Here is a 137,768-nt window from a genome sequence, read left to right as displayed (position 1 = left end):
ACAGGCGGGGGGTCTGTCAGGGAGGACAGGCATGGGTCTGTCGGGGGGACAGGCGGGGGGTCTGTCAGGGGGGACAGGCGGGGGGGCTGTCAGGGGGGACAGGCGGGGGGTCTGTCAGGGAGGACAGGCATGGGTCTGTCAGGGGGGACAGGCAGGCGGGGGGGCTGTCAGGGGGGACAGGCGGGGGGTCTGTCGGGGAGGACAGGCGGGGGGTCTGTCAGGGGGAACAGGCGGGGGGTCTGTCGGGGGGGACAGGCGGGGGGTCTGTCAGGGGGAACAGGCGGGGGGTCTGTCAGGGGGGGACAGGCGGGGGGTTTTTCAGGGGGGACAGGCATGTTCCCTGTCCTGTTTCCACTCTGATGGGGGCCGAGCACGTGCCCCGAGGGAGACTCGCTGTCCTGGATACTCTGTGGTGGGCACTCGGCACTCTCCTGGCCCCGAACCTCTGCCGTGGGCCTTGACTTGTCTCCTTGGGCCTCCAGGCTCCAGCCTGGCTGTGTGGGTCCTAAGGCTCAGGGTGATGCTCACAGCTCGCAGCCAGCAGTGCCACTCTCCCTGGCTCTTCCATGTGAGAAATTGCCCCCCACGCTTAGCCTTGGCGGCCTGTGTGAGCAGGGCCTGCGGGTGGGGCTGGGGTGTTTGCAGGCTGCCTGCTGGCTGTGGGCTCAGAGGACTGGGGCAGTGTAGCCACGAGCCCGCCTGGGGCAGGGACTGGTCGTGCAAGGCCACATCTCCCTGTCTGCTCTCTGGTAAAAACTTATTTGAAAGAGAGCTAGAGGCAGAAGTCTCGTACCCACCAATTGACTGTTCTCCAGGGAGGGGGTTGGCTTCTTGCCAGCAGGCCGAGACCACCGACGTGGTGAGGCTGCAGAACCCTGGGGCAGTCTGATGGAGCATGTCTGCATCCAGCAGACAGAGTAGACCACATGGAGCAGCTTATGTAGTAGACCAGGCAGAAGGGCAGTCCCCAGCAGTCCTCCCACCCAGCACTGGCACTGTCATTGGCTGGAAGGCATGTCTAACCCTCTGGAGCCTTCAGTTATGTCAGGTCATGTTGTGCACACAGGGCTGGACGCAGGCCTCAGCTCATGGGCAGATAAGCCGTGAGTCCAGCCTAGCAGGTTGCAGGCTGGCATCCAGGTGCCATCCTCCACACACTTGCAAAATGGATGCCAGAGCCAGTGCTAGGCCAGGCCAGAGCCAGGGGCCACAGCCAGTGGTCGTCCACGTGGTGCAGGCCTGTGAGCCCTTGTCTGCCTGCTTGCGGCACATGTGTAAGCAGGAGGGTAGGATGGGAGTGGAGCTGGACACTGGCCTGAGCGCTGGGGTGTGGCCTGCGACGTGTGGGCTGCAGCAAGGACGCTGACTAGCACACTGGCTGGCTGCTTCCAGCGAGCAGGACAGAGGAAGACGTGTGGGTGGTGGGTCCGCTGGGGCAGCCTGAAGGCTGTGTGTGGTGGCTCAGTCTGGAACTGTCTGTGGGATTGTATTTGGAAAACGAGCTGAAAGTGCGCGGTCTGCTCTGAAACTTGACTGCAATGAGAATGGCTGGCTGCCTCTGTTTTTCAGGGTGTGGTCACGGCTGCCACGAGCCTGATAACGACCCTGGCGCAGAAGAACCCAGAGGAGTTCAAGGCCTCTGTGTCCCTGGCCGTCTCCAGGCTGAGCAGGGTGAGTGGCGCCGGGGCCCAGGTGGGCAGGTGGGCAGGTCAGGGGTTGGTGGGGCAGGTCCAGGCAGGGCAGGGTGGCATGGCAGGGCATGGCAGGTGGGCCTGGACTGTGGTGTGGGCATGGCAGGTGAGTAGGGTCAGGAATGATAGGTGGACAGGGGTGTGGTGTGGGTGTGGCAGGTGGGCAGGGGCCGGGCAGGTGGGCATTAACTGTGGTGAGGGCGTAGGCTGTGGTGTGTGTAGCAGGTGGGCTGTGGTATGGCAGGTGGGGGTTGGGCATTCAGATGGGGAGGGCGTGGACATGGCAGGGCATGGGTTGTGGTGTGGGCATGACAGTGTGACAGGTCAAGGTTGGGCAGGCCAGGTGAGCGGGGTATGGGTGGGGCAAGATTGGTGTGGGCTAAGCAGGTGCGTGTGGGGCAGGGGTGGAGAGGGCGTGTGGATGCGGACTGCTGTGCTCTGTTGGGGTGTGACTTTAGAGTGTATGGGACTTGGTCTGGCTGTGAATTTGGCGGTGAAGATAGGCTGGTGGCCCAGGTTAGTCTCTCACTCTAGCTTCTTCCTAGTGTGGGACCCAGGGCAGAGGGGAGGCCCCAGTGTGGGACTGCACCCCTCCTGGGAGTGGGGTGGGGTTCTGATGGTGTGTGGGACCCAGGGCAGAGGGGAGGCCTCAGCATGGGACTGCACCCCTCCTGGGAGTGGGGTGGGGTTCTGATGGTGTGTGGGACCCAGGGCAGAGGGGAGGCCCCAGTGTGGGACTGCACCCCTCCTGGGAGTGGGGTGGGGTTCTGATGGTGTGTGGGACCCAGGGCAGAGGGGAGGCCCCAGTGTGGGACTGCACCCCGCCTGGGAGTGGGGTGGGGTTGTTTTTTTCTGCCTGTGCCCTGTTTCTTTCGTGGCACTGGGAGTGTTTGGGTCGTGGACAGAGATAGGAGCCCCCCCATCCCTTTCTCTGCCTCTGGGCTTCTCACTGTCCATATCTCAAATTACTAAATAGAATAGTTTGTAAAGATTTATTCATTTGTATTGCAAAGTCAGATATACAGAGAGGAAGAGAGACAGAAAGATCTTCCGTCTGCTGATTCACTCCTCAAGTGGCCACGATGGCCGGAGCGATGTCGATCTAAAGCCAGGAGCCAGGAGCTTCTGTGGCTCTGTCAGGTGGTGCAGGGGTGCAAGCTCTTGTCCATTGTCTCTGATGCTTTGCCAGGCCGTGAGCTGGGAGCTGGATGGGAAGTAGAGCAGCTGAGATACAGCAGAGATGTGAGCTGCTTGCTTGAACGGGCTGCCAGTACCACAGGTGGAGGCTGTGCCGTGGCACCCCGCTGGCCTGCATGCACGGTGTGTTTATAAAACGAGATTGTTAGCACTTGGTTTTTCTCCCACCTTGAGAGCGCCCTGTTGACGTGCGCCAGAGTACAGCCACGAGGTGCGAGAGCTCTTGGGAGGCCCTGCTTCCAGCCCGGGCCACGCAGGCAGCACCCTCATGCAGTTGTGGGGTCAGGCCTTGCCTCCCTCTGTGGCTCTCCATCATCTGGTGCTGGCTGCCTTGAATTCTGGATTAGTGGGTCGTGTGATACACGTGTATGTCAGTCTTGGTCTTGTGTACCTGTTGTTGCCTTGTTGTGTGGTGTGGACCCGGCCCTGCCGCTATGCCCTGGACTCCTGGCTGATGCGGCTGTGACAGGCAGGCGTGGACCATCTGTATGTGTTGGTGTGCAGGGTTGATGGGCCTGTCACCCATGGTGGCACTGCTGGGCTGGGGAGGAGGCAGTGCCTGCAGGGCCGTCCTGTCACTCCTGTGGGCTCCGGACAGCCCTGTGCCTACAGGTGGGCTGAGTAGCTGTGGGTGACCAGATGTCTGAGTCAGGAGCTGGTGTCTTCTGCCCCTTTTGCAGCAGGCTGTCTGTTGTCTGTGTTGTAAGAGGAATTCCTTGTTCGGCTGTAGCTGTGTTGGCTAATTACCAACATTATGTTGTTATTGGCCTTCGGACATCAGCTGCTTGTTTGCAGATCTGCTGACCGCACAGCGTGGCTCCTGGCCACCTGCTGGGAGTACTGGGTGACCTTTCCTGTCCTGTAGGTGACCAGCGACCGCACAATGAGTACTCTTAGCATGTAGGTGACAACACTGGAGACCCTTACCTGCCTGGCTCAGCTCTGCACGTAGGACTCTCCTGGACTAGGGAGGGCTAAGGAGATGCCTGCTGGTCCCCCTGCTGTCAGGTCCCTCCTGGTCCCCAAATGGCCAGCCCCTCACACAAACACTTGTGTCTTTCCTGCAGAGCTGGCGCTCACAGAGCCGACATCTGTCTGTCCCACCTTAATGCTGTCCAGTTCAGTTGGGTTTCTTTCAGAGTGTAAACATGGTATATCTCTATTTTAAATGGAAAAATTGGAATAAAGGGAGACAGCAAGGAGAGATCCTCTCTCCCTTGTCCACCCTGTTGGCTGTGTGTCCCGCCCTGGGCCAGGCTCAGGTGGGAAGTGGGCGTGTGCGGGCAGGGCTGGCTGGCAGGTGGAGTAGCTGGGACTCGAGCTGCCACTCACGTGGGATGCCAGCGTCATCTTCTGTGCCACACGTTTTTATTTACTTAGATTGTGTTTCAGCTATTTTTATTCTATTTTTTAAATTGAAAAACAGATTGGGGGAGTAGTGTCCCATGCAGTGGTTACTCCCTAGACGGCTGCAGCAGTCGCTTCTCGGCCTTTTGGCGAAGATCAAGTGCAGATGGCCGCCGTAGCCCGCCCCGGCCAGGATAAGCTGGAAGACAGTAACTCCTTTCGGTCCTCTTCATGGGAAACGGGCCCAGGCACCTTGTCCATCGTGTGCTGCCTTCCTGCCTGTATCAGTGGGAAGTCCAGTGCTGACCCAGCAGTCCGGGGCAATGCAGGTGGCCTAACCTGGGCCAAACTGGGCAGTGAGACACACCAGGGCATGTAGGTGGGCTGGGCCTACCCAGGGGCCAGTGAGACATCTTGGCTGTTACAGTTCTTTGGAGAAATAGCCATTCTGTTCTTGCTGAACTCGGGGGTTTGTTGTGTTGCCAAGTGTCATGAGCTGTCTGTGTGTTCAGCCTGTTTTTTAACAGGTGCTTGAGAGCGCACACACACACACACACACACACATACACACACGCGGGCTCAGCTGTGTGCCCAGGCCGTGTCTGTCTGTCCGTCTCTCTCTCTCTCTCACACACACACGGGCTCAACTGTGTGTCCAGGCCGTACCTGTCTCTCTCTCACACACACTTTGAACTGTGTGACCCTAGAGCTTGTCTCTCTCTCTGTGTCTCTCTCACACATACGCACACACACACACACACACACACACAGAGTTTAGAAATAGCTGCCTCTCTGTTGGCCTTCACCCTGTTACACACAATCATGACATTTTCCGTGAAGTCCGGTTAGTTCTCTCACGGTGCCTTGGCCCCAGCACCGTGTCTCAGAAGTCATCTCCGTGTCCGGGTCTCCTTGACTTCTCTGCTTCTAGGTCTTAGTTTAGGTCTCCATGCTGTGACAGTTTCTGGGCCCTTATCATGATCCAAGTTCTTTTGTTGCCTGCTCTGCCAGCGCCACCTGTTGGAGTGCCTGGGCTGCCTCTTGCTGTGCCCGGGAGGCAGCTGGCAATGGTCCCAGTGCTTGGGATCCTGCCTGCCCCTGGGAGACCTGGGGAGTGTGGGCTCCTGTCCTGCCTGCCCCATGCAGACCTGGGGGAGTGTGGGCTCCTGGTTCCTGTCCTGCCCCATGCAGACCTGGGGGAGTGTGGGCTCCTGGTTCCTGTCCTGCCCCATGCAGACCTGGGGGAGTGTGGGCTCCTGTCCTGCCCCATGCAGACCTGGGGGATTGTGGGCTCCTGTCCTGCCCCATGGAGACCTGGGGGATTGTGGGCTCCTGTCCTGCCTGCCCCATGGAGACCTGGGGAGTGTGGGCTCCTGTCCTGCCTGCCCCACGGAGACCTGGGGAGTGTGGGGTCCTGTCCTGCTGCAACCCCCAGAGTTTGGGCATTTGGGAGATGAACCAGCACATGGAAATATCTCTTTCTCTGTGTGATTTTACTTTTTTTTTTTTTTTTTTTTTAAGATTGTGGGGGTTTTTTCCCCTTTTAAGATTTGTTTATTTTTGTTGGAAAGGCAAATTTACAGAGAGAAGGAAATGCAGAAAGATCTTCAAGCTGCTGGTTTATTCCCCAACTGGCTGCAACAGCTGAGCCAATCTAAAACTGGGAGCCAGGAGCTTCTTCTGGATCTCCCATTCGGGTGTGGGGTCCCAAGGCCTTGGACTGTCGTCTGCTGCTTTCCCAGGATGCAATAGGGAGCTGGATGGGAAGTGGAGCACCTGGACATGAACTGGTGCCCAGTTGGGATCCTGGCACTTAGAAGGTGAACCATTGTGCTGGCCCTAAAAATGAATTTTTTAAAAAGAGGTATTTATTTATCTGAACAGAAGAGTCACAAGGCAGAGAGATGGGAAAAGAAAGATCGAGAGAGCTTCTGTCAGCAGGCTCACTTCCCAAATGACCACAAGGCTGGCATTGTGCCAGCTCAAGCTAGGAGCCAGGAGGGTCCTCTGGGCCCCCATGTGGGTGCAGGAGCCCAAGGGCTCAGGCTGTCCTCCGCTGCTCTCCCTGGCCACAAGCAAGGAGCTGGAGGGAAGTGGAGCAGCCGGAACAAGAACCAGCGCTCATATGGGATACTGACCTGCTGTGCCACACAGCACCAGCCTCATTCTCTTGTTCAAATAAATAAATTATGAAAAGACTTTAGAAGCATTTAAAAGATTTAAAGTAGAGAGCAAGAGATCAAGTGAGCAAGAATGAGAGCTGGTTCACTCCCCCAATGGCAGCACACTTGTTGGGGCTAGGCTAGAACAAAGCAGGAGCGTGTGCCAGGTCCCTCATGTGGGTGCAGGGATCCAAGGACTAGGACCTCCTTGCTGCTTTTCCAGGCCGTCAGCAGGGAGTTGAAACACAAGTGGAGAAACCAGGACTTGAACCAGAGCTCCTACGGGGTGCAAGCACTACAGGTGGCAGCTTAGCTTGCTGTGCTACAGTGCTGGTCAAAACTCTAACATAATTCACTTTTTCTGGAGTGATTGTTGTTGGGCAGCTTGTCTGGCTGCGTCACCCATCAGGGGCCTGGATTGAGTCCTGCCTCTGCTGGGAACTCAGCTGGTGGTGCAGCGGATGGTGGCCCATGCCTGGCACCCATGGGAGAATCTGACTGCTCTCCCTGGCTCCTGGTCAGCCTGGCTCAGTGCTGGCCGGTGGCTCAGGCCTCGCACCCATGGGAGAACCTGGCTGGTCTCCCTGGCGGCTGGTCTCCCTGGCTCCTGGTCAGCCTGGCTCAGTGCTGGCTGGTGGCTCAGGCCTCGCACCCATGGGAGAACCTGGCTGGTCTCCCTGGCTCCTGATCAGCCTGGCTCAGCACTGAACAATGGCTCTGGCCCAACACCATGGGAGGGCCTGGCTGGCTCCTGGTCAGCCTGGCCCAGCGCTGGTTGCTGTGGTCATTTAGGAAGTGACCAGTTAGGAAAATCTGTTTTTTTCCTCCTACCTTTTCTGTCACTCTGCCTTTTAAACAAATGAATAAACTTCAAAATAATGTTCTAAATGACACATTGTGTATTGGGGTGCATGCTGGTAATCCAGTGTGTGCGCAGTGTGACGTGCGTGGAGTGGGGTGTTGTGTGATTAGTCAGTGTTTAGTGTGTGACGTGCGTGGAGTGGGGTGTTGTGTGATTAGTCAGTGTTTAGTGTGAGACGTGCGTGGAGTGGGGTGTTGTGTGATAAGTCAGTGTTTAGTGTGAGACGTGCGTGGAGTGGGGTGTTGTGTGATAAGTCAGTGTTTAGTGTGTGACGTGCGTGGAGTGGGGTGTTGTGTGATAAGTCAGTGTTTAGTGTGTGACGTGCGTGGAGTGGGTTGTTGTGTGATAAGTCAGTGTTTAGTGTGTGACGTGCGTGGAGTGGGGTGTTGTGTGATTAGTCAGTGTTTAGTGTGTGACGTGCGTGGAGTGGGGTGTTGTGTGATAAGTCAGTGTTTAGTGTGTGACGTGCGTGGAGTGGGGTGTTGTGTGATAAGTCAGTGTTTAGTGTGAGACGTGCGTGGAGTGGGGTGTTGTGTGATAAGTCAGTGTTTAGTGTGAGACGTGCGTGGAGTGGGGTGTTGTGTGATAAGTCAGTGTTTAGTGTGTGACGTGCGTGGAGTGGGGTGTTGTGTGATAAGTCAGTGTTTAGTGTGAGGCGTGCGTGGAGTGGGGTGTTGTGTGATAAGTCAGTGTTTAGTGTGTGACGTGCATGGAGTGGGGTGTTGTGTGATTAGTCAGTGTTTAGTGTGTTGTTGTGTGATTAGTCAGTGTTTAGTGTGTGATGTGCGTGGAGTGGGGTGTTGTGTGATAAGTCAGTGTTTAGTGTGTGACGTGCGTGGAGTGGGGTGTTGTGTGATAAGTCAGTGTTTAGTGTGTGACGTGCGTGGAGTGGGGTGTTGTGTGATAAGTCAGTGTTTAGTGTGTGACGTGCGTGGAGTGGGGTGTTGTGTGATAAGTCAGTGTTTAGTGTGTGACGTGCGTGGAGTGGGGTGTTGTGTGATAAGTCAGTGTTTATGTAGTGTGTGACGTGCGTGGAGTGGGGTGTTGTGTGATAAGTCAGTGTTTAGTGTGTGACGTGCGTGGAGTGGGGTGTTGTGTGATAAGTCAGTGTTTAGTGTGAGACGTGCGTGGAGTGGGGTGTTGTGTGATAAGTCAGTGTTTAGTGTGAGACGTGCGTGGAGTGGGGTGTTGTGTGATAAGTCAGTGTTTAGTGTGTGATGTGCGTGGAGTGGGGTGTTGTGTGATAAGTCAGTGTTTAGTGTGTGACGTGCGTGGAGTGGGGTGTTGTGTGATAAGTCAGTGTTTAGTGTGTGACGTGCGTGGAGTGGGTTGTTGTGTGATAAGTCAGTGTTTAGTGTGTGACGTGCGTGGAGTGGGGTGTTGCGAGCTGGTCCTACCCACTGGTGGTATGAGGGGTCACGCTTACTGGGTGGAATTGAGGGTCCGGTCCACTGGGCGGTGTGGGGGTTATGCTGTGACCAGGTTCTGTTGATTGTGCCCTGGGGCCTGCCAGGCAGCGAACAGCAGGCAGAGAGGGAACCGGGGACCCGGGCTATGCTCTGTGGCCTTCATGTGCTCCTCGCTGAGGTAGTGCCTGGGCTCGGGGACACAGGTGTGGCCACTGGCTGGCCTCTGAGTGCCCCCTCCCTCCTGCTCGTCTCCTGGAGGGAAGCCCGTGGGCCAGGTGGAGATGCTGTGTCTGGGGGTGGTTGCTGCATGGCAGTGGTGGTGACTGGTCCTGGCCGGTTTGTGCACACGGAGTGCAGCACCCACTCCACAGAGCCGGCCACGCTGGCTGCACCTGGCCTCGGGGGAGCCTTGGGTGGCTGTCATCGTATCTGGACCATGGCCACAGGCGGCCTGTGCAGCGCCTGCCCCTCCCCGGCCTGTGCTCTCGCCTCACAGCCCTGTCTTGCAGATCGTGACCTCGGCGTCCACAGACCTGCAGGATTACACGTACTACTTTGTCCCGGCTCCCTGGCTCTCAGTCAAGTTGCTGAGGCTGCTACAGTGCTACCCACCCCCAGGTGAGGGCTGCGTGGCCAGAGCTGGGTCGGGACGCCTTGAGCTCCTCCCTGCGGGTGTGGGTGCCATGTCATGGGTGCTGGTTAGGATTTGGGTTTATCTAGTGTCAGATGTGGGCAGTTTTGGAAATAATCTTTTGAAGAAAAGAATAAAAATCATGAGATTCTTAGGGTACACAGCCTGTGTGACCTATGACCTTGCTGCACACAGGACTGGTGCTGCGCTGCCGTGTCTGTCCTGGGAGGGTCCTCGGGGTAGTGTCCAGAACCAGGATTTGGGGGTTGACAAATGTGGCCTCAGACCTCTCTGCCCCCCTGAGTCGGTCCCTCGAGGTTGTGGTGTCTCCTTGTTCGGTCAGGGGCTTCTGTGTCACCTGAGGGTGAAGCTGTGGTTGGCAGCTGGCATGCTCTGTGGTGGAGCAGGGCGCTGCCTCCCTGCTGCCTGCCTCTCTGGGCATGGCCCTGCCTGGGCAGCTCCTGGGGACGTAGCCCGTGCCCACGCGAGCCCGTGCTGGAGGGAGTGCCCCCCAGCCCGGCAGTGGCGTGGGCAGCAGACACATCCTCTCTGAGGCGCAGCCATTCCTGTTTACCCTTCTGTTGGGTAGAAGCGCGAGGTTGTTCTCTTCTTGTTATCAGGGACAGTTTCTCTGCGTGTTTTGGACAAGTAGGTGAGACCCTTGTCCCCTCCTGCAGACTGGGCGCTTGGCCCGGGTCCCTCGGGCTTCATTTCTCTTGAGTTCACAGAGCGTGTGGGATCCCCACGGCGTTCACCCTGAGCCATCTGAGGAGGTGCCACGTGGCTTTTCAGAGGATTTGTGGGCTCCTAGGCAGGGGAGGCTGGGCCGGGAGCCCCACCAGCAGCTCTCTGTCCCGCCCAGAAGACCCCGCCGTGCGTGGCCGCCTGACCGAGGGCCTGGAGAGCATCCTGAACAAAGCGCAGGAGCCGCCCAAGTCCAAGAAGGTGCAGCACTCGAACGCCAAGAATGCCGTGCTGTTTGAGGCCATTAGTCTCATTATCCACCACGACAGGTGAGGGCGGGCTGGGGCCGTGGGTACCTCTCTCCTGCCCTCCCAGGCCTGGCCCGCTGCCCTCCCAGGCCTGGCCCGCTGCCCTCCCAGGCCTGCCCCGCTGCCCCTGGCCCTGATCTGCTGTCCCTGGCCCTGCCCCACTGGCCCTGGCCCTGCCCCACTGGCCCTGGCCCTGACCCACCTGCCCTCCCAGCCCTGACCCACCTGCCCTCCCAGCCCTGACCCACCTGCCCTCCCAGCTCTGACCCACTGCCTTCCCAGGCCTGACCCACTGCCCTCCCAGACCTGACCCACTGCCTCCGGCCCTGACCCACTGCCCCCGGCCCTGACCCACCTGCCCTCCCAGCCCTGACCCACCTGCCCTCCCAGCCCTGACCCACTGCCTTCCCAGGCCTGACCCACTGCCCTCCCAGACCTGACCCACTGCCCTCCCAGACCTGACCCACTGCCCCTGGCCCTGACCCACTGCCCCCGGCCCTGACCCACCTGCCCTCCCAGGCCTGACCCGCTGCCCCCGGCCCTGACCCTGACTTGCTGCCCTTGGCCTGCTGGCTGCTGCCGGCTGCTGTCCTGTCAGCCCCACGCTGGTCTCTAGTGTTGGAGCTCCCCTCCCAGTGGCTTTGCCAGTGCAGGGCCTTGTCCCGCCGCCCTGGCCTCTGCTGTTTCTGGTGAGGAGGGTGTGGGCAGACTTGTCCTGCTGGGTGCTAGGGAGGGTGTGGGCTGATTGTGGGCCAGAGGTCCTGGGTGGGCCGCCCAAGTCCGCTCCCAAGAGAGAGGCAGCCTGGAAAGTAGAGGGAGACGCAGCCCTGGGGCCCAGCTGACAGCAGGCCAGAGTGGCCGCGGGAGGGGCCCTCTCAGGATGAGTCCCCACAGCCAGAGGGTCAAGTGCAGACACTGCCTGAAGCGTTCACAGCTCATGGGGACACTGTGCTCCGAAACGGACAAAGCTTTTACTTTTTCTATGACCTTTTTTTTTTAAAAAAAGATTTATTTATTTCAAGGAAGACTTGCTGAGAGAGAGAGGGATCTTGCATTGCTGGTTCGTGTCCCAAAGCTCCAGGGGCTGGGGCTGGCGCTGCTGAAGCCAGGAGTCAGGAGAGCTGTGCGCGTCTCCCCCGTGGGAGCAGGGGCCTTGGCACGTGAGCCATCCTCCCTGGTGCCTCAGCAGGGGCCTGGGTAGAAAGTGGAGCAGTCGGGACGCTCCTGTGTGAGCTGAAGTTGTCTTTGTAGTTAGAGAAGCTAGGTCCTGGGGAGATGGAAGGAGAGAGCTGAGGCCGGCCTACCATTTGCTGGCTGCCTTCCAGCTCTGCTCACGTGTGGCCATGACGTGGCAGAGCCAGCGCTGGCGTGGCACCTGCCTGTCTCCTCATGAGCTCTTTGGCATCTGGGAGTTCTGTTACTATGTCTGGGAGTGTTGCTGGGCCTGGAGAGTAGTCATGCTGAAGGCTCCTGGGTGCTGGGAGGTTCCTGGAGGTGCCGGGTGCCTTGTGGGAAGGGCTGAGGAGCCCCCTGCACCTCTCTTTCCCTCTCCAGTGAGCCCAACCTGCTCGTCCGAGCCTGCAACCAGCTGGGCCAGTTCCTGCAGCACCGGGAGACGAACCTGCGCTACCTGGCACTGGAGAGCATGTGCACGCTGGCCAGCTCCGAGTTCTCCCACGAGGCTGTCAAGACGCACATCGAGACCGTCATCAACGCCCTCAAGGCAGGTGCTGCCCGTCCTGCCTGAGGTCCCCCGAATCCCAGCAGGTGCTCCTGCCCACAGGGGTGGCTGTGTGGCAGATGGTGGCCCCTGACTGGTCGCAGTGCTGGGGCTGGGGCTGGAAGAAGCTGGGTTCTGGGCCCCCTCTGCAGGCCTGTGTGCGGAGGGCCCTCGGGGTGGCTGGGACAGGGAGAGCGCAGGTCCCAGGGGGCGGATACGGGGTTCTCATTAAGGTCTGTTCAGCGCCCTGTCTAACTCTGATGCTGCTGTCTTCTGGTAGCTGCTGGGCTGGCTGCCGACAGGTCTCCCCGGGGGAGCCTGCAGGTCCCCGCCCCACTGTGGAGCCCCTCGGAACCATCCTGGACGCCTCTGGAGGCCTCATCACAATGACCTGGGTGGGGCCTTGGGTGGTTCTGTGACCCTCCCCCACCCCCAGAGGCCAGAGGCAGATGATGGTGGGAACGTCAGGTTCACGTCAGACCATTTGCTCCCGTGCAGGGAGCAGGAGGGGGCAGGTCACTAGAGGACAGGGGTCTCTGGGTGCCCAGAGCTGGCGGAGGTCCAGCCTGTGGGGAACACGTGGCAAGTCAGCGGCTGTCGCTCAGGTGGGCAGTGAGTGTCCCTCAGTTGGATGGCACTGGCTTCTGAGCCATGTGTGCCCCCAGCCATGTGTGCCGTGCCCTGACTGTTCCCTCGTCCTCAGACGGAGCGGGATGTGAGTGTGCGGCAGCGCGCCGTGGACCTGCTCTATGCCATGTGTGACCGCAGCAACGCACAGCAGATTGTGGCTGAGATGCTGAGCTACCTGGAGACGGCCGACTACTCAATCCGCGAGGAGATAGTAAGTACACAGCCAGGCTGGCCACAGCCCTCACGTCCACTGACGGGGTTATTAGTACACGGCCAGGCTGGCCACAGCCCTCACGTCCACTGACGGGGTTGTTAGTACACGGCCAGGCTGGCCACAGCCCTCACGTCCACTGACGGGGTTGTTAGTACACGGCCAGGCTGGCCACAGCCCTCACTGTTAAGAGTCTGAGCTAAAACCCCTGGCTGTCAGGGTGCAGCTGGTCAACCCCCAGAGAACGACAGAGTCTCGCTGGTAATGCAAACAGCAAACAGAGTTTATTGCGTCAGCATGCTGGGGCCAGACCGCACTTGGGGCACACAGGCCAGCCAAGCGGGGCGATCAGACCCTGAAGGAGCCCAAGACAGAAGCTTATATAGGCCCTTTTGGGCTGGGAAATACATCAAAAGTAACAACCTTAGACATGTTCATTTTTATGGCCTTCAGGCACAGGCAGCCTGTTCTGTTCCCATACCCATTATCTGTACGGCTCATCCCATTCTCACACCCTTATCTTCCTCCTGTTCCTGGGACTGGAGAAGAATTGTGCCCTTGCCCCCCTGCACCTGGGTTCACAAAGTTGCAGGACAGCAAAGAACAGATTTATCACTAAAGCGGAATCCTCCCAAAGTGCAGGCGCCTCCTGGCCTGGCAAAGTAGCAGCTTTCTCTACACAAAGGAACCTCACACTGCCCAACAATAGCATTTTACCCACACTCTATCATTACATCCGCTGGGGGTTGTAAGTACACAGGCCAGGCTGGCCACAGCCCTCACGTCCACTGGGGGGACGTGCCTTCTGTTACGTGGCACATCGGCTCTGCGGTCAGTACAAGCTCCCCTCTGGCAGCGTTCCTGGGCCTGAGTGGGACTACAGGGAAGGACGCTGGACTGTGGCACGGTCCCCGCGTTGTGCTGTCCTCAGCTCTGGCGACCCTGGGCCCCAGTGCCATAGTTTGTGTGTTGCACTCGGGGAGCAGGTGCGTAGCTGATCAGTCAGGCCAAGGCTGAGCTCAGGGGTCCAACAGGCAGGTGTGGGCAGCCCTGGGCAGGCGAGCAGATGTGCAGGGATGTGACCTGCACGTGTGGGAGCGGGCTGGTGGGTGCTTGGTGGGAGTCTGGTGTGGGATTTGATCCTGAGCCTGTGCTGGGGCTGGCAGCTGAGGGGCATCCCAAGGCACTGATTCGGGTCCCAGCAGCTCTACATCCTGTGTGGCTCCCTGCTGTGGCACCAGGGAAAGCAGCAGAATAGGGACCAAGTGCTTTGGCTCCTGTAGCCACGTGGGAGACTTGGAGGAAGCTCCTGACAGGCCTGTGTCTGGCCATTGTGGTGGGGAGTGAAACAGCAGGTGATAAGTCTCTAACTTTGTGTTTCTATAAATCTTTTTTAGAAAAAAAGAGAAAGAATAGTCAGTGCTGGTTCTAGAGTCATAGCCCACTAGGTGAGTGGGCTCTCTCTATGAGAACCCTGGGACACAGCCCGCTAGGTGAGGGGGCTCTCCGTGGGGACACAGCCCACAAGGTGGGGGGGCTCTCGGGGGGACACAGCCCACAAGGTCGGGGGGCTCTCCGTGGGGACACAGCCCGCTAGGTGAGGGCGCTCTCTGGGGGGAGCACTGGGACACAGCCCGCTAGGTGAGGGCGCTCTCCGTGGGGACACAGCCCGCTAGGTGAGGGGGCTCTCCGGGGGGACACAGCCCGCTAGGTGAGGGGGCTCTCCGTGAGGACACAGCCCGCTAGGTGAGGGCGCTCTCCGGGGGGAGCACTGGGACACAGCCCGCTAGGTGAGGGCGCTCTCCGTGGGGACACAGCCCGCTAGGTGAGGGGGCTCTCCGTGGGGACACAGCCCGCTAGGTGAGGGGGCTCTCCGTGGGGACACAGCCCGCTAGGTGAGTGGGCTCTCCGTGGGGAGCACTGGGACACAGCCTGCTAGGTGAGGGCGCTCTCCGTGGGGACACAGCCTGCTAGGTGAGGGGGCTCTCCGTGGGGACACAGCCCGCTAGGTGAGGGGGCTCTCCGTGGGGACACAGCCCGCTAGGTGAGGGGGCTCTCCGTGGGGACACAGCCCGCTAGGTGAGGGCGCTCTCCGTGGGGACACAGCCCGCTAGGTGAGGGGGCTCTCCCTATGACGAAGCTTTGGTGTTTGTGGTTGGGGAGCAAAGTGCCGCTGCCTGCTTGTGGATGCAGTGGGAGAGGCAGCCATGGACAGTAGTGCTTGTGCACGCTTGGCATGGGGAAGGTTAGGGCCTTGCATGGTGTAGGTGAGGGGAGGGGAATTCTTGCGTGGCTAGCTGCGGGGAGGAGGGATTCACGTGATGAGGACGAGCGGAGGGGGTCTCGCGTGTGTTGACAGGGGCGTCTCACGTGGTGTAGGTGAGGGGAGGGGGCCTTATATGGTGTTAGTGTCGGGAGTGGTGGCCTTGTGTAGTGTTGATCAGGGCAGGGGCTTCGTGTTGTGTTGGTGCACGAGGCTGCATCTTGGCACTGGTGGCATGGGGTGCTCATTGCTGAGAGATCCCGGACTGACTGGGAGTGTGGCCCTGACAGCATGGCCCTCCCACAGGCACTCAAGCTGGCCATCCCTGAGGTGGCAGTGGGTACCTGCCCTGCCCGGCCTGCCTGCCCTCCCACAGGTGCTCAAGCTGGCCATCCCTGAGGTGGCAGTGGGTACCTGCCCTGCCCGGCCTGTCTGCCCTCCCACAGGCGCTCAAGCTGGCCATCCCTGAGGTGGCAGTGGGTACCTGCCCTGCCCGGCCTGCCTGCCCTCCCACAGGTGCTCAAGGTGGCCATTCTGGCTGAGAAGTATGCAGTGGACTACACCTGGTATGTGGACACCATCCTGAACCTGATCCGCATTGCTGGTGACTATGTGAGTGAGGAGGTGTGGTACCGCGTCATCCAGATTGTCATCAACCGCGACGACGTGCAGGGCTATGCGGCCAAGACCGTGTTTGAGGTGCGGCCCCTGGCAGCCTGGGACGGGGTCGGGTTGGGTCAGAGGGCACGGCCCCTTGGCTCCTGCTCCACACTGTGGAGCCAGGGCTCTTCCACTGCTGACCCTGCTGCTCTTCGCTAACCCCCCAGTGGACACTGTAATCCTGTAGCAGGCCGCCTGGCAGCACTGCACCTGGCCCTGGCCCGTGTGGGAGCTGTGACAGGCCTGTCATGGCCGCCTGGGTCACCACTTACTGTGGGGAGCCATCAGCCATAGCTGTGGGGAGTTTGGGTGTGCTCCCTGGCCTAGTACATGGGGGGAAAGTCAGTGATGTCAGCTCTGGGGCGTGCCCCCTGGCCCAGTACATGCTGGGAAGTAGTGACATCAGCCGTGGGGCGTGCCCCCTGTCCCAGTGCATGCTGGGAAGCCAGTGACATCAGCTCTGGGGCGTGCCCCCTGTCCCAGTGCATGCTGGGAAGTCAGTGATGTCAGCTCTGGGGCGTGCCCCCTGGCCCAGTACATGCTGGGAAGTAGTGACATCAGCCGTGGGGCGTGCCCCCTGTCCCAGTGCATGCTGGGAAGCCAGTGACATCAGCTCTGGGGCGTGCCCCCTGTCCCAGTGCATGCTGGGAAGTCAGTGACATCAGCTGCGGGGAGAGCCCCCTGTCCCAGTGCATGCTGGGAAGCCAGTGACATCAGCTCTGGGGCATGCCCCCTGTCCCAGTGCATGCTGGGAAGTCAGTGACATCAGCTGCGGGGAGTGCCCCTGTCCCAGTGCATGCTGGGAAGTAGTGGCATCAGCCGTGGGGCATGCCCCCTGTCCCAGTGCATGCTGGGAAGCCAGTGACATCAGCTCTGGGGCGTGCCCCCCGTCCCAGTGCATGCTGGGAAGTCAGTGACATCAGCTCTGGGAGTGCCCCCTGGCCCAGTGCATGGTGGGAAGTCAGTGACATCAGCTGTGGGGCGTGCCCCTGTCCCAGTGCATGCTGGGAAGCCAGTGACATCAGCTCTGGGGCGTGCCCCCGTCCCAGTGCATGCTGGGAAGCCAGTGACATCAGCTGTGGGGCGTGCCCCCTGTCCCAGTGCATGCTGGGAAGTCACTGTGATCGGGCTGCAGTCTGGCCAGTTGTTAGGGAGCCCTGTCTCTGCCCCTGTGCTGTGTGGAGCTCCTGTCCAGCTTACTTGGCATGGTTTCCAGGCCCTGCAGGCCCCTGCGTGCCATGAGAACCTAGTCAAAGTGGGTGGCTACATCTTGGGCGAGTTTGGAAACTTGATCGCTGGGGATCCGAGATCCAGGTAAGGATCCTGTGAGGCCCAGGGACTGTGTGGGTGCTGGGGTCAAGGGCTGTGGAGTGCAGGACCCAGGGACTGTGGGGGTGCTGTGCCCCAGGGCTATGGGGGTGCTGGGTCCAGGGACTGTTTGGACTGTGGGGGTGCTGTGCCCAGGGGCTGTGAGGGTACAGGACCAGGGGCTGTGGGGGTGCTGGGGTCAAGGGCTGTGTGGGTGCTGTGCCCAGGGGCTGTGAGGGTACAGGACCAGGGGCTGTGGGGGTGCTGGGGTCAAGGGCTGTGTGGGTGCTGTGCCCAGGGGCTGTGAGGGTACAGGACCAGGGGCTGTGGGGGTGCTGGGCTCAGGGACTGTGTGGACTGTGGGTGCTGTGCCCCCAAGTATCCCCAGTACCGATTACCTTGGTGGCACAGGAAACCACATCCCGGCTGGGAGGGCTCAGACTGAGGGTCATCCGGGAGCATGGCAGTGGAGTGATGCCGTGACGCTGCCTCCTGTGTGTCCTGCCTGCCCTCAGTCCTTTGATCCAGTTCAACCTGCTGCACTCCAAGTTCCACCTGTGCAGCGTCCCCACCCGGGCGCTGCTGCTCTCCACCTACATCAAGTTTGTGAACCTCTTCCCGGAGGTGAAGACCACCATCCAGGACGTGCTGCGCAGCGACAGCCAGCTGCGCAATGCCGACGTGGAGCTGCAGCAGCGGGCCGTGGAGTACCTGCGCCTCAGCACCGTGGCCAGCACCGACATCCTGGTAGGGGCACCTAGGGGATGCTGTGGAGGGAAGGCGAGGCTGGTGGGAGGCGGGGCTTCGGGGTGGGGCTTGGGGCGGGGCCCGGTGGGTGGGGCTCTGGGAAGGCGGGGCTCTGTGGGAGATGGAGCCCTGGGGAGGCGGGGTCTTGGTGGGCGGGACTCTGGGGAGGCGGGGTCTGTGGTAGGCAGAACTCTGAGGGAGGTGGGGCCCTGAGGGAGGCGGGGCTCTGTGGCAGGCGGAACTCTGAGGGAGGCGGGGTCTTGGTGGGCGGGGCTCTGGGGAGGCGGGGTCTGTGGTAGGCAGAACTCTGAGGGAGGCGGGACTCTGGCAGGCGGAACTCTGAGGGAGGCGGGACTCCGATGGAGGCGGGGTCTTGGTGGGCGGGGCTCTGCTGGTTCATTGACCTTTTTCCCACCAGGCCACTGTTCTGGAGGAGATGCCCCCATTCCCGGAGCGCGAGTCCTCCATCCTGGCCAAGCTGAAGAAGAAGAAAGGGCCTGGCCCTGTGACGGACTTGGAGGACAGCAAGCGGGACAGGAGCGTGGACGTGAACGGGGGCCCTGAGCCTGCACCAGCCAGCAGCAGTGCCGCGGTGAATTGCTTGTTGGGCGCAGGCTACCCACCCCTGGGACCGTGCCGAAAGCACGCATTGTTAATGTTACTAGTTTTGAAAAGTTTGCTTATTTGGAAAACAGAGAGCGTGAGGCAGAAAAGAACCCCCTGCTGCTGTAAGGGCCAGCTGGGCCAGCCGAAGCCAGGAGCCAGAAGCTCCCTCTGGGGTCTCCTAGGGTGCAGGGGCCTCAGGACTGGGTCATTCTCCCATGTCTTCCCAGGTGCGTTAGCACGGAGCTGGATGGGACGTGGAGAAGCTGGAACTGGGACCAATAACAGAACAGGAGAATGATGTTGCATATGGTGGCTTTGCCCGCTAAGTTGCAACTCTGCCCAAAGCAGATGTTTTTAAAAATGTGTGTCTTCTATAGACTTTAAAAATAATTTGTTTGAAAGAAAGAGCTTCTATACAGTGGTCACTCCCTAGGTGGACATAGGCACTAAAGCTGGGCAAGCCTGAATCGGAGGCCCAGCTCTCTCAGTCTCCCCTGTAGTTGGTGGGGACTGCAGTCCTCAGCCATTGTGCTGCCCCCTGTGGGGCATTCACAGGGGGCTGGGAGGCCTGGGGGGAAGGGGCTGGGAGGCCTGGGGGGAAGGGGCTGGGAGGCCTGGGGGAGGGGCTGGGAGGCCTGGGGGAAGGGGCTGGGAGGCCTGGGGGGAAGGGGCTGGGCCTTGGGTGCCCTTGTAGGTGGCTGCCTGAAAGACTCCCTCTGACCTCCTCCTCTTCCAGTCCACACCATCCCCGTCAGCTGACCTGCTGGGTCTGGGGCCCACCCCCCAGGCCCCTGTGGGACCCCCACCCTCCTCCGGCAGCGGTGGGCTCCTCGTGGACGTGTTCTCCGACTCGGCTTCTGCCGCTGCACCGCTTGCTCCTGGTTCAGAGGACAACTTTGCCAGGTGGGCAGCTGGCATGGCCATGGCCAACTGGGTGCCCCCATCTCCCTTCTGTGTGGTTGAAGCAATTGTATGGAACCGCATTCAGCTGTGCAGGGGGGCGGGGTGGGCATGGTGTCGATTCCTAAGGTGGGAGAGTCGGTCTTGGGTCTCTCCACCCAGAGCCTCATGCACACGAGGCTCACGCCATGTTTTGGGGTTCGAGGACCTCTTATGCCCTGCTGTTGCCACTTCCTTGTCTGTGCTGCTGTGGTCTCATTGCAATCGGGGTCAAGGTGTTTGGGCTGTGCAGAAAGTAGCTTGTGTGTGTCCACCCCGGCCGCACTAACCGTGGGTCCTGGCTGGCTATGCTGCTGAGATTCATGCTGGAAGTGGGTCAGGAAGGCGATGTCTGTCCTCTGTAGCGGGTGGCAGTGTCTGTCCCATGAAGCGGGCGGCAGTGCCCCGTATAGCCTGTGGCAGTGCCCTGGGTAGCCTGTGTCTGTCCCATGTAGCAGGTGGAGTGGCAGTTGTCTGATAGCAGGAACCTGCTCTGAGGACCACGGAGGGCTGAGGGCGGGCTGCAGGCTGGCGTGCTCTGAGGACCACGGAGGGCTGAGGGCGGGCTGCAGGCTGGCGTGCTCTGAGGAGCTGCCTCCTGGGGTTCGGGGGTGCTGACTGTGATTGACCTTCTGCCTCCCTCCTGCCTAGGTTTGTCTGTAAAAACAACGGGGTGCTGTTTGAGAACCAGCTGCTACAGATCGGGCTCAAGTCTGAGTTCCGGCAGAACTTAGGTGGGTGTCCGTATCACTGCGTGGCACCTCTCTGCGGGTGTCGGGTCGCTGGAGCGCGTGGGCGGGCCTGTCCGCATTGCTCCAGTCACCGTGTGGCACTCTGTGGGGCACTGGAGGGCGTGGGCAGGCGTGGGCAGCAAGTGTGTGAGACCCTCATGTGACTCAGTTGAGGGGCATTTTGAGGGAAAGGGGGAAGTGGGCCCACGGAAGGACGAACACTGGCCACAGCTTCCCACACACAGCCGAAGTAGAGCAGGAGCTGTTTTGTTTTAAGGTTTATTTTATTTTTAGTTGAAAGGAAGAGTTAGAGAGAGAGAGATGTCCCATTAGCTGGTTCACTCCTCAGATGGCTGCAATGGCCAGAGCTGAGTTGACTCAAAGCCTGGAGCCTGGAGCCTCTTCTTGGTCTCCCATGTGGGTACAGGACCCCAGGCACTTGGGCAAGTCTCTGCTGCTTTCCCAGGCATAAGCAGGGAGCTGGCTGGGAAGTGAAGCAGCCGGGACTTGAGCCAGCGGCCATATGGGATGCTGGCGCCACAGGCGGTTGCGTAACTTGTTGGGCTACTTCCCAACACATGATGTAAATGAGGGCAGTGGGATGAGCCACTCACAGGGTGTCCTGTGGCATCTTGGTGGAGGGCTGGCACAGCCTGGGAGAGGGTATGTGTGCACATGCGTGGCATGTCCCAATGCCAGGACTGTCTGACTGTGGTATCCCCAAGGAGGTGCCTAGCAGGGTCTTGTGTGGTCCTGTCTGCCAATAACTGGGACTGCAAGGGGAGCCTGAGACCCCCTGGGGAGGCAGTAACCACGGCCCAGCAAAAGGGGGCCCTGCCCACCGGCGTAGCACGTGGTGCTGTCTGAAAAGCATCACGGCAGGACAGTTCTCTGCTGCAGGTGGGCCGGGCCGGACCCGAACTGGGAGCCCCTGCCTCTGAGGCCCAGCCGAGCTGGGAGCCGCCTGCTGGCTGGCTGAGCCACAGCTGCCTCCTGCTGCTCCTGGGCCTAAGCTCACTGACTGCCCTCGGCTCTCTGCTGTTTGCTTGCAGGCCGGATGTTCATATTTTATGGCAACAAGACCTCCACACAGTTTCTGAATTTCACCCCAACACTGATCTGCTCGGATGGCCTTCAGTCCGATATCCTTGGCTCTGGAGGGAGGGTGTCCCTCCCGGTTCCATCAGCAGCTCTTGCATTTGCTGCTGCATGTCAGAGGTGGCGTCGGAGGGTCACCCAGCAGTCCCAGCTGACCTCAGCCTCGTGGGGCAGGGTGGGGTGGCCACAGGGCTGCAGGAGGCCATTGCCCTCAGCTCAGCCCTTAGCGAGGACAGAAACGCTACTAGACGGGCCTTCCCCGAGTGGACGCTGGTGAGGCAGCCACGGCCTCCTGGGGCAGCGGCTGCCCTCGCCGGGCACGCGTGCTTGGAGAGGCATAGGATTTCTCGGAGCTCTGTAGGAAGGAAGGTGCTGGACCGTGTCTGCTGGACTCTGCACTGGGTTGCGTGATGAGTGCCTGGCAACTGTCCTGTGCAGGGTTGGGGGCACCTGGTGTGGCCCACACGGGTGGGATTCCTTGACACCCACACAGCTGAACCTGCAGACCAAGCCTGTGGACCCAACTGTGGATGGGGGCGCCCAGGTGCAGCAGGTGGTCAACATCGAGTGTGTGTGTGACTTCACGGAGGCCCCAGTGCTTAACATCCAGTTCCGGTGAGGTGTCACCTTCGCCAGGGTGGGGACGTGCGTGTGGGGTGCGCGCCTCCTTGGGGCCTGGCAAGTGTGGGGTCCTTCTGAGGTCTGTCCCACGATGGCCCCTCCCACACCCTGGCCAGCAGCATGCCAGGTCTTCTGTTCTTCCTGTGGGAGAGTGTGTCGGTTGGGTGGCCCGTTCTGCTCCCTGGTGCCCTTCACTCCTGTGGCATCTACAGGTATGGCGGCACATTCCAGAACCTGTCAGTGAAGTTGCCTGTGACCCTCAATAAGTTCTTCCAGCCCACAGAGATGGGGTCACAGGACTTCTTCCAGCGCTGGAAGCAGCTGAGCAAGTGAGGGCTGGCTGCTTGGGGCCATCCTGGGGGAGGTGGGGGGTGGTCCCGAGGTAGGGAGGGGGTGGTGGGGAGTGGGTGGTCCTGGGGGTGAGGGTGGTCCCCAGGTAGGGAGGGGTGGTCCTGGGGGCAGATGCTCTCTGTGACACAGCCTTGACCCCCGTCTTGCAGCCCGCAGCAGGAGGTACAGAACATTTTCAAAGCCAAGCACCCGATGGACACGGAGATCACCAAAGCCAAGGTAGTGGTTCGTGCAGCAGACTGGGGGACGGATGCCACCCCGGGCCAAGCCACGCCCTGACACCCCACTTCTCTTGGACAGATCATAGGGTTTGGCTCTGCACTGCTCGAAGATGTTGACCCCAATCCTGCCAACTTTGTGGGCGCCGGGATCATCCACACGAAGACCACCCAGATCGGGTGCTTGCTTCGCTTAGAGCCAAATCTGCAGGCCCAGGTCAGGCCCTGCCAGAGCCGGGGAGAAATGTGGCAGCTCCCAAGCTGCCCGGGGGTGCCTGGTGGCAGGTCCCTGTGCTGCCCTTCACACAATGACCCTGTGCGGTAGCTGCTCAGTGCAGGCACCTGGTGGCCTCTCAGCAGTCCATGGCAGCTGCCACCCTGGTGCCCACATTGGCTCGGACATGCTGCCACACAGGTGCCACACCACCGGCCCTGACTCTGGTTGGGCCCACATCTTGGCTCCCACGTGCATCTTGGGCTCTGGCTGTGGGTGGCAGTGGTGAGGGCCCCGGCGAGGGTCCCACTGACCACTGGCCTGTCTGTTTCAGATGTACCGACTGACGCTGCGAACGAGTCGGGAGACCGTGTCCCAGCGGCTGTGTGAGCTGCTGTCGGAACAGTTCTGAGTCATGGCCGTGGGCATGGTCCTGCTCATCTCTGCCCTGTGTCCTTGTCACTGTGCTGCAAGTCCACCCCTCAGGTGGGGCCCCTGCCCCGTGTCCCCAGCTCTGTCCCCTGGGCATGGATAGAGTGCCATGGACTTTACAGACAGAAAGCTACGTGTGGACGGCGGGGCTGCCCCGTCGCGGGAAGCCCGGATCCTGGGACCAGTTTTGTAGGAACCACGGCAGTCCTGTGGCTCAGTCTGTACATTAAAGGGAAGTGACAAGTCTGAGTGGACATGGCAGTGTGGTGCACTGGGCTGAGTCAGTTCTGCAGGTCTAGCGGTGGCGCTGATCCAGGTGGAGCTGGTCTTTGGGGGTCCCCAGGCCTGGGGCAGGGTGCAGGACCCTCTGGGCAGGTGACCAGCTCCGGTACAGGGAAGCCATTGTGTCCATGTGGGCAGTTTGAGGGTGAGGATCCTGCACGTTCCTGTGGCTTGCTCAGGGCCACTCCCTCAGTCACTGTCGGCAAGGCACCTGCATGGTCAGGGTGGAGAAGGAGGCCCTGGCTGGTGCCTGGCAGTGAGTGGGCAGGGTGGAGGCGGAGGTCCTGGCTGGGGCCTGGCAGTGAGTGGGTGGGCAGGGTGGAGGAGGAGGCCCTGGCTGGGGCCTGGCAGTGGGTGGGCAGGGTGGAGGAGGAGGAGGCCCTGGCTGGGGCCTGGCAGTGAGTGGGCAGGGTGGTGGAGGAGGCCCTGGCTGGGGCCTGGCAGTGAGTGGGCAGGGTGGTGGAGGAGGAGGCCCTGGCTGGGGCCTGGCAGTGAGTGGGTGGACAGGGAGGAGGAGGAGGCCCTGGCTGGGGCCTGGCAGTGAGTGGGTGGGCAGGGTGGAGGGGGCCCTGGCTGGGGCCTGGCAGTGAGTGGGCAGGGTGGAGGAAGAGGCCCTGGCTGGGGCCTGGCAGTGAGTGGGTGGGCAGGGTGGAGGCGGAGGCCCTGGCTGGGGCCTGGCAGTGAGTGGGTGGGCAGGGTGGAGGAGGAGACCCTGCCTGGGGCCTGGCAGTGAGTGGGTGGGCAGGGTGGAGGAGGAGGCCCTGGCTGGGGCCTGGCAGTGAGTGGGTGGGCAGGGTGGAGGAGGAGGCCCTGCCTGGGGCCTGGCAGTGGGTGGGTAGGGTGGTGGAGGAGGAGGCCCTGGCTGGGGCCTGGTAGTGAATGGGTGGGCAGGGTGGAGGAAGAGGCCCTGGCTGGGGCCTGGCAGTGAGTGGGTGGGCAGGGAGGAGGAGGCCCTGGCTGGGGCCTGGCAGTGAGTGGGTGGGCAGGCTGAAGGAGGAGGCCCTGGCTGCGGCCTGGCAGTGAGTGGGTGGGCAGGCTGGAGGAGGAGGCCCTGGCTGCGGCCTGGCAGTGAGTGGGTGGGCAGGCTGAAGGAGGAGGCCCTGGCTGCGGCCTGGCAGTGAGTGGGTGGGCAGGCTGAAGGAGGAGGCCCTGCCTGAGGCCTGGCAGTGGAGGACGCCAGCCTGCATGTACCACATGAGTACACTTTGATGTGTGGTTGTGACCTTGAAGTGATTTGAAGGCAGCTGCCAGGCCACTGCTGAGTGGAGGCCCCCCAGGAGCTGCTGGGATGCTGGGAATGCAGCCAGTCCTGCAACTCGCACTGGCCACGGGAGGCCACGCAGGAGTGGTAGCAACCGGCCCCTCCTGGCTGGCATGGCTGAGCCTTCGGGACATGTGGTCCTGGGTCCCCCTGCCCAGCACACACTGTGTCCATGGGGCCGGGTGAGCAAGTCCTGGCCGGAGGCTTCTGATGAGGCCAGCAACGTGCTGGACAGTAGCTCGGGCCGAGGGGGACTCACCGCCTGGTGGCCTTCTGCCAGAGATGGGCTAGGCCTGCCAGGTCCAGCGATGACGCTGTCTGTGTGGGTTGCAGCGGGACATAAAAGGAGGTGACACAGGTGGTGCTCGCTGCCTGGTTTATTAGCATCTGCCCTTGAGCTGCCACCCCGTGCCCTGTTCTCGGGCCTAGGGTGGCTTCCTTTGCTGCCCTTGGTACCTGCCTGTCCTCACATTGCCAGGTGCCCACAGTTGGACACACTGTGGCTAGGTGTCCCTGCTGGAGCCACCTCTGCCTGCGTCAGTGGCCTTCAGGCTGAGAGTAGACAAACTGGCTGCTGGCAGGAAGTGTCCATGGACGGGCAGGTGAGGCGCTGGCAGGAAGTGCCCATGGACAGGTAGGGGGAGGCGCTGGCAGACAGTGCCCATAGACCCAGCTGGGGGCAGTGGTCTGTCTGCTTTGGCCTTACTCTGCTTCCTGGGGGTTTGTGGAGCAAGGAGGTGGGGATTGGGCACCCCTGAGGCCAACTGGGTTCCAGGACAGTCTGTGGGCATCGCCAGCCCCAGATCCCCCCATTAATCTGCACAGGTCCAGGGGCTGCAGGTGCAGCTGGTGAAGACCTGCAGGGGCAGCAGGAGCGGGCTCCCCGGAGCTGCAGGGTCCGAGCAGGGCAGCTCCAGCTGCTTCTCGTAGGAGGTGACGGGGCGGCAGCAGCCGCATTGGGTCTCTATCTGCAGGCTCTCCGGATTGAAGCTGTCGGAATCCAGATGAGTGCAAGGGTCAGCTGGGCCAGGCTCACACCTACCCTCTAGGAGGGGTGCCCCCCCCGCAGTGGATCACATGGCGGGGCAGGGGCCCTGGCAACGGGACACACAGCAGGGTGGGGGCCCTCACAGCAGGTCACACTGTGGGGTGGGGGCCCTCACAGTGGGACACACGGCAGGGCGGGGGCTTACCTGGCTGAGGAGGGGCAGCTGCCCTCACAGCGGGTCACGGTCACGTTGGCCTTGCACCCCTGGTAGGTGACCTCCCGCTGCTGCTCCTGGACATGGCACAGCCCTGGGGGACAGCAGGGGCAGTCAAGCACGCTGGGAGTGGCACAGGACAGATGCTGCCAACTGCCCCGCTTGGCACAGGAGCAGTGACTGATGGCCACAAATGAAGGGACTGGCATCCCCAAGGGACACTGTATCTGCTCTCTGGCCGTGGGAGCAGAGTAGGTCCCTGGTCTGGGCAGGTACAAGCACCAAACACACAGGGCAAATGACCATGGGGGGCCGGCACTGTGGCCAGGGGGTTAAGTTGCTGCCCATGTTTCCACTGGAGTCCTGGCTGCTCCCCTTCCCATCCAGCTCCCTGCTCATGGCCTGGGAAAGCAGCAGAGGACAGACCGAGTGCTCAGGACCCTGCCTGTACTGGGGAGACCGGGATGCTCTAGGTCTTGGCTTTGTGCCAGCCCAAGCCTGGCTGTGGTGACCACTGGGTAGTGGACAGGCAATGTCTGCCTCCCTCTGTAACTTAGAGCTGAACCCATCACAGGGCAAGTGGCTTGAGTTCAGGACAGGTCCTGATTGGACAGGTCATTGCCCGTGTGTCTACCACTCTCCTACCAGGCTGAGGAGCCCTAGGAACTAGCCTACCACACTTCACTCCTCCAGAATGGTGAGAGAGGACGGTCCAGTCCCATCTCCTGGATCGACACAGGCTCAGACTGTCATGTGGTAGGGCACAGGGGAGGCCCTGCTGGATGTGCCCAGGCTGCACAGGCGATGAGTCCCAGAGAACAGGTGGAGCACGGGATGGATTTGTCTGCCGCCTGCTGGGATGCTTACCTAAAACCCCCGGTCTATCAGGGCGGAGATGGGAAGAGGCCAGGGCAGGGGAGGGGCTGTAGGCCTGATATGACACCTGCAGGGAACTTACCTGGTGAGCTGGGAGCAGACGGGACCATGGAGGACACCAAGGGGTTGCTGGTGGAAGACAGGACAGAGCTGGTCAGGAGTAAGGATGTAGTCGGCCAGCTGGGAGAGGGCTTGCTGCTGGTGAAGTTGCTAGTTGGAGAACTAGGTATGACAGTCGTGCCCAAGGAGGAGGACATGGGGCCAGCAGTGGAGATGTGGCTAGTGAGAGAGGTCTGGCGGGAGGTGGTGGACAAGGAGGAGGCAGTGGAAGCCGTGCTGCTGGCTGTGGTGCGAGCAGTGGACAAGAGATGCCCAGTGCTGGAAAGGGGCAAAGAGGATAATGTGGAAGGAAGCAGGCCAGTGGTGGACAGAGGATCGGCAGAGGAAGGGAAGGACGGGGTCGCGGTGGGCAGAACACTGGAGCTGAAGGAAGTGGAGGATGCAGAGGAAGATGGAGGAGCAACAGGTGAAGTGTGCAGCGGGAAAGAGGTGCTGGGGATTGGGGACAGGGTAGCTGAACTGCCAGTGTTTGAGGGCCAGCTGGAGGGAACACTTAATGAGGAGGTAGAGGAGGGACGAGCAGAAGGGGAGGTGTGCAGGTGGGGCGGCAAGGAGAGAGTGAACGTGGGAAGTGGCCAGGGGGTCTGGGAAGGGAGGCTAGGGCTGGAGGTAGGAGGAACGCTACTCCCAGGGGCAGATGAAGAAGTGAGCGTGGTCCAAGAACTGGGCCAGGAATTATTGGGATGAGAAGTAGTCCTAGCAGTGCTGACAGAGCTGTGGGGCAGGGTGGTGGGAGAGGTGGTGGCCGTGGAGAGTGGGGCCGTGTGTGTGGGGCCCGTGGGCTCGAGCGTTGTTGTGGGAGGCGTGGAGGAGGTGGAGTGTGGGTTGGTTGGGGTGGTGTCCTCATGCGAGGTGGTCGTCACGGAGGAGGTGGAGAGTGTGGGCGAGATGGTGGGCAGTGAGGTCTCGTGGCTAGATGGTGTGGGGAGGGTGCCGGTGGTGCTGAAGGGTGTGGTGGTCGGGGGAAGGGTGGTGAGAGGAGTGGTGGTTCCAGAGGCTGTGGTCCTGGCTGGGGTGGTGAAGGAGGTGTGGGGACTGCTGGGGGCAGAGGAGGTGGTGACGGTCGTGGGGGTGGTGGTTTCTGTGAGTGGGGCTGAGGAGGACTGGTGGGGCGGTGTGGAGGATGGGAGTGGGGTGAGAGACACAGAGGTTCTGGCAGTGCTGACAGAGCTGTGGGGCAGGGTGGTGGGAGAGGTGGTGGCTGTGGAGAGTGGGGCCGTGTGTGTGGGGCCCGTGGGCTCGAGCGTTGTTGTGGGAGGCGTGGAGGAGGTGGAGTGTGGGTTGGTTGGAGTGGTGTCCTCGTGCGAGGTGGTCGTCACGGAGGAGGTGGAGAGTGTGGGCGAGATGGTGGGCAGTGAGGTCTCGTGGCTAGATGGTGTGGGGAGGGTGCCGGTGGTGCTGAAGGGTGTGGTGGTCGGGGGAAGGGTGGTGAGAGGAGTGGTGGTTCCAGAGGCTGTGGTCCCCCTGGCTGGGGTGGTGAAGGAGGTGTGGGGACTGCTGGGGGCAGAGGAGGTGGTGACGGTCGTAGGGGTGCGAGTTTGCGTGGTGGTGGTGGTGGTGGTTTCTGTGAGTGGGGCTGAGGAGGACTGGTGGGGCGGTGTGGAGGATGGGAGTGGGGTGAGAGACACAGAGGTTCTGGCAGTGCTGACAGAGCTGTGGGGCAGGGTGGTGGGAGAGGTGGTGGCCGTGGAGAGTGGGGCCGTGTGCGTGGGGCCCGTGGGCTCGAGCGTTGTTGTGGGAGGCGTGGAGGTGGTGCGCGTGGAGGAGGTGGAGTGTGGGTTGGTTGGAGTGGTGTCCTCGTGCGAGGTGGTCGTCACAGAGGAGGTGGAGAGTGTGGGCGAGATGGTGGGCAGTGAGGTCTCGTGGCTAGATGGTGTGGGGAGGGTGCCGGTGGTGCTGAAGGGTGTGGTGGTCGGGGGAAGGGTGGTGAGAGGAGTGGTGGTTCCAGAGGCTGTGGTCCTGGCTGGGGTGGTGAAGGAGGTGTGGGTACTGCTGGGGGCAGAGGAGGTGGTGACGGTCGTGGGGGTGCGAGTTTGCGTGGTGGTGGTGGTTTCTGTGAGTGGGGCTGAGGAGGACTGGTGGGGCGGTGTGGAGGATGGGAGTGGGGTGAGAGACACAGAGGTTCTGGCAGTGCTGACAGAGCTGTGGGGCAGGGTGGTGGGAGAGGTGGTGGCCGTGGAGAGTGGGGCCGTGTGCGTGGGGCCCGTGGGCTCGAGCGTTGTTGTGGGAGGCGTGGAGGAGGTGGAGTGTGGGTTGGTTGGAGTGGTGTCCTCGTGCGAGGTGGTCGTCACAGAGGAGGTGGAGAGTGTGGGCGAGATGGTGGGCAGTGAGGTCTCGTGGCTAGATGGTGTGGGGAGGGTGCCGGTGGTGCTGAAGGGTGTGGTGGTCGGGGGAAGGGTGGTGAGAGGAGTGGTGGTTCCAGAGGCTGTGGTCCCCTTGGCTGGGGTGGTGAAGGAGGTGTGGGGACTGCTGGGGGCAGAGGAGGTGGTGACGGTCGTGGGGGTGCGAGTTTGCGTGGTGGTGGTGGTGGTGGTTTCTGTGAGTGGGGCTGAGGAGGACTGGTGGGGCGGTGTGGAGGATGGGAGTGGGGTGAGAGACACAGAGGTTCTGGCAGTGCTGACAGAGCTGTGGGGCAGGGTGGTGGGAGAGGTGGTGGCGGTGGAGAGTGGGGCCGTGTGCGTGGGGCCCGTGGGCTCGAGCGTTGTTGTGGGAGGCGTGGAGGAGGTGGAGTGTGGGTTGGTTGGAGTGGTGTCCTCGTGCGAGGTGGTCGTCACGGAGGAGGTGGAGAGTGTGGGCGAGATGGTGGGCAGTGAGGTCTCGTGGCTAGATGGTGTGGGGAGGGTGCCGGTGGTGCTGAAGGGTGTGGTGGTCGGGGGAAGGGTGGTGAGAGGAGTGGTGGTTCCAGAGGCTGTGGTCCCCCTGGCTGGGGTGGTGAAGGAGGTGTGGGGACTGCTGGGGGCAGAGGAGGTGGTGACGGTCGTAGGGGTGCGAGTTTGCGTGGTGGTGGTGGTGGTGGTGGTGGTGGTGGTTTCTGTGAGTGGGGCTGAGGAGGACTGGTGGGGCGGTGTGGAGGATGGGAGTGGGGGGAGAGACACAGAGGTTCTGGCAGTGCTGACAGAGCTGTGGGGCAGGGTGGTGGGAGAGGTGGTGGCCGTGGAGAGTGGGGCCGTGTGCGTGGGGCCCGTGGGCTCGAGCGTTGTTGTGGGAGGCGTGGAGGAGGTGGAGTGTGGGTTGGTTGGAGTGGTGTCCTCGTGCGAGGTGGTCGTCACGGAGGAGGTGGAGAGTGTGGGCGAGATGGTGGGCAGTGAGGTCTCGTGGCTAGATGGTGTGGGGAGGGTGCCGGTGGTGCTGAAGGGTGTGGTGGTCGGGGGAAGGGTGGTGAGAGGAGTGGTGGTTCCAGAGGCTGTGGTCCCCCTGGCTGGGGAGGTAAAGGAGGTGTGGGGACTGCTGGTGGCAGAGGAGGTGGTGACGGTCGTGGGGGTGCGAGTTTGCGTGGTGGTGGTGGTGGTGGTGGTTTCTGTGAGTGGGGCTGAGGAGGACTGGTGGGGCGGTGTGGAGGATGGGAGTGGGGTGAGAGACACAGAGGTTCTGGCAGTGCTGACAGAGCTGTGGGGCAGGGTGGTGGGAGAGGTGGTGGCCGTGGAGAGTGGGGCCGTGTGCGTGGGGCCCGTGGGCTCGAGCGTTGTTGTGGGAGGCGTGGAGGTGGTGCGCGTGGAGGAGGTGGAGTGTTTGTTGGTTGGAGTGGTGTCCTCGTGCGAGGTGGTCGTCACAGAGGAGGTGGAGAGTGTGGGCGAGATGGTGGGCAGTGAGGTCTCGTGGCTAGATGGTGTGGGGAGGGTGCCGGTGGTGCTGAAGGGTGTGGTGGTCGGGGGAAGGGTGGTGAGAGGAGTGGTGGTTCCAGAGGCTGTGGTCCTGGCTGGGGTGGTGAAGGAGGTGTGGGTACTGCTGGGGGCAGAGGAGGTGGTGACGGTCGTGGGGGTGCGAGTTTGCGTGGTGGTGGTGGTGGTGGTGGTTTCTGTGAGTGGGGCTGAGGAGGACTGGTGGGGCGGTGTGGAGGATGGGAGTGGGGTGAGAGACACAGAGGTTCTGGCAGTGCTGACAGAGCTGTGGGGCAGGGTGGTGGGAGAGGTGGTGGCCGTGGAGAGTGGGGCCGTGTGCGTGGGGCCCGTGGGCTCGAGCGTTGTTGTGGGAGGTGTGGAGGAGGTGGAGTGTGGGTTGGTTGGAGTGGTGTCCTCGTGCGAGGTGGTCGTCACAGAGGAGGTCGAGAGTGTGGGCGAGATGGTGGGCAGTGAGGTCTCGTGGCTAGATGGTGTGGGGAGGGTGCCGGTGGTGCTGAAGGGTGTGGTGGTCGGGGGAAGGGTGGTGAGAGGAGTGGTGGTTCCAGAGGCTGTGGTCCCCCTGGCTGGGGAGGTAAAGGCGGTGTGGGTACTGCTGGGGGCAGAGGAGGTGGTGACGGTCGTGGGGGTGCGAGTTTGCGTGGTGGTTGTGGTGGTGGTGGTGGTTTCTGTGAGTGGGGCTGAGGAGGACTGGTGGGGCGGTGTGGAGGATGGGAGTGGGGGGAGAGACACAGAGGTTCTGGCAGTGCTGACAGAGCTGTGGGGCAGGGTGGTGGGAGAGGTGGTGGCCGTGGAGAGTGGGGCCGTGTGCGTGGGGCCCGTGGGCTCGAGCGTTGTTGTGGGAGGTGTGGAGGAGGTGGAGTGTGGGTTGGTTGGAGTGGTGTCCTCGTGCGAGGTGGTCGTCACGGAGGAGGTGGAGAGTGTGGGCGAGATGGTGGGCAGTGAGGTCTCGTGGCTAGATGGTGTGGGGAGGGTGCCGGTGGTGCTGAAGGGTGTGGTGGTCGGGGGAAGGGTGGTGAGAGGAGTGGTGGTTCCAGAGGCTGTGGTCCCCTTGGCTGGGGTGGTGAAGGAGGTGTGGGGACTGCTGGGGGCAGAGGAGGTGGTGACGGTCGTGGGGGTGCGAGTTTGCGTGGTGGTGGTGGTGGTGGTTTCTGTGAGTGGGGCTGAGGAGGACTGGTGGGGCGGTGTGGAGGATGGGAGTGGGGTGAGAGACACAGAGGTTCTGGCAGTGCTGACAGAGCTGTGGGGCAGGGTGGTGGGAGAGGTGGTGGCGGTGGAGAGTGGGGCCGTGTGCGTGGGGCCCGTGGGCTCGAGCGTTGTTGTGGGAGGCGTGGAGGAGGTGGAGTGTGGGTTGGTTGGAGTGGTGTCCTCGTGCGAGGTGGTCGTCACGGAGGAGGTGGAGAGTGTGGGCGAGATGGTGGGCAGTGAGGTCTCGTGGCTAGATGGTGTGGGGAGGGTGCCGGTGGTGCTGAAGGGTGTGGTGGTCGGGGGAAGGGTGGTGAGAGGAGTGGTGGTTCCAGAGGCTGTGGTCCCCCTGGCTGGGGTGGTAAAGGAGGTGTGGGGACTGCTGGGGGCAGAGGAGGTGGTGACGGTCGTGGGGGTGCGAGTTTGCGTGGTGGTGGTGGTGGTGGTGGTTTCTGTGAGTGGGGCTGAGGAGGACTGGTGGGGCGGTGTGGAGGATGGGAGTGGGGTGAGAGACACAGAGGTTCTGGCAGTGCTGACAGAGCTGTGGGGCAGGGTGGTGGGAGAGGTGGTGGCCGTGGAGAGTGGGGCCGTGTGTGTGGGGCCCGTGGGCTCGAGCGTTGTTGTGGGAGGCGTGGAGGTGGTGCGCGTGGAGGAGGTGGAGTGTGGGTTGGTTGGAGTGGTGTCCTCGTGCGAGGTGGTCGTCACAGAGGAGGTGGAGAGTGTGGGCGAGATGGTGGGCAGTGAGGTCTCGTGGCTAGATGGTGTGGGGAGGGTGCCGGTGGTGCTGAAGGGTGTGGTGGTCGGGGGAAGGGTGGTGAGAGGAGTGGTGGTTCCCGAGGCTGTGGTCCTGGCTGGGGTGGTGAAGGAGGTGTGGGGACTGCTGGGGGCAGAGGAGGTGGTGACGGTCGTGGGGGTGCGAGTTTGCGTGGTGGTGGTGGTTTCTGTGAGTGGGGCTGAGGAGGACTGGTGGGGCGGTGTGGAGGATGGGAGTGGGGTGAGAGACACAGAGGTTCTGGCAGTGCTGACAGAGCTGTGGGGCAGGGTGGTGGGAGAGGTGGTGGCCGTGGAGAGTGGGGCCGTGTGCGTGGGGCCCGTGGGCTCGAGCGTTGTTGTGGGAGGCGTGGAGGAGGTGGAGTGTGGGTTGGTTGGAGTGGTGTCCTCGTGCGAGGTGGTCGTCACAGAGGAGGTCGAGAGTGTGGGCGAGATGGTGGGCAGTGAGGTCTCGTGGCTAGATGGTGTGGGGAGGGTGCCGGTGGTGCTGAAGGGTGTGGTGGTCGGGGGAAGGGTGGTGAGAGGAGTGGTGGTTCCCGAGGCTGTGGTCCCCCTGGCTGGGGAGGTAAAGGCGGTGTGGGTACTGCTGGGGGCAGAGGAGGTGGTGACGGTCGTGGGGGTGCGAGTTTGCGTGGTGGTTGTGGTGGTGGTGGTGGTTTCTGTGAGTGGGGCTGAGGAGGACTGGTGGGGCGGTGTGGAGGATGGGAGTGGGGGGAGAGACACAGAGGTTCTGGCAGTGCTGACAGAGCTGTGGGGCAGGGTGGTGGGAGAGGTGGTGGCCGTGGAGAGTGGGGCCGTGTGCGTGGGGCCCGTGGGCTCGAGCGTTGTTGTGGGAGGCGTGGAGGAGGTGGAGTGTGGGTTGGTTGGAGTGGTGTCCTCGTGCGAGGTGGTCGTCACAGAGGAGGTGGAGAGTGTGGGCGAGATGGTGGGCAGTGAGGTCTCGTGGCTAGATGGTGTGGGGAGGGTGCCGGTGGTGCTGAAGGGTGTGGTGGTCGGGGGAAGGGTGGTGAGAGGAGTGGTGGTTCCAGAGGCTGTGGTCCCCTTGGCTGGGGTGGTGAAGGAGGTGTGGGGACTGCTGGGGGCAGAGGAGGTGGTGACGGTCGTAGGGGTGCGAGTTTGCGTGGTGGTGGTGGTGGTGGTGGTGGTGGTGGTTTCTGTGAGTGGGGCTGAGGAGGACTGGTGGGGCGGTGTGGAGGATGGGAGTGGGGGGAGAGACACAGAGGTTCTGGCAGTGCTGACAGAGCTGTGGGGCAGGGTGGTGGGAGAGGTGGTGGCTGTGGAGAGTGGGGCCGTGTGTGTGGGGCCCGTGGGCTCGAGCGTTGTTGTGGGAGGCGTGGAGGAGGTGGAGTGTGGGTTGGTTGGAGTGGTGTCCTCGTGCGAGGTGGTCGTCACGGAGGAGGTGGAGAGTGTGGGCGAGATGGTGGGCAGTGAGGTCTCGTGGCTAGATGGTGTGGGGAGGGTGCCGGTGGTGCTGAAGGGTGTGGTGGTCGGGGGAAGGGTGGTGAGAGGAGTGGTGGTTCCAGAGGCTGTGGTCCCCCTGGCTGGGGTGGTAAAGGAGGTGTGGGGACTGCTGGGGGCAGAGGAGGTGGTGACGGTCGTGGGGGTGCGAGTTTGCGTGGTGGTGGTGGTGGTGGTGGTTTCTGTGAGTGGGGCTGAGGAGGACTGGTGGGGCGGTGTGGAGGATGGGAGTGGGGGGAGAGACACAGAGGTTCTGGCAGTGCTGACAGAGCTGTGGGGCAGGGTGGTGGGAGAGGTGGTGGCCGTGGAGAGTGGGGCCGTGTGCGTGGGGCCCGTGGGCTCGAGCGTTGTTGTGGGAGGCGTGGAGGTGGTGCGCGTGGAGGAGGTGGAGTGTGGGTTGGTTGGAGTGGTGTCCTCGTGCGAGGTGGTCGTCACAGAGGAGGTGGAGAGTGTGGGCGAGATGGTGGGCAGTGAGGTCTCGTGGCTAGATGGTGTGGGGAGGGTGCCGGTGGTGCTGAAGGGTGTGGTGGTCGGGGGAAGGGTGGTGAGAGGAGTGGTGGTTCCAGAGGCTGTGGTCCTGGCTGGGGTGGTGAAGGAGGTGTGGGTACTGCTGGGGGCAGAGGAGGTGGTGACGGTCGTGGGGGTGCGAGTTTGCGTGGTGGTGGTGGTGGTGGTTTCTGTGAGTGGGGCTGAGGAGGACTGGTGGGGTGGTGTGGAGGATGGGAGTGGGGTGAGAGACACAGAGGTTCTGGCAGTGCTGACAGAGCTGTGGGGCAGGGTGGTGGGAGAGGTGGTGGCCGTGGAGAGTGGGGCCGTGTGCGTGGGGCCCGTGGGCTCGAGCGTTGTTGTGGGAGGTGTGGAGGAGGTGGAGTGTGGGTTGGTTGGAGTGGTGTCCTCGTGTGAGGTGGTCGTCACAGAGGAGGTGGAGAGTGTGGGCGAGATGGTGGGCAGTGAGCTCTCGTGGCTAGATGGTGTGGGGAGGGTGCCGGTGGTGCTGAAGGGTGTGGTGGTCGGGGGAACGGTGGTGAGAGGAGTGGTGGTTCCAGAGGCTGTGGTCCCCCTGGCTGGGGAGGTAAAGGCGGTGTGGGTACTGCTGGGGGCAGAGGAGGTGGTGACGGTCGTGGGGGTGCGAGTTTGCGTGGTGGTTGTGGTGGTGGTGGTGGTTTCTGTGAGTGGGGCTGAGGAGGACTGGTGGGGCGGTGTGGAGGATGGGAGTGGGGGGAGAGACACAGAGGTTCTGGCAGTGCTGACAGAGCTGTGGGGCAGGGTGGTGGGAGAGGTGGTGGCCGTGGAGAGTGGGGCCGTGTGCGTGGGGCCCGTGGGCTCGAGCGTTGTTGTGGGAGGCGTGGAGGAGGTGGAGTGTGGGTTGGTTGGAGTGGTGTCCTCGTGCGAGGTGGTCGTCACGGAGGAGGTGGAGAGTGTGGGCGAGATGGTGGGCAGTGAGGTCTCGTGGCTAGATGGTGTGGGGAGGGTGCCGGTGGTGCTGAAGGGTGTGGTGGTCGGGGGAAGGGTGGTGAGAGGAGTGGTGTTTCCCGAGGCTGTGGTCCTGGCTGGGGTGGTGAAGGAGGTGTGGGGACTGCTGGGGGCAGAGGAGGTGGTGACGGTTGTGGGGGTGTGAGTTTGCGTGGTGGTGGTGGTCGTTTCTGTGAGTGGGGCTGAGGAGGACTGGTGGGGCGGTGTGGAGGATGGGAGTGGGGTGAGAGACACAGAGGTTCTGGCAGTGCTGACAGAGCTGAGGGGCAGGGTGGTGGGAGAGGTGGTGGCCGTGGAGAGTGGGGCCGTGTGCGTGGGGCCCGTGGGCTCGAGCGCTGTTGTGGGAGGCGTGGAGGAGGTGGAGTGTGGGTTGGTTGGAGTGGTGTCCTCGTGCGAGGTGGTCGTCACAGAGGAGGTGGAGAGTGTGGGCGAGATGGTGGGCAGTGAGGTCTCGTGGCTAGATGGTGTGGGGAGGGTGCCGGTGGTGCTGAAGGGTGTGGTGGTCGGGGGAAGGGTGGTGAGAGGAGTGGTGGTTCCAGAGGCTGTGGTCCCCTTGGCTGGGGTGGTGAAGGAGGTGTGGGGACTGCTGGGGGCAGAGGAGGTGGTGACGGTCGTGGGGGTGCGAGTTTGCGTGGTGGTGGTGGTGGTGGTGGTTTCTGTGAGTGGGGCTGAGGAGGACTGGTGGGGCGGTGTGGAGGATGGGAGTGGGGTGAGAGACACAGAGGTTCTGGCAGTGCTGACAGAGCTGTGGGGCAGGGTGGTGGGAGAGGTGGTGGCCGTGGAGAGTGGGGCCGTGTGTGTGGGGCCCGTGGGCTCGAGCGTTGTTGTGGGAGGCGTGGAGGAGGTGGAGTGTGGGTTGGTTGGAGTGGTGTCCTCGTGCGAGGTGGTCGTCACGGAGGAGGTGGAGAGTGTGGGCGAGATGGTGGGCAGTGAGGTCTCGTGGCTAGATGGTGTGGGGAGGGTGCCGGTGGTGCTGAAGGGTGTGGTGGTCGGGGGAAGGGTGGTGAGAGGAGTGGTGGTTCCAGAGGCTGTGGTCCCCCGGGCTGGGGTGGTAAAGGAGGTGTGGGGACTGCTGGGGGCAGAGGAGGTGGTGACGGTCGTGGGGGTGCGAGTTTGCGTGGTGGTGGTGGTGGTGGTGGTTTCTGTGAGTGGGGCTGAGGAGGACTGGTGGGGCGGTGTGGAGGATGGGAGTGGGGTGAGAGACACAGAGGTTCTGGCAGTGCTGACAGAGCTGTGGGGCAGGGTGGTGGGAGAGGTGGTGGCTGTGGAGAGTGGGGACGTGTGCGTGGGGCCTGTGGGCTCGAGCGTTGTTGTGGGAGGCGTGGAGGTGGTGCGCGTGGAGGAGGTGGAGTGTTTGTTGGTTGGAGTGGTGTCCTCGTGCGAGGTGGTCGTCACAGAGGAGGTGGAGAGTGTGGGCGAGATGGTGGGCAGTGAGGTCTCGTGGCTAGATGGTGTGGGGAGGGTGCCGGTGGTGCTGAAGGGTGTGGTGGTCGGGGGAAGGGTGGTGAGAGGAGTGGTGGTTCCAGAGGCTGTGGTCCTGGCTGGGGTGGTGAAGGAGGTGTGGGTACTGCTGGGGGCAGAGGAGGTGGTGACGGTCGTGGGGGTGCGAGTTTGCGTGGTGGTGGTGGTTTCTGTGAGTGGGGCTGAGGAGGACTGGTGGGGCGGTGTGGAGGATGGGAGTGGGGTGAGAGACACAGAGGTTCTGGCAGTGCTGACAGAGCTGAGGGGCAGGGTGGTGGGAGAGGTGGTGGCCGTGGAGAGTGGGGCCGTGTGCGTGGGGCCCGTGGGCTCGAGCGTTGTTGTGGGAGGCGTGGAGGAGGTGGAGTGTGGGTTGGTTGGAGTGGTGTCCTCGTGCGAGGTGGTCGTCACAGAGGAGGTGGAGAGTGTGGGCGAGATGGTGGGCAGTGAGGTCTCGTGGCTAGATGGTGTGGGGAGGGTGCCGGTGGTGCTGAAGGGTGTGGTGGTCGGGGGAAGGGTGGTGAGAGGAGTGGTGGTTCCCGAGGCTGTGGTCCCCCTGGCTGGGGAGGTAAAGGCGGTGTGGGTACTGCTGGGGGCAGAGGAGGTGGTGACGGTCGTGGGGGTGCGAGTTTGCGTGGTGGTTGTGGTGGTGGTGGTGGTTTCTGTGAGTGGGGCTGAGGAGGACTGGTGGGGCGGTGTGGAGGATGGGAGTGGGGTGAGAGACACAGAGGTTCTGGCAGTGCTGACAGAGCTGTGGGGCAGGGTGGTGGGAGAGGTGGTGGCCGTGGAGAGTGGGGCCGTGTGCGTGGGGCCCGTGGGCTCGAGCGTTGTTGTGGGAGGCGTGGAGGAGGTGGAGTGTGGGTTGGTTGGAGTGGTGTCCTCGTGCGAGGTGGTCGTCACAGAGGAGGTGGAGAGTGTGGGCGAGATGGTGGACAGTGAGGTCTCGTGGCTAGATGGTGTGGGGAGGGTGCCGGTGGTGCTGAAGGGTGTGGTGGTCGGGGGAAGGGTGGTGAGAGGAGTGGTGGTTCCAGAGGCTGTGGTCCCCTTGGCTGGGGTGGTGAAGGAGGTGTGGGTACTGCTGGGGGCAGAGGAGGTGGTGACGGTCGTGGGGGTGCGAGTTTGCGTGGTGGTGGTGGTGGTGGTTTCTGTGAGTGGGGCTGAGGAGGACTGGTGGGGCGGTGTGGAGGATGGGAGTGGGGTGAGAGACACAGAGGTTCTGGCAGTGCTGACAGAGCTGAGGGGCAGGGTGGTGGGAGAGGTGGTGGCCGTGGAGAGTGGGGCCGTGTGCGTGGGGCCCGTGGGCTCGAGCGTTGTTGTGGGAGGCGTGGAGGAGGTGGAGTGTGGGTTGGTTGGAGTGGTGTCCTCGTGCGAGGTGGTCGTCACAGAGGAGGTGGAGAGTGTGGGCGAGATGGTGGGCAGTGAGGTCTCGTGGCTAGATGGTGTGGGGAGGGTGCCGGTGGTGCTGAAGGGTGTGGTGGTCGGGGGAAGGGTGGTGAGAGGAGTGGTGGTTCCAGAGGCTGTGGTCCCCCTGGCTGGGGTGGTGAAGGAGGTGTGGGGACTGCTGGGGGCAGAGGAGGTGGTGACGGTCGTAGGGGTGCGAGTTTGCGTGGTGGTGGTGGTGGTGGTGGTGGTTTCTGTGAGTGGGGCTGAGGAGGACTGGTGGGGCGGTGTGGAGGATGGGAGTGGGGTGAGAGACACAGAGGTTCTGGCAGTGCTGACAGAGCTGTGGGGCAGGGTGGTGGGAGAGGTGGTGGCCGTGGAGAGTGGGGCCGTGTGTGTGGGGCCCGTGGGCTCGAGCGTTGTTGTGGGAGTCGTGGAGGAGGTGGAGTGTGGGTTGGTTGGAGTGGTGTCCTCGTGCGAGGTGGTCGTCACGGAGGAGGTGGAGAGTGTGGGCGAGATGGTGGGCAGTGAGGTCTCGTGGCTAGATGGTGTGGGGAGGGTGCCGGTGGTGCTGAAGGGTGTGGTGGTCGGGGGAAGGGTGGTGAGAGGAGTGGTGGTTCCAGAGGCTGTGGTCCTGGCTGGGGTGGTAAAGGAGGTGTGGGGACTGCTGGGGGCAGAGGAGGTGGTGACGGTCGTGGGGGTGCGAGTTTGCGTGGTGGTGGTGGTGGTGGTGGTTTCTGTGAGTGGGGCTGAGGAGGACTGGTGGGGCGGTGTGGAGGATGGGAGTGGGGGGAGAGACACAGAGGTTCTGGCAGTGCTGACAGAGCTGTGGGGCAGGGTGGTGGGAGAGGTGGTGGCCGTGGAGAGTGGGGCCGTGTGCGTGGGGCCCGTGGGCTCGAGCGTTGTTGTGGGAGGCGTGGAGGTGGTGCGCGTGGAGGAGGTGGAGTGTGGGTTGGTTGGAGTGGTGTCCTCGTGCGAGGTGGTCGTCACAGAGGAGGTGGAGAGTGTGGGCGAGATGGTGGGCAGTGAGGTCTCGTGGCTAGATGGTGTGGGGAGGGTGCCGGTGGTGCTGAAGGGTGTGGTGGTCGGGGGAAGGGTGGTGAGAGGAGTGGTGGTTCCCGAGGCTATGGTCCTTGCTGGGGTGGTGAAGGAGGTGTGGGTACTGCTGGGGGCAGAGGAGGTGGTGACGGTCGTGGGGGTGCGAGTTTGCGTGGTGGTGGTGGTTTCTGTGAGTGGGGCTGAGGAGGACTGGTGGGGCGGTGTGGAGGATGGGAGTGGGGTGAGAGACACAGAGGTTCTGGCAGTGCTGACAGAGCTGTGGGGCAGGGTGGTGGGAGAGGTGGTGGCCGTGGAGAGTGGGGCCGTGTGCGTGGGGCCCGTGGGCTCGAGCGTTGTTGTGGGAGGCGTGGAGGAGGTGGAGTGTGGGTTGGTTGGAGTGGTGTCCTCGTGCGAGGTGGTCGTCACAGAGGAGGTGGAGAGTGTGGGCGAGATGGTGGGCAGTGAGGTCTCGTGGCTAGATGGTGTGGGGAGGGTGCCGGTGGTGCTGAAGGGTGTGGTGGTCGGGGGAAGGGTGGTGAGAGGAGTGGTGGTTCCCGAGGCTGTGGTCCCCCTGGCTGGGGAGGTAAATGCGGTGTGGGTACTGCTGGGGGCAGAGGAGGTGGTGACGGTCGTGGGGGTGCGAGTTTGCGTGGTGGTGGTGGTGGTTTCTGTGAGTGGGGCTGAGGAGGACTGGTGGGGCGGTGTGGAGGATGGGAGTGGGGTGAGAGACACAGAGGTTCTGGCAGTGCTGACAGAGCTGTGGGGCAGGGTGGGGGGAGAGGTGGTGGCGGTGGAGAGTGGGGCCGTGTGCGTGGGGCCCGTGGGCTCGAGCGTTGTTGTGGAAGGCGTGATGGTGGTGCCTGTGGAGGAGGTGGAGTGTGGGTTGGTTGGAGTGGTGTCCTCGTGCGAGGTGGTCGTCACAGAGGAGGTGGAGAGTGTGGGCGAGATGGTGGGCAGTGAGGTCTCGTGGCTAGATGGTGTGGGGAGGGTGCCGGTGGTGCTGAAGGGTGTGGTGGTCGGGGGAAGGGTGGTGAGAGGAGTGGTGGTTCCCGAGGCTGTGGTCCTGGCTGGGGTGGTGAAGGAGGTGTGGGGACTGCTGGGGGCAGAGGAGGTGGTGACGGTCGTGGGGGTGCGATTTTGCGTGGTGGTGGTGGTTTCTGTGAGTGGGGCTGAGGAGGACTGGTGGGGCGGTGTGGAGGATGGGAGTGGGGTGAGAGACACAGAGGTTCTGGCAGTGCTGACAGAGCTGTGGGGCAGGGTGGTGGGAGAGGTGGTGGCCGTGGAGAGTGGGGCCGTGTGCGTGGGGCCCGTGGGCTCGAGCGTTGTTGTGGGAGGCGTGGAGGAGGTGGAGTGTGGGTTGGTTGGAGTGGTGTCCTCGTGTGAGGTGGTCGTCACGGAGGAGGTGGAGAGTGTGGGCGAGATGGTGGGCAGTGAGATCTCGTGGCTAGATGGTGTGGGGAGGGTGCCGGTGGTGCTGAAGGGTGTGGTGGTCGGGGGAAGGGTGGTGAGAGGAGTGGTGGTTCCCGAGGCTGTGGTCCCCCTGGCTGGGGTGGTAAAGGCGGTGTGGGTACTGCTGGGGGCAGAGGAGGTGGTGACGGTCGTGGGGGTGCGAGTTTGCGTGGTGGTTGTGGTGGTGGTGGTGGTTTCTGTGAGTGGGGCTGAGGAGGACTGGTGGGGCGGTGTGGAGGATGGGAGTGGGTTGAGAGACACAGAGGTTCTGGCAGTGCTGACAGAGCTGTGGGGCAGGGTGGTGGGAGAGGTGGTGGCCGTGGAGAGTGGGGCCGTGTGCGTGGGGCCCGTGGGCTCGAGCGTTGTTGTGGGAGGCGTGGAGGTGGTGCGCGTGGAGGAGGTGGAGTGTGGGTTGGTTGGAGTGGTGTCCTCGTGCGAGGTGGTCGTCACAGAGGAGGTGGAGAGTGTGGGCGAGATGGTGGGCAGTGAGGTCTCGTGGCTAGATGGTGTGGGGAGGGTGCCGGTGGTGCTGAAGGGTGTGGTGGTCGGGGGAAGGGTGGTGAGAGGAGTGGTGGTTCCAGAGGCTGTGGTCCTGGCTGGGGTGGTGAAGGAGGTGTGGGGACTGCTGGGGGCAGAGGAGGTGGTGACGGTCGTGGGGGTGCGAGTTTGCGTGGTGGTGGTGGTGGTGGTGGTTTCTGTGAGTGGGGCTGAGGAGGACTGGTGGGGCGGTGTGGAGGATGGGAGTGGGGTGAGAGACACAGAGGTTCTGGCAGTGCTGACAGAGCTGTGGGGCAGGGTGGTGGGAGAGGTGGTGGCCGTGGAGAGTGGGGCCGTGTGCGTGGGGCCCGTGGGCTCGAGCGTTGTTGTGGGAGGCGTGGAGGAGGTGGAGTGTGGGTTGGTTGGAGTGGTGTCCTCGTGCGAGGTGGTCGTCACAGAGGAGGTGGAGAGTGTGGGCGAGATGGTGGGCAGTGAGGTCTCGTGGCTAGATGGTGTGGGGAGGGTGCCGGTGGTGCTGAAGGGTGTGGTGGTCGGGGGAAGGGTGGTGAGAGGAGTGGTGGTTCCCGAGGCTGTGGTCCTGGCTGGGGTGGTGAAGGAGGTGTGGGGACTGCTGGGGGCAGAGGAGGTGGTGACGGTCGTGGGGGTGCGAGTTTGCGTGGTGGTGGTGGTGGTGGTGGTGGTGGTGGTTTCTGTGAGTGGGGCTGAGGAGGACTGGTGGGGCGGTGTGGAGGATGGGAGTGGGGTGAGAGACACAGAGGTTCTGGCAGTGCTGACAGAGCTGTGGGGCAGGGTGGTGGGAGAGGTGGTGGCGGTGGAGAGTGGGGCCGTGTGCGTGGGGCCCGTGGGCTCGAGCGTTGTTGTGGGAGGCGTGGAGGTGAACCCTGTTATCGTCGGCAGTGTTTCTCTTGTTTGTGTTTCTTGTGTGTTGGTCGTGTGTTTGTCATGTGTTGTGTGTGTGTGTGTCGATGTTGTCATTGTGACCTGTGCTGTCGCATGTGTTACGTGTGTGGTGCTGCTCCCCCTGGACGTTGGCTCGGGCCTGGTCGTTGTCCTGTGGCTTCCTGTGGGTTCTGGGGTCTCATATGTTGTTGGTGCTGCGAAAACACATGCGGCGTATATCATTTCTTACTGGTGCTCCGTGAGATTCACCCTCTCGTAACCGCTGCTCTCACACTCTGCCCTGTGCTCTGCCACCCTCCCATGTCCTTTGCTCTGCCACCCTCCCCTGCCTGTGCTGTGCCTCCGTCCCCTGCGTGTGCTGTGCCTCCGTCCCCTGCCCTGTGCTCTGCCTCCCTCCCCTGCCCTGTGCTCTGCCACCCTCCCCTGCCCTGTGCTGTGCCTCCGTCCCCTGCCCTGAGCTGTGCCACCCTCCCCTGCGCTGTGCTGTGCCTCCGTCCCCTGCCCTGAGCTGTGCCACCCTCCCCTGCCCTGTGCTGTGCCACCCTCCCCTGCCCTGTGCTCTGCCACCCTCCCCTGCCCTGTGCTCTGCCACCCTCCCCTGCCCTGTGCTGTGCCTCCGTCCCCTGCCCTGTGCTCTGCCACCCTCCCCTGCCCTGTGCTGTGCGTCCCCCCTGGTATCTTGGGGATTTCTCTCCCTCCTCTGCTCCCTCCTGCATGTCTTCTCTGTCTCATTTCATGGTGTCTGTTCCCCTGCTGTGTGGTTCTCTCTGCGTGCTCCCTCTCTGTTGTTCACACTCGAGGCTGTGTACCTCTGCCTGATGGTCCCCTGCTGTACCCACAGCCTCGTCTGGCCCTGTGTTCAGTTGGTTCCTGCCTGCCTGCCTTGTGTGTATCTGCTGGTAGCTGCAGGGCCATGTGCTGGTCCCTGGTTGTTTGTGGCTGGGTCTGCTGTGCCAGCTCACTGCAGCTCACCTTGGGTTTGACTGGTTTCCGTCGTGTGCAGCGTGCGCCGGGCTGTGGTGCTGGTGCCTGGTCTCGGGGATGACGCCAGGGTCCTGCTTGTGGCCTGCGTCTCTGTGCGCCCTGGCGTGCCTGTGACGGACAGCAGCGTTGTGGCCTGTGGGCGCTGGCTACGCCTGCGTGAGGGCACCCAGCCCAGCCGCGCTGCAGCCACACCCTCTCCCTGCTGGTCTGCTTGTGGCCTGGCAGCCTGACCGACATGTCGTCCCTCTGACTCTCCAGGCTGTAGCAGGTGCGGTGAGAGAGCTGTCTGGGCTGCCTTGCCAACCCAGGCTGTGTCCCTTCACGGGTCCCTGGGCCCTGTAGCAGGCCCTGCAGCAAGGGGCCCGTGTGTCCCTTAGCGAGGGCCCTAGGCAGTGTATGCTGGTCTCCCAGAAGGATCCAAGGTCAAGTCCCTGGAACTGGCTTGCCTTGGGACCCTGCCTCTCAGCTGTCACCCACCCCGGCACCTCCTCAGGAGACACTGGCTTGGTCCAGGGGCTGGAGGCTGTCCCTGGCCCTGCTAAGGACGTGGCCAAGGCTGTGGTGTGAAGGCTGGGAATGGGGGTGCAGAGGTTGAGCATGGGTGAGTCTGAGGAGTGAGGCAGCAGTTCCTGGCCCAGAGCACCCCTTGGGAGTGCCCTGTGTGGCTGGCAGGGCCCATCCTGGCCTGAGCTCACCCCACAGCCCTCCCGCTCCCTGGCCCTGCTTGTGCCCCGTGAACCCTGTCCAGCTGGCCCTGCGCAGTATGTCACCTGTGGTGGGTGTGGCCGATGGAGTAGGCGGGGACATAGTGGGCGTGGCCGACGGCATCAGAGGGGTGGCAGCCGGTGAGGGCGTGGTGGGCATGGTCGAGGGCACAATGGGCGTGGTCGAGGGAGTGGCCGTGGCTGATGGCAGAGCTGCAAGCAGAGAGTGGTCACTCCTGGCCCTGGGTCCTCAGGAGTCAGAGTTGCTCCGCCTGGCAGGGCGCGGGCACTTGGAGTCCCGAGAGAAGGCCCAGGCTCTGCCCCCATCCAAACTCCTGCTCCCCTCCATTCCTGGCTGCTAATGCAGGAGGAGGTGGACAGCCAAGGGGCTGTGACCCACTGGGCGTTGCAGGGCTGTCCCGACTCCACAAAGCCCTCCCGCTCTGCACCCCAATACGGCGGCCTGCCTGAGCTGCAGGGAGGGCCATGGGCTGTTTTCTGTCCATCTGGAGGGGTGTCCCCGAGGGTGGGGATCCCTGGGACACTGCTGGACTTACCACCACACGGCACACATGAGCCCACATTGTGGTCGTAGTATTCATCCTGGGAGCAGTTGTAGCAGCCTAGGGCAGGGAAGCAGCAGGCTCTGGTGCCCCTTCAACCCACCCTGTCCTCCAGCCTCCCTGCTGGGCCTCACCCTGGACACCCTGAAATGGCCCTGCTGGCAACTGCCCCTCTCCTCTCAGCCCATGCCCCTTCTGCCTGCGCCCGCTCCTCTGCTGGCTGGCCTGGCCAAAGCTGAGTCCCGAGCCCCTCTCGCCTTGGCAGCCTGTGTCTCCCCTGGCCAAGGTCCAGGGTCCTTGTCTGCCTGTGGCGGCCAGGTCATCTCTGAGTCTTCCCAGGGCTGCCTGTCCTGGTGCCTCTCACCCGTCAGCCCATTCTTCAGAATCCCTCCTCCACATTCCATGGCTGAGCCCCCTCACTGCCGTGAGCCCCTCACTGCTGGCCAGGCCCCTCACTGCCATGGGCCCCTGACTGCCGTGGGCCCCTGACTGCCGTGGGCCCCTCACTGCCGTGGGCCCCTGACTGCCGTGGGCCCCCTGACTGCCGTGGGCCCCTGACTGCCGTGGGCCCCCTCACTGCCGTGAGCCCCTCACTACTGGCCGGGCCCCCTCACTGCCGTGGGCCCCTCACTGCTGGCCAGGCCCCCTCACTGCCGTGGCTTCCTGCCCCTGTTCCTCCCACCTGTGCAGAGCCTTCTGGAAGCCTGGGAGCTCAGACACGGCCCACCTTGCCAGGGTCTGACCTGCAGCAGCCCCTTACTAGCCCCCATGTGTGGGTTCTCAAGGTCTGTGCAGCTTCCTCTTGCCCTCCCAGCTTCTCCACTGGCCTCGGCTCATTTCTGAGACGGGTTTAGTTGGCCAGCTTTTTACAGAGGACAGCCCTGTACACGTCCTGGCCATGTTCCTGAGCCACAGCCAGGGGACACGGGACTGTCTCCCGGGGAGGGCGTGACTCCGTGGGAGACCCGTGTTGGGGTGACTGTCAGTGTCGGGGGGATGGTGTGAGCAGGCTGTCCATGGGTGAGGGTGCCCCGCCCATCCCCCCGGATCTGGAACCTTCAGTGTTGGCGTCAGGGAAGGCCTGCAGTTGGCCGGGGCACAGGCAGGGCTGGTAGTGCCAGGTACAGTTGGCCTCCTGTGTGTACTTGTACTCGTCGTTGCCCCCCCGCGTGTGCGTGTTGTAGAAGTCGCAGTAGATGGCTGGGGAGAAAGGGACGGCTTAGTGGGGTGGGCCCTGACCCAGGCAAGCCCAGGGAGACCCTGGGCTGGGCGGCTGGGAGGGGCACCCCGCGGGGGCCTGCGGGTGACTCACGGCAGAAGTCTGGGGCCCGCCAGTCCACACACACGCCCTTGTCCAGACAGGCCTTGGCGTAGGCGGCCACTGCGTCACACAGGCACTCACAGTCTCCTCCCGTGTCGCAACCACATGTGTCCCGCACACAGGCCTCATAGTAGGGCATGCGGTACACCTGGGGAGCAGGATGGTGCCAGCTCAGCCTCGTCCAGGGGTGCTCCCTACGTGGGAACCTCAGTCCGGGCCTGCTGACGGGCTGCCGTGGAGGGGGCGTGGGGGTCCTGTCTGGGCTGGCACTCCCAGGGACCCTGGGCCAAGGTCAGGATGCTGCCCACCACGGCCACCTCTCCCACCGTGTGCTCCGAGCTTCGGTGGGTATGCCAAGCTGGCCCCTGCCACAAGGCCTTTGCCCTGGCTGTTCTGCAGGGACAGAGTGGAATTGGGAACCGCTATCTCCCAGCTGTCCTTCAGTCCTTAGCCCTGAGAATTGGGGCCCGTTCTCAGGGCTCCAGGACCACCCGGCAGGGCTTCGGTACCACCCCGGCAGGGCTCCAGGACCACCCCGGCAGGGCTCCGGGACCACCCGGCAGGGCTTCGGTACCACCCCGGCAGGGCTCTGGGACCACCCCGGCAGGGTCCCGGGACCACCCAACAGGGCTTCGGTACCACCCCGGCAGGGCTTCGGTACCATCCCGGCAGGGCCCCTGGACCACCCAGCAGGGCCCCTAGCAGGGCACCTCATCTCTGCTAGAGCAAGCCGGCCCCCTAGGTGAGGCTGCCCGCAGCACTTCTTGCAGCCCCAGCTCAGGCTGGGCCGTGGGCACTGCTGCTGGCGTGCCAGGCGTACCTTGCTGTGGCAGGCGGCAAAGGTCTGGCTGTTGATGATGGCACACTTGCGCTCGGCCCAGGAGAGGCGGAAGGCGTTGAGGCTGCAGGGATCAACAGCAGCGAGCACGTCCCCGCACAGCGGGCTCTCCTTCCACGAGTTCACAAACTCCACCTCACTGGATGCCACGTACTGGCTGCGCGTCTCCAAGTCATCCTTCATGTTCCCGTTGTAGTTGCCGCACAAACCACAGAGAGCGTCCTGCAGGGGAGGGGTGTGGGGACAGCAGTGGGCGGGGCTGTGGGCGGGGCTCTAGGCAGGGGTGCCGGGATAGCAGTGGGCGTGGCTCTAGGCAGGGGTGCGGGGATAGCAGTGGGCGGGGCTGTGGGGACAGCAATGGGCGGGGCTGTGGGCAGGGGTGTGGGGATAGCAGTGGGCGTGGCTGTGGGCAGGGGTGCAGGGACAGCTGTAGGCAGGGGTGCGGGAACAGCTGTGGTCAGGGGCGTGGGAACGGCAGTGGGCAGGGCTGTGGGCGGGGCTCTAGGCAGGGGTGCGGGGATAGCAGTGGGTGGGGCTGTGGGCAGGGGTGCAGGGACAGCTGTGGGCAGGGGTGTGGGCAGGGGTGTGGGAACAGCAGTGGGCAGGGCTGTGGGTAGGGCTGTGGGCAGGGGTGTGGGGACAGCTGTGGGCAGAGCTGTGGGCAGGGGTGCAGGGACAGCTGTAGGCAGGGGTGCGGGGACAGCTGTGGTCAGGGGTGTGGGAACAGCTGTGGGCAGGTGTGTGGGCGGGGCTCTAGGCAGGGGTGCGGGGATAGCAGTGGGCGTGGCTGTGGGCAGGGGTGCAGGGGACAGCAGTGGGCAGGGCGGGGCTGTGGGCAGGGGTGCAGGGACAGCTGTAGGCAGGGGTACGGGGACAGCTGTGGGCAGGGGTGTGGGCAGGGGTGTGGGAACAGCAGTGGGCAGGGCTGTGGGTAGGGCTGTGGGCAGGGGTGTGGGGACAGCTGTGGGCAGAGCTGGGAGAGCAGGCATGCAGGGACAGTGGTGGGTGGGGCTGTGGCCAGGGGCGCAGGGACAGCAGTGGGTGGGGCTGTGGGCAGGGGTGCAGGGCACAGCATGGGCGGCTCCTGGCCCCAGGGCAGGGGTGCGGGGCACAGGGGTGCAGGGTGGCCCTGCTGTGCGTGTACCTGGGTGATGCGTTCTATCTTGATGAAGATGGCCATGTGCTTGTTCCACAGCAGTGTCAGGTTGAACTTGCTGGGCACGGCGAGCTCCAGGGTGAGGCTCAGGGAGCTGGGCTTGACCTGAAAGCTCACGCTGGGGTCCTCCCCGCTCACTGTGTAGTTCCTGTCCGCTAGCGTGATGGACACATTCTGCAGGGGTGGGGCTATCACCAGGCTGCCCACTCACTGCCCTCCCACTCACTGTCCTCCCACTCACTGCCCCAGGCAGCTGGCCATGCTGGGCCTAACTACAACTGGCAGCTCCTGGGGGCAGGGCTGGCCACCTCTGTCCGCTCACCATGCAGGCACCTGCTGCGGGGTGGGCCAGCTCTGTGACATGGAAGCCTCTTCACAGCACCTCCCCCCATCCCGCATGCAGCTGGGGAAGGACAGGGGAGAGCCGTTCTGAGGCAGGGCTCACCCCCAGGAAGATCTTGATGGCGCGGGAGCAGGTGACGCCTGACTTGCCGCACACAACGTTTTCTGTCAGAATCTTGAAGGTGGGCTGGGTGTTGGCGCCGCAGCCATCCTAGGGGGAGAGGGCGCTGAGCAGGAGCCACTGCAGTGACCTTCCATGTGCCCGGGCCCTTGGCTGCCACCGCAGTGACCCCCCCATGTGCCCAGGCCGCTGCCCCTGTCGGCAGCGACCCCCCGTGTGCCCGGGCCGGCTGCCCCTGTCGGCAGCGACCCCCCGTGTGCCCGGGCCGGCTGCCCCTGTTGGCAGTGACCCCCCGTGTGCCCGGGCCGGCTGCCCCCGTCGCCAGCAGCTACCGTGACCAAGATGTACTCGCAGGTGCCATCAAACAGGAAGCGCTGCCCGTCAAAGGTGACCACGTGGCCCTCCCCATAGAGCACACAGGTGGATGAGCAGTGGGCACTGTCCTGGCACAGCCACTTCCCCTTGGAGCAGTTGCTGTGGGAGAGCAGGGGCGGGTCAGGGGCCACAGGCGCCCCTCCTGCTGCATGTGGCCCCCCACTGCATCGGGCTAGGGGCACTCACCAGGTCCTGCAGTCAGTCTGCAGCTCGGCGCCCGCGGGGTAGGAGACCCCTGCAAACTCACAGGGGCACTGCTCGGGGGGCACACACTGCCCGCTGGCATCTTCGTAGAGGCCCTCAGCACACACACACCCTGACTCGCACTTGGTGGGCACCTGGGGGTGCAGAGCTGGTCTGCTGCTGCCCCCTCCAACCACCGATGCACCCCCATTTCTCCCGAGCCGCTCCCCCCGCCGTGTACCTGGCTTTGAGCAGTCAGGCTTTTCCAGCAAGGCTACCTTTGCCTTGGGGAAGGTCCTGGGGTTATACCCTAAGCTGGGGGTGCAGCCCTGCCTTCCACGGGACAGAGCAGGATCTGGTGGCACGGGGAGGGTGGAGGTCAAATAGGGCCTTCCCTCATGCCACTTACACAGGCAGTGCCCGTGGCCAGCATCTGGCAGGTGGGGGCGCATGCTGCCCCATACTTGTTCCCCGAGTCCTGGCTGCAGGTCTCGAATGTCTTGGGGGCCGGACAGGAGGCTGTGGTGGAGGCAGGGCATGAGATCAGGGTGGCTCCTCCAGGTGTGGGGTCAGGCTGGCTCAGGCCTGAGGTGGCTCTGTGGCCCCTGGCGGCTACATACCCAGGAGCATCTCTGGCTGTTGCCCGGGGCAGCTCAGCTTTCCATTGATGCAGTAGCTGCAAGAGAAGGGTGCATGACTGTGTGGGCCTGGCAGCTCCTGCCACCCTTGCCGCCCTGCCAGCTTCAGGCCCTGACTTCTCACCAGATGGCCCCGTTAACCATGGTGGACTGCTCGGCCAGGATGAACTTGTGATTGTCCAGTGGGCACGGGCACTGGGCCTTGCGCACACACTCGGCCTTGTGGTTCAGGTAGGTGCCCTCGGGGCAGTTGCAGCCATCCACGGGCACTGTGCTGGCATGGCACTCGGCCGTTGGGTCTGACAGAGACAGGCAGGTGCGGTTGCAGGCCTGGCTGTCGTCGCTGTAAGTGCGATTGCCCGTGCAGGGGACAGCTGCGGGGAGAGGGCAGTGGGGGAGGGGCTGAGGCTCCGGCTGCGCAGAGACCTCCCCCAGCCATGCCGCAACCCCTCCCTGCTGTTCTGCACCCTGGAAGGGCTGGGTGCTCACTGCAGTTGTCCACGCTGCTTCTCCAGCCCCAGAGCAGGACGCCTTGTGCTGCACAGGCATGGGCGTAGTCTCCCAGGGCGCTGCAGATGTGGGGGAAGGTCTCCTCGTAGTTGCAGGCCTGGTACACGCACCTCTGGGGGCAGAGACTGCTGTGAGCTGGCGAGGGCACCGCCCTTCCCGGAGAGCCCCCCAGCCCGGGAGCCCCTCGCCTGCAGCCTGCCCAGGCTGAGGGGCACTGCCTCTCCGAGAGCCCCTCAGCCGTGCCCCATGCAGCCATACCTTGTAGAAGGGCGTGGGGTTCACTGTGGCATGGCACCTTTGGAACACGCCTCCTTCCTGCAGTAGCGCCGAGCAATGGGTCTCTGCACATACCTCTGTGGACACAGGTTGAGCTCTGGGTCCCGGGCCCCTGCCCACCCCTGGGCCAGAGGGTCCCGGGCCTCTGTCCACCCCTGGGCTGGAGGGCAGCCAGGCAGTGTGGTGCAGGTGGACACTCACTGTTGAGCTGGCTCATGGAACAGGGGTCGGTCTCACGCTCCAGGGCCGTTGGGCAGTTCCCAGCTCGCCAGGAGTCCACAAAGAGGGAGGCAGTGCCCTCAGGGACGCCCAGGCTGGTGGTAAAGTCGTCTGTGGTGTCGCCGTTGAAGTTGCCGCAAAGCCCTGGGCAGCCAGGTCAGGAGTGGGCTCACCCTGTGCACTCACCAGCACCCTGCCCTGCCCCGCCCAGTCCCCCCACAGCCCCACCACACAGCAGCCCTGCACTCTCCAAGCCTCTGGGCCGTGAGCTCCTGGAACTGGGGTGAGAGCTCACCTCTGGTCTGCCCTCTGAATTGGGGCCCGAGTGTGACATACACCTGGAAGACCGGCCGGAGCTGGACAACGACCTCCAGCCCGAAGGTGGTAGCCATCTGCAGATGTGTGGATGTCTGCCTGAACACGGTGATGTTGCCTGGAAGCAGACAGCTGTCAGCTGGCGGTCTAGGCCCTGGCCACCCCCCCCCCGTCCCCCCCCCCCGCCCCAGGCCAGCAGTGAGGCCCCTGGGGACCCACGGGTCTTGTAGGGCAGCCATTTGACGTCTCCGTTGTCCGTGATGACCTCATCCTGCGAGATCACGACCTTGTCCTGCAGGGAGGGGGTGGCCTCAGTCAACAGGTGGGGTGGGGACTGCGGGCAGAAGCTAGGGGCGACCCTACCTGCTTTGACAGGTACATGATGGAGACCAGCGACGTCTCTGAGTGCGAGTAGCCCGATTTGTCATACACGGCCATGAGGGTGCCCTCCTCTGGGAGCTGTGGGCTCTGGGGAGGGAGGGGGTGGCTTAGACGAGGAGGGGCTGGGCAGGACCCCCACCAGCCTCAGAGCTGGCCACACCTGCAGGACGATATAGGTGCAGGTGCCGTGGAAGCGGTAGGGCCTGGCGTCGAATGTGGTGACGAAGGAGCCTCCCTCCAGCGAGCACTGGCCGGGGCATGGCCGTTCTGTGCAGGACCAGCGGCCCAAGGTGCACTGGCTGTGGGGCGGGAATGCGTGTGGGGTGGTGAGGCCGTCGCCACAGCTGGGCAGCCCCTGCCCACGTGGCTGGTCCCTAAGGAAGCAGGGTACTCACCAACTCCTGCAGGGGGTCTCTGTGCTCTCCCCAGGGGCATAGACCACACCGTTGAGCCTGCAAGGGCACTGGGCAATGGGCACGCAGCTGTGGTTCTTGGACAGGTCATCGAGGACGGTGCCTAGGGGAGAGTGGCGTCCTGGGGCCTGCTCCTCCTGCCCCCGCTCCGCCTCCCCTTTCCTTCACTTCCTCCTCCCCCGTTTGGCAGGTGCACAGGCCCAGGCCGAGCATCTATCCAACACTGTGGTAGCTGGGAAGTGCCGGACCCTCAGGGCCAAGTCAGAGCCCCCGCAGTGCTCCCCTCCCACTGGGGGTACTATGTGTGCACATCGGGATCTGCTGTGGGCTGTCCCACCCTCACCGTCCGGACAGAAGCAGCCCACAGTGCAGGGGCTGGAGCAGCCATGCTGTGGGTTGGAGCAGGTCCGGATGCAGGCCACGCCACACTCCTGGTACTCCTGGTTTGCAGGGCACGGGCCCAGGGCTGCAGGGACAGGGTCCAGGGTGAGGGGCCCTGCAGCTCCTGCCCCTCCTGCCCCAAGGAAGTTGGGAGGTGTCCAGGTGCCCCACCACCTCCCTGCCCCGCCGACTCACGGCACAGGCCGGGTGCCCGCCAGCGCTGGACAGGCTGGCCCATTGCGCTGCACTGGCGGGCATATTCTGACAGCGTCGCGCAGCTGCAGTTGGGTTGCCCGGGCTGAGCGCATGCGGCCATGTCGGCCTGGCAGCTCAGCACCAGGGGCTCTTTGGGGACCGTGCAATCCGGGGCCACCAGGGTCAGCAGCTCGGTGCAGTTCTGGGCCTGAGCAGAGGGGACCATGTGGGGTCACAGGGGTGCTGGAGACCAGGGGGGTGCATGTGGGGGGTGAGCCCCTGTGTGGTCCCACCCCCTCACATACGTGCTGGGCCAGCAGAACTGGGGCGCTAGGGATGGCTTCGTAGGCACAGATCTCGTTGGGGTCATCTAGTTTCTGCAGAGCAGCGTATTTGTAGGGTTCCAGGAGCTTGCCTGGGGAGCGGGCACAGGCGGGCAAGGAGTGAGAACCACAGAGGCCGCCAGGCCCCGCCCCCAGCCCGCCCTGCCCTGTCCCACCCACCGTCATCGTTCAGAAACTCGTTGGTGGCCTTCCCGTCGAAGTTCCCACACAGCCCGCACATGTGGCCCACGTACTTCTTCTCCACCACCACCTGCCAGGAGAGGGGGACTGCTGCTCACTGCAGGGATAGGCCTCCGTGTGCCCCACGACCCTGCCCCCTCTGGGCCTTGGCACTCCCATTGTCCACCTCTGCCCACTCTCCCTGCAGGACTCCAGGCCTGGCAAGAGGGCAGGGGGAAGGAGCTGCTGAACTGTGACTGGGTCTCAGGCGTGGCCTGCTCCCCAACCCTGCTCCTGTGCCTGCTCGACCCCTGGGGTCTCCTCACCGTGAGATAGGCGTCCGGTCCCCACATGACCACCAGCTCCAGCTCCAGCTGCTTCACCACCAGCCGCACACTCTGCCCGTAGGGTGTGATCTGCAGCCCGTTGCTGCTGTAGGGCAGGCTGACCGCCCTGTGGGGCGAGAGCCGTTGGTGCTGTCCCCTGGCCCAGCTGCCTGCCCACCTGCCCGCCTGCGTGGCCTACCCGACATCCTTGACCGAGATGGTGGCCTTGTTCACGGTGACCACGGAGGCCCCCAGCTCCACGATGATGCGAGAGATGGCGCCGTCCGGTTCCCGCCGCAGCTGGATGCTGAAGGTAGGCGAAGCATCCTTGCAGGTGGCCGCAAAGACATAGTTGCACGTCCCCGAGAAGTCGTACACGTGGTGGTCGAAGGTGGAGAAGTGGCCGGTCCCCCATGTGGAGCACCAGCCCTGGTCCCCAGCTGCAGGGAGAGAGGAAGTGAGATTTCGGGGAGTAGGGAGAGAGAAATAAGAGAGGGAGATAGAGATGGGGGAGAGAGATGGATAGAGATAGGACGGGGCAGGGAGAGTGTGAGCAGGAGGCCCCGAGTGGGAGGGAGGCAGCCCCATCCCCCCACACCCGCTGCCTTACGGGTCTGCAGGCCCCCCTCGCTTTGGCCCGTGGCGTCTGGGTCCGTGGTATGTCTGGTCGTGGGCTCTGGAAGGCAGGAATGGCAACTCAGCTCCCCTTCCTGGCAGGCTGGGAGGCCATGTCCCACCGGCCGGGGAGAGGGGACCCTGGCCCGTGGCTGGGTCGTGACTGCTGAGACCGACCCCAGCCCCTTGTCGTCTCAGGGCTGTGTCGGGAGCGTGGCCTGGACTCTGCGGGGACCCATGCTCCCACTGGCCCCACCCCACCCTGGTCCAGTGTTGGAGCCACTTTGCAGTGGGAAGGGAGGGGACTGCTGGGCTGTGACTGGGCCACAAGGCTCTCTCCTTGTTCGTTCACTCACAAATCCAGCCTGTCGCACAGCACTCTGTTCTGGGCCCAAGTGTGGCGCATGCAAGCACACACACACACACACACACACACACTCCCCAGCATGGGGCCATGGCAGGCAGGCGGGGTGGGGCCAGCTGTGAGGACCTAGGTGCTGGACCAGGGGGCCTCTGGTCAGGTGTGCCCGCAACAAAGTTCTGGCCCTGGCGCCTGTCACTCCCTGCCCAGCCGTGCCTGGCCCCCTGGGGCTGGGCAGACAAAGGCAGCTGCAGGTGCAGGGCCCCCAGGGGCCACAGAAAGGACAACCAAGCGCCCCACCCCCACATGGGGGAGAGGGGAGTGGGCAGAGCTCCCCACTGGGCTGCCCCCCTGCTCCTCCATCTGGCCAGGTCCCTGCTTCCTCAGGCATCAGCCTGCGCCCTGAGAGCCAGCTCGGGCTCTGGGTCAGGGTGACCGCTGGTGGGTGGGCCCGCCTGGGTGGGCCCGCCCATGCTCCCCTCCACATCCGGAGGGAGGTTTGTGTACCTCCCGAAGCCACTGGTGCTTTCCGTGGCTCCCATGGGCCCAAGGGTGACGGCCCGAGGACTGCACCCCACACCCCCTCCGGTGGACCCCTGACTCTGCTGTGGCCCCGCCCCACTGACCAGGACTTGGCTCCCAGGAACCCTGTCCTGCCTCGCTGGTCACCACGGAGTGGCCCTTTCAGCAGGTCCTAGGGAGCCCAGTTAAGGATCTGGGCTGTGACTGAGGTGGACATGGGCCTGTCTCCCCTCTCCCCCCATTCCCAGGAATGCCCATAGCTGGGTCCTTAGGCCTCATCTTCCTGGAGGAGCATGGTCGGGGGCAGGCTCCCTCCCTGCCTGCCTCCACTTCCCCATGCTGGACACACAGGCTCTCACTGCCCGTCTCGCTTTGGCTTGCGCTGGGCTGGCACCTTCCCCCATCCTCACCTGTCAGTGACTCCCCTTGGAGGTCCAGACCCTTAGGGTGTGCTCAGAGGCCACCCCAGCTCTGCCAGTTCCGGGACCGCTGCCCACTGGCCTCTGCTGCCAGGGTGAGTGGGTGGGTGTGTCCACCCAAGGGGGCACAGACTCTCATTCCTCCACAGCAGAGTCCCCCAGCTGACCCTGAGCCTGGGTCGTGGTCCACTCCCACCCTCCCAGAGCTGGACCCCAGGCGGGGAGACGGTCAGGCTGGGCGGACATCATGGGAGAGCAGGGGGGCTAGCTCGGGGGTGCCCTGAGGCTGCAGAACCCCATGGTTCTCCTGGCCCAGATGGGGATCAGAGCCCCCCACCCCAGCTGGTAAGGCCCTCTGCAGCTATAAGGGTGGGCTATAAGGGTGGGCTGGTCCCAGAGCCCTGGGGTGTCTCCCAGGCCCACCCTCCCCCACACCCATTCATTGGCGTCTGTCCCTCTGCCAGTCTGTGAGTCAGTGATGCAAGGAGGTCCAGGGGGGCCTGGGGGCTTTCCCACACACAGGCCCCAAGGCCTGGGGGTGTCGCTGCCAGGGGCGAGGCCTGGGGGGCCCACTCACCGGCACCCAGCAGGGCAGCCCTGAAGGCCAGCAGCAGCAGCCACAGCAGCCGAGGCCCACGCATGGCTTGTCTCACGGTCCCCCGTGTGGCTGCGGCTGGCTGGCCCAAGTGCCTTATATAGGGGTGGTAGCCCTGCCCTACGCCACACCCGCCTGCACCCCACGCGCCAGCCCCAGCCCGGTGCTGGCCAAACAGGATCTTGGGCTCTGCTTTATCGGAACCCGGCCTCTGGAAAATTCTGCCCTGGTCACAGCCGCATTATCACCCACTCACCTCAGGGGCCGAAATGCCTCCCGGACCCAGACCAGCCTGGGGAGCCCGGGCTGCACCTTCAACCCCTCTCCCCCTGCCAAGGAGCTGGCACTGCCACCCACCATGCATCAGGAGGCACATGGGGGGCACGTGGCCCAGTGGCCCAGTGGCCCAGGGTGGGGTGTTCAGGGTGGCTCTGCCCCACCATGGCTTTGAATGGCCTTCAAGGTGACCCAGCCCGAAGGCCCAGGAATAGCCCTCGGTGCTTCTGTTTCACCCACAGACCTAGGGTTCAGCCAGGACATGCCGGCTCGGGATCCCCAGATGGGCTAGGTCACCGGCCTGGACCCAGGTCCCCTCCAGCTGGGTGACCAGAGGCAGGAAGGGAGCTGTGAGTGCCTAAGGCAGGGACACTGGAACTAGGGTCAGGGGGCTACCTAGGTGTCCCCCATTGCCTGGGGGAGACACCAGGGCCCTGGAGGGCATGGCCTGCTCAACCTGGCCGTGGAACTGCCCTTGGAGAGCTCAGCGGGCCCCAGGAGGGCCCAGGCCTTGTGGACAGCCTGGCTCTAGCCACTGCTACAGGGCCTGAGGTCCCAGATGCCAGAGCCTTCTTAGCGGCTGTGAAGGAGGGGGCCCCAGCTGCCAGGTGTGGTGCGATGCCCGGTGTGTGTGTGCTCCCGCAGTCTCTGCCTTTCGTATAAAAAAATGAACATTTTAATGTCAAACACTCGCGTGTTCCAAGCCCCCAGGAAGATTGTAGGTTTCCACATCCGTGTGATGTGCTGTGTGCACACGCATGTGGATACGGTGCACATGTCTGTCACATGGACACAGCTGCCACAACAAGTTCACAGAATTATGTGTGTGGGGGTGGACACTGCACCCAGAGAGCGAACCCTTTGTCCCCAGCCCGGGAGGGGGTGGGCAACCGACTGCCCCCTGCTGTGTCCCGCCCCAACTTCCTGTTAGTGAACCCGGGAGGCGGAGGGAACAGCTGGGTCCTGGCACGCAGGTGGGAGGTGGGCCACGGCCCAAGCTCCGGGCTCCCGGCTTCTGCCCGTCCCACCTTCACTGGGGTGTCTGGGCGAGGACCAGCAGAGGGCTGGGTGTCTCCTGCTGCCAGAAACGTTGATAAAAATGGACCTCCAGTAGTTACCTTTCCTTCCAACTTTCCAGGAACTGCTTGAAGCCCTCTCCCGTGTAGGTGTATTTGTCTGTGGTTGCCTGTCATGCACGTGCCCCATGCACACACATGTGCATGCGTACACATGCTTAGACATATGACTATGCATGCACTTGAAATTCCCGTGGGACATGGCGTTGCAAGGAGCTGGTGCGTGTGGTGGGTCAGGCCCATGCTGCCCCAGGTCCAGCACCTCTGGTGGGAGCTGCAACTCTGGGCCATCAGGGGCGCTGGCACCCCTGTTCGTGGCCCCTTCTGCTGGGGCCGGCGCCCCAGAGGCCTTGGGCCCCACCTTCGGCCGCAGACGCCGCTGGGGGGACCATGCCAGTGAATGGCTTTTTTGTCCCCTGGTCCGGGAGCCCTGGCGGGCGCTGGACAAACAACACAGAGCCCCGGGAGATAAGCGTGTGTGCGGCCATTGTTCGGGCAGTGCCTCTGATAAGAGCGCGTCCCGCTGCCCGGCCTCAGCCCTGGGAAGCGGAACCTGCCAGCCGGCCACACGAGGGGAATTGTCCCCCCACACCCCCGGCCAGCACAGACCCAGGTCCCCTGCCCTGTGTGGCGGCCTCCTTGGGGCTGGGCCTGGCTGGGAGACAGTGCCCCAAGGCCAGCAGCTGGTGAGAGGAGGTTCTGGGTCGAGGGCGGGGTCAGTGCCCAGTGTGCCCCCTGGCAGGTGCCTGTTGGCAGCCCAGGCACAGGCTGGGGCCTGGTTCCCACCCCGGATGGCAGCCCCAGGCCCGGCCTGTGAACCTCAAGCAACATTGCTGGGTGGGGCTGTGCTGGCCCTGCCAGCCCACTGGGTCAGGTGTGACGTCTCTGTGGTGGGCAGGTGGGGCTGCCCCCCAGGGCTTGGCAGCCTACATTCCTCAGATCAAAGGGGCAGGAGCTGCCTCCAGGCAGGTCGGCCAGGACGTGGGCTCCAAAAGCAGCAACGTGCCTTTTTGGCCGAGCTCCGGGTGCCCAGGGCCCCAGCCGGGGAGGGTTGTGCTGATTGCAGGTGCACAGACCCCTAGGTGCAGGGGTGTTTGTGGGTGTCCCGGAGGTCTGGGGGGCTGGGCAGGGCAGGGCTGTGCCTTGCCTGGGGCGCCCTTCACTGGGGCCGATGGTGAGCACCAGAGACTCCGGGCGTAGTGGGGCCTGGCAGTGGTGTTTCTCTGAGGTCCCAGCTGTCACCGGCTGGCGGCCAGCCCTAGATGCTGTGGCTTGGTCCCAGCAGGGAGCACCCACATCACCCCAAGCCTCCCTCTTGGGTGTGCGGGCAGCTGTTCCCTCCTTGTGCCAGCAGAGCCAGCAGCCGTGTGCGGCAAGCAAAAGGCCTGGGAATGGTGGGCGGCTCCTTGGGTCCTCCTGTCTGGCTGGTGCTGCGGGGTACTCTAACCCTTCACCTACGTGCCCAGGCTGGCTCCCCTGCTCCTGGCCTCTCTCTTGGGCCAGGCCCCCTTGCCTTAGCCCCCCACTCCTGTGCAGAACATCAGGGCTGTGGCCACAAGAGAAGCCAGGAGGGGCCGGTGGGACGGGGCCTAGCTCAGGGCAGGTGAGGGGACAGCCAGCAGGACCCCCAGGGAGCCTGGACGGGGATAGGACCGAGTTAGGCCCTCACTCACAGCCCAGCAGTGCCCGCTTCTCCCCACCTGGGTGAGTTCCTGGCTGGGTGTGGGGAGGTGTCGCCAGCCTGCTCCCACCTGTCCTTGCACCCCACAGAGGGTTGTTGGCCCAGGCTGCACCTGGGGGGAGCTTGTGCCCCGGGGCGACCCCCTTGCTGCCAGCTACTCCTTCAGGAGCCTGGATCCTTCCCCCGCCCCTGCTTCAAGCATCCTGGGGAGTTGTTGGCCATCACAAGCCTCTGGGCCTGACAGGGAACCCCTCAACAGGGCCAGCTGGGAGTGGCCAGCCCCGGAGCCCTGGCTGCCACTTGCAAGCGGATGTGGAGTGAGAAGCAAACAGATAAGGCTGCTTGGCCGTGGGGCTTCACCCCCTGGACTGCCTGGCGAGTGCAGAGAGATGCTCAATGGGGCCTTGGGGCAGGCCATGGGCAGCTGGACACGGAGGTGGCTGGGGCGGGCAGAGGGTGACCCTGGCAGCTGGTGGAGGTGGCCACAGGACAGGCCTGGCTCTCAGTGCCTCGGAGTGCAGTGGGGAGCCTCGGGAACAGATGGGTCTGGAATGTTCCCAGGTGCTGCCAGGCCTTCGGGGGGCCAGGGTGGAAGAGGCCAGGCTGCCTTGGCTGCTGGGACTAGCTCAGGGGTTCCCAGGCGCAGAGCCAACTGGGCAAAAATGGGGCTGCCATGGAGCCCTGAAGTCGCCTCTGTGGGGCCAAGCTGGCTGGGGGCTGGGCAGGAAGGGGGCCGTGCTGGTTGGGGGCCGGGTGGGGTTAGGGGTCCTGCTGACTGGGGCTGGGCAGGGAGGGGGCCGTGCTGACTGGGGCTGGGCAGGGAGGGGCCGTGCTGGCTGGGGGCTGGGCAGGGAGGGGGCCGTGCTGACTGGGGGCTGGGCAGGGAGGGGCCGTGCTGGCTGGGGGCTGGGCGGGGAGGGGGCTGTGCTGGCTGGGGGCCGGGTGGGGTTAGGGGTCCTGCTGACTGGGGGCTGGGCAGGGAGGGGGCCGTGCTGGCTGGGGGCTGGGCAGGGAGGGGCCGTGCTGGCTGGGGGCTGGGTGGGGAGGGGGCTGTGCTGGCTGGGGGCTGGGCAGGGAGGGGCCGTGCTGACTGGGGCTGGGCAGGGAGGGGGCCCTGCTGACTGGGGCTGGGCAGGGAGGGGCCGTGCTGGCTGGGGGCCGGGTGGGGTTAGGGGTCGTGCTGCCTTGGAGCTGGGCAGGGACTCACTTCTGGCCTGGCTGACATGCGTGCAGTGGTCTCTCTCTGCTCACTAGCGGGCACGCGCCTATACCTGCTCCCAGGGACCGCACCTGTGGTGGGCTGCTGCGGGAACGGCCTGGAGTGCAGCTGTCCCTCGCCCAGCCCCCAACAGCCTCAGGGATCTTTAGGTATGGTAGCTGTGGGTAGAGTCGCTGGAGCCACAGGGTGGCTCATCCCCTGGCCGGGCACCTTTCTCTTTAAGAAAGAGTAGTTTATTTGAAAATTGGACTAGCAGAGAGAGGAAGAGACAGAAAAATCTTCCAACCACTGGCTCTCTCCCCAGATGGTTGCAACAGCCAGGCTGGGCTGGTCTGAAGCCAGGAGCTCCGTCTGGGTCCTCACATGGGTCAGGGGCCCATGTGCTTGGATCATCCTCTGCCACCTTTAGCTGCCTGGGATGTGGGGTGTGGCCGTGGTGGTGGCTGGCCTAGCCCCACGGCTCCCTCGCCTCCCCTGCTTGCTGTGTGCCTCCTGCTGGCCATGCAGGCCACTGCCTCCAGGCCGGGGGCTGCGTGCGTCCTGCATTCATGTGAGCCTTGAACTCCAGCCCTACGCCCCTGTAAGAGGGCTGACCCTCGAGGGCCCAGGGCGCCTCAGGCTAGGAGAGGGCGCCCGGGAAGGCAGGGCCGAAGGCAGGGCACTGTGTGTCTGCTGTGCCCCCAGGAGGTAGGAGCTGTGGTGCAGAGCAGGCAGGGGTGAGGGTGAGCAGCAGGGCCAGGTCTGGGTGCTCTGTGCTCCGTGTGGGGACCCCCAGGTGCCTGGGAACATGGGGGAAGAGTTGGTTTTAGCAGTGAGCAGCTGAGCTTCAGGGGGGCCAGGAGGGCCAGGCTGGAGGCAGATGGGGTGCGGCCCACGCGAGCAGGCTGACCGGCCCTGCCCACTCCCCTCGCCACCGGGCAGTCTGGTCTACCCCGCCCACTGGGTGCCTCCGCCCACTCGAGCTGCTGGGGTGCCAGCAGCACACGCTCGCCCATCCCAGGCAGCAACGGGGAGTCCTGTGGGGATACAGCCCATAGCGAGCCCTGCTGTGTGGTTCCTGAGAGTATCTGCCGGCTTGGGGCAAAGAGGGGCCCAAGGGGTCCTGGAGGTGGAGCTGCAGCGTCCCAACCCCGTCCTCGTGGCTTCTCGAGGGGCTGCAGGTCCCCAGGCCCCTAAGACCCAGTCGCTGCCCACAACCCGGGCTCCCGGTGCCAGTTCCTGGTGGGGAGACGGCCAGAAAGATGAGATGGGTGGGGCGACCCTGGCCATCCTCCTCTTCGGCCTGCCCTTCCACTGCCCTGGGGCCCCTGACAAGCCCACCCCGTGTCCTCCAGTCCCCTCAGTTCTGCCTGGCAGGTTCCCGCTTTAACAGCCCCCCACTCCTTGGCTGACTCGGTGGAGGTCGTGCTGGGGTGGGGGTGGGGGTCCTGGCTCCGGATGCCCGAGCTGGGGGATGCCTGGCCCCCTGCTGCCCACATTCCAGGCAGTCCCTCATGGCCTCGGCGTCCCTACAGGTCACTAAGTGCACCTGCAGCCCAAGGCCAAGGCCGAGGGACAGGCTGCGGGACCTGCTGCTCCCCCTGTGCAGGGGCAGAGGGCGCCAGAGGGCGCTGCGTTCCCGGAGCTGTGTGTGAGGGGAGTGTCCACTCGGGGACGCCCAGCCAGCTTCCCCAGGGCCTGGACACAGCAACCTCCCTGGTGACCACCCCATGGCCACTAGAGGGAGGGGCGGCGGAGCGTGGGGCGCCCCACCTGCGGTCTATTCCTCTCACTCTGCCTTGTCCTGCCGCCTTCCCCCTGCCCAGTGGCCTGTGGCTCCCGACCCTGATGCCCGCGGGCTTCGACCTGGAGTCCCACCACCGAGCCCCCAGACCCTGACACTCAGTCTTGATCCCTGGCCCCCACCCGGCTTCATGCCTGAGGCCCTGTCCCCCCACCCAGAGGACTTGACAGCCCCGGGACACACACAGACACAGGTCCAGTTGCCCTGGCTGCAGCCGTCCTGTCTGGCAGTGCCCGGCTGTCTAGGGGCAGGGTGAGGACCACCATGGTCCCCGCTCTGGGATCTGTTGCCCCAGGGTTGGGGGTCCCCTCTGTCTCAGTCTGTATCAGTGAGCGTGCACCCCGTTCCTGCCTGGGTGTCCCGGCTCCCGACAGATGCCCGGGAAGAAGGGTGTGGGCGCTGGAGCTGCGCCCGCAACAGGACTTGGCCATAAAGCGGGCAGGGCGCGGCTGCGGTGCGGACAGCTGACCTCCGGCGGCCCTGCCCCCTGCCTGGCCCGCAGCTGTCGGCCCTTCCCGGAGCGGATACCTTGTTTGTTCCTTGGAGGAAGGAGCTCTGGGCACTGACCCTCATGGACCCACGGGGGTCAGGTCCGCCTCCCGTCCCGGAAGTGCTTCCTGCCGCTCCCAGCAGCGGGTGTGGGTGATGGGGGCAGGGAAGGTGAAGCCCAGGTCCCTGGGTGGGCGGGGTCAGGGCCCGTGGGGGTCACACGGAGGGGGTACTGCTCCTGGCCCAGGATCCCCAGCCATGGGCTGCCAGCCCAGAGAGACCACCTCACTGCTGACTTCAGAGCCGACGTGGGACACCACGAGGTCCCTCGCTGGCCCGAGCCCCAGGAGCCCACTGGGCGCTGCCCCTCAGCCCCCATGCAGCCCCCACAGCTGGTAGGGTTGGGCCCCAAGGGACATATGGGATGCAGGGCTGTGCCCCCGTGTCACCCATGGAGGCCTGCTGTGTACCCACCATCATCGCCATCGTCATGTAGCATGCTGTCATGCCCAGTGTGTCCAGGACTGCCCAGAGTCTGGGGGCAGAGGTCAGCGGGGTCAGCTGCCCAGGCTCCCAGGCCCTCCTGGGGGCTCACCGGTGGGTGGCACTGACCTCTGAGGGCCACACTGGGCAGAGCGCCCAGGCCTGGGCAGGGCACGCAGGCGCTCCTTGGCTGCTGTTTACTCATTGTTTAGGGCAACTTCCTCCTTTTTTTAAAAGTTTTTTTTATTGTGCTAAAACACACACGTAAAAGCACCCTGTGAGCCATGTGTGAGGGCAGCCCCCCAGCTCCCCAACCAAGGCAGCATCACCCATTTCCAGTGCCCGTGTCCACTCTCCTCCAGGGTCAGCACCTGGAGCAGCGGCCAGAGCCCTGAGCCGTGGGGCCTGCAGTGCTCACAGCCACTCCTCGCGGCCACACGGCCACAGCCCTGCGTGGGCTTGCTTCTGGTTTCCCTGAGTGCAATGAAGCTGGGGGTCCCGGAGCCCTGAGGGCTGACAGCCCACTTTCCCCGACAGCTGCGCCCCACCATGAGGTGCTGGGGGAGTCAGCAGCGGGTGAGGCTGCTGGGCCTCCTGTCCTGTCCCTCACTCTGGCTGGCCAGGGCTGAAGAGGGCACCTGGTTAGGGCGCCTGGAGTCTGCTGTGCGTGTGCCCAGGGTCCAGGATGCCTGGGGTCACGGAGACCCTTGCTGCGTCCAGCAGCTGGCGGACCCCAGTCCGGATGTGGGCAGCCCTGCAGTGGCCTGGCTCTCGCAGCTTCCTCTAGGAGTGACGCCCGAAACAGCCCTACCGCTGGCCGTGACGCGCGGAGCCCTGACTCACAGCCAGGCCGCCTCCCAAGGGACACCTGTCCAGCGAAGCTGTGGAGAAGGTGCGGCTCTGGGCTCTCCTGCTGCTGCTGGGTCCCAGCTCGCCCACACCCTGTGCCCTGTGCCCTGAGGGATCCGGCTGGCATGTTCCTCCCCCAGGCAGTGGACAGTCCCCTGAGACCACAAACCCCAGCGTCTGTTTTCTGGGTTTTCTACCTTCGTTATCCAAGAGAACTATTTGTAAATGTATTTGAAAGGGAGAGAGACGGGGGAAGGGTCCCCCTCTGCCGGTTCAGTCCCCAAGTGCAGGGGCCGGGTGCTGGACCCGACACCAAGTTTGGCTCCTGCAACAGCCAGCAGGCTTTGTAACCTGCCACCACGTGTCCACCCCACACTTTTTTCTTATTTTTGCTGTGTCTCGTTGGGGTTGTGACACAGTGGGTTAAACCAACCATATGGGTGCTGGTTCAAGTCCTGACTGCTCCACTTCTGACCTGGCTGCTGGAAAAGCAGTAATGGGTGACCACTTGCTGGGGCCCTGTACCCACAGGGGAGTCCCGAGGAGGCTGCTGGCTCCTGGCTTCAGTGTGCTCTGCCTCTGGCCGCCGAGGCCATCTGAGCAGTGAACCAGAGGCAATCTCTCGCCCTCCCACCCTCCATAACTTTCTCAAATTTATGTATATATAAATAAATGTTTAAATATTTCCATTTGCTTTTGAGTGTGCAGGATGCCTGGACCCTCTTCCTGCCTGACCAGAGGTGGCTGTGCCCCTGGGACCTCCTGGGACTGTCTGTACTCTTGGGGCCTCTGCATTGCAACCCACACACCCTCCTCACAAGTCAGGGCGTCCTGCTGCTGGGTGTCCCTGGTGGCGGCTGGCCAGGGTGTGTGTGCCAGCGGGGCCCTGCCCTACCCTGCCCAGCACCTGGCTGCCTACCCAGCTGGCCTGCAGCGCACATTCCCCAATTGAAGGGTTAATTCAATCTATCCCAGTGTCCCCAAGTCAGAACGAAACAGAAACCCCAGCCTGGGAGCCCCATGATGGGAGGTCACCCAGCCCCAGCCTGGCCCCATGATGGGAGGTCACCCAGCCCCAGACTGAGAGCCCCATGATGGGAGGTCACTTAGCCCCAGCCTGGGAGCCCCATGATGGGCGGTCACCCAGCCCCCCATGGAACAAGGGTCCTGATGGGAGACTCACAGATGTTGCCTCCCATGGGCCAAGATACAAAATTCTAAACAGTTTAGTAAATCAGTGACTGCAGGGTGTGTCCTGGGCTGCAGGCTCACACCGCACCCCACTGACACGAGACAGCCCTCCCTCGGGCTCCCTTGCAGAGCCCCTCTCTCTGGGGCCCCTCTGTTTTCTCTGGGTGGATGGAGGTGGCCCCCACACTGGGAATGCCCCAGCTCAGTAATGGTTCTGCCTCTGAAGCCCCGGGGCTGGGGCACCCTGGCAGCACCTTGGGGAGTCCCTGTCCCCCCAGTGCTGTCCTTCCTGTACCCTCCCTCTGCCCCCTTCACTTCCTGATGAGTCAGACGTGTAGACAGGGCCGTGGATGGGTGCTCCAGGACCCATGACGTCCGTGGGTCCCCTCCCTGCAGCTGGCAGCGTCAACTTCGTGCGCTTCCTGACCGCTGTCTTGTCCCAGTAAACAGTGGGTCCCAGTGTGCCGGCCTGGCCCCATGTCTTCGTCACAGCGAGCCACACCACCTGGCATTTGCCACCCTAACCTAACCCTGGGAGCTGAGCCGAGGCCTGAGGCCGCTGCCTGGCTACCCAGGCCCCATGCCTCACTCACGTCCATGCCGGCCCACGCTGCTCTGAGCTCAGCTGCACCTTTGAGCCCCATGTCAGAAGGCTCTGGTTCAGTTTTAGAAATCAATCCGTTGTTTTATTTGTGAGGTAGCAGCAGCGGATCCCACCTGCCGGCTCACTCCCTGAACGCTGACAACAGCTGGGGCCGGGCCAGGTGCTCCAGCTGGGTCTCCCATGGGGTCAGCAGGGACCCTGCACCCGAGCCAGCCGCGCAGCCTCCTGGGGGCCCATCAGCAGGGAGCTGCTTGTGGGAGGGATCCCCGGCTCCGTCCGAGGCACCGACTGGGGTGTGCACGCCCCAACCCACCCAGTTTTATCATGTACAGGGCTTGGGCCCTTTCCCTTGGCCGGTGCCCAGGGGCACTGACCATCGTGACCCCAGGGGCACAGGGCAGCCTAAGCGAGCCCTCACACCTGCTCCCAGGGGCCACACCTGAGCCCTGTAGTGATCAAGGTTGGATGCAGGCCGGAGGTGGGGCCCTCCGGGGCAGAGGGGACCTAGCATGGAAAGTCCGGGTGCCTTGGCCCAGGGCCAGCGGCCAGCAAGGCAGCAGGGGAGGCAGCCCCATAGCCTCGCACTGCCTGGCGGCTCTGGTTTCTAATCCCTGTGGGTCCTGCCTTGGCCCCACCAGTGGGTTTCGCATGTGCTGGGATAGGACGAGGGGTGTTGCCTGGGGCCCCTGCTCCTGGCCTCTCTCGTCCTTGCCATGCGGGGACCCTGCCCTGTCAGCTGCTGTCCTGTGGGGCTGCGCCAGAGCCCGAGAGAGACGCGGCCAGGCTCCCTGCCAGACAGACCTGGGCTCGGGCAGGGGCACAGCGGCTGAGTAGGACTGGGCCCCTCCACACTAAGCCTGGGCCAAGGGCCAAGCTGAGCCCTGCCACTCCCCCAGCTTCCTCGCTGTACCCCAGCAGCACCCCCAGACTCATCCCCCTCTGCACCCCATCTCTGCTGGCATCCCAGGGGCCCTGAGCACTGGGGGTGGGCGTGTCTGTTATGGGGGTCCCCTCAAAGTATCCTAGATAGATGGGGCCCACAGCTGAGCTGGGCAGGACCCCTCCTGTGGGAGGGGTGTAGCCAGCAGTGCCCAGAGTGAGGCGCTGTCCACCAGGGGTCTCTTGGTGGGGCCCCACTTCCCAAGGGGGCTGCTGTCTGGGCCGAGAGCTGGGTCCTGGGACCCCCCCCCCCCCGCCCGCTCTGTCTCCTGGCTGGGCTGGCACTGCCCAAGTTTTAGTTACAGGTAATTCCAGAACAGCTCACCTGGGAAAAGCGGATTAAAGGGGGGAGGGTGGGAACTTGGGACGGCGCTGGTGGCTCCCTGCCCTGACCCACAGGGGCCCCGTCCCCCTGCCCCGTGGCTGGTCCTCACACCCGGCTTTCTGCTGGGCAGGCCCGGACTCCCTGGCTGGTCTCAGCCCACAGTGGTGGAGGGGGTCCCTTGCAGGCATCAGGATGAGTCCTGAGGGTCATGGGCCAGGACCTGCAGGAATGCCCTGGCCTGGCCACGGGATGGGCAGTGCCCCGGGCGTGGGCAGCGCTAGGCAGTGGGGGCTACCTGTGGCCTGCGGGCAGGTCATAAAAAGATAAACCTATGATAACCGGAGTCAATATTTCCCCACGTCCCGGCCCGGCCCACGGGAGACACCCAGCTGCTTCTGGGTAATCCGGGTGACGCCCCACGGGCTCCGCCTGCTCTGCCCCTCCTGCGGGCATATAAGGCGGGGACCCCTGGCTGTAGCCGCTCTCCCACCCTGCTCTCGCGAGCCAGCATGGGGCTGCCTCCAGCCCACCTGGTGGTGGTCAGCCTGGCCCTGTCCTTGGCCAGCAACGGGCAGGCCTGGCAAGGTGAGGAGGGCTCCGCACGCAGCCAGAGCCCCCCGGGAGTGGGTGCCCGTTCAGCCCAGCCTTGGGCACTAGTGGAGCCTGGATGGGTTCCGCTGGGCTCCTGGGCTTGGTCAGCCCGCTGGCCTTTTGGGGACAGCAAGGGGGAACAGGGTCTCAGGTGGCACCTGCCACGCCGAGGCCCACTGCCTCAGACTGGACACTGCCCACTGGGCAGCAGGGCTGGGGTTCCTCAGGACGAGAGCAACTGTGCGTTCCAGTCTGTGTCCTTGCTGGGGCGGGTGGGGCGGCTGGGACCTCGGGGGGGGGCGGGGAAGCCAGGACCGGCCCTTCTGGACCCAGTCTGTCCTGGATGCTGTGTCCCAGGGCTGGGTGACCCAGTGGGGGCTGACAGCCCCTGGGGGCCTAGCACAGGCCGTGTGATCCGATAGAAGGGAGAGGGTGTGGTACTGACCAGCGGGGTGGGCACTGGGCTAGGGACACAAAGTGGCCCGGAGGCCGAAGGCCAAGAGCGTGAGGGCCTAGCAGCGGAGACACACTTCGGGGGGCCTGGTGGGGGTGCCCTGGGGACTGCCCTGGAGGCAAGACCTGCTCCCATAGGGACCCTGTGCTGGGACCCCTGTGCGTGCACATGGCCGCCAAGAGCCCCAGGGCTACCCACTCATACCGTACCCCCCACGGCCCACTCAGAAAGCGGGGCCGAGAATGGCGGCCACAACGTCTGCAGTACATGGGGCAACTTCCACTACAAGACCTTCGACGGCGACGTCTTCCGCTTCCCCGGCCTCTGTGACTACAACTTTGCCTCCGACTGCCGAGACTCGTACCAGGAATTTGCTGTGCACCTGCAGAGGGGCCCGGGCCCCGACGGAGGGGTCTCCCAGATCACGTCCTTGGTGCTCATCATCAAGGACGACGTCATCTACCTCACCAACCAGCTGACCGTGGTGAACGGGGCCATGTGAGTGGTCGCCCCATGGGGTGGGGCTGGCCTGTCCCCAGCCGCGGTCGGACCTTGACCGGAGGCTTCATGCCCACTTGCCCTGTGGGTCCCTGGCAGCCCACTTGCCCTGTGGGTCCCTGGCAGCCACAGCCATCAGAGCCCAGCTGGACTGGTGCGGGGGGTCGGGGCAAGGTGGCCGCCTCCCGGGGCTGGGCGGTGCTGCCAGCTAGAGTTTCTGCAGCCCTCGCCCCCAAGGACTATTGTGAGTGGGGCAGGGCAGAGGTCTATACAATGGGCCCCGTCACAGGCAGTCCTGCCCCCACCGGGGGCCCACCTACCGGTGCTTTTCCCAGCCAGGCCGACCCCCCTCTCCCCGGGCCGGGGTGGCTAGGGGCCCCCAGGAGGCAGGTGCCAGCGCTGGCAAAGGAACAGGGCCAGCTGCAGGGTGAAGGGGTGGGCAGAGTCAGCTGGGACTGAGTCGGGTGGGCCACCCCTGCTGGTGCCCCTGCTGGGCTGGCAGGCCAAGAACCTGTGGGCGGGGCTGCTGCCCACTGCCCCAGGCCGAGCTCGGGGGGCAGGCAAATGACTCCCGGTGCCCCCCCAGGGTCAGCACCCCCCACTACAGCTCGGGTCTGCTCATTGAGAAGAATGAGGTGTACACCAAGATCTACTCCCGGGCCGGACTCTCCCTCATGTGGAACCGGGAGGACTCGCTCATGGTGGGCGCCGGGCAGGGGTCGTGGGGAGGCCAGGGCGGCAGCCAGGGTGGGCAGGGGGCCGGCCTGCGTCCTCTCCCCCGCCGCGGACGCCCTCTGGGGTCACCTGTGGCCCCTCACCCGCCCCTTCCGCCGGCAGCTGTCGCTGGACAGCAAGTACCAGAACCACACCTGTGGCCTGTGTGGGGACTACAACGGCGAGCAGGGCTCCGAGTTCGTCTCTGAAGGTGAGGGCAGGGCCGGCCGGGGCGGGGCGCGGGGTCCCCCGCCGGGCGCCCCTTGACCGGCCCTGCGACCTGCACCCCGGCCCCGCAGACTTGACCCTGAGCCCCGTGGAGTTCGGCAACAAGCAGAAGATCAACAACCCGCAGGTGGAGTGTGAGGACCCAGAGGACGCAGCTGACCCCGAATCCTGCTCCGTGCACGTGAGTCGCAGGGCGGGAGCTGCGGGGCGGCGGGGCAGCTGGGCGGGGGGAGTGGGGGACGCGCACGCCCACCTGCCCGTGTGTCCGCAGCGCGCCGAGTGCAAGAGGCTGCTCACCGCCGCCGCCTTCGAGGACTGCCAGGGCCGCGTGCCGCTGGAACCCTACCTGCAGGCCTGCGTGCAGGACCTCTGCCTCTGCGGGGCCAACGCGTCCTGCGCCTGCAGCACCCTGTCCGAGTTCTCGCGCCAGTGCTCCCACGCCGGAGGCCGGCCGGGCACCTGGAGGACCGCCTCGTTCTGCCGTAAGCCGGCGGGCTGGAGAGGAGCGGGCGCAGCAGGGCGGGGGGCGCAGGAGTGGGGGAGGGCTGGAGAGGAGCGGGCGCAGCAGGGAGGGGGCGCGGGAGCGGGCGCAGGAGTGGGGGAGGGCTGGAGAGCAGCGGGCGCAGCAGTGGGGGGGGGGGACGCAGGAGCGGGGTCCTGGAGTGGGGGAGGGCTGGAGAGGAGCGGGCGCAGCAGGGAGCGGGCGCAGGAGTGGGGGAGGGCTGGAGAGGAGCGGGCGCAGCAGTGGCGGGGGGGCGCAGGAGCGGGCGCAGGAGTGGGGGAGGGCTGGAGAGCAGCGGGCGCAGCAGTGGGGGGGCGCAGGAGTGGGGGAGCCCTGGAGCGCAGCTGGAGCAGCGGTGGCGGGCGCAGGAGCGGGGTGCTGGAGTCGGTAGGGCTGGAGAGGAGCGGACGCCTGAGTGGGAAGCGCGGTAGTGTGGGGAGCAGGAGCCGGGGTGCTGGAGCCCTCACTGCGCCCGTCTCCTCCCTCTCAGCCAAGACTTGCCCCGGGAACATGGTGTACCTGGAGAGTGGCTCGCCCTGCGTGGACACCTGCTCCCACCTGGAGGTCAGCAACCTGTGCGAGGAGCACCCCATGGACGGCTGCTTCTGCCCGGAAGGTGCGTGCTCTGGGGGATTCCTGCTGCAGGGGACAGTCTGGGACCCTTGGTCCGGGGCAGCCATGGCCTGGGGAACGCCTCCCTGCTTGCCCACCCTGACAGGTCCTGGAAGGGGCACAGTGTGGAAGGCCTCAAGGACAGTCTTAGAAGGGGCTGCTGTCCCCAGCCCCTGGTCTGGGATTCTGGCACTTTCTGTGGCCGGCCCAGGCTGACGCCTACCCTTGCCGTGCAGGCACCGTGTATGATGACATTGGGGGCGAAGGCTGCATCCCCCTGAGCCAGTGCCACTGCAAGCTGCACGGACACCTGTATGCACCGGGCCAGGAGGTCACCAACCAGTGTGAACAATGGTGAGTCTTGGTGTGGGGCGCCCTGGCAGGCGGGGTCGCGCTGGCCACTGACCACTGTGCCCTGCCCGACAGTGTCTGCCATGCTGGCCGCTGGGAGTGCCAGGACCTGCCATGCCCAGGCACCTGCACCCTGGAGGGCGGCTCCCACATCACCACCTTCGACGGGAAGCGGTTCACCTTCCACGGAGACTGTTACTACGTGCTGAGCAAGGTAGGCAGTTGGGTGGTGCCCCACGCGGGGCGGGTGGCTGGGCTCCGCGGGCAGTGCCACCCACAGTGCAGTGCGTGCCGCCTCTCCCTTGCAGGGTGCCCAGAACGACTCTCACGCACTGCTGGGTGAGCTGGCCCCCTGCGGCTCCACCGAGAAGCAAACCTGCCTGAAGACGGTGGTGCTGGTGACAGACAAGAAGAAAGATGTAGGTGTTCCTCCCACAGCCCCCTGGGTCCTGCCCCAGCGCCCCCCTGCCCCAGCGCCCCCCTGCCCCAGCGCCCCCCTGCCCCAGCGCCCCCCTGCCCCAGCGCCCCCCTGCCCCAGTGCGCCCCGCTGCCCCAGCGCCCCCTGCCCCAGCGCCCCCTGCCCCAGCGCCCCCCTGCCCCAGCGTCCCCCTGCCCCAGCGCCCCCCTGCCCCAGCGCCCCCCTGCCCCAGCGTCCCCCTGCCCCAGCGCCTCCCTGCCCCAGCGCCCCCCTGCCCCAGCGCCCCCCTGCCCCAGCGTCCCCCTGCCCCAGCGCAGCCCTGCCCCAGCGCAGCCCTGCCCCAGCGTCCCCCTGCCCCAGCGCCTCCCTGCCCCAGCGCAGCCCTGCCCCAGCGCAGCCCTGCCCCAGCGCCCCCCTGCCCCAGCGCGCCCCTGCCCCAGCGCCTCCCTGCCCCCGCGCCCCCCCCCCCCCTCAGCCCCAGCGCCTCCCTGCCCCAGCGCACAGCCCCGGCCCCAGCGCGCCCCTCTGCTCCAGCGCCTCCCTGCCCCAGCGCCCCCCTGCCCCAGCGCGCCCCTGCCCCAGCGCACCCCCCCGGCCCCAGCGCACCCCTGCCCCAGCGCGCCCCCCCGGCCCCAGCGTCCCCCTGCCCCAGCGCCCCCCTGCCCCAGCGCGCCCCTGCCCCAGCACAGCCCTGCCCCAGCGCCCCCCTGCCCCAGCGCCCCTCCTCCAAGGCTCCTTCCCTGCCTCAGCCTTGCATTCTGTCCTCCCTGCAGGTCGTGACCTTCAAGTCTGACGGCAGGGTTCTGCTCAATGAACTGGAGGTGCACCTGCCCCACGTGACAGGTGAGTCTTGCCCCAGGGAGGGGCACAGCCCTGTCCATGCCCGGGCTCCCCCCACCCCGGCAGAGGCGTCCCTCATGCCCAGCTCCTTGCCCGCCCTGCCTTGCAGGCAGCTTCTCGGTCTTCCAGCCATCCTCCCACCACATCATTGTGCACACGGCCTTCGGCCTGCGCCTGCAGATCCAGCTGGTGCCCGTCATGCAGCTCTTTGCCACGCTGGACCAGGACTCTCAGGGCCAGGTGCAAGGTGAGTGTCCCTGTCCCCTGGCCAGCACGGAGCCCCAACCCTGCCCTGCACCCCCTGTCAGCACGGAGCCCCCAAACCCTTCCCTGCACCCCCTGTCAGCATGGAGCTCCCAACCCTGCCCTGCACCCCTGGTCAGCACGGAGCCCCCAAACCCTTCCCTGCACCCCCTGTCAGCACGGAGCCCCCAACCCTGCCCTGCACCCCCATTAGCATGAAGCCCCCAACCCTTCCCTGCACCCCCTGTCAGCATGGAGCTCCCAACCCTGCCCTGCACCCCTGGTCAGCATGGAGCCCCCAACCTTGCCCTGCACCCCCTGTCAGCATGGCGCCCTCAACCCTGCCCCCCTCATCAGCATGGAGCCCTCAACCCTGCCCCCCGCCGTCAGCATGGAGCCCCAACCATGCCCTGCACCCCCCCATCAGCACGGAGCCCTAACCATGCCCTGCACCCCCCCATCAGCACTGCCACCCGCTCCCCGCCATCAGCACGGAGCCCTAACCCTGCTCGCCCACAGGTCTCTGCGGCAACTTTAACGGCCAGGAGAGTGACGACTTCCAGACGGCCAGCGGGCTGGTGGAGGCCACAGGGGCCGGCTTCGCCAACACCTGGAAGGCTCAGTCCAGCTGCCGCGACAAGCTCGACTGGCTGGACGACCCCTGCTCCCTCAGCATTGAGAGTGGTGAGGCCTCCGCCCCGGGCACAGGGCTGGGGGGTCAGAAGTCACCACCCTGGGGCCACCTGCCATGTCCCGCCACGCATCTGGTTTATGGGGCTGCTGGGTGACACATGGCTGGCTGTTGGCTGCAGGGCAGGCCTGGCGCCTTCCTGCCCACTGCCCTGGCATGCCTAGGGGCGCTTGGCCCCTGGGGTGGAGGGGTAAAGGGGTGTGCTGCCCAGGCTGAGGCTCTGTCGCCCCTCAGCCAACTACGCCGAGCACTGGTGCTCCCTGCTCAAGAAGACCGAGACGCCCTTTGGCAAGTGCCACTCTGCAGTGGACCCCACTGAGTACTACAAGGTGAGGGGGGCCCTGCGCGGGAGCAGCTGTCCGCCGAGTCCACCGCGCCTCCTGGCTCACGGCCCCCATCTCCCCCCAGAGGTGCAAATACGACACGTGCAACTGTGACAAGAACGAGGACTGCCTGTGTGCCGCGCTGTCGTCCTATGCGCACGCCTGCGCCGCCAAGGGCGTCATGCTGTGGGGCTGGCGGGAGCAAGTCTGCAGTGAGTGAGGGGCGGGCAGCGGGCGGCGGGCGGCGGGCAGCGGGCGGCGGGGCAGCGGGCGGCGGGCGGCGGGGCAGCGGGCGGCGGGCGGCGGGGCAGCGGGCGGCGGGCAGCGGGCGGCGGGGCAGCGGGCGGCAGGGCAGCGGGCGGCAGGGCAGCGGGCGGCGGGCGGCGGGGCAGCGGGCGGCGGGCAGCGGGCAGCGGGCGGCGGACGGCGGACCCCTCCGGACATCCCCGCAGTGCTGACCCTCGCACCGCCCGCCCTGTCCACAGACAAGGAGGTGGGGTCCTGCCCCAGCTCCCAGGTCTTCTTGTACAACCTGACCACGTGCCAGCAGACGTGCCGCTCGCTCTCCGAGGGCAACAGCCACTGCCTGGAGGGCTTCGCACCCGTGGACGGCTGCGGCTGTCCCGACCACACCTTCCTGGACGAGAAGGGCCGCTGTGTGCCCCTGGCCAAGTGCTCCTGCTATCACAATGGTCTCTACCTGGAGGCGGGCGACGTGGTGCTGCGGCAGGAGGAGCGCTGGTGGGCTGCCCGGCCGCGGTGGGGTGGGGAGTGGGCTGGAGCAGGTGGGGGTTGGCCTGTGCTGTTCCCACTCCCAGCCGGGGTGCCCCAGGGTGACCAGAGCACAGCGGGGGCAGGACCAAGCCTGAGCTGGACCTGGAGCCCGGCTCACCTGCCGCCTGCCTCTTGCAGCGTTTGCCGGAACGGGAGGCTGCAGTGCACGCAGGTCAAGCTGCTTGCCCAGAGTAAGTGGACGCTGCCCCCACCCCTCACCACCGGCTGGAGCCCCACCTTCTGCTCATGCTGAGGGCACCCCTCTGCCCCCAGGCTGTGCCGCCCCGAAGGTCCTGGTGGACTGCAACAATCTGACTGCCCTGACCACGCTGAGACCACGCCCTCGCAGCTGCAAGACGCTGGTGGCCAGCTATGTGCGTGCTGGGGCGGGCTGCTGCGTGTTGCCCGTGTGTGTGCCTGTGTGTGCGAGCTGGGAGTGTGCTGAGCTGGGGCGGGGCTCTGGGCCCCAGTGGAGGGGACGGGGGTCCTGTGCGACTCCCTGTTCCCCGGGAGGGAATGGCAGCCAGGGCAGTCCTGGGTAGAGGCCAGGTGAGGGTCCTTGGCCAGCACTCCCCAGCCTGGGGTGACACTCGCTTCCCCTGGCTGGCATGTGGGCCCATCTCCCCAGGAGGGCTTGCTTTCCTGTCTCCCCAACCCACTCCTGTTCCCCCAGTACCACACGGAGTGTGTCAGTGGTTGCGTGTGCCCCGACGGGTTGATTGATGATGGTCGCGGTGGCTGTGTAGTGGAGGACGACTGTCCCTGCTTGTATCACACCTCACTGTACTCATCTGGAGACAAGATCAAAGTGGACTGCAACACCTGGTGAGGCGGGGAGGGGCCGTGGCTGGAGGGGACGGGCCGCGGCTGGAGAGGACGGCCGCGGCTGGAGAGGACTGGCCGCGGCTGGAGGGGACGGGCCGTGGCTGGGGGGGACGGGCCGCGGCTGGAGGGGACGGGCCGCGGCTGGGGGGGACGGGCCGTGGCTGGAGGGGACGGGCCATGGCTGGGGGGGACGGGCCATGGCTGGGGGGGACGGGCCGCAGCTGGAGAGGACTGGCCGCAGCTGGAGGGGACGGGCCGTGGCTGGGGGGGACAGCCGCGGCTGGAGAGGACTGGCCGCAGCTGGAGGGGACGGGCCGTGGCTGGGGGGGACGGGCCGCAGCTGGAGGGGACGGGCCGTGGCTGGGGGGGACGGGCTGCAGCTGGAGGGGATGGGCCGTGGCTGGGGGGATGGGCCGCGGCTGGAGGGGACGGGCCGTGGCTGGGGGGGACGGGCCGCAGCTGGAGGGGACGGGCCATGGCTGGGGGGGGATAGGCCGCAGCTGGGGGGGATAGGCCGCGGCTGGAGGGGACGGGCCGCAGCTGGAGGGGACGGGCCGTGGCTGGGGGGGACGGGCCGCAGCTGGAGGGGACGGGCCGTGGCTGGGGGGGACGGGCTGCAGCTGGAGGGGATGGGCCGTGGCTGGGGGGATGGGCCGTGGCTGGGGGGGATGGGCCGTGGCTGGGGGGGACGGGCCGCAGCTGGAGGGGACGGGCCGTGGCTGGGGGGGACGGGCTGCAGCTGGAGGGGATGGGCCGTGGCTGGGGGGGACGGGCCGCGGCTGGAGGGGACGGGCCATGGCTGGGGGGGGATAGGCCGCAGCTGGGGGGGATAGGCCGCGGCTGGGGGGAACGGGCAGCTGGAGGGGACCAGCTGCGGTTGAGGGTGACAGGCCACGGCTTGAGGGGAGGGAGCCCTTTTGGGGCTGCCCGCAGTACCTGGCACAGATGCCTCTAAGTGCCCGGTACTGCCTTCGCAGCACCTGCCGCGGAGGACAATGGCAGTGCACCAAGCTGCAGTGCCACGGCACCTGCTCCATCCACGGGAGTGGCCATTACATGACCTTTGACGGGAAGTACTACGACTTCGATGGACACTGCTCCTACGTGGCTGCTCAGGTGAGCTGGCTGCTGCCGGGGATGTGGGCAGCTCTGCTGGGGAGGGCTCCTGCCAGTCAGCAGCAGAGCAGGGGCACAGACACCCTCTGCCCTCCAGTTGTGGGACCGTGCCTGCAGCCGCCCTGGCCGCCTGGACACAGGGGGCCTGTGCGTGCGTGCACTGCGGGATCCCCTGAGCCCACCCTGCCCCCCAGGACTACTGTGGCCAGAACTCCTCTGCTGGCTCCTTCCGCATCATCACGGAGAACGTCCCCTGCGGGACCACAGGCGTCACCTGCTCCAAGGCCATCAAGATCTTCCTGGGGGTGAGTGTGGGCGCAGCTGGCGGGGTGTGCGCGCCCTGGGCTGGGGGCCTGGGGCAGCAGTGAGCCAGCCTGTCGCCCCCCCCCCCGCCCGCAGGGCACAGAGCTGAAGCTGGAGGAGAAGCGGCGCTGGGTGGTGCAGCTGGACGCCGCCCGGCGTGCGGCCTTCACCACGCGGGAGGTTGGCCAGTACCTGGTGGTGGAGGCCAGCACCGGCGTCATCGTCATCTGGGACAAGAAGACCACCATATTCATCAAGCTGGCTCCCTCCTACAAGGTGGGCGCCCCCCGCCCCGCTCCTCCCCGAGCCCCCGGCCCCCCGGCCCCCTCCGGCCGCCTGCCTGAGCCCGGGTGCTGGCCTGCAGGGCACCGTGTGCGGCCTCTGCGGGAACTTCGACGACCGCTCCACCAACGACTTCACCACGAGGGACCACATGGTGGTGAGCAGCGAGCTGGACTTCGGCAACAGCTGGAAGGAGTCCTCCACCTGCCCCGACGTGAGCAGCACCCCGGAGCCCTGCAGCCTGAACCCGCACCGCCACTCGTGGGCCCAGAAGCAATGCAGCATCCTCAAGAGCTCCGTGTTCGGCCCGTGCCACGGCAAGGTGGGCGGGGCCGCAGCATGGAGGGCGGGGCTTCAGCATGGAGGGCGGGGCTGCAGCATGGAGGGCGGGGCCGCAGCATGGAGGGCGGGGCCGCAGCATGGAGGGCGGGGCCGCAGCAAGATGGTGGGCTGCGCGGGGGGCTGGTCAGGGACGTGCTGGCCTCTAAGAGGCCTGTAGCTGGGCTGATGGCGCTGGCTGCGGCCCAGGCACACTGGGGGTCACCCTACAGGGCTTGTCCGCTTGACCCCTATCTGGGCCCACAGCCTCCCTCTGCCCTCCCACTCACTGTGGAGGAAGAAGGAGCTTGGGGAATTCAGGGGGCAGGTCTTGGAACCCCTGCCCTGCTCCTGCAGGGCGGGGTGAGCTGTCCACCCTGGCAGTGCCCTGGTGCACCAGCCGCACCAGCCTCGGGGGCCGGAGCTGCGGGCCTGTGAGGGCAGCAGGGCCCAGGGCTCAGCGGGTGTCTTCCCAGGTGGACCCCACCGTCTTCTATGAGGCCTGCGTGCACGACTCCTGTTCCTGCGACACGGGTGGCGACTGCGAGTGTTTCTGCTCGGCTGTGGCCGCCTACGCCCAGGAATGCACCAAGGCTGGCGCCTGCGTGTACTGGAGGACACCGGATCTGTGCCGTGAGTGCCCATGCTCTGGCACACGGGGCTCCAGGCCATGGGTTGGGCGTCCTTGCATCCTACCTCAGGGTTGCTGTGGGACACTGGGGCCCTGGAATGTCCCTGCTGTGTCACAGTCAAACTAACCTTGCCCTGGGCACCACTGGGAGCTTGGGGCTGTTCCCTTCCTGGGCACCAAGGAGAGCTTGGGGCTGTTCCCTCCCACCCCAGGCACTGCTGGGAGCCTGGGTCTCCTCTCCCTGGGCACTGTTGGGAGCCCAGGGCTGTCCCCTCTGCCCCGGGCACTGCTGGGAGCCTGGGTCTCCCCCTCCCTGGGCACCACTGAAAGCTTGGGGCTGTTCCCTCCCACCCCGGGCACTGCTGGGAGCCTGGGTCTCCCCCTCCCTGGGCACTGTTGGGAGCCCAGGGCTGTCCCCTCTGCCCCGGGCACTGCTGGGAGCCTGGGTCTCCTCTCCCTGGGCACCACTGGGAGCTTGGGGCTGTCCCCTCTGCCCTGGGCACTGCTGGGAGCCTGGGCGTCACCTGTCTCTGTTCCCCCCACCCAGCCATCTTCTGCGACTACTACAACCCGCCCAATGAGTGTGAGTGGCATTATGAGCCCTGTGGGAACCGCAGCTTCGAGACCTGCAGGACCATCAATGGCATTCACTCCAACATCTCCGTGTCCTACCTGGAGGGTGAGCAGGGGACGAGGGCTGGGAGTTGGCATGGGACACCCAGCCTCTCCAGAGCAGCCAAGCAGCTGGAGCTGAGGCCCAGGATGGGCCGGATCACCTGGTGACATTTGTTGCTGAGCTGGGGACTCCTCTGAGTGAGAGGTACTGGGCAAAGGCCTGGTGGGCGAGCCATCCCTGTCGCCCTGCAGGGTGCTACCCCCGATGCCCTAGGCACAAGCCCATCTATGACGAGGACCTCAAGAAGTGTGTCACTGCCAACCGCTGTGGGTGCTACATCGAGGACAACCACTACACTCCGGGAGAACACGTGCCCACAGAGGACATCTGCAAGTCCTGGTACTGAGCCGGGGTGCACAGGGTGCGCAGGGCACGCAGAGAACACAGAGGGCATGCAGGGCACACAGGGCACACAGGGCATGCAGGGCACACAGGGCACAGAGTGCACACAGGGCACGCAGGGCATGCAGGGCACACACAGGGCACACAGGATACACAGGGTACACAGGACACACAGGGCACACAGGGCATGCAGGGCACACAGGGCATGCAGGGCACACAGGGCACAGAGTGCACAGGGCACACAGGGCACAGGGCACAGAGTGCACACAGGGCACAGAGTGCACACAGGGCACGCAGGGCATGCAGGGCACACACAGGGCACACAGGGTACACAGGGTACACAGGACACATAGGGCACACAGGGCACAGAGTGCACAGGGCACACAGGGCACACAGAGCACAGAGTGCACAGGGCACACAGGGCACACAGGGCACACAGGGCACAGAGGGCACAGAGGGCACAGAGTGCACAGGGCACACAGGGCATGCAGGGCATGCATGGTACACAGGGCATGCAGGGCACACAGGGCACACAGAGCATGCAGGGCACACAGAGCATGCAGGGCACACAGGGCATGCAGGGCACACAGGGCACACAGAGCATGCAGGGCACACAGGGCACACAGGGCATGCAGGGCACATAGAGCACACAGGGCACACAGGGTACAGAGGGCACAGGGCACACAGGGCATGCAGGACACAGAGGGCACAGGGCACACAGGGCATGCAGGACACACAGGGCACACACAGGGCACGCAGGGCACACAGGGCACAGGGCACACAGGGTGCATGGCCCAGGGCCTCTGTCCCCCTCGCAGGTGAGGGCCCACAGGGGTCATGGTGACAGTGCTGTGGATGGGGCTGGGGACCAGGACGTGGGTGGGGGAGGCCCTGCAGCCAGTGTCCTTGCCTTGTAGCACTTGCACGGAGCATTCAAAGGTCCACTGCCAGTGGGAGGAAGGTGAGCTGAGCACCCAGGCCAGGAGGCGGGGCCTGAGGAGCCTGGAGGCGGGGTCAGGGAGGACCTGGGCGGGGCCTGGAGAGCCTGGGGGCGGGGCCTCCCTGGCACTCTGCATTCCTGGTGATTCCCAGTGGTTCTGTCTGTGCCTGCACCCCTGGGGACGGTCCTCTCTGCCCGCCTTGCTGACCGGCGGTTGGCATGCTGCTGTCCCCAGGGAAGGTTGTCAACCAGACACAGGACCGCGGGTTCTGCTTCTGGGACATCTGCGGCCCCAACGGGACAGTGTATCAGCATTTCAATGTCTGCGTGTCCACCCCGTCGCCGATCACCCACACCAGCACCCCTGCCACGCCCAGCACCCTCCTCACCAGCACCAGCACCAGCACCACCAGCAGCACCAGCAGCTCAGGTATGCCCCCAGCCACACACACCTCGCTGGCATAGTTGGGTCCCCTGTGTTAGTGTTGAGGGAGTTGGTCCAAGTGCCTCCCATCCCTGGGCAGTGGTTCTGGTGGGCACCATGGCCCCTGCTGAAAAAGCTGCCAGGGGAAGGGGAGGCCGGGCAGGGGAGGGGATAAGGAACATGTGACCATGTAATGACGGCCTTTTCCCTCCCCCTGCCTCTGTTACAGTTCCCACGACGTCAAATGGTGAGTGGCACACAGGGCACGCCGGGCATGCAGGGGTCCATGCTGCCCGGGGTCCAGTGGGTACTGGGGACTCTGTTCACCGTTTGCCGTGCAGGTCAGGAGTGGAGGCAGAGCCCTCTCCTGTGCTTGCCACCTGAGCTGGGCCGCCCTCACGTGACCTGTACCCTGAGCTGAGGAAGGGGCACCCATGGCTCTCATACACGGGTGTGGCTGGGGGCTGGTGGGCCTGCCTTCTGGGTCTCAGCTGCCCAGCTGCATGTGGGCCAGCTCCAGGGCCCCGGGCTACGCCCAGGTCCATCAGTGACCACAGGAGGGGAGCGGCAGTGGCCGCAGGGCTGGGTGTCCCACGTGGCTCTGGTTCCCAGGTACGTGCTGCTGGTGGTCTGACTGGATCAATGAGGACCACCCGACCAGTGGCACTGACGGCGGTGACCATGAGGCGTTCGACAGCGTGTGCGAGAAGCCCGTTGACATCGAGTGTAGGTCGGCCACAGAACCGCACCTCAGCTGGGAAAAGCTGGACCAGAAAGCGGAGTGCAGCGTCTCCCAGGGGTTCAGCTGTGTGAACGCCAATCAGTATGGCAAAGGAGTGTTTGAGCTCTGCTACGACTATGAGATACGTGTCAAATGCTGTGTGCCCCACGGAACCTGTCCGACCTCCACAACGCTGCCACCAACGACTACGTCCTCCACCACACACGCCACTTCAGTGTCCACCGTCTCCACCTCACCCACCAGCAGACCCTCCTCTTCAGCACCCACCCCCTCCACGTCAACACCAACCCCCTCCACATCACCCACCACCCCCTCCACGTTAACACCAACCCCCTCCACATCACCCACCACCCCCTCCACGTCAACACCAACCCCCTCCACATCACCCACCACCCCCTCTACGTCAACACCAACCCCCTCCACATCACCCACCACCCCCTCCACGTCAACACCAACCCCCTCCACATCACCCACCACCCCCTCCACATCAACACCAACCCCCTCCACACCACCCACCACCCCCTCCACGTCAACACCAACCCCCTCCACATCACCCACCACCCCCTCCACATCAACACCAACACCCTCCACACCACCCACCACCCCCTCCACGTCAACACCAACCCCCTCCACATCACCCACCACCCCCTCTACGTCAACACCAACCCCCTCCACATCACCCACCACCCCCTCTACGTCAACACCAACCCCCTCCACATCACCCACCACCCCCTCTACGTCAACACCAACCCCCTCCACCCACTCCACCACCTCTTCCACATCAACACACGCACCTTCAACCCCGCACACCACACCATCCTCTTCAACAGTCACTCCCTCAACCCCGCCTACCACCCCCTTCTCTACTTCTACACCAACACCATCCACACCGCCCACCACCCCCTCTACTTCAACAACCACCCCCTCCACCACCTTCTCTAGTTCAACACCAACACCCTCTACAATCTCCACCACCATTTCTACTTCAACACACACACATTCAACCCCGCACACCAAACCCGAATATTCTTCAACACCCACACCCTCTACTTCAACACCAACTCCCTCCATCACTCCATCAACTACATGTGCACCACAATGCCAGTGGACTGGCTGGCACGATTCTGGCAAGCCTGAGTTTACCCAAGAAGGTGGAGATAATGAAACCGTGGAAAGTGTCTGTGCACCACCCTCTTTTGCAAAGAACATCTCCTGCAGATCTGCCATGTTTCCCAGCCTGCCACTGGACCAGCTTGGACAGACTGTGGTGTGCAACCTCCATGACGGACTGGTGTGCAGGAATAAGGACCAGGTGCCCGGAGGACGGCCCTTCCCCCAGCCCTACTGCATGAACTACGAGATCAACGTGCTCTGCTGTAATCAGACACAATGCACCACCACCACAACAAAAACCACGACAAGGACCTCCACCACAACACCCACCACCACCACTGAGACACCAGCCACAACAACCACCACCACCACTGAGACACCAACCCCAACACCCACCACCACCACTGAGATCTCCACTACAACACACACCACCTCCACACCCACCACCAGCAAGAGCACTGAGACCCCAACCACAACACCCAACACCACACCCACACACACTGCCACCTCCAGCCCAACCACAACACCCATAACAACTACCACACCCACCACCACCAAGAGCAGTGAGGCACCGACTCAAACACCCACCGCCACCACTGAGATCTCCACCACAACACACACCACCACAACGCACACCACCACCACACCCACTGAGACGCCAATCACAACTCCCTCCACCACATCCACTACCACCTCAACTGCAACCACTACGCCCAAAACACACACCACCACCAGCACTGAGACCCCAACACCAACACCCACCACAACCACTGAGATCACCACAACACCCACTACCATACCCACTGAGACCTCAAGCACAGCTCATACCACCACACCCACTACCACCTCCAGCCCAACCACTACGCCCAAAACACACACTTCCACACCCACCACCACCACCACCAGCACTGAGACCCCAACCGCAACACCCACCACCATCACTGAGATCTCCAACACAACACCCACCACCTCCACACTCACCACTTACCCCACTGAGACCCCAACCACAACTCCACCCAGCACCACCACACCCACTACCACCTCCAGTGCAACCACAACACCTACCACCTCCATACCCACCCACACAGCCACTGAGACCACAATCACAACACCCACTACAACACATATTACATGTCATCCGCAGAAAGTATGTGAATGGACTGGCTGGCACGATTCTGGCAAGCCTGAGTTTACCCAAGAAGGTGGAGATAATGAAACCGTGGAAAGTGTCTGTGCACCACCCTCTTTTGCAAAGAACATCTCCTGCAGATCTGCCATGTTTCCCAGCCTGCCACTGGACCAGCTTGGACAGACTGTGGTGTGCAACCGCCATGACGGACTGGTGTGCAGGAATAAGGACCAGGTGCCCGGAGGACGGCCCTTCCCCCAGCACTACTGCATGAACTACGAGATCAACGTGCTCTGCTGTAAATGGATAGAGATGACAGAGTGTACCACCACCGCAACAGAAAGCACGACAAGGACCTCCACCACAACACCCACCACCACCACTGAGACACCAACCCCAACACCCACCACCACCACTGAGACACCGTCCCCAACACCCACCACCACCACTGAGACACCAACCCCAACACCCACCACCACCACTGAGATCTCCACTACAACACACACCACCTCCACACCCACCACCAGCAAGAGCACTGAGACCCCAACCACAACACCCAACACCACACCCACACACACTGCCACCTCCAGCCCAACCACAACACCCATAACAACTACCACACCCACCACCACCAAGAGCAGTGAGACACCAACTCAAACACCCACCGCCACCACTGAGATCTCCACCACAACACACACCACCACCACACCCACCGAGACCCCAATCACAACTCCCTCCACCACATCCACTACCACCTCAACTGCAACCACTACGCCCAAAACACACACCACCACACCCACCACCTCTACCACTGAGACCCCAACACCAACACCCACCACAACCACTGAGATCTCCACCACAACACCCACCACCTCCACACCCACTACCATACCCACTGAGACCTCAAGCACAGCTCATACCACCACACCCACTACCACCTCCAGCCCAACCACTACGCCCAAAACACACACTTCCACACCCACCACCACCACCACCAGCACTGAGACCCCAACCGCAACACCCACCACCATCACTGAGATCTCCAACACAACACCCACCACGTCCACACTCACCACCTACCCCACTGAGACCCCAACCACAACTCCACCCAGCACCACCACACCCACTACCACCTCCAGTGCAACCACAACACCTACCACCTCCATACCCACCCACACAGCCACTGAGACCACAATCACAACACCCACTACAACACATATTACATGTCATCCGCAGAAAGTATGTGAATGGACTGGCTGGCACGATTCTGGCAAGCCTGAGTTTACCCAAGAAGGTGGAGATAATGAAACCGTGGAAAGTGTCTGTGCACCACCCTCTTTTGCAAAGAACATCTCCTGCAGATCTGCCATGTTTCCCAGCCTGCCACTGGACCAGCTTGGACAGACTGTGGTGTGCAACCGCCATGACGGACTGGTGTGCAGGAATAAGGACCAGGTGCCCGGAGGACGGCCCTTCCCCCAGCCCTACTGCATGAACTACGAGATCAACGTGCTCTGCTGTAAATGGATAGAGATGACAGAGTGTACCACCACCGCAACAGAAAGCACGACAAGGACCTCCACCACAACACCCACCACCACCACTGAGACCCCAACCCCGACACCCACCACCACCACTGAGACACCAACCCCAACACCCACCACCACCACTGAGATCTCCACTACAACACACACCACCTCCACACCCACCACCAGCAAGAGCACTGAGACCCCAACCACAACACCCAACACCACACCCACACACACTGCCACCTCCAGCCCAACCACAACACCCATAACAACTACCACACCCACCACCACCAAGAGCAGTGAGACACCGACTCAAACACCCACCGCCACCACTGAGATCTCCACCACAACACACACCACCACAACGCACACCACCACCACACCCACTGAGACGCCAATCACAACTCCCTCCACCACATCCACTACCACCTCAACTGCAACCACTACGCCCAAAACACACACCACCACACCCACCACCTCTACCACTGAGACCCCAACACCAACACCCACCACAACCACTGAGATCTCCACCACAACACCCACCACTTCCACACCCACTACCATACCCACTGAGACCTCAAGCACAGCTCATACCACCACACCCACTACCACCTCCAGCCCAACCACTACGCCCAAAACACACACTTCCACACCCACCACCACCACCACCAGCACTGAGACCCCAACCGCAACACCCACCACCATCACTGAGATCTCCAACACAACACCCACCACCTCCACACTCACCACCTACCCCACTGAGACCCCAACCACAACTCCACCCAGCACCACCACACCCACTACCACCTCCAGTGCAACCACAACACCTACCACCTCCATACCCACCCACACAGCCACTGAGACCACAATCACAACACCCACTACAACACATATTACATGTCATCCGCAGAAAGTATGTGAATGGACTGGCTGGCACGATTCTGGCAAGCCTGAGTTTACCCAAGAAGGTGGAGATAATGAAACCGTGGAAAGTGTCTGTGCACCACCCTCTTTTGCAAAGAACATCTCCTGCAGATCTGCCATGTTTCCCAGCCTGCCACTGGACCAGCTTGGACAGACTGTGGTGTGCAACCGCCATGACGGACTGGTGTGCAGGAATAAGGACCAGGTGCCCGGAGGACGGCCCTTCCCCCAGCCCTACTGCATGAACTACGAGATCAACGTGCTCTGCTGTAAATGGATAGAGATGACAGAGTGTACCACCACCGCAACAGAAAGCACGACAAGGACCTCCACCACAACACCCACCACCACCACTGAGACCCCAACCCCGACACCCACCACCACCACTGAGACACCAACCCCAACACCCACCACCACCACTGAGATCTCCACTACAACACACACCACCTCCACACCCACCACCAGCAAGAGCACTGAGACCCCAACCACAACACCCAACACCACACCCACACACACTGCCACCTCCAGCCCAACCACAACACCCATAACAACTACCACACCCACCACCACCAAGAGCAGTGAGACACCAACTCAAACACCCACCGCCACCACTGAGATCTCCACCACAACGCACACCACCACCACACCCACTGAGACCCCAATCACAACTCCCTCCACCACATCCACTACCACCTCAACTGCAACCACTACGCCCAAAACACACACCACCACACCCACCACCTCTACCACTGAGACCCCAACACCAACACCCACCACAACCACTGAGATCTCCACCACAACACCCACCACCTCCACACCCACTACCATACCCACTGAGACCTCAAGCACAGCTCATACCACCACACCCACTACCACCTCCAGCCCAACCACTACGCCCAAAACACACACTTCCACACCCACCACCACCACCACCAGCACTGAGACCCCAACCGCAACACCCACCACCATCACTGAGATCTCCAACACAACACCCACCACCTCCACACTCACCACTTACCCCACTGAGACCCCAACCACAACTCCACCCAGCACCACCACACCCACTACCACCTCCAGTGCAACCACAACACCTACCACCTCCATACCCACCCACACAGCCACTGAGACCACAATCATAACACCCACTACAACACATATTACATGTCATCCGCAGAAAGTATGTGAATGGACTGGCTGGCACGATTCTGGCAAGCCTGAGTTTACCCAAGAAGGTGGAGATAATGAAACCGTGGAAAGTGTCTGTGCACCACCCTCTTTTGCAAAGAACATCTCCTGCAGATCTGCCATGTTTCCCAGCCTGCCACTGGACCAGCTTGGACAGACTGTGGTGTGCAACCGCCATGACGGACTGGTGTGCAGGAATAAGGACCAGGTGCCCGGAGGACGGCCCTTCCCCCAGCCCTACTGCATGAACTACGAGATCAACGTGCTCTGCTGTAAATGGATAGAGATGACAGAGTGTACCACCACCGCAACAGAAAGCACGACAAGGACCTCCACCACAACACCCACCACCACCACTGAGACCCCAACCCCGACACCCACCACCACCACTGAGACACCAACCCCAACACCCACCACCACCACTGAGATCTCCACTACAACACACACCACCTCCACACCCACCACCAGCAAGAGCACTGAGACCCCAACCACAACACCCAACACCACACCCACACACACTGCCACCTCCAGCCCAACCACAACACCCATAACAACTACCACACCCACCACCACCAAGAGCAGTGAGACACCAACTCAAACACCCACCGCCACCACTGAGATCTCCACCACAACACACACCACCTCCACACCCACCACCACACCCACTGAGACGCCAATCACAACTCCCTCCACCACATCCACTACCACCTCAACTGCAACCACTACGCCCAAAACACACACCACCACACCCACCACCTCTACCACTGAGACCCCAACACCAACACCCACCACAACCACTGAGATCTCCACCACAACACCCACCACCTCCACACCCACTACCATACCCACTGAGACCTCAAGCACAGCTCATACCACCACACCCACTACCACCTCCAGCCCAACCACTACGCCCAAAACACACACTTCCACACCCACCACCACCACCACCAGCACTGAGACCCCAACCGCAACACCCACCACCATCACTGAGATCTCCAACACAACACCCACCACGTCCACACTCACCACCTACCCCACTGAGACCCCAACCACAACTCCACCCAGCACCACCACACCTACTACCACCTCCAGTGCAACCACAACACCTACCACCACCCACACAGCCACTGAGACCACAATCACAACACCCACTACAACACATATTACATGTCATCCGCAGAAAGTATGTGAATGGACTGGCTGGCACGATTCTGGCAAGCCTGAGTTTACCCAAGAAGGTGGAGATAATGAAACCGTGGAAAGTGTCTGTGCACCACCCTCTTTTGCAAAGAACATCTCCTGCAGATCTGCCATGTTTCCCAGCCTGCCACTGGACCAGCTTGGACAGACTGTGGTGTGCAACCGCCATGACGGACTGGTGTGCAGGAATAAGGACCAGGTGCCCGGAGGACGGCCCTTCCCCCAGCCCTACTGCATGAACTACGAGATCAACGTGCTCTGCTGTAAATGGATAGAGATGACAGAGTGTACCACCACCGCAACAGAAAGCACGACAAGGACCTCCACCACAACACCCACCACCACCACTGAGACCCCAACCCCGACACCCACCACCACCACTGAGACACCAACCCCAACACCCACCACCACCACTGAGATCTCCACTACAACACACACCACCTCCACACCCACCACCAGCAAGAGCACTGAGACCCCAACCACAACACCCAACACCACACCCACACACACTGCCACCTCCAGCCCAACCACAACACCCATAACAACTACCACACCCACCACCACCAAGAGCAGTGAGACACCAACTCAAACACCCACCGCCACCACTGAGATCTCCACCACAACGCACACCACCACCACACCCACTGAGACCCCAATCACAACTCCCTCCACCACATCCACTACCACCTCAACTGCAACCACTACGCCCAAAACACACACCACCACACCCACCACCTCTACCACTGAGACCCCAACACCAACACCCACCACAACCACTGAGATCTCCACCACAACACCCACCACCTCCACACCCACTACCATACCCACTGAGACCTCAAGCACAGCTCATACCACCACACCCACTACCACCTCCAGCCCAACCACTACGCCCAAAACACACACTTCCACACCCACCACCACCACCACCAGCACTGAGACCCCAACCGCAACACCCACCACCATCACTGAGATCTCCAACACAACACCCACCACCTCCACACTCACCACTTACCCCACTGAGACCCCAACCACAACTCCACCCAGCACCACCACACCCACTACCACCTCCAGTGCAACCACAACACCTACCACCTCCATACCCACCCACACAGCCACTGAGACCACAATCATAACACCCACTACAACACATATTACATGTCATCCGCAGAAAGTATGTGAATGGACTGGCTGGCACGATTCTGGCAAGCCTGAGTTTACCCAAGAAGGTGGAGATAATGAAACCGTGGAAAGTGTCTGTGCACCACCCTCTTTTGCAAAGAACATCTCCTGCAGATCTGCCATGTTTCCCAGCCTGCCACTGGACCAGCTTGGACAGACTGTGGTGTGCAACCGCCATGACGGACTGGTGTGCAGGAATAAGGACCAGGTGCCCGGAGGACGGCCCTTCCCCCAGCCCTACTGCATGAACTACGAGATCAACGTGCTCTGCTGTAAATGGATAGAGATGACAGAGTGTACCACCACCGCAACAGAAAGCACGACAAGGACCTCCACCACAACACCCACCACCACCACTGAGACCCCAACCCCGACACCCACCACCACCACTGAGACACCAACCCCAACACCCACCACCACCACTGAGATCTCCACTACAACACACACCACCTCCACACCCACCACCAGCAAGAGCACTGAGACCCCAACCACAACACCCAACACCACACCCACACACACTGCCACCTCCAGCCCAACCACAACACCCATAACAACTACCACACCCACCACCACCAAGAGCAGTGAGACACCAACTCAAACACCCACCGCCACCACTGAGATCTCCACCACAACACACACCACCTCCACACCCACCACCACACCCACTGAGACGCCAATCACAACTCCCTCCACCACATCCACTACCACCTCAACTGCAACCACTACGCCCAAAACACACACCACCACACCCACCACCTCTACCACTGAGACCCCAACACCAACACCCACCACAACCACTGAGATCTCCACCACAACACCCACCACCTCCACACCCACTACCATACCCACTGAGACCTCAAGCACAGCTCATACCACCACACCCACTACCACCTCCAGCCCAACCACTACGCCCAAAACACACACTTCCACACCCACCACCACCACCACCAGCACTGAGACCCCAACCGCAACACCCACCACCATCACTGAGATCTCCAACACAACACCCACCACGTCCACACTCACCACCTACCCCACTGAGACCCCAACCACAACTCCACCCAGCACCACCACACCTACTACCACCTCCAGTGCAACCACAACACCTACCACCACCCACACAGCCACTGAGACCACAATCACAACACCCACTACAACACATATTACATGTCATCCGCAGAAAGTATGTGAATGGACTGGCTGGCACGATTCTGGCAAGCCTGAGTTTACCCAAGAAGGTGGAGATAATGAAACCGTGGAAAGTGTCTGTGCACCACCCTCTTTTGCAAAGAACATCTCCTGCAGATCTGCCATGTTTCCCAGCCTGCCACTGGACCAGCTTGGACAGACTGTGGTGTGCAACCGCCATGACGGACTGGTGTGCAGGAATAAGGACCAGGTGCCCGGAGGACGGCCCTTCCCCCAGCCCTACTGCATGAACTACGAGATCAACGTGCTCTGCTGTAAATGGATAGAGATGACAGAGTGTACCACCACCGCAACAGAAAGCACGACAAGGACCTCCACCACAACACCCACCACCACCACTGAGACCCCAACCCCGACACCCACCACCACCACTGAGACACCAACCCCAACACCCACCACCACCACTGAAATCTCCACTACAACACACACCACCTCCACACCCACCACCAGCAAGAGCACTGAGACCCCAACCACAACACCCAACACCACACCCACACACACTGCCACCTCCAGCCCAACCACAACACCCATAACAACTACCACACCCACCACCACCAAGAGCAGTGAGACACCGACTCAAACACCCACCGCCACCACTGAGATCTCCACCACAACGCACACCACCACCACACCCACTGAGACCCCAATCACAACTCCCTCCACCACATCCACTACCACCTCAACTGCAACCACTACGCCCAAAACACACACCACCACACCCACCACCTCTACCACTGAGACCCCAACACCAACACCCACCACAACCACTGAGATCTCCACCACAACACCCACCACCTCCACACCCACTACCATACCCACTGAGACCTCAAGCACAGCTCATACCACCACACCCACTACCACCTCCAGCCCAACCACTACGCCCAAAACACACACTTCCACACCCACCACCACCACCACCAGCACTGAGACCCCAACCACAACACCCAACACCACACCCACACACACTGCCACCTCCAGCCCAACCACAACACCCATAACAACTACCACACCCACCACCACCAAGAGCAGTGAGACACCGACTCAAACACCCACCGCCACCACTGAGATCTCCACCACAACGCACACCACCACCACACCCACTGAGACCCCAATCACAACTCCCTCCACCACATCCACTACCACCTCAACTGCAACCACTACGCCCAAAACACACACCACCACACCCACCACCTCTACCACTGAGACCCCAACACCAACACCCACTACAACCACTGAGATCTCCACCACAACACCCACCACCTCCACACCCACTACCATACCCACTGAGACCTCAAGCACAGCTCATACCACCACACCCACTACCACCTCCAGCCCAACCACTACGCCCAAAACACACACTTCCACACCCACCACCACCACCACCAGCACTGAGACCCCAACCACAACACCCAACACCACACCCACACACACTGCCACCTCCAGCCCAACCACAACACCCATAACAACTACCACACCCACCACCCCCAAGAGCAGTGAGACACCAACTCAAACACCCACCGCCACCACTGAGATCTCCACCACAACACACACCACCACCACACCCACCACCAGACCCACTGAGACGCCAATCACAACTCCCTCCACCACATCCACTACCACCTCAACTGCAACCACTACGCCCAAAACACACACCACCACACCCACCACCACCACCACTGAGACCCCAACACCAACACCCACCACAACCACTGAGATCTCTAACACAACACCCACCACCTCCACACCCACTACCATACCCACTGAGACCCCAAGCACAACTCCCTCCACCACATCCACTACCACCGCAACTGCAACCACTACGCTCAAAACACACACCACCACAGCCACTACTGAAATCTCAACCACAACACCCACCACTATCATTACTGAGACCACAAGCACAACACCCAACACCATACCCACACACACTGCCACCTCCAGCCCAACCACAACTCCACCCATAACACCCACCATACCCACCACCGCCGCCAGGAGTGAGACCCCAACCCCAACAGCCACCACCACCACTGAGATCTCTACCACAACACCCACCCTCTCCACACCTACTACCACACACACTGTGTCTCCAACCACAACTCCCATCACCACCACTGAGATCTCCACCGCAACACCCACCACCGCCACAGTTGGGACCGGATCTGTTGTCTTTACAACCACAGCGCTGCCAGGTGAGTGAACCTTGGGTGCCTCTTCCCGGCCGAGCCGGTCCTTCGCACTTTGGTCCACCCAGTGCAGGCACAATGGGTCCATGTGGGTGCTACCAAAGGAATGCCACTGTTCCTCACCCCTGCTCTGGTTGACAGCCTGTAGACAGCCCATCTCGGCTAGCCCCAGTGCTGTGGGATGCCAGGCCTGGGTTGGAGACTGCCTTGAGGAGCTACCAGAGCCTCCCCTCTGTCCTCTCTTTGGAGACGTCAGGGCATGTGTGCCAGAGGTTGGCCACCTGGATGGTAGCTAGTCTGGCCCTCTCAGATGAACCCCTGCCCAGCTATCCCCTCTCTCGTCATTCTCGCAGCCCCACAACCTCAGGTTTTTGGTGGTTCCTCCGGTCTGGGGGGCTGGCAAACCTGTGGTCCCACCCCTCACTGCTCAGGTTCCCCCCTCACTGCTCAGGCCCCTCCCTCACTGCTCAGGTTACCCCCTTACTGCTCAGGTCCCCCCCTCACTGCTCAGGCCCCTCTCTCACTGCTCAGGTTACCCCCTTACTGCTCAGGTCCCCCCCTCACTGCTCAGGTCCCCCCTTACTGCTTAGGTTCCCCCTCACTGCTCAGGCCCCCCCTTCACTGCTTAGGTTCCCCCCTTCACTGCTCAGGTCCCCCCCTCACTGCTCAGGTCCCCCCTTCACTGCTCAGGTCCCCCCTTCACTGCTCAGGTCCCCCCCTCACTGCTCAGGTCTCACCCCTCCTCACCTTCTGGCCCTGCTCCTCCCTGCTCTGGTCCTGCCCTCACCTCTCACTGCCCAAGTGGGTGGTTCAGGTCCTCTGCAGCACCCAGAGTGACAGATGCCATTGGCCTTCCTGTTTCAGTTTCTACAGGCAGCCCCACCACCTCCAAGATCACCAGCAGGACCACCCCGACACCAATTCAATCCACCACGGTCACCCCCATTTCCTCTCCCACCGTGGTCATCAGCACGGGCACGGGCAGCACCAGCGGGGTCAGCTCCTCCACCCAGATCTACTGCTGCATCGTGAACGACACCGCCAGCAACAACGTCACCTACTACTCCCCAGGTACCTGGGTCAGCGATGGGGCAGGAACCGGGGCCAAGGTCCACGTCAGGGAAGGGGACGTCTCCAGGGCCAGCACCACCCTGCAGGGCTGGAACCCCCTCGCCCAGGGTACAGGCTGGGAAGGAGGGGACATCCCAGTGTCCCAGGAACAGGTGGTGGCATAAGAGCTCGGCGTCTCTGCCCCTGCAGGTGAAGAGGTGTACAGCGGCAAGAAAGGTGACCACTGCTACTATGCCAACTGCTCGGTCGATTGCACCATCCAGTACTTCAACTGGTCCTGCCCGTCCTCCCCCTCTCCCACAACCTCCCCGACGCCCACGCCCACCAGCACCAGCACCCCCACTTCCACCACCCCCACTCCCACCTCCACCCCCACTTCCACGACAGGCACTACCATTCCCACCCCGGCTCCCACCACCACCCCCACTTCTACCACCCTCTCTCCCACCACCACCCCCATTCCCTCCACCCCCACGTCCATCATCATCGCCTCTCCCACCACGACCACGTCCTCTCCCACCACCACCTCCACCACCAGCACCTCCAAGCCGACAACCACCAAGAAGCCGGGGTGCCCTGATTTTAACCCTCCCAGGGAGGTGAGTGTGCCCCTGTGTGGGCGTCCCGGCCTCCAGGGCACCCGGCACTGCCCCAGCCCCACCCCGAGCTGCCATGACCAGCCCTCCCATCACAGGAGAACGAGTCCTGGTGGCTGTGCAACTGCACCAAGGCCGTGTGCCGTGACGACAACACGGTGGAGATAGTGGAGGTCAAGTGCGAGCCCCCACCCCCACCCACCTGCTCCAACGGCCTCAAGCCCGTGCGCGTCCTGGACGAGGATGGCTGCTGCTGGCACTGGGAGTGTGACTGTGAGTGCCGCCCGTCCACGCCGCTCGCATCGGGGGGCTTCTGCACGGCTCACCCCGGCGAGCACCGGGGCTGGGGGCTGCCGAGTCGGAGGGGCAGGGCTGGGGAGCCCAGTGGGCGAGGCTCATCCTGCCTTCCCATGCTCACCCGGCGCCTCCGCAGGCTTCTGCACGGGCTGGGGAGACCCACACTACGTCACCTTCGACGGGCTGTACTACAGCTACCAGGGCAACTGCACATACGTGCTGGTGGAGGAGATCGTGCCTACGGTGGACAACTTCGGGGTCTACATCGACAACTACCACTGCGACGAAAGGGACAAGGTGTCCTGTCCCCGCACGCTCGTGGTGCGCCACGAGACGCAGGAGGTGCAGATCCGAACTGTAAACATGATGCCCATCGAGGTGCAGGTGCGTGGACACGGCCAGCTGCTCCCGCTGGCCCGGTGGGGACCCGCAGGCGCCTGTGGCCCAGGGACTGGGCGGGGTCTGCCCCGACTCACGCCTGGGACCGGCTGGGCAAGAGTCCGCCTCGTCCCTGTGGGCAGGGCCGGGGAAGCCCCTACACTGACGCTGACCCCCGCTGGCCACAGGTTCAGGTCAACAGGCAGATGGTGGCGCTACCCTACAAGAAGTTCGGGCTGCAGGTGTACGAGTCGGGCATCAACATCGTGGTGGAGGTGCCCGAGCTGGGCGTCGTCGTCACCTACAACGGCCTCACCTTCTCCGTCCAGCTGCCCTACCGTCTGTTTGGCAACAACACCAAGGGACAGTGCGGTAAGCACCGCACTTTCCCCCACTCCGCCCTGGGCCCTTCGTGGCCCGCACACCCCCTGCCCTGGGAGCGGGCCGTGTCTGCCGAGGGCACCCGGTCTCCAGCCGCTCTGCTCAGGCTGCTGCAGCCATCAGCCGGGCTGCCCTTGGAGGGGGACACCGGGCTCTGTTTGGCCCACTGATCCGGGCAGGTGGCCGGGCTCTGTCTCTGGCACCTCACGGCCTCGTCACCCCTCTCCGCCCACCAGGCACCTGCACCAACAACACAGCGGATGACTGCATGCTGCCCAGTGGCGAAGTCATCTCCAACTGCGAGGTGGCAGCTGACGAGTGGGTGGTGGCGGACCCCTCCAAGCCACAATGCACTCCAGGTGCCTTCACCACCCAGAGCCCAGCTGTGACCACGCAGGCGAGCAGGGCGCCACCCAAGAACTGCACTGGGTCCCCTGTGTGCCAGCTCATCCAGGACAGGTGACCCTGCCCGGCCTGGCTGTGGCCTCTGTCTCATCTCCCAGGGCCCCAGGGAGGGGGCGAGGCCCAAGGCGGGGCTGGGTCACAGAGCAACACCCCTGTGCCCTCTCAGGGCCCCAGCTGGACGGGCAGGTCAGGGGACAGTTGGCACAGGAGAGGGTTTAAGTACCTGCTGCCCAGTGGGGGTGGGTTTGCAGGCAGCGCCTCCCTCAAGCCCTGTCTTACTCCTCTGCCGTTGCTGGGGGCCTAAGCTGGGCTCCTGGGGGCCAAGCAGCAGGACAGGCGGGCTTCCTGGGCAGAGCATGTGTGACTCTGGCTTCCCCATGCAGCCTGTTCGCCGGGTGCCACGCCTTGGTACCGCCCAAGCACTACTACGAGGCCTGCGTGTATGACACCTGCTTTGTGCCGGACGCCAGGCTGGAGTGCGCCAGCCTGCAGATCTACGCCGCCCTGTGTGCACAAGAGGGCTTCTGTGTGGACTGGCGGCACCACACCGGCGACGCCTGCCGTGAGTGTGCGGGGGACAGTCACACGGAAGCCTGGGCGCGCTGACTCCAGGGCACCGAGGCGAGGTGGGCGGCACTGCCACTCCAGGGGCTGCCCAGGGTGTGGCCCTCATGTGTGCCTCTTTCCTGCAGCGGTGACCTGCCCGTCTCACAGGGAGTACCAGGCCTGTGGACCCCCGGAGGAGCCCACCTGCCAGTCTGGGTAGGAATCTGCCAGGATGGGAGTCTGGCTGGCCCCCATCCACAGAGACTACACCCAACAGCCGCGCCCCTCCCCAGTCCCTCCCTCACACGCTGCACCTCTGTCCCATAGCACCCCGCAGAACTCCACGCGCCTGGTGGAAGGCTGCTTCTGTCCTGAGGGAACCATGAACTTCGCACCTGGCTATGACGTGTGTGTGAAGACCTGCGGTAGGGCACTTGTTTAACTGTCCCTGCCTGGGGCCGCAGGGCCAGTGAGCCGCTGCCGCCTGGGACGCCGGTCACGCTAACTTCGCTCTTCCCTCCACAGGCTGCGTGGGACCGGACAGCGTGCCCAGAGAGGTAGGCGCAGGGGCGTGCAGACCCTGCCGGACGGGGGTGAGCTGGGAGCCCCCAGGGCACCGAGTCAGCCTGTCCGAGGCTGAGCTGGCTGGGACAGCCCCGACTCACTCCCTGGGGCACCTCCCTTGCACCTGTCCCTCCACCTGCCTGCCTGTCCATCCTGTCCCAGCCATCCAGCACCTGCACCCACCGACCTGCCTTTCTCCCTGCAGTTTGGGGAGCGCTTTGAATTTGCCTGCAATGACTGTGTGTGCCTGGAGGGCGGCAGCGGGATCGTGTGCCAGGCCAAGGAGTGCAGCCAGGAGGGCCCCACGGCCTGCACGGAGGAGGGCACCTACCTGGTTACTGAGGTCAACCCCGCCGACACCTGCTGTACCCTCACCTCCTGCAGTAAGACCCCCGGGCACGGGCAGAGTGGGCAGGGCCTGTATGGAGGGGCTGCCGGGTGTGGGCAGAGCAGGCAGGGCTGTGTCCCCATGGGGCCGCCTATGTCGGGGGTGCTGGGTGCCCTGGGAACCTGGAGTGGGGCCATGACCCAGGTGCCGCCCTCACCCGTGTGCCTCCCCCCTCCCCAGAGTGCAACGCCAGCCTGTGTGGCCAGGAGCTGCCCACCTGCTCCCTGGGCTTTGAGCCCAAGAGCCGCATTGTGAGCGGACGGTGCTGTCCTGTGTACGAATGTGGTGAGTGACGCTGTCTGGGGTCCATGCCCTGGGGTCCTGCCCACCGGGGGTCCATGCCCTGGGGTCCTGCCCACTGGGGGTCCATGCCCTGGGGACCTGCCCACCTGGGGTCCATGCCCTGGGGTCCTGCCCACCTGGGGTCCATGCCCTGGGGTCCACGTCCTTGGGTGCTGCCCATCTGGGGTCCATCGGCCTGAGGACCACACCTGATGACCTGCCATCTTAATCTCTTGCAACCCCCAAGTTCCCAAGGGTGTGTGCGTCCACGAGAAAGCTGAGTACCAGGTGAGCCAGCACCGAGTGGGGATGGGGTCCCCTCGGGTGGGGATGGGGTCCCCTCGGGTGGGGGATGGTGTCCCCTAGGGTGGGGATGGGGTCCCCTCTGGTGGGGGATGGTGTCCCCTAGGGTGGGGATGGGGTCCCCTCTGGTGGGGATGGGGTCCCCTCTGGTGGGGGATGGTGTCCCCTAGGGTGGGGATGGGGTCCCCTCTGGTGGGGGATGGTGTCCCCTCGGGTGGGGATGGAGTCCCCTTTGGTGGGGATGGGGTCCCCTCGGGTGGGGATGGAGTCCCCTCGGGTGGGGGAGGTGTCCCCTCGGGTGGGGATGGGGCTAGCGCGTCCTGCTGGCCGGCTCACCACTGTGCCTGTGCCTGAAGCCCGGCTCCCCAGTGTACTCATCCAAGTGCCAGAACTGCGTGTGCACCGGCAGCCAGGACAGCAGTGGCCTCAACGTCATCTCCTGCTCCCCAGTGCCCTGCAACGTCTCCTGCAGCCCTGTGAGCAGATGCCCTAGCCCGCCCCGCCCCAGCCTCAGTGCCCCCCTGCCCTGCCCTCCGACCCCTGCCCCGGCCACTCCCCCTCTCGCGGAGGAGCAGTTGGAGCCCGCCCAGGACCCCGGGAACTTGGCAGGGCTCAGCGGGGACTGTGTCCGTGTGTGTAGGGGTTCGAGCCCGTGGACGTCCCTGGAGAATGCTGCCAGAAGTGCGAACAGACCCACTGTATCATCCAAGTGCCGGACAGCCCGTACCTGGTCCTCAAGGTGGGCCCCGCCCCTGGCTCACCAGCCGCTGCCTGTGTCTGCCCCGTGAGGTGTCCCCTCCGTGCCAGTGGCCCCTCTGCTGCCCCTCACTGAGGCTCGGGGTCCACGCTGGCAGCCGGCCTCGCCTCCACAGGCCGAGGCCCTCTTACTGCCCGGGAAGTTGGCAGTGGGTGCTGGGGCCCCGGTGGTGCCCGGACATGCCCCGCCACCACAGCTCTGCCGGACACTGGCCCCACTTCCGACGCATCCAAACACACCCGCACCCCAACACGACCTACCCCCACATACCCCAACACACCCCAACAAGCCCCCACTCCCTCACCCTACCGCACACCCCGATTCGGCCTGCAGCCCAACACGTCCCTCCCCCGCCCCAGCCCGCACCCTGACGCTCCCAGGACCCTCCCCACGCACCCCTTCACGCCGTCGCTGCTTTGCCCACAGCCCGGGGAGGTACATCAGGACCCCGAGAACAGATGCACGTTCTTCAGCTGCGTGAAGATCCACGACCAGCTCATCTCGTCGCTGTCCAATATCACCTGTCCCGAGTTCGACCCCAGCAGCTGCGCCCCCGTGAGTGGCCCTTGCCGGGTGCCAGGGGCCAGAGAGAGGGGTCCCCGCTGCTCCCCGCGCGGGGCGGGCCGGGCGTCCTGCCTCACTGTCCTCTCTCTTGCAGGGTTCCATCTCGCTCATGGCCGACGGCTGCTGCCAGCAATGTGAGTGCGGCCCCGCCCCCGGGGAGGGCTGCCGGATTTGGGGGTGCGGGATGCCCCTGCCCTGAGCTTCTGCCTTCCTCCCTCCAGGCACCCCTCTCAACCAGACCGAGGCGCCCTGCTCCACCGTGCCGGTTGTCTTGGAGCTCTCCTCCTCCGGCTGCAGCAAGAACGTGACGGTCAACGACTGCTCCGGCTCCTGCGGGACCTTCGCCAGGTGCGCGCTGCGCCGGGGCGGGCTGGGGCGCGCGGGGCGCGGGGCGCGGGGCGCGGCCTCACCTGCCCGTGTCCCCCACCCCAGGTACTCCAGCAGCGCCAAACTCACGGAATCCCGGTGCTCGTGCTGCCGGGAGTACAAGACCAGCCAGCGCCAGGTGCAGCTGGACTGCCCCAATGGCAAGCAGATGGCCTACACCTACACGCACGTGGACAGCTGCCTCTGCCAGGAGTCCACGTGCGAGCGGCGCAGCCGGCGCTCCGTGCCCCGCCTGCTGAGCGGACAGTGAGCCCGCCGCGCCGCTGCCCGCCGCCTCCGCCACCTGCCGCCCGCCGCGCCCTGCACCTGCTTCGTATTTATTCTCCGAGTCTGTCGCTGCTTGGCTTTCCCGTAATAAACTCAGGCTGAAAGGCCGTGTCTGTGTGTGGTTGGAGCTGTTTGGTCACCGTTCCCGGCCAAGGTTCAGCAGGCTGTGGAAGCCGGGGTGTGGGAGGGGAGGATCACCGCGCTTTGCACAGGAAGTGGGCTGGGGGCGGCTTCCTGGCCTCCCACAGGCCACTCCCAGGCTGGGCAGGTCCTGGATGGACTGTCCCTTCTTGCAAACCACCAGGAAGGTTCCAGGCTCCGTCCGGGCCAACTGGAGGGCTACTGTGGGTGCGTGTCTGTGCTGGAGCACGTGTGTACACACGTGGCTGTGTGTCCCTGTGTGAGCACCCTCCCCTGCCCCGGGGACCTCGGCTCGGCACCTCCCAGCCCCGGCTCTGTTGAGTTAGCCCTGCTGCCTGTGTCCATGTGTGCGCGTCTGTGAGGGTGTGTCAGGGCCAGCTGGCCTCTGGTGCAAGCAGAACATGGAGTGGGGGCCCCACAACCTTCAACCTGGGGGGCCTGTCTGATCCCCGCACCTGCTGGGGTCTTGAGAGGCCGGTCCTGGGAGGGCTCCCCTCTGCTGGATAGGTGGACCCCACTTCCTGCATCACTGTTTTCCTCCCCCCAGCCTGCAGGAGGGCAGAAGTGGACATCAGGCCAGAGGCCAGCAGTGCTAGCAGAGGGCCCCTGGGACTGGGGACACAGGGGGTCCCCAGGAACCTTCCCACCTGACCGCATGGGGCCCCAACGCAGCCAAGAGCTGCAGGGTGGAGTCTGGGCCAGCCTCACCAGCGCAGAGTACAGGGGGTGCCTGTGAACTCTCTCTCAGAATGTGGGGACCCTGGGACACCAGCTGGGCAGGCCCCACCCCCTGCCAGGCTCATCACACAGGAGGCCAGAGGACAGGTCGAGGCCAGAAGACAGGTCCCGCCCCTTGCCAGGCCCCATTGCCCAGGAGGACAGGCTCTAATACCACCCAGGTCCCACCCCCTAGGGGACACAGGATAGGCCCTACCCCCTGCCAGGCCATCCCCCTAGGGGACACAGGTCAGGCCCCTGCCACCTCTCAGTGCAATGTCCCCTTGCAGCAGGCAACACAACCCTTCCCTGAGGGACACCTCCACCTCCCAAGCCGCTGCTCCCAGGAACTGGCCCTGGTGCAGAGGTCAGACCACGCTGGGGCAGCCAGCCCAGTGACCTGACTCCTGGGGGTCCTGCCCAGGCCACCTGTGGGGCTCCTGGTTCCAGGGCCTGTCCCCGGGCTGGTGACCTCGGGGCAGGATGGCCTGGCCAGTTTTGTTCTGCATGTGGGTCACTGGGGTCCTGCCCACCTGGGGTCCACGCTCTGGGGTGCAGGTGGGTATTGTACAGGTTCAGCTCTGCTGAGTGTGTGTCACAGCAGCCCAGGGTCTCCCTGCTGAGCTAGGACCCCCAGAGCCTGACCTTCCACTGGGTCCCCTTGCCTAGGCCAGGAGCTTCTGCCTTAGCCCTCCCTCACCCAGCCCAGGACACTCCCACCCTCGTCTCTCCTTGCTGGAGGGCCCACTCAGCTGGGAGGGACAGCAGTTGTCCCCCTCCCAAGGTGGCCTGGTGCCCCAGGGACACACAGACCACACAGGCCCCACTCCCCACACATCATACAGGCCCTGTGTCCCGGGGACCCACACCCCACACGTGCCCCGTGCTGTGGGTTCAATCAGGACAGCATGTGTAAAGCCTCAGGCAGTGGAAAGCTCTGAGCAGTGCAGCCTGGAGCCCTCCTCTCTGTCACCGGGAGTGTGCCCACAGCATCCACAGCAGGTGTTGCCAGCCATATCTGTATGTACTGGCCACATGCCGTACCCAAAATGGCGCCGGCCAGAGAAGCCACATCTTGGTGTTTGGTGGAGAGTCACGTAGCTTTCGCAGTACTGCGCTGGCGCCTAGCGCATGCGCAGTGAGCTGCGGCGCGGCAGGCACGTAAACACTGGGACTGACGAATCCAGTCGCCCAGAACCCTGCGTAATCATGACGCCGACCTATCATCGGCAGAGGCGGGGCCAGACAGCACATAAGAGCAGAAAGCCTGCCGGGGTCGGAGCCTCTTTCCTCCTCATCTTGCTGTGCACAATAAATTTTACCGCAGAAGACTTCACTCGCGTCTGCGTCTTATTGCTGGGCGGTAAGACACGTGGGCGCGACAACTGGTGCCGAAACCCGGGACCTGGAGGGGGCCTCCCGTTTTGAACGGGACGAAGTCAGAACTGCGGCCAAAAACAGGTAAGGAGCTCTGAGAGGGAGAACTTTCGGGTGACTGGGAGCATAAATCGGAGGTATATGAGCCGCCGCTTCTGGTTATAGACATGGGCGCACAGGTCTCTCTGGTGAAATTTTTGCAGATGGTTTATGCCCGCTGTAAGGGAGCGGTCAGAGAGAGTGACAAAGCCCTTCAGTCTGCCCAGGATAGTCTCTCAGAAACAGAGCGGGAGAGGAGAACCGGTTTGAAGCAAAAAATAAAGGTGAAACTGAAAGCGGGATCTTCCTCATCAAGTTCGGAGACTTCCGACGCTGAGGAAGGGTACAAGTGGGATAGGCGCTTAGAACGTAAACCTGCAGGAAACAGACGAGGATTAGAAAAGAAGAAAGATAATGGCAGTGCTACTGCGCCGGCCACGCGCGGCCCATGGCCTCAGGGCTCTGGAGCCATTTCACTAATGGCTCCTCCTCCTGTGACGCCATCTGCCTCGCCCATGAGTTATGGTGCCGGCTCTTCCTTCATCGATGCAGCCACGCGCCGGGAACTTCAAAATATGTTCCCCGTCTTAGAACAAGAAAGGGAAAGAGTTTACAGACAGGTAGATGCATCATTAGTGCGAGAATTGGCCATGTCTGTAAAGCAATATGGTCTTCATGCCAATTACACTTTGTCCCTGTTAGAACGTATGGGGGGAATGAATATGACCCCCTCTGATTGGCAATTTGTGGTGAAGGCTGTTCTCCCTAATATGGGATCATATCTAAATTGGAAGGGCCTATGGCAAGAGCTTTTGGCTGAGACCACCCGTGCAAATCAACAGCGCGGCGGCGAAGCTTTGACGTGGACTTATAATATGCTTTCCGGACAAGGCCAATACTCTGATGATCAAAATAGATATCCATGGCCAGTATATACTCAAATTTCTACTGCAGCTATAAAAGCTTGGAAGGCCCTTTCACTTAAAGGGCAAGAGAAATTGGGCATCACACAGGTTAAACAGGAGCCGGATGAGCCCTTTGGTGATTTTGTGGCACGTGTAATGCAGAAAATGAGTGTCAAATTAGTGACTGGCATTCCTTATAATCCACAAGGTCAGGGAATAATCGAACGTGCTCATCGCTCTATTAAGGAATTGTTGCAAAAACAAAAAACCACCTGGGAATCACTTTGTCTCGCCAGTCAGAGCCCTCGGGCCACTCTAGCCCTGGCTCTCTTCACCATCAATTTTTTACAGCTGGATGAGAAAGGCCTCAGTGCTGCAGATCGTCATTCCCTCAACACGGCGCAAGAGCAATCTTGGGTCAAGTGGAAGGATGTTCTGGAGTCCAAATGGAAGGGCCCAGACCCAGTTATTAGGCAGGCTCGAGGAGCCATTTGTGTGTTTCCACAGGACGCCCCAGTTCCGGTTTGGGTTCCAGCTCGATCGACTCGTTCCTGTCCATCACCGCCTTCTGACATTTCCGCAACCGCTGGAGTGCTTGTGCGAGGATCTGACTTGGGGAAGATTCATGCAACCCCGCAATCAGAAACTCCTCCTACAATCCCACAGGACAATGGTGCCCCGCCCACTGCAAACACGGCTGATGGTGCAACTAATGGTCTGTATGGCGCTTGTGAGGACCGTGATTGCTGAGCCACGATGAGGAGTTTTGAGTGTTTTTCCACGACCCTTACCGGTCGCCCACTCAGCCCGAGTGTTTCCTTGATTTTTTCTTCTTTGGATTTGCCTTTTCTCCCTTATGATAATATTAAGGAGAATGTGAGTAATTTTTTATTCCCCCTACAGGACACGCTTTATTTTCAAGCGTCTCCTGAGAATTTTAGTGTCAAGGTTTATGTGTTACTTCTATTCCTTTTCAAAATGTTTCAACGGCTGCTAATCTTTCTTGCCAGCTTTCTTCCTATCTTTTAGGAAATTGGACGAGAGAATTTGATATTTTACAGTCGGAGTTGAGAATTGCTATTGTCCAGATTAATTCTACATGGGTGGATCCTGTTGTTGCTGAAACCCTGGCCACTTGGATTTGGAACATCACTTCCCATATTAAGGAATGGGTGAGAGTGGTTGTGCTGATTCTGCTCTTGTGTGCAGGCTGTGCCTTATGCCGTTTTTGCCTGTGTCGTCTGAGACACCGCGCTCAGCGAGATCGTGTGGCAATACATCAAGCCCTACTAGCCATGCAGAATGGTAACTCCCCCATGGTATGGTTGAGCTTGCTTCAACAGGCTTAGTTAAGAGCATGGACATCATGGCTCCTGCACCTCAGGCCATTATGGCATTGCACTGAGTTCGAGCATGATGCTGGGCGGTAAGACACGTGGGCGCGACAAGCAGGACCTCTGGGTGGCTGCACTGGCTCCCAGGAGCCCTGCTGACCCCCTGCCAGTGCCAGGAACAGCCTGGGCCCTCAGCCTCCCCAGGCTGGGGCAGCTTCCGGCTCTGCGAGGCTCCTGCTGGCTTGGGGTGTGGACTGGGACCAGGGCCCCTCTCCTCCTGCAGGTATCCTGCACAGGGAGAGTGCTGAGTGGACTCAGGATGAGATGGGAGGTTGTGGCTCCCGCGGGCCCGAGGTGGAAGCCAACGCTGCCCAAGGCGAGGGGGTCCAGGATGTGGAACCCATCCAGGGTGGGCTGCAAGTGCCGGGAGCCCTCCATTCCGTGGCACCTGTCTGCCCTCTCTACCCTCTCACAATGACCACCTTGGCCATTCCCTGACTGCCACAGCCAGCGACACAAAGGGGGTCGGGGTGAGGGATGCCCACCTGTGGATGCGATGGCTCAAACCACCTGCCCCGGCAGTGCTCGCCAGGAGGCCCAAGAACAAAAGAGCAGACAGTCACGCTGAGACACCAACCGGCGCTAAGAGGGGCGTTAGTGAGAACAGAGCTGCCAAGCAGGCCAGCCGGGTCCAACAATAAACAAGTGGGACAAACGTTAGACAAAGAGACCAAAGAGGACAAGGAACCAATAAACCTGAAAAAGCATAGCAGCTTTAACAGTCAGGAACTCGGCTGGGTGTGACCAAGTCACAAGGCCACCAGAAATAGCTCCCTGTCGGGATGGAGAGAAACCCAGGCCTGGGCAGCGGCTCCTGTGCTGCCACAGCCCAGTGACCCCTAACACGGATGGCTGCTCCGACACCACGGCCCGGTGACACCTAACACGGATGGCTGCTCTGGTGTCACAGCCCAGCTGGGGGCTTGCACACATCTGTACTACCTAACATGGCTGTGCTGATGTCAGAGGAAGCCATGGACCAGTCACAGCCACAGGGAATGCAAGGGAGTTTCTTCCAGAACCATCTACTTCAATAAAAACAAGGATTGCAAGCTTTGTGCTTCGGTTGGTGACAAGTTTCGTGTTTATTGCTTGATATTAAAGCCAGCTGGTGGCCTCACTGGCTTTGTCACTTGTGCTTCAACAAAGGGACAGTAACTTGGCCATTGTGGAGCCAGGCCTTTTCCTTTCACAAAGACAAGTCCCCCTACGATCCCGCTGGTCTCAGGGCTATCACGCGGCAGAGCCAGTGGAAGGCACCCTTCCGATCCCGTCAGCAAGGTGCTGGATGGCGAGCTGACAGTCCAGGCGTGCAGCTCCAGGAATGTGTGAGCAGAGGAACTCACACTTGTCAAGACAGACAAGAGATGGCGGCAGAAGAAGGGATGTCACGAAATTGGGACTAAGGAGGTAAAAATAATGAAATACATTTCACTTGGTCACTGAAAAACAGAGCTGCTGTCCCTACTCTCCTGTCCAAGGGCAGGGAGATGGCACTTTCCTCACGGCACCACAACAGTTGCTTGAATAGGGACAGTGGGGCCAGTGCGATGGGGAGCTGTAAAAAGACAGAACTGGGTAAGTGTGATGAGGGCAGCAGTGTGAAGTGTGCACCGAGCAGTGTGACGTGTGGACAGAGGAGCAGTGTGAAGTGTGGACAGAGGGGCAGTGTGAAGTGTGGACAGAGCAGTGTGAAGTGTGGACAGAGCAGTGTGAAGTGTGCACAGAGGAGCAGTGTGAAGTGTGGACAGAGGGGCAGTGTGAAGTGTGCACAGAGCAGTGTGAAGTGTGGACAGAGGAGCAGTGTGAAGTGTGGACAGAGGAGCAGTGTGAAGTGTGGACAGAGGAGCAGTGTGAAGTGTGCACAGAGGGGCAGTGTGAAGTGTGGACAGAGGAGCAGTGTGAAGTGTGGACAGAGAGGCAGTGTGAAGTGTGGACAGAGGAGCAGTGTGAAGTGTGCACAGAGGGGCAGTGTGAAGTGTGGACAGAGGAGCAGTGTGAAGTGTGGACAGAGAGGCAGTGTGAAGTGTGGACAGAGGAGCAGTGTGAAGTGTGCACAGAGCAGTGTGAAGTGTGGACAGAGAGGCAGTGTGAAGTGTGGACAGAGGAGCAGTGTGAAGTGTGGACAGAGGAGCAGTGTGAAGTGTGGACAGAGGAGCAGTGTGAAGTGTGGACAGAGAGGCAGTGTGAAGTGTGGACAGAGGGGCAGTGTGAAGTGTGCACAGAGCAGTGTGAAGTGTGGACAGAGAGGCAGTGTGAAGTGTGGACAGAGGAGCAGTGTGAAGTGTGCACAGAGGGGCAGTGTGAAGTGTGGACAGAGGAGCAGTGTGAAGTGTGGACAGAGAGGCAGTGTGAAGTGTGGACAGAGGAGCAGTGTGAAGTGTGCACAGAGCAGTGTGAAGTGTGGACAGAGAGGCAGTGTGAAGTGTGGACAGAGGAGCAGTGTGAAGTGTGGACAGAGGAGCAGTGTGAAGTGTGGACAGAGGAGCAGTGTGAAGTGTGGACAGAGGAGCAGTGTGAAGTGTGGACAGAGGAGCAGTGTGAAGTGTGGACAGAGAGGCAGTGTGGGGAGCAGTGTGAAGTGGGGACAGAGCAGTGTGAAGTGTGGACGGGGGCAGTGTGAAGTGTGCACAGAGCAGTGTGAAGTGTGGACAGAGAGGCAGTGTGAAGTGTGGACAGAGGAGCAGTGTGAAGTGTGGACAGAGGAGCAGTGTGAAGTGTGGACAGAGAGGCAGTGTGAAGTGTGGACAGAGGAGCAGTGTGACGTGTGCACAGAGCAGTGTGAAGTGTGGACAGAGAGGCAGTGTGAAGTGTGGACAGAGCAGTGTGAAGTGTGGACAGAGGAGCAGTGTGAAGTGTGCACAGAGCAGTGTGAAGTGTGGACAGAGCAGTGTGAAGTGTGGACAGAGAGGCAGTGTGAAGTGTGGACAGAGGGGCAGTGTGAAGTGTGCACAGAGAGGCAGTGTGAAGTGTGGACAGAGGGGCAGTGTGAAGTGTGCACAGAGGAGCAGTGTGAAGTGTGGACAGAGAGGCAGTGTGAAGTGTGGACAGAGAGGCAGTGTGAAGTGTGGACAGAGGAGCAGTGTGAAGTGTGCACAGAGGAGCAGTGTGAAGTGTGGACAGAGGGGCAGTGTGAAGTGTGCACAGAGGGGCAGTGTGAAGTGTGGACTGAGCAGTGTGAAGTGTGGACAGATTGGTAATGAGCAGATAGAGTGGCCAGTAAAATATTATCCATATAGTATATAATCATCACAGAGGTAAAGGTGGTGTGCACCTGTTTTATGGCAAACCTGACACATAGTAGGAGTATTGGCCATTCCTTGGGCAAAAGTTTCCATTGACACTGTTCAAATGGTTCTCGCAAAGTAACAGAGGGCACAGTGAAGGCGAAGTTAGGGGAATCCTCTGGAAAAAGGGGAAATGGGTCAATGCAATCCTTTTAACCAATTGCAACAAGAGGAATCAAGATGGTGCAACAGGGTAAGGACACGTTTAAAGGACGGTGAAGCATTTAATCAGGATGAAGCAGAGAGGACACATTCCAGCAAACAGGAGAGGACGGAACAACAGCAGAGGGGTACCTGGAGACTGACAGACACAGGAAAGCTGCAGACACAACAGTGTGGAGTTGCTGTGACTGATAATCCAGTGGCATTCAGCTAACGGCGAGCTGAACTCCACCAGCAGCCAGTGGGAAAGGACTTTCACTGGGAGCTTGGGAGGTGAACCCAGACGGGGAACTGTCCACCCTGCTGGTCTGTTTGATTTGACCAGGAGCACAGACAGAGCCGCAGATTCCAGATGAGTAGTGCAATTTCATAGCCCAGGTGGATTTCACAGCCCAGGCAGCCCTCTAGAGCTGAATTGGGCGCCATTTTGCCTAAGGAGGCAAAGGCAAGGGAAAGGACTGAGCATAAACTGAGCAGGAGTGAACTCATTTTTGACTCAGTGAACTGCATCAATGTGACATTCTACAAGTTCCACCCAAGACAGGTCTGGGTAGTCCTCAGATCTGATGGCCAGCAGATCAAGAAATCTAGTAGGGGTACGTCAGGTGCCATTTCGTACAGTGTGGCAAAAGTTTAGGACTGCAGGGACAACAGTGAACTGTGCATGTACTGAGCTCGCGAGAACTCACTGAGTTCAGTGCATTGCACTGGTCCCACAGGAAAATAATACTGACTGTGGCATTATATGGGTCCGAATAGATCTGTGTAGCACCCAGACCTAATGTCCAACAGGTTCTGGCAAGATCAGCACCACCAACAACCTAGCTATATAGGACACCTGATGTCTCCCTAATCCTGGGACCTGCTCCAACCGAAGTGGGAGAAAGGTGGTACAGACAATGGTGCAACCTTAGCACAATAGCACAGAAGTTGGACAGTGGTGAGCCAGGAGTTGAGGCTACTGAGACGATGGTGGAAATCTAACATAAGAACCCAGACGTGGAACTCACTGGAGGGAGTGGCACAATTGGCTGCAAGCAAAGAGTTGTGCTGCAATAAGTAAAATCGCATTGTAGACCTGTGGGTGACACAGCTTAGAAACCTGCCCCAAGGAGAAGAATCTGCTAACCAGAAGCACAATAATCAAGAGCAAAAGAAGAGACAAAGGCACAATGAATATTACTGAAGACTCCCCTGCAAAGGAGCAAAATCCTATGCCAACCTCAGAGTTAACTGAGGAAGACTTCGAGAAAATGGGGGACACAGAATTCAGAAAACTCATTATAAAGTTTCTAATCAACAATGAGAAGCACATACAAGAGTTCAAAGAATTTAAGGAATATATTGCACAATAAACATCAGCAATATAGCAAATCAAGGCTGATATATCAGAAATTAAGAACACAGTAGAGCAAATTAAAAGTATAGTAGAGAGCCTCCAAAATAGAATGAAGCAAGCAGAAGAAAGAATCTCAGAATTGGAAGATATTTCCTGTCATCAGGGGGAAGCAAACAAAAAGCTGGAAGCAGAGCTGGATCAGGCCAAAAAAAGCATTCAAGAATTGAAAGACACTATTAAGAGGACAAATATAAGAGTTATGGGAGTCCCAGAAGGCGCAGAAAGAGAAACTGTTTTTACAGATATATTTAATTAAATAATAAGGGAAAATTTCCCTAATCTAGAGAAAGAATTGGGAAACAACATCCAGGAGGGGCACAGAACTCCCAACAGGCTTGATCAAAAGCGATCTTCACCACGACATATAATAATCAAGCTCTCTTCAATTGAACATAAGAAAAAGATATTTAAATGCGCACACGAAAAAAATCAACTGACATATAAAGGAATGCCAATTAAACTCACAGGAGACCTCTCACAGGGAATTCTACAGGCCAGAAGAGAATGGAGTGACATATTCCAGATTCTAAAAGAAAAAAAATTGTTGGCCCAAGATAATATATCCAGCAAAGCTTTCCTTTGTCTTCGAAGAAGAAATAAAATTCTTGCACAGTAAAGAAAAGTTAAAAGAATTTGTCTCTTCCAAACCTGCCCTACAAAGGATACTTCAAGATGTTCTCTTCAGCCAGGTTCAGCAAAATCATGCTTCAACACTATAAACTGCTAGATACTAAAATTAAAATAGACATGAAACAGCTGAATAGTAATCTATAGCCATTTTAAGGTGTATAGAAACCAGTTATATATAAACTAATAATTGAAATTTCAATGTAGAAGTCACAGGATGTGGTTCAGAACTTGCAATATTTTTTTTTCTCTCTCTCTCTTTTAACATATTGGTTACTCAATACCATGTCAACTAATTCCATAATGTTATAAAATGTTACTGATGTGATGTCGGGGCTTTTAATTGATCAGGATGATACTCTGCCAGCTCTACCTTCAGACCAGAGATGGTCTCCCCAAGAAACTGTTGAACTTATCTGGACAATAAGACGCTGGACTTTATGCTTGGTAGATGCTTGCAATGAAAGAATCTCAACTGAATTTGAACTGTGGTAATGCAACAGGTGGAGGAATCCACCATGGGGGAGTTTGGGGGGAATCCCAGTGCCTATAAAACTGTGTCACATTATGCAATGTAATCAATAAAAAAAAAAGGAAAAAAAACCAAAGTAAAATGTAATAAAATATTTTTTAAAAAAGATGTTCTCTTGACAGAGAAGAGGAATAGCACCCACCAAAACCAAAGGCAAATGTGAAGAACATCCCAGTAAAATAACAACAGAAGAATAAACCAATGAACAACCCATTCCCAAAATGACAGAGCCAAATTACCACCCATGGATATTGATCCTCAAAGTAATTGGCTTAAGCTCAATCAAATGTCATAGATTAGTAGACTGGATTAAAAAACAAACCACATCTATGTTGTCTAGAAGAGATACACTTCACCAATAAAGATCGGAGGAAGCTATATCCATGGATTTTGATGTTTTCGTTTTTGTTAGTTTCATCTCTTCAAAAGTTTCTTGTGATTAAATTCTTCAATAACTCAGAGATCATACAGTAGCATCACTTTCTTCAAGAAGGTTCTTGATTGGCCCGGCGCAGTGGCGCAAGTGGTTAAGGTCCTCACCTTGCACGCCCAGGATCCCATATGGGCGCCGGTTCTAATCCCGGCAGCCCCGTTTCCCATCCAGCTCCCTGCCTGTGGCCCGGGAAAGCAGTCGAGGACGGCCAAAAGCTTTGGGACTCTGCACCTGTGTGGGAGACCCGGAAGAGGCTCCTGGCTTCGGATCGCTCACTTGGGGAGTGACTCATCGGACGGAAGATCTTCCTCTCTGTCTCTCCTCTCTCTGTATATCCGCCTTTCCAATTAAAAAAAAATAATAAAAATAATTTAAAAAAGAAGGTTCTTGATTTTGTTTTTCATTTCTTCAGCAACACATTAATCATTCAGTAGCATGTCATTTAACTTCATAGTGTTGCTAATTTCTTTTTTCTTCCTGTTGTTGATTTTGTTTTGTGGTTTTTCATTTAAGGGGATTTATAATAGCTGTGTCATGGAGACTATCCTATCCAGATGTGAGGATAAAATGCAGTATGCATCTCTACTTCCAGACAAAGATGGACTCCCAATGAAACAGTTTACCATATCTTGACAATAGGATGCTGAACTCTGCCACTGTCCATGCCCGCAGTGACGGACATATGACTGTGCATGAAGAACTGTACTATAGTAATGATATAGAGGAACTAGGTGGAGGGGGGAATTGGTGAGGGGATAAGGGAAATCCCAGGAGCCTATGGAACTGTATCATAAGATGATAATAATAATAAATAATAAAAATGAAAAAAATCAATCACCACAATGTTAAAGTCTTTTGGAATGGCGGAGGGCAGTGGTATCCTGGCTGCTGTGATCCCATTATCTCCATGGTAGCATTCACTGCTCTAAGATCCTGTAAAAGTCTCCACTTCCCCAATTTCTTTACAATCATGAAAATAGGTGTATTCCATGGTGATGTGGAAGGGACAATATGTCCAGCAGTTAGCTGTTCTTGAACTATTTCCTTAACGGCGGCTATTTTTTTCTGTAGAAAGGGGCCATTGGTCGATCCAAACGGGTTGAGAACTTTTCCATGTAATCTTCTGTGGAGTAACCTCAGCTGCCATTACAATGGCCTCTAGGGAAAATGCCCTAGCACCCTTCCTGTCCTTCTTAGGTTCCACGGAGATTGGTTGTGTCATTCCTTGCAGCTTTCTCCCTATACCTTTTCCAGGAATGTAGCCATACCTCTCCATCTACTGCATAGCTAATTCCTGACCAGATACTAATACTGCCCCCATCTGTTGCAAAATATCCCTCCCCCAAAGATTAATTGGCAGGCCTGGTACTACATAGGGAGTAACATGGCCACCATTTCCTTCCTTATCCCTCCAGGAGCTAACAAGGGGGCTTTGGGTCATGCCCAATCCTTGCAGGGTGGTCATGGTGGGTGGAACAGGCCAACCTGGGGGCCAATAATTCTGTGAAATAAGAGTGGTGTTGGCACCAATGTCTAGGAGTCCAGTAAATTTCTTTCCTTCTACAAGGGTGGCTTGCCATATCAGCGACCCAATAAACAGAGACATCACCAGTGGAACCAAACCCTGTTTTCTTCTGTCCAGCCCTGCAAGCATTATCTGACTTCACCATGGGAGCAGCACTAACTGTGCTATTCGTGTCCCCTGGGGCAAAACTACAACTCCCACATGAACACTGGCTAAAACTTTAATTTCCCCTGTATAGTCTGCATCAATCACTCCTGGGGTAATGTGAACTCCTTCCAAGGCCGTGCTGCTTCGTCCAGGCAGCAACCCTACAGTGTCAGGGGGTAGTGGCCCATAAATTCCTGTGGGAATAGCCTGTACCCCCATTTGGGGGGTGGTGTGGAGGTCCCATCCTCCGCTGCCTGGGCTCCCTCGGACAAGGTCATGAATGGCCTTTGTCCCTAAGGGACAAATGGAATCGCTGCCCCGTACATTGGTGCTTGGGGGCCCGGGGCTGCCCCTGCTCCCGTTTCCCGGCACAGACGGCTGCCTGGAGATGTCTATCTTGGACCTGCATTCATTTGCCCAATGTTTCCCACGTTGGCATCGGGGACACACTCCTGGGGTCTGCTTGTCCCTTTTAACAGGAACCCGTGCACGACCCCGGAACGGGCAGTTCTGATGGATGTGCCCTAGTCGGCCGCATTTGAAACATCCCTATTTTGGGTGGGCCCCTGAGCCTGCAGTGGTGCCACCACGCAACGCCTCTGCAATGACTGCACCCATTATCTGTCCTTCCCAATGTCCTTACAAAGTTTAAGATACACGTTAAGGGGTTTATGCTTCCAAGGTCTAATTGCCCCCTGGCACCATCTGTTGGCATTTTCATATGCTAGTTGCTTTACAAAAGGCATGGCTTGATCTGTGTCACCGAATACACTACCTGCAGTTACCAGTAGGCGATCTACAAACACCTGGTAGGGCTCGTCCGGGCCTTGGACATTTGGAGAGATGTGCATGTAGTGAGCCCTTTGGCCATAAAGACTTCCAGGCCCTTACCGCAGCAGCAGTCTGAGCATAAACACCTGGGTCATAATTAAGCTGATTCTGTACATTAGCAAAATTCCCCTCACCTGTCAACATATCATGACTTCTCTCAGGAAAGCCTGCCTGGGCATTTTGCCATGCTGTGTCAAGGCAAAGCTCATAGAACTCAGATTTCTACATTAAAAAATCACCCCCATCCAGCGTGGCCCTACAGAGCTGTTTCCAGTTGGCCGGGGTCAAATTGGTAGGTGCCAAGACTTCCACCATGGAAACGGTGAAGGGGGCCGATGGGCCATACGTGGCAACAGCATCCCTCAGACTCTATGTCCTTAAAGGACAGTTCCAGGTGCTGCCTGATTCTCTGTCCCTGCTGATCTTCTACCTCAGCTACCGGGAAGGCAAAGCGCCTAGCCAGGGCAGCTGCCTCGGGGTCTCCCTGCTCCTGTGCTTGCTGAACCGCACATTCCACAGCTGAAAGAGAAGTTGGAAGCAGGGGTCCAGTGCAAGCCCCGGCAGTGTGTCCGCCCTGCTCCTGCCTCAGCTGAACGGAGAGACGCAGTAGCTGCTCCTGTAAATCGTTCACAGCTGTGCCCAGATTTGATGGCGCCGATGGCTCAGGCGGCGCAGAGGGCTCCGTGCCTGTCCAAGAGAGATTTTTGCTTGGCACACGCTCTACAGGTGGAGCATCCTCGACAAACTCACTTCCATCCTCTTCCCCTTCCTCCTCCGCAGAAGAGGACCCCGAATCTACTTGGCGCAGTTTCTCCAGACTTTGTCTGGTTTGGGGGTTCCTGCTCCTTTTCACCCTGGCTTGTGGCTCTCCCCCTTCTAACATAATTTTTCAAGGGAGGGTTGTCACTGCTTGAGGGGGTGGCAAAGTGCTTTTTACCAAGTGCCAGAGAAAAAAGGTGGCTACAAGGAGAGCAAACCATGGGAATATTTCGCAGTTTCAACGAACTTGGGCGCAGTCTTAGGCTTAGTGTCGGTGCCTCGTGATGGAGCAGATCTCGGACTCCCTAAGTCACCTGCACTTCAGCAAGTTCTTGCCCCATGATAACTTCTACTTATGCCCCTGCAAAATATTTAATTCTGAGCTTACCTCCGGGTTTCCACGGTCCCCCAGATTGTCCCTCGTGGCCCAGGATGGCGAGAAGGTCTGAGGATGAAATCAGTTAAGCCCCTGCAAAATTTTTAATCCTAAACTTACCTTTGTAGGTCCAGGGGTCCCTCAGATTGTCCCTCGTGCCATGCCCCACATTGGGCGCCGTTTGCTCCGGCCAGCAGAGCCAGTAACGTGGACAGGGAGAGGGTCTGGGGATGCAGCACCGACAGGAGACCAGTGATGGTGGAAGTCTCTGTGAAGTCCCTATTGCTCCTCCAGCCCTCCTTATATACCCTTCCCCCATCCTCATTTAGCAGGATATTGGGTACAGATGAGTCCAACTGGCCTAGGTGTTTGTAGCCACAAGCCCAGTTCCTGTTCCTGCCCATCCCAACGAGCGCTAATCAACTCCTTAGCCCACAACACCTTTACAATAAATATAATTTGTAAAAATTCCCAGAACGTTTCAGCAGTCCACCACCCCACAGTAGTAGAAGATGCCCCTCGTGTCCGCGCAGTGCCCCACCCGTGTCACGAGTGTGCCAGAGCTAGTCAGTTTTGTATGCTGCCCGACTGCGCGACCACCTCATGGTTCACTTCCTGGCTTCGTCGCTGTCTTCCTGCCTTCCTGAACAGGGCTGGGGGATACACAGCCCCAGGCGTCCCCCCACCAGGCGCGAGCTGAGGCTGCCGCAAACGTGTAGGCTGGGCAGGCGCTGGCAGCAGTGGGCGTGGCGCTGCCTCCTGCAGCCCGCGGGGCGCTGGGACCCCCACTGCAGCCCTCCTGCGCGCTCACAGCCTCCAGCCGCCTCGGGGCTCCCGTCCTGCTCAGCGTCCGCAGATCTGCAGCCTTGCTTCAAAAGCTGAACGTAGCTACCAACATTTTAAAATTTATTTTGGTTGAAACAGAGACATAAAGATCTTCATCTGCTGGCTCACTGCCCCCTACTCTGCAAAGCCAGGAGCCAGAAGCTCCCTCCGGTCTCCCCCAAGCACTGGGAGCATCCTCCGCTGCCTTCCCTGGCACATTAGCTGGAGCCGCAGAAGTGGAGCAGCCGGGACTCAGCTCTTGGGTGAGATGCCGCCGTTATAGACCGTGGCTTAACCCACAGAGCTGTGGTGCCGCTCCCGTGCCTGCTCATGGGTGGGGCACATCTCTCCCAGCTTGGCGACTCCAATTTCCATCATGAGAAAACTCCAACGCTGAGGGCGTGTTGGTGCTTAATAACCGCTGCTGCTGCCTGTGGCTTGCTCGCTCTGCTGTAACCCCGTCTTACAAATAAATAAGTGAATAGCCTGCTGTTTTCGGCTTCCCACATGGCTACAGCTCGTGCCTGTAAGCAGAAGCCGTGGGCAGGGCCATGCAGGACGGCAGGAAAATGCCTGAACTGCCTCGGGTGCACGCAGCACCACCCCAGGGCTGAGTGGAGACCTGGTGTCCTTGGGGTCCAGCCTGGAATGTGACCTTGACCCCGAGTCGGCAGTGCGCCAGCCGACTGCACAGTGACTGGGTGCAGCCGATCCCTAGGCCTGCCCATCAAAGTGCAAGTCCTTCCCTCGATGCCACCCTGTGCTGAAAACAACATCAGTGGGGACAGGAACTGAACCTGGAGAGCCTCAGCAGGCTAGGGGGTGAGGCCTGGGGGTCTCCAGGCACCGTCTTCTTCTGCCCACTGCAGAGCCACCCTGCTGCCGGCTGCTCCCTCCCTCCCCCTGCATTAGGACATTTTATCCTTAATGGGTGTCTTGGGGAAGTGCCAGCCGGCAGTGGTCTGTGGGGGCAGGGGAGGCCTGTAGCAGCATCCCCATGCCACACAGCAAGGCGGCGATGGCCGTGGCAAGGACAGGCCAGCACAGGACAGGCTGAGGGTGTCGCGGGGGCACCCCAGTGACCCCAGACACTGTCCCGCCTCCCAGCCTGGGAGCCACCTGGTCACTTCCAGCTAACCGCTTGCCTTGGTCCTGCCCACACCTGCCCCATGCCTCTGCTGTGCCCAGCTCACCGCCTCCTCCCTCCTGCAGATGACAGGAGCCAGTCCTGACCACCAAGGTCCTCTGGACTCACGATGGCCAAGAACCCAGTTCCTGCCTGTGAGTCCCTGGGAAGGTGGGCACCAGGCCACACGCCACACAGGTCTCTCTGATCCATGCCCCGAGCCCACGTGGGCAGCAGCCACCTCAGGACACAGAAGACACTCCACTCACATCTGGGGATCAGAGCCCCCTCAGCCTTCGCTTTTCTCCCTCTTGATCCAGCCATGTATCCATTTAACACAGCCTCATAGCAGGTGGTGAGGGATGCGGTGGGTTGGTGGCCAGGGCCACAGTTCCATGGACACACTCCAGTGGGCTGCCAGGCACAGCATGGCTGTGAACCACGCTGCAGCCCCACCGTCTGCCAGGACAACTGCCCAGCTTAGGGGCGCGGACAGAGCATTCTCCCAGCCTTGGGGAGTCGGATCCCGACATGGCACCTCTGGGACCCAAAGCCAAGGACCCCCAACAGTGGGGGAGCTGGCTCCCGAGTTCCCACTCAGCAATCCCTGGGCTGGGGCAGGTGGGCTGGGGCAGGTGGGCTGGGGCAGGTCCTCTGGCGCAGTCCAAGGAGACGCGGGGACAAGGTGGCAGCATGCGGGCTGAGCTGCGCCTGCCACACCGGCTACCCATGCTGGCCCAGCTCCCTGCTCATGGCTGGGCAGGCAGCGGAGCACGGCCCACCTGCAGCCCCGGCGCCCACGGGGACCCCTGGACGGAGGGCCTCACCCCTGGCCCAGTGCTGGCAGTAGCAGCCGTGTGGGTGTGAACGGTAGATGGAAGGTCTGTCTCTCCCTCCGTACGCTCAGATAAATGAGTCTTTAAAAAACCTTGCCCCCAGATAAACTCACAGCTTAGTTTCCATTCTGCAGGAACTGTGGAGGACATAGTCCGCTAGTCCCCAGGCACCCACACACGCCACAGCAGCCGGGGCTGGGGGCGGGGCCCCTGAGGAGTGACGCCATTGGGTGTGGGAGGCGTGACGTCAGAGAGGTGTGGCCATGTGACGACAGAGTAGAGCATCCTGTGGGCGTGGCTCAGAGGCGAGGCCTTTGGGGAGTGACACACTGCGCTTTGCGCTGTCAAGTCCCCAGGTGTTCGCAGGATACGCGGGTTAGGGAGAAGCGCCCCACTTCTCTCGGAGTCCCGCGTGCGCACCTCGTGCCGCGTGTCCGCGCGTGTCCCCTACGGGCCGCCCCCATCTCGGCAGGGCTGCAGGGACGGCTCCCTGGGCGCCCCACGCTCACGTGCAGACACCCCACGTGGCACCTGCCCCAGCTGCGGGTGAGGACGGCCTGGGTGCCCGTCTCTGCGGTGTCTCGGGGTCCTGGGGGTCCGTGTCCTGCTGGGTGGCTATGCCCCTGCCCCCCCCCCCCGTGCAGGCGTGCTGGGCTGGGTGCCCGTCTCTGCGGTGTCTCAGGGTCCTGGGGGTCTGTGTCCTGCTGGGTGGCTATGCCCCTGCCCCCCGGTGCAGGCGTGCACGGGGACCAAGCCAGCACTGGGGTGCAGGGGCTCAGCAGGGAGCCTGAAGATGGGCAGTGTGCATGTCTGTGACACAGGGGCCAGACGGAGCCTCGGGCTCCCCGCGGGGCTCCAGAGGGGAAGCATGTGTGTGTGTGTGGGCTCCTTGTGGCCGGGCTTTGCCTCACGCATGTGGTCCTGTGTATCCATTCATGGCCATACATGGGTGGTTTCACGGGCTCACACGTGTATCTGTGTCACGTGTGTGGCATGTCACATGCATGTTGTATCACATGCCGTGTGTGTCATGTGTGTTGTGTGATGACCTGTCTCCAGGGCTATGTGTGGCATGTCGTGTGTATGCTGAAAGCCGCGTGTGTTTCAGGTATGTGCCATGTGTGTGCCGTGCTGTCTCGACTCACACCCCCTGCCTGAGCCGCAAGTGTGGAGAACTGAAACCCAGCTCAGTGGCTCTCACTGGGTGGAGCGAGTCTCCTGAGACGGGAGGAAACGGGCCCTCCTGGGTCCCACCCCCAGCTGTGTCTCACCCCCCAGTCGTGTCCCACCCCTAGCTGTGTCCCACCCCCCCAGCCGTGTCCCACCCCCCCAGCCGGTGTCCCACCCCCAGCCGTGTCCCACCCCCAGCCGTGTCCCACCCTAGCCGTGTCCCACCCCCAGCCGGTGTCCCCCCCAGCCGGTGTCCCACCCCCAGCCGGTGTCCCACCCCCCCAGCCATGTCCCCCCCAAGCCGGTGTCCCACCCCCCCAGACGGTGTCCCACGCGTGTCTTCCAAGTGATCTGAGCGTCAGAACGGCCACAGGTGAAACTGCTGGCTACGGTGCCGGCATCCCCCATGGCAGCAGTTCTAGTCCTGGCTGCTCCACTTCCCATCCAGTTCCCTGTTGGTGCACCTGGGAGAGCAGCGGAGGATGGACCAAGCGCCTGGGCCCCTGCACCACGTGATAGACCCGGTGGGAGCTCCTGGCTTCGTTCCGGCCCAGCCCTGGCCATCTGGGGAGTGAGCAGTGGATGAAAGCTCTCCCTGTAACTGTGAAATGAAGGAAGGGAGGAGGCTGAGGACCACGGCCTGCGGTCTCCCAGTTTTGGTGCCGCATCTGACCCCTGACCCTTGACCCCAGCTTCCAGCCAGTGCGGGTAGACCCCAGGGGTGAGGCCCTGCCACCCACGTGGGAGTCCCAACTGAGTGTCCAGCTGCCGGCCTTGGCCCCTGCCAAGGGCCATGTGGGCACTGTGGGATGTGAACCTCAGCATCTCAGGTAAGAGTCTGTTGCGACACCAGAGGCTTGAAGCTTGTGCACGGCTCTCTCGCCACGCGTGTGTCCCGTGGGCTGCTTGCCCACTCTGGGAATACGCAGATCTCAAAAGCTGGTGCCTGGGAGGCAGTGTGGGGCGGCAGTGTGCAGGGGAGGGGCGGAGTGCGGGGCCACAACCCCGTCCTTCGGTGTGTACTGTGACGCTGTGACCTCGTGGCCTGGTGGACGGGGGACACAGGGCTTGGAGCAGCTACGTGTCGCTGGTGCTGAGGCCGCTGCACCCTGGGGACCCCCCACCCACCCGTTGCACACTTGGGGACCCACCCCTACCCACTGTACCCTGGGGACACTCCCCCAACCTGCTACACACCTGGCGATCCACCCAGTTGCTGCACCCTGGGGACCCCCACCCAGAGCTGCAGCCTCAGGCAGAGCAGGCACCGGGTGCCGCCTGCGGGCCCCTGCTGGCCACCTGATCCTGGACTGGGAGGAGCGGGCGGCGTCTGCAGGCACCGGTGAGGTCACTGCTTGGCCAGGTTCCACACAGCCAGCTCGCGGCTGCCCCCGGAAGGCTGTGGAGACCAACTGAGCTCTCTTCCTGCCCACACCTGGGTGGGGGTTCAGTGTCCTCAGGGACGCTCCTTCCCAGACAGATCCACGTGACCGCAGGCAGCTGACTTGGGCCAGAGCTGTGCACAGGCCACCACAGGACAGCTCTGGGCTTGGGAGGAGCAGGCAGGACTGGAACGGTGAGCAGTGCAGGCTGGGTCGGGGCTGGGTGGGGGCTGGGTGGGGGCTGGGTGGGGGCTGGGTTAGGGGCTGGGTTGGGGGCTGGGGCAGGGCTGGGTCAGGGCTGGGACAGGGCTGGGACAGGGCTGGGACGGGGCTGGGACGGGGCTGGGATGGAGCTGGGCTGGGGCTGGGATGGGACTGGGTGGGGGCTGGGATGGGACTGGTACGGACCTGGGATGGGGCTGGGCTGGGGCAGGGCTGGGTGGAAGATGGAGCAGGGCTGGGACGGGACTGGATTGGGCCTGGGAGGGGACTGGTACGGACCTGGGATGGGGCTGGGCTGGGTCGGGGCTGGGCTGGGTCAGGGCTGGCTGGAAGGTGGAGCAGGGCTGGGACGGGACTGGGTTGGAGCTGGGGCAGGGCTGGGACAGGGTGGGTCTGGGCCACCTTCTGGATGCTGCTGCTGGCCAGCAAAGAGCGGGGCGTGAGCAACTGGGACCTGAGGCTGTCAGCCCCCACCCAAGCCTGGACAGTAGCCGAGGGGTGACTCAGTCCAGGATCACCCCCCAGGGAGGCACAAACCTCAAGGCTGGCCATGCCCAGCCTTGGTCCCTGGGTCCCCACTGATCACACAGAGACTGGGGTGGCTACTGCCCACTTGCAGGTAGGGCTGGCCATGCCCAGTCATGGTCTCTGGGTCCCCGTTGACCACACAGGGAAGGGGTGGCCACAGCCCACCTGCAGGCAGGGCCAGCTACACCCAGACCTTCCTATTGGCCTCTGAGCTTCCTCCCCGTGCGGCTTCCTCCTCCTCCTCTACACGAAGGCTGTGACAAAGCTGCCCACCCACCCGAGACCCTGGAACTGACTGCAGGACCCCACCCACACACTCCGCCCCGCTCACAGCCCCAGCTGGGAGGACGGTGACCCAGGGACTCCCTGCCTGCCCAGGGACACACACAGGGGGGACAGCAGCCGGGCCTGGGTGGAGCTCAGGCTCCTGTCCTGACCCCCAGGGTCATTGTCACCTCCATGTGGCTGCCCCTCCCCCTCCCTCTGTCCCGCGCCTGTTGCCTTTGTTCAAGGACCTCCCTGAGTCCTAACCTCACCCTAGGCCGGGTGTCCTGGAGTCGGGGAGCCGACCTCTGTCCGAGCAGGACACAGGTCCTGAGCCCCAGCCACTGCTGTAGGGTCTGGGGGCTGGATGGGGTCTGAACCCAGGACCCCAATTACACTGTCCTCACCCCCCCCTACCCCTGCCAGCAGGTACTAGCTCTGCCCACTTGGGGGCTCTGCCGTGGTTACGGCCCTGTACCCACAGCCGCACCAGCCATCCAGGGTTGGGGCAAAGCCACAAGCTGCTACAACCTGTAGGCTGCACGGGGGAGAGTCGGGCCTCTGTGGGTGCCATTCAGCTGGCCGAGACAGGGGACACACCGAGGTGAGGCCAGGGTGGGGTGGGCTCCACACACCCCTCCTCCCAGTCGCCAACCCCCTCACAGTGCCCTGAGCTGTGACACCAGCCAGGCATGCCTGTGCCTCCCCAGTCCCACAGGGAGGAGTTTGGGGTTCAGTGCAGGTGAGGGTGTCGGGGGTCCCGGGCGAGTCCTGGGGCTTCCTGTGGCCTGTCCCCGAGAGCCATCCGCTTGGGGCCTCCGAGGCTCTCTGTCCCACCTGGACCTCTAGGATGGAAGTGAGGGTGAATGAGAAGGAGGGAGCACCCAAGGGCCCAGAAAAGTGGGAGGAGCTGAGGACAGCAGGGACACCACTGGGGGAAATCAGAGAGGCCCACTTGGCGTGGCCACGCGGGAAGCCCCAGGCGCTAACTCATTCGTCCAGCCCAGCCCTTCAGGCGTGGGGAGGCTCCGGGCACGGGCAGCCCTGACCCCGGGTGCTGACCCACACGTCCAGCCCAGCCCTTCAGGCGTGGGGAGGCTCCGGGCACGGGCAGCCCTGACCCCGGGCGCTGACCCACACGTCCAGCCCAGCCCTTCAGGCGTGGGGAGGCTCCGGGCACGGGCAGCCCTGACCCCGGGCGCTGACCCACACGTCCAGCCCAGCCCTTCAGGCGTGGGGAGGCTCTGGGCACGGGCAGCCCTGACCCCGGGCGCTGACCCACACGTCCAGCCCAGCCCTTCAGGCGTGGGGAGGCTCCGGGCACGGGCAGCCCTGACCCCGGGCGCTGACCCACACGTCCAGCCCAGCTCTTCAGGCGTGGGGAGGCTCTGGGCATGGGCAGCCCTGACCTGGCTGTCCTTGTACTGCAGGGCAGAGAGCGGGGACCCCCGGGATGGAACTGCAGGAACCCCAAGGGCACAGGGCGCCCTCCAGCAGCTCTGAGGAGGATGTGGCCTTCAGCGTGGCCGTCCTGGCGCTCACGGAGCTGCTCATCCTGGCGGGGCTGCTGGGCAACGGTCTGCTGCTCTGGCTGCTCAGCTGCAACGTGTACCGTCACCCCTTCGCCATCTACCTGCTGGACACAGCCTGCGCCGACTTCATCTTCCTCGCCTGCCATGCGGCAGCCGTGGTCCCCGACCTGCTGCGAGGCCGGCTGGACTTCCCCGACTTCGTGCAGACCAGCCTGGCCACGTTGCGTTTTTTCTGCTACCTGGTGGGCCTCAGCCTCCTGGCGGCCGCGAGCACAGAGCAGTGCCTGGCCACGCTCTTCCCAGCCTGGTACCCGTGCCGCCGCCCGCGCCACCTGACCACCTGCGTGTGCGCGCTGGCCTGGGCACTCTGCCTGGGGCTGCACCTCCTGCTCAGCGGCGCCTGCACCCAGTTCTTCGGGCAGCCCAGCCGGCCCCTGTGCCGGACGCTCTGGCTGCTGGCCGCGGCCCTGCTGGCCGCCCTGTGCTGCGCCGTGTGCGTGGCCAGCCTCCTGCTGCTGCTGCGGCTGGAACGGGGCCTGCCGCGGCCCCAGGCCCGGGGCTTCCCAGCCCTGCTGCTCCTGGCCGCCCTCCTCTTCCTCTTCGGCGGCCTGCCCTTCGGTGTCTACTGGCTGTCCCGCAACCTGCACTGGCACATCCCCCACCACTTCTACCACCTGAGCCTCCTCATGGCCGCCGCGCACTGCGCCGCCAAGCCCGCCAGCTACTTCTGCCTGGGCAGCGCCCGCGGACGCCGGCTGCGAGAGCCCCTGCGGCTGGTGCTGCAGCGGGCACTGGGGGATGAAGCGGAGCCGGGACCCGCGAGGGAGACCTCCCGCAGGGGCCTGGTAGAGGTCCAGGCCTGAGCACCGTCCTCTGCATCCCTGCACTCAGCCAGCCACTCTGGGCTGACGGCCTGGCGGCGCCACCCCCACCCCCGGGCCTGGCAGTGCCACCCCCACCCCCGGGCCTGAGGTCCTGGGGTGGAGGCCAGCCCCAGCCTCTCTGCAAGGCTGGGGTTCTCTCGGCCTCCTCAGAGCTGCGCCCCTCCATGGGGCTGTGGGTGGAGGTCTGTGTCCAGGGAGGAGCTAGCAGCTCGTTAGCCAGCCAGCGGTGGCCAGGAACAGGCTGGGGCACCAGTAACCACCAGGGCTGGGCCAGGCAACAGCCAGGAGCTGGCAGCTCAGCTGCACGCGTGTGATGTCTTGCTGTCTCCCAGGGGTGCTCCAGCGGGAGCTGGACTGGGAGAGGAGTCCGCCTTGCACCTGCACTCTCAGGTGGGGCCGGGGCGTCCTGCCCCAGCTCAGCCTCTCCTGATGAGCCTGGAAGTCCCCGCAGGACAAAGCAGTCACCAGGCCAAAGCAGGGCTTCCCAGGCGGTGACGTCACCGCTCCCTGGCCCCAGGAGCCTTGCCCTGTTTCACGCCATTTCCTTCAGAGCAGCAGACGCGGTGGGCAGTGGGTCAGGCAGGCTCCCCCCAGCCTCCGGCTTCAGACCTGGCCAGTCGCATCCAGAGCTCGAGGTGCTGGCGGCCAGCTGCCCATGCCGCCCCTTGCCGATGTCCGGCGGAGCGCCAGGGTGGACAGAGGCCCCTCCCAGCCCAGCTGCCAGCCCACGAGGGAGCGCCCAGGTCGGGGCAAGGGTGGTCCCCAGGGTGCCTCTCAGCCCCCCACTCCCCAGGAGCCAGGCCTTTCCGTCCCTCCGAGCACACGGTGAGGAGTGTCCACCTGGGACACGGACGAGAACAGGAAGTGGCCTGCGAGGGGACACACGAGCCTGCACGTCCCACGGGGCCGGCGCAGCCACGCAAGAGCACGGAACCGCTGCAGAGACAGCAGGAAGTGCCTGCCCGACAGGAAGTGACCGTCCAGGTGGTGCTCCCAGTCTGTGTGCTCCACGTCGCAGACCTGGGCTGGCTCGGGTGCCCAGGATGCCCAGGCCTGCGGGGCTGGGGCAGTGCCCCTCGGCCATGGGACCAGAGGGCCCAGCAGTGCAGCCCGTCTGGGGATGCAGCCGTGGCCATGGCCCTGTGGCCCCCGAGGTCGGAGGGGATGAGGGGTCTCGCGTGCTGGGACCAGCCGTTAGCCTGCTCAGCCCCACGTCCCGCCCAGCCTGGAGGCCCTGTTTTCCCTCCCGCCCCTGCCTGCCCGGGCCTCTCTGTGTGTAGCCTGGCTGCCCCTCGCTGGCAATCCCTCACTGGCCGCCGCTGCACAGTCCCTGCCCCAGCCCTGCCCCAGCCCTGCCCAGAGCTTCAGGGGGCAGAGGTCTGGGACAAGGAGGGCAGGCCGATTCGCGAGGCCAGAGCCAGTGCCCAAAGGAGGCCCTCGGATCCCCACAGGGCAGCTCAGCTGGCATGCCCTGGTGTCACCACGGGCTGCCAACCCTCAGGGCACACAGGGAGTGTGCAGGGCTGGCCAGGCTGGAGACGCCCCCTTGGCCCTCTCACCCCCATGGGAGGCCTTTCCTGGGTCCTGACCTCATTGTGGGGTGGCCCTCCACCCTCAGCTGTCATCTTGGAATCCAGAAAAACAACCAACCCAGGGCGTGGACTCCTGTGTTCATTTTTCTCATGAAATTTTATAACATCGCAGCCCTAAACCACAGCTTCCAGATCCTTCTGTCGCAGCAGGCTGTGCCCAACACCTGCCCCAGGAACTCTCTCTCTCCTTGGCATCGGGGTTGGGGCGGGTTCCAGCGCCTTGCCCCACCCAGGACACACTTGCCCAGGAACTCTCAGTCCTTGGCACTGGGGGTGGGGGGCAGGTTCCAGCGCCTTGCTGCACCCTAGGACTGGTTAACCTGAGGAAAGGGCTTTGGGCTGCAGCTGGATGTGGGGCCTGGGAAGCTGAGACATGGCCGTCACACGCCCCCTTACTGCTCCAGGCCTTCACCAGCCATCCTCTCCTTCCCCCCACTGCTAGCAGGGCCACAGGCTCACACGGGGGCCCCAATCCAGGGGGCGCCAACACTCACCCCACTCGCCCTCCTCCCTCAGGACTCACCTCTGCTCACCTGTTCCCTCAGGCTCACACTCAGCCCTGCTCACCTGCTCCCTCAGGCTCACACTCACCCCTGCTCACCTGCTCCCTTAGGCTCACACTCACCCCTGCTCACCTGCTCCCTCAGGCTCACACTCATCCCTGCTCACCTGCTCCTTCAGGCTCACACTCACCCCTGCTCACCTGCTCCCTCAGGCTCACACTCACCCCTGCTCACCTGTTCCCTCAGGCTCACACTCACCCCCGCTCACCTGCTCCCTCAGGCTCACCCTCACCCCTGCTCACCTGCTCCCTCAGGCTCACACTCACCCCTGCTCACCTGTTCCCTCAGGCTCACACTCACCCCTGCTCACCTGCCCCCTCAGGCTCACACTCACCCCTGCTCACCTGCTCCCTCAGGCTCACACTCACCCCTGCTCACCTGTTCCCTCAGGCTCACACTCACCCCTGCTCACCTGCTCCCTTAGGCTCACACTCACCCCTGCTCAGGACTCACCCCTGCTCACCTGCTCCATCAGGACTCACCCCTGCTCACCTGCTCCCTCAGGCTCACACTCACCCCTGCTCACCTGCTCCCTCAGGCTCACACTCACCCCTGCTCACCTGCTCCCTCAGGCTCACCCTCACCCCTGCTCACCTGCTCCCTCAGGCTCACACTCACCCCTGCTCACCTGTTCCCTCAGGCTCACACTCACCCCTGCTCACCCTCCTCCCTCAGGACTCACCCCTGCTCACCTGCTCCCTCAGGCTCACACTCACCCCTGCTCACCTGTTCCCTCAGGCTCACACTCACCCCTGCTCACCCTCCACTTCTCACACCAACAACCCTCTCGGGCCAGGGAGACCCACCCACATTGACAGCCACTCCGCTGAGCTCATGCTCAGTTCCTGCAAATCAGTGCCACACCCTTGCACTTCCTGGGAACTGGACAGCAGCCTGAGGTATGACTAGCTGGTCCCCAGAGGACCTGAGGCCATTTAGGCCCGGGAGCAGCACAGCCCCAGGTTCTGCAGATCCCCGAGCACCCACTTGGAGAAGGCCACAGGAGCTCGGAGAGTGGGCCCCGAGGCTGTGAAGGCTCCATCCTTCCCACGGCACGTGCTCCAACAGGTAAAGAAGGCATGGCCTGCCCCCCGCAGCACCCCTGCAGGTGACAGGGCCGACAGGGTCTCCTGGTGCTCTGTCCATAAGGGTCCACTCTGCTGTGTCTCCTTGGAGCCGAGACCCCTCCCTCCGTCCAGTGCCCCAGACTGAGGACAGTAGCATCTCGGTGTCTTCTGTGCGTCATGGGGACACTGAGGCCACAGAGGGGGACAGTCCCCTGCTGTCACCACACCACCAGATCTTGACACCCCCAACCATCATGGGGGCCAGGAAGAGACCAGGCAGAGGGAAGATGAGGGAACTAAGTCCCTCTGTCCCTCTGTCCCTCTGTCCTCTGTCCCTCTGTCCCTCTGTCCCTCATTCCCCTGTCCCTCTGTCCCCCTGTCCCTCTGTCCCCTTCCCTCTGTCCCCCTGTCCCTCTGTCCCCATCCCTCTGTCCCTCTGTCCCTCATTCCCCTGTCCCTCTGTCCTCTGTCCCTCTGTCCCTCTGTCCCTCTGTCCCTCATTCCCCTGTCCCTCTGTCCCCCTGTCCCTCTGTCCCCATCCCTCTGTCCCTCTGTCCCTCTGTCCCCCATCCCTCTGTCCCTCTGTCCCCTGTCCCTCTGTCCCTCTGTCCCCATCCCTCTGTCCCTCTGTCCCCATCCCTCTGTCCCTCTGTCCCTCTGTCCCTCTGTCCCTCTGTCCCCTCTGTCCCTCTGTCCCTTGTTCCCCTGTCCCTCTGTCCCCCTGTCCCTCTGTCCCCATCCCTCTGTCCCTCTGTCCCTCTGTCCCTCTGTCCCTCTGTCCCCTGTCCCTCTGTCCCTCTGTCCCCATCCCTCTGTCCCTCTGTCCCCATCCCTCTGTCCCTCTGTCCCTCTGTCCCTCTGTCCCTCTGTCCCTCTGTCCCTCTGTCCCTCATTCCCCTGTCCCTCTGTCCCTCTGTCCCTCTGTCCCCATCCCTCTGTCCCTCATTCCCCTGTCCCTCTGTCCCTCTGTCCCTCTGTCCCCCATCCCTCTGTCCCTCTGTCCCCCTCTGTCCCTCTGTCCCTCATTCCCCTGTCCCTCTGTTTCTCTGTCCTCTGTCCCTCTGTCCCTCATTCCCCTGTCCCTCTGTCCCTCTGTCCTCTGTCCCTCTGTCCCCCATCCCTCTGTCCCCCTCTGTCCCCCATCCCTCTGTCCTCTGTCCCTCTGTCTTCTGTCCCTCATTCCCCTGTCCTCTGTCCTCTCTCACTCAGTTCCCCACCCCCGTCCCTCTGCCCCTCTCTTGCTCCACTGTGGCTCTTGCTCCAGCACCCCCAGCCTGGACCTGGGCCTCACGCCCCCAGTCTCATCTCCCACAACCAAAATGGTCCAATTGGATTCTCTTGGTGGTGGCTAAAGAGGAAGGGGCCATGCCCAACCACCCGGGGCCCCGGAGGGGGATCTGAGCCGGATGGGGTGTCCCTGGGTGCCTCTTGTGAATGCCCAGGAGAAACGCCTGTGCCCACCTTCCCCTCTTGGTCTGAGACTCCATAAAGCCCCCGCCCTCACTGCCAGAGGGCCCCTCGCTCTTAGAGACCCTCAGCTGCCCCCAGGAGTGGGCTGTGCTGGCCGGAGTGTGTGTGGGTGGGGTGGGTATCTGTTGGCTGGGAGGGTGAAGGGGCAAGAGGTGGGGAAGTGTCGACCAGGAGGCGTGAGGGGGGCATGCTGCCCAGGGACATAAGCTAGGGCGTGCTGGCTGGGGGGCCTGGCGTGGGGTAGTGAGGTGGGGGTGTGCTGGCCAGGGCCTGGGTGGGGGCATGCTGTCTGGGGGGCCTGGGTGGGGGTGTGCTGTCCGGGGGGCCTGGCGTGGGGTAGTGAGGTGGGGGTGTGCTGGCCAGGGACATAAGCTAGGGCGTGCTGGCTGGGGGGCCTGGCGTGGGGTAGTGAGGTGGGGGCAAGCTGGCTGGGGCCTGGGTGGGGGCATGCTGTCTGGGGGGCCTGGGTCGGGGTGTGCTGGCCAGGGCCTGGGTGGGGGTGTGCTGGCTGGGGGGCCTGGGTGGGGTAGTGAGGTGGGGGTGTGCTGGCCAGGGCCTGGGTGGGGGCGTGCTTTCCGGGGGGCCTGGGTGGGGGCGTGCTGTCTGGGGGGGCCTGGGTGGGGGCGTGCTGGCTGGGGGGCCTGGCGTGGGGTAGTGAGGTGGGGGTGTGCTGGCCAGGGCCTGGGTGGGGGCATGCTGTCTGGGGGGCCTGGGTGGGGGCGTGCTGGCCAGGGCCTGGGTGGGGGTGTGCTGGCCAGGGCCTGGGTAGGGGGCGTGCTGGCCGGGGCCTGGGTGGGGGCGTGCTGGCTGGGGGGCCTGGCGTGGGGTAGTGAGGTGGGGGCGAGCTGGCCGGGGCCTGGGTGGGGGCGTGCTGGCTGGGGCCTGGGTGGGGGCGTGCTGGCCAGGGCCTGGGTGGGGGCGTGCTGTCCAGGGGGCCTGGGTGGGAGCGTGCTGGCAAGGGCCTGGGTGGGGGTGTGCTGGCTGGGGGCAGCACACTGTCTCAGGGCAGTGAGGGTTCCTCGCCGCCATGCCCCATCCCGTCGCAGGTCCCTCGGGATGCTCCGGCTGCTGGGCTTGTGGAGAACGTTCCAGACTGTACTCCTCTACCTGACGCTGGCCGTGGGCCTTGGGGGGCTGCTGTGCCAGGCGCCCGTGCTCTGGAACCTCGGCCTCCGTCTCAGGAAGGGCCCGCTCAACATGTACCTGCTGCACCTGGCGGTCGCCGACACCCTCTTCCTGGCCTGCCAGCTGGGCTTCTCCATGGCGCAGGCCGCGCTGGGCTCTGCCAGCGACCCGCTGCACTTGGTGGTCAGCTGCCTGTGGTTCGCAGCCGGGCTTTGGCTGCTGGCGGCCTTCGCGACAGAGCGCTGCGTCTCGGACATCGTCCCCAGCTGCTGCGCCCGCTGCCGCCCCCGGCACACCTCAGCTGCGCTCTGTGCCCTGCTGTGGGCACTGGCCCTGCTGGCAGTGCTGCTGCCCGCCAATGCCTGCGGGCTGCTGGGCCGCCGGGCTCGCCCCCTCGCCTGCCTGCGCCTGCACGCAGCCGGCATCGCCTGGCTGGCCTCTGCAGCCTGTGTGGCCTGCGGGGCCGGCCTGGCCCTGTTCATCTGGGTGGCCTGCTGCTCGGGGCGCCCCCGACCCCAGTTCTACGGCATCGTGCTGGCTTCCACGCTGCTGCTGCTGCCCTGCGGCCTGCCCTACCTGCTGTACTGGAGCCTGCGGCCCGTCCTGGACCTGCTGCTGCCCCCGTTCCGGCCACTGGCCTCGCTCCTGGCCTGTGTCTGCAGCAGCTCGCGGCCCCTGATGTACTTCGTGGTGGGCCGGCGGCCGGGGAAGCGGGAGCCGCTGGCAGTGGTGCTGCGCAGGGCCCTGGAGGAGGCGGCCCCGGCGCTGGGAGGTGCTGGGGGGCTGGGCCTGCCCCTGGGCCGCATGTAGAGGCCGGGCCCTCCTGCTCAGTCCCCTCCCGCCCACGCACCGGAACACCCCTTGCCCACACCAGCCCAAACGCTTCCGGGGCCCAGACCCACCCTGCCTGTCACCCAGCTCTGGGCCAGCTGAGGGAGGCTGAGCTGGAGGGACCAGCAAGGGTGAGGTAGAAGATGTCTGGGAAGGGGAGGGGGACACACATGCACTCTGCCAGCCAACACTCGCCCACCCCTGCACTGCCCTGCCCTGCCAGCTGTGACCACAGCTGGCCCCCAGGCCCTAGTGGGACTTGAATACATGAGGCCAGGTCAGGTAAAGGGAGAGGTGCTGAGTCGCCCCTGCGTCACTGTGCTGCGTGTGCCCCCAGAACCTCCCTGTACAGGACCAAGCCCACATCCTCTCCTTGTTCCTGACCCTCTAACCAAGGGCCACCTGCCTGGTCAGCCCTCATGGAGGCTCCAGCTGTGCTCCCAGAAGAGGCCACCAGATGGCACTGCTCTGTCAATAAACAGATCCAGCTGGCCCCTGCCCTCCTTCCTTGCCCGCCTAGAGGGATCCTGGGAACCACCCAGTCCAGCCCAGCCCAGCCCAGCCCAGCCCAGCCCAGCCCAATCCAGTCCAGCCCAGCTCAGCTCAGCCCAGCCCAGCCCAGCTCAGCCCAGCCCAGCCCAGCCCAGTCCAGCCCAGCCCAGCTCAGCCCAGCTCAGCCCAGCCCAATCCAGCCCAGCCCAGCCCAGCTCAGCTCATCTCAGCTCAGCCCAGCCCAGTCCAGCCCAGTCCAGCCCAGTCCAGCCCAGCCCAGCTCAGCTCAGCCCAGCCCAGCTCAGCCCAGCCCAGCGCAACCCAGTCCAGCCCAGCTCAACCCAGCCCAGCCCAGCCCAGCTCAGCTCAGCCCAGCCCAGTCCAGCCCAGTCCAGCTCAGTCCAGCCCAGCCCAGCTCAGCTCAGCCCAGCCCAGCTCAACCCAGCCCAGCCCAGCTCAACCCAGCCCAGCCTAGCCCAGCTCAGCCCAGCTCAGCCCAGCCCAGCCCAGCCCAGCTTAGCCCAGCCCAGCCCAGCTCAGCTCAGCCCAGCCCAGCTCAACCCAGCCCAGCCCAGCCCTGCCCAGCCCAGTCCAGCTCTGGAGGCTGGAGGGAGGGAGGGGGAGCTGGAAGCTGAGCCTCAGTTTCCCAAACAGATCATGCATGTTTTGGGGTTTCAAAACCTCAAGCTCCACGGGAGACAGGAAACAAGGACAAGAGTAGCTCTCAGAGGGAGCACCTGGCTGCGGAATTCGCTCCTCCCCCAAACACAGCCTGACTGCGAGCTGGGCCGTGGCAATCTGCCCTCGCACCTGCCCACACTCACCTGCTCACGCACCTACCCATGGACATCTGAATAAAGCTGTGCTGTCTCCCCAAGAAAGACCTTGTGTTGCTCACTGTGAGGGTGGGGAGATCTGGTGAGGGCTACAGAGGGGGAGGAGACCTCAGACCACGCTGTGTCTGCCTCCGGGGCCTAGGGTCATCCTGATTCCCTGCCATGTCTTCCCCAGAAAGTGCCCTGGCACTAGCGGGTCCCAGAACCTGTGAGACCCAGCACTGGAGGCCTCCGGCAAGGGGGGCAGAAGCCTGGGGGCATGCCTGTGCTGTGAGGGCACCACCTGAGCTGGGACAAGCAGGATGAAAGCGATGCTAGCCCAGGCAGAGCTAGGGGACTATGAGGGCATCCTTTAGCCACTCAGAGTGGAGGGCTAAGGAAAGAGCAGCCTGTGCAGACTCCAGGCCAGGCACACAGCTCGCCCTGTGGTCCCATGGCCTCCAGACCGCCTGCTGGCCTCTCAGTTCCTGACACCTTCCTCCTGGACACTGAAGGCCTGTCCCGACAACAACCTAATTTGGCCTGGGACTCTCAGCTCCTCTTATGCACATCTGACCTGTTTGAGCTCTTAGGCCTGGGGAGGCCTCCCATGCCTTAGCAGCACACCAGCCATACATCAGGCTTCAACCCAGGTCGCTCACGAACTGTTCTGTTCAAAGTCCTGGGCTCTCGTTGAAAGGTGAGCTCCAAGCCACAGAGCACACATCTGTTTGCTGCTATCTCCAAGGACCAGCAGGAGAGGCCTGAGAAGTACTTGTCAAGTGACTGGACAGAAGGTTAGGTGGAAGCGTGGGTAGGTGTGAGGCTAGGTGAGTGGGTGGAAGGGTGAGTGGATAGGGTGGGTGGAAAAATGTTGGATGGCTGGGTGGGTGAATGGATGGGTGGATGCATAGCTGGCTGGCTGGATGAGTGTAAGGTAGATGAGGGAATGGGTAGGTAGATGGGTGGATGGATGGATAAAAGGGTAATCAGATGGTTGAAGGGATGGGTGGATGAGTGGATGGGTGAATGGGTAGATGGATGGATGGATGGATGGGAGGATGGGTGAATGGGCAGTTGGGTTGGTGGATGAATAATAGATAGGTGGATTAGTAAAGAAATAAATGGTGGATAGATGGATGGGTCGGTTGGTTAGTGGATGAATGGATGGATGGGTGAATCAGTGGGTAGTTAGGTGTGTGAATGAGTGGGTGGATGGATTGATGGTGGAGGATGGATGGAAGGAGAGGTGCATTTGTGATATGCATGGATGTTTAGATAGATGGATAGGTGGGTAGATGAATGAAAGATGAAAGGATGGATGGGTGGATTAGTGGAAGGAGTGAGTAGATGCTGGATAGATGGGAAGTTGAACGGTGGATGAGTGAATGGTAGATGGACCGATATTTGAATAGAATGATGGGTGGGTGATTGGGTAGATAAATAAATTGTGGATGGATGAGTGCAAGGTTGGGTGGGTGGGTGGATTGGTAGGAGGATGAGGTAGATGAATTGATGGGCTAGCAAGATGGTTGGAGATGATTGGTGGATGTATGTATGTATGGATGTGTGTAAGTATGTATGGTTGGGTTAATGGATGGATGGGTAGAAGTATGCTGGGTGATCATATAGATGGATGCTTGGAGAGATGGCTGAATGGATTTGTGGATGATTGTGGATGGAATAATGGATGGGTGGTGGGATGGATAGATGGGTTGTTGTAGGGATGGAAAGGTTGATGAATGTATTGGCAGATGTTTCTGTGGTTAAGTGGTAGACAGATGAATGTGGATTGGTGGGTGAATGTGTGTGGGATAAATGGTGAATGGATGAAGAGACAGACGGATGGATGGGAAGGTGGATGGATAGATGAATGGGTAGATGATTGGTGAATGGATGGGTGAATGGATGACAGGGTGGGTGGCTGAAAGGCTATATATCTGATGATAGGTGAGTAGATTGGTGGATGTGTGCAGTTGCATGGATGGATGCTTGGGTGGATGTATGGATGCATGGTGGATGGTGGGTGGATGGCTGGATGTGTTTGTGGGATGTGTGGGTAGATGGATAAGTTGATGACTGGATGGGTGAATGCATGGGATGATGTATGGGAGGATGGTGAATGGGTAAATGGTAATTAGATGTGTGGAAGAGCTGCTGGGTGGGTTTATAATTGGTAGATAAATTATGGATGAATGGATGTGTGTATGTATGGGTGAAAGGGTGTGTGAATGAATTGCAGATGAATTGATGGATGCGTGGATGGGTAGATGTGTGGATGAGTGGGTGGATAAATGGTAGATGAATTGATGGGTGAGTTTATGGATAGATAGATGGATGTGTAGATGGATGAATGGATTAGTGGATGATGAATAGGTGGATGGATGGATTGATGTGAGGATGGGTGGGTGGATGAATGGTAGATGAATGATGGAAGGATTTATGAATGGATGGATGTATAGATGGATGAATGAATTGGTGGATGATGAATAGGTGGATGGATGGATTGATGTGAGGATGGGTGGGTGGGTAAATGGTAGATGAATTGATGGAAGGGTTTATGAATGGATGGATATGTAGATGGATTAGTGGATGAAGGGAAGGAGGGGAGGAGGAAGGGCAGGAGGGAAGCTTGGAGGGATTGGTGTGTGGGTGGATGAGGAAATAGATTAATTTGCAGATGATTGCTCAATGAAAAATGGATATACGGATCATGGATGGATGGGTGGGTTTGTGGGGGATGAATTGTGGAGGGATGGTTGGATGGATGGATATATGGGTTATGGGTGGATGGGTGGGTGGTGGATGAATAGATGAGTGGATGAATGGATAGATGGATGGATGGATGGGTGTCCAGATGGGAGCAAGATGAATGGATGATGGATGGATGGATAGATTAGTGAATGTATGGATGGTTGGATGGTGGCTGTGTGAATGGGTTGAGGGCTAAGTGGGAGGATAGGTGGATGGGTGTGCTGATGGGTGCGGAGATGAATAGTGGGAAGTTGGATAAAAGGGTAAATAGATGAATGCATGAGTTTATGATCGGTGGATGGTTTACAGATGAATGGATGGATTTTGTATGGTTGATTGAATCAACAGGTGAATTGGTGTGTGTGCATGGGTGGATGGATGTATGGATGGGCCAATGATGGGTTGGTGGGTGAACTGATGGGTATGTGGTTGAATGGATGTATGGATGAGCGGATGGTGGGTTGGCAGGTTGGTGGAGAATGGTGGGTTGGATGAATGAATGGATGGCTATATGTGTTTATGGTTGAATTGTGGGTGGGTTGGTGTGTGGAAGGATTGATACAATGACTGGTGGACGGATGGGTGAGTGGATCTGCCAATAAGTGAGTGGATAGGTGGATTGATGGAGGGATGGATGGGTAAATAATGGATAAATGGGTGGGTAGGTGGGTGATTTATGATTGCTAGATGGATTATGGGTGAATATACAGGTTGGATGAATGGATGCTGGGTGACTTGATGGGTGGATGTTCATTTGGATGGATGGATGAACAAGTAGATAGGTGGGTAAGTGAATGGCAGATGGGTGGATGGGTGCAAGGTAGCTGGGTGAATGGTGGATGGATTGGTGTGTGGGTGGATGGGTTAGTGGCTGGATGGATGAAGGGAAGGATGGGTGGGTGGATGGGTATATTTATGAATGTTAGATGGATGGGTGGATGGGTGAACTGGTGTAGTCGTGAGTGGTTGGATTAATGTGTAGATGACTGGGTTGCTGGGTGGGGGAATGAATGGTACAAGGTTGGTTGGATGGATTAATGGTTTATCAGTACATGAGCATTGAAAGGCTGGGTGGGTGAATGAAGGATGGATTCATTGGTAGGTGGTTGTGAGAGTGAATGCAGGATGGGTAAATGGTGGATGAATGAATGGGTGGGCAAATGTGTGGATGTGTAGGAGTATAAATGGTGGGTGGGTAGGCAGATAGATTTATCAATGTGTGGGTGGATGAATGGGTGAATGGATGACTAGATTGGTGGGTGGAGGGGTTGGATGATTGGTGGACAGATGGGTGGATGAGTGAGTGGGTGGAAGGATGGGTGGAGAAATGAATGATGGATGGATGACTGGACAGTTCAATGGAGACAAGATGGAGGAATAGAGTAATTACATGTCTAAACAGATGGAAAACATTAACCAGTGTAAAGCAGAGAGAGTACATGACAAGAAATAGGAGAGGATAGAACAACAGCAGAAAGGCACCTGGAGACTGGCAGTCACAGGAAAGCATCAGACACAATGGTGTGGTGTTGCAGTGACCAATACCCCCGTGGCATTCAGCAAACAGCGATCTGAAATTCACCGGCAGCCAGAACTCCACCAACAGCAAGGTGGGAAGGGACTTTCACTGGGAGCTTAGGAGGTGAGTCCAGACAAATAACTGATCATCTTGCTGGTCTGTTTGATTTGGCCAGGAGCAAAGACAGAGCAGCATATCCCAGATGGACGGCGCAGTAGCAGAGTAGATTTCACAGCCCAGTCAGCCCTCTAGAGCCAAATCGGGTGCCATTATGTATAAGGAGGCAATGGCTATGGACAGTACTGTGCATGCACTGAGCTGGGAGTAAACTCACTCCTGACTCAGTGAATTGCAACAACATAGTATCCTACAGGTTCCACCCAAAATAGATCTGTGTAGTCCTCAGACCTGGTGGCCTGCATATCAAGAACTCAAGTAGTGGCACAACAGGTACCATTTTGTACAGTGTGGCGAAGGTGTTAAGACTGCAGGGACAATAATGAACTGCACATGTGCTGAACTGGAAGAGAACTCACAGAGCTCAGTGCATTGCACTGGTCCCACGGCAAAATAATACAAACTTTAGCATTGTAAAGATCAAACTAGGTCTGTGTAGCCCTTAGAAATAACAGCCAACAGGTTCCAGCAAGATCAGCACCACCAACAATGTAGTTATATAGGACACCTGGTGTCTTTCTAATCCTGGGAACTACTCTAACAGAAAGTGGGAGAAAGCTTGTACAGACAACGGTGCAGCCTCAGCACAATATCACAGTAGATGGAGAGTGGTGAGCCAGAAGTTGGGGTTACATAGATTATGGTGGAAGTCTAATATAAGAACCTAGACATGGAACTTACTGGAAGGAATGGCATAAGTGACTGCAACAAAGAGCCATGTGCCAACCACAATAAGTAAAATCAAATTGTAGACCTGTGGGTGACACTGCTTAGAAACCTGCTGATGGAACCACCTGGAGAGTGCATGATGGGTGGGTAGATGGATTTTTGAGTGGATGGATGGAGACAGTGGATGGGTGAGTAAATAGGTGCACAGAGGGGTGAATAGTGGATAGATGGGTGGATCAATGGCTAGGTGGATGGATGAATGGATGGATGAGTGGGTGGTTGGATGAGTAGATGGGTGAAGGGATTGGTGGATTGGTGGATGGATGGATGGATATGCGTTGATTGGGTTTTGAATGGTCTTTGAAATATGGATGGCCGAATTGGTGGATGAGTGGACAGATGAATGTGTGAATGGATGGATGAGTGGATCAATGTGTTGGTTGATGGGTGGATTCATGGATGCATGCATGGGTAGGTAACTGGAAGGATGGGCGAATGGGTGGATGGGTATTTGGATGGGTGTTTGGATGGATGGATGGGTGAATGAAAGCTGAATAGATGGATGGATCTTAATGAATTGTCTTTAGATTGTGGATAAATGAATTGGTGGATTGGTTGCTGGATGGGAGTGGAGATGGATTGGTGGCTATACGGATGTATGGATAGATGGATGTATGGATGAATGGATGGACGATTCAGTTGGCAAAAGGATGTTGAATGGGTTGGTCAATGAATGGATGGGTGTATGGGCGCATGGATGGGTGGGCAGATGGATTTTTGGTTTGATGGATGGATGGGTGTGTGGCAGGTGGATGGTTGGGTGACTGGATGGTTCCATGAATGGGTGCTTTTGTGGGAGGACAGGTGGGGGGTGGATGGATGGATGGGTGGATGGGTGGGGGGATTGATGAATGTGTAAAGGTGAATAGATATGCGGGTTACTAGATTCACGGGTGTGTATGTGGATGAACAGTAGATGGCTCTGGGGTCCGGGCAGTGGGTGTGGATGACACGAGGGTGTGAAGAGAACAGCTCCCCTGTGTGGCAAGGCCCGGGGAAGCTTCCAGCTGTTAGGCAAGGCCCGGCGGAAGTCTCTCTGACCACCTTGAGGCTATTTCACCCCCTGACTGCATGGACACTCAAGCACCTCACTAAGAATTCTGTATTCTATTGAGGAATTGTTTGCCCCTGTGAGACAGTTTTTGCAGGTTTTTGCAACCGATGTGAGCTTGAGAGTTAATGTCACTGATAATGTCTTGGTGAGTGGGCCTTTAACTGCGCACAGGAGTACAATTAAACCCATGCCATTTCTGTTCACCTTATTGTGTGCCTACCCATTGCCCTGAAATCGGGCTCAGACATATAGCATGCCTTCTGGGAAATGGCTTGATAAGAATTTTACAAAATGGAAGTGATGGGAGTATGAGTGGAAACTGCTATGGCAAAAATATAGTTACTGTGACCTTAAAGGTTAACCTGTCCTTGCAACTCTTTAGAGCATAGAAAATGTAGCTGCTTTAGCCGCTTTCATAATTTTTTAACTAGAGGAAATATAGGGTGATTTTATTAACATCATAGAGATATACTTTTGATTATTGTTTGATTGTTTATGAGGTTGTAGAGCCTGCAGTCGTAGGGGGATTTAATGTTTGAAACTTTTTGTCTTAGATCCTTATTTTTTTTTCTCTTTTGATGTATTTCTCCCATTAAGCGATAGATAAGTTGTGAAAATAAAATGTAGTAGGAATGTTTTACTGATTAGTAGGTAACCATCTGTGCCTTGGCCTTGGAGTTCTGGCTGTCACCTAATGGCTACTTCTGAAGAATGAATAACGGCTTGCTTTAAAGAAACTGATTATAGTAACTTACAGAATTATCTTTAAGAGCACCTGGTTGACCATGAAGTAAAAATTAATTGAACATCTGTGCATGCTGTCTTAGTTCTAAAGTTAAAGATAAAAAATCAAATGTTTGTGCAGAGGCCTGTGATGTGTCTGAGTAAGTAAAAAGGAAGGACAGCTTCTTCTTGAGCAAGGAGGCGGCGAGAAGGCACCAAATGACAGTGTCTGTGTCTGTCTTTATCACCAACTCCATGCACCCTTCTCGAGCTCCGAACTCAGCTGGAGCTGGACTCTGGCAAGATGGACCAATGGGTGTGGATGAATGGATAAATGGATGGATAGATAGATGAATGGATGGAC

The 137,768-nt window shown here is 61.9% G+C and overlaps 4 protein-coding genes across 5 annotated transcripts in view; all 4 read left to right on the top strand.

Annotated features, from left to right (window-relative positions):
• The window catches only part of AP2A2 (adaptor related protein complex 2 subunit alpha 2), a 67,264-nt gene extending 43,975 nt beyond the window's left edge, over positions 1 to 23,289 (top strand). Inside the window, exons 6-22 of one of the 2 annotated variants that reach the window (XM_040971134.1) lie at positions 1,570 to 1,671; positions 9,178 to 9,286; positions 10,162 to 10,312; positions 11,846 to 12,014; positions 12,715 to 12,852; positions 15,632 to 15,814; positions 16,992 to 17,089; positions 17,599 to 17,830; positions 18,249 to 18,422; positions 19,173 to 19,339; positions 20,027 to 20,109; positions 21,159 to 21,248; positions 21,696 to 21,819; positions 22,038 to 22,154; positions 22,326 to 22,395; positions 22,477 to 22,611; positions 22,943 to 23,289. In XM_040971134.1, coding sequence (XP_040827068.1) covers positions 1,570 to 1,671; positions 9,178 to 9,286; positions 10,162 to 10,312; positions 11,846 to 12,014; positions 12,715 to 12,852; positions 15,632 to 15,814; positions 16,992 to 17,089; positions 17,599 to 17,830; positions 18,249 to 18,422; positions 19,173 to 19,339; positions 20,027 to 20,109; positions 21,159 to 21,248; positions 21,696 to 21,819; positions 22,038 to 22,154; positions 22,326 to 22,395; positions 22,477 to 22,611; positions 22,943 to 23,020 — 2,220 coding nt within the window. In that variant the 3' untranslated portion in view covers positions 23,021 to 23,289. The remainder of the gene's footprint in view (positions 1 to 1,569; positions 1,672 to 9,177; positions 9,287 to 10,161; positions 10,313 to 11,845; positions 12,015 to 12,714; positions 12,853 to 15,631; positions 15,815 to 16,991; positions 17,090 to 17,598; positions 17,831 to 18,248; positions 18,423 to 19,172; positions 19,340 to 20,026; positions 20,110 to 21,158; positions 21,249 to 21,695; positions 21,820 to 22,037; positions 22,155 to 22,325; positions 22,396 to 22,476; positions 22,612 to 22,942) is intronic. The other variant, XM_040971135.1, reaches the window with a different exon arrangement.
• A 43,618-nt stretch (positions 23,290 to 66,907) lies between these two features.
• Positions 66,908 to 99,056, top strand: MUC2 (mucin 2, oligomeric mucus/gel-forming). The gene is made up of 53 exons (XM_040970832.1): positions 66,908 to 66,983; positions 67,671 to 67,941; positions 68,528 to 68,642; positions 68,779 to 68,866; positions 68,955 to 69,064; positions 69,155 to 69,365; positions 69,876 to 70,001; positions 70,234 to 70,351; positions 70,424 to 70,562; positions 70,657 to 70,767; positions 71,540 to 71,609; positions 71,716 to 71,853; positions 72,369 to 72,530; positions 72,775 to 72,869; positions 72,949 to 73,075; positions 73,349 to 73,604; positions 73,776 to 73,828; positions 73,911 to 74,011; positions 74,311 to 74,462; positions 75,440 to 75,578; positions 75,773 to 75,883; positions 75,978 to 76,157; positions 76,246 to 76,485; positions 76,958 to 77,114; positions 77,660 to 77,791; positions 77,980 to 78,127; positions 79,048 to 79,091; positions 79,306 to 79,500; positions 80,107 to 80,392; positions 80,543 to 80,911; positions 81,320 to 81,753; positions 86,761 to 87,207; positions 91,720 to 91,786; positions 92,888 to 92,958; positions 93,148 to 93,330; positions 93,466 to 93,557; positions 93,653 to 93,827; positions 93,988 to 94,235; positions 94,418 to 94,601; positions 94,847 to 95,069; positions 95,399 to 95,577; positions 95,708 to 95,777; positions 95,889 to 95,986; positions 96,087 to 96,118; positions 96,331 to 96,508; positions 96,694 to 96,798; positions 97,043 to 97,083; positions 97,455 to 97,574; positions 97,739 to 97,837; positions 98,282 to 98,410; positions 98,514 to 98,553; positions 98,641 to 98,767; positions 98,852 to 99,056. Exons 1-53 carry the CDS (start codon positions 66,908 to 66,910, stop codon positions 99,054 to 99,056), a joined length of 8,067 nt encoding a protein of 2,688 aa, XP_040826766.1.
• Positions 99,057 to 121,530: 22,474 nt separating this feature from the next.
• Positions 121,531 to 122,472, top strand: MRGPRE (MAS related GPR family member E). The gene has a single exon (XM_040970831.1). The coding sequence runs from the start codon at positions 121,531 to 121,533 to the stop codon at positions 122,470 to 122,472; it is 942 nt and encodes a 313-aa protein (XP_040826765.1).
• A 5,769-nt stretch (positions 122,473 to 128,241) lies between these two features.
• On the top strand, positions 128,242 to 129,120 carry MRGPRG (MAS related GPR family member G). Its single transcript, XM_040970830.1, has one exon. It carries the CDS (start codon positions 128,242 to 128,244, stop codon positions 129,118 to 129,120), a length of 879 nt encoding a protein of 292 aa, XP_040826764.1.
• The last annotated feature ends 8,648 nt before the right edge of the window (positions 129,121 to 137,768 follow it).

Source organism: Ochotona curzoniae, unplaced genomic scaffold (genome assembly GCF_017591425.1).
Source record: "Ochotona curzoniae isolate NIBS_2020 unplaced genomic scaffold, NIBS_Ocur_1.0 scaffold_4937, whole genome shotgun sequence".
Taxonomy (NCBI): Eukaryota; Metazoa; Chordata; class Mammalia; order Lagomorpha; family Ochotonidae; genus Ochotona; species Ochotona curzoniae.
The sequence above is the reverse complement of the archived record's forward strand: the minus strand, read 5'-3'. Positions and strand labels throughout refer to the sequence as shown.

What these genes read in the sequence shown, in the direction of transcription:
- MRGPRE (XM_040970831.1), top strand. Translation starts at nt 121,531, where the DNA reads ATGGAACTGCAGGAACCCCAAGGGCACAGGGCGCCCTCCAGCAGCTCT.
- MRGPRG (XM_040970830.1), top strand. Translation starts at nt 128,242, where the DNA reads ATGCTCCGGCTGCTGGGCTTGTGGAGAACGTTCCAGACTGTACTCCTC.
- MUC2 (XM_040970832.1), top strand. Translation starts at nt 66,908, where the DNA reads ATGGGGCTGCCTCCAGCCCACCTGGTGGTGGTCAGCCTGGCCCTGTCC. An exon ending in TGACAGACAAGAAGAAAGAT is followed by an intron (nt 70,768 to 71,539) that starts GTAGGTGTTCCT and finishes TCCTCCCTGCAG; the next exon opens with GTCGTGACCTTCAAGTCTGA. An exon ending in GAGGACATCTGCAAGTCCTG is followed by an intron (nt 78,128 to 79,047) that starts GTACTGAGCCGG and finishes CTTGCCTTGTAG; the next exon opens with CACTTGCACGGAGCATTCAA.